Raw genomic sequence first — 113740 nt, 5'->3', positions numbered from 1 at the left:
CAGGAACTGTAAGGGTCCTGATTGGAAGGCCTGAGTAAGGCCTGGCTGCGTTCCGCAGGAGGATGCTGGAATGTTAGAACCCGAACAGTTTAGGCAGGGCGCAGATGGCTCAAGCCTGTAATCCCAGAAATTTGGGAGACCGAGGCGGGAGGATCACCTGAGGTCAGGAGTTCGAGACCAGCCTGGCCAACATGGTGAAACCCCTCTCTACTAAAAATACAAAAATTAGACTCAGGGGGTATGCCTGCAGCTGCAGAAAGATGTATGGGAACAGACACACAACTCTCCCTCCGAGATAAGCACAACAAAGAGACACAGAAGCAGTCCAAGCCTCTGATAAACTCTCCCACTCCGAATCCTTAAAAACTTACTTAGTCTGTAAGAGAGTGTGCCTCTGACCTAACTTGGCCAGACGCCCCTCTCAGGTTTGTTTTCTCTAAAATAAACCTCTTATGACCACCAAGCCACTTTTCGTGTTTCTTTCCTCTTTCTTTAATTCTTACACCGAGTAGCTGGGATTACAGGGGCCCACCACCACGCCTTTATCTAGGTAGTGGAATCAGTGGGCTCTCTTTCTGCAGGAAAGTCCGCGGAGACCCCATGATTTTCAGAAAGCTGCACGAGATTCATGGAGTAACAGCCAGGTTAGTTGGATGGTCTTAATTGCTAAGGGCATGAGGCGCTGATAAACAGCTTGATGCCCTTCTCCAGCCAAGCAGGACTTCTCCGATAAGTCAGAGCCCTCTATCTACTGTAGGCTACTGGAAGAGAGTCCTGGGTACTGGTCCACTCATGCCTGCAAATTGGTCTCTTATTTTGTTTTTGCCAATGCACATCCACCCTTTGTTTTCTGTCAGGATATAACACACTCGGATTATCTATAGTCACCCTGATTAACTTGGATGATTCCCAAACCCCTATCAACCACCTACTGAGGGAAGCTTCTTCCCCTGCTTTAGATATGGTTCTTACCTGCTTCACTTCTAATCTCCAAAAGGCAGGGCTGTTTTTCACAACCCCAGGGGAACATAATTAATATCTCATTCCTTTAGATTGTCAAAGAGTGATTTTGACTTGGATTTTTCTGTAACCAGAATTGGAATCCTATTGGCTCCCTTAGGCCCCTCTGCATGCTTTTTGCCTTGAGTGGCTTCTGAGTTATTTCCACCTGTCATTATTCCAGCTCTATTGGTCTTTCTCTACTTCTCTTGGGATGAGGGAATGGGAATTAAGATTGAATCTGGAAATTGTGAGAATTGGGAGGCAGGGCTATTGGATCCACAACTGCCCTCTTTGGTATGTGCGTTTCCACTCCCTGAATTCTTCTGAAATATAGTATTTGGTAGGGTCTGGTGGCTCACGCCTGTAATCCGAGCATTTGGGGAGGCCGATGGAGGTGGCTTACTTGAGTTCAGGAGTTTGAGACCCGCCTGGATAACATGGTGAAACCCCATCTCTACTAAAAAGACAAAAATTAGCCGTGCGTGGTGGCTAGCGCCAGTAATCCCAGCTCCTAGGAGGCTGAGGTAGGAGAATCGCTTGAACCTGGGAGGTGGAGTTTGCAGTGAGCCGAGATCGTACCACTGCACTCCAGCCTGCATGACAGAGCAATACTCTGTCTCAAAAAAGAAAAAAAAATGTACTTTGTAAATTGCCTTTTTCACTTTAAGTGACCATTTCCTTGTTTTAAAGAATATCCTCGGCCGGGCGCGGTGGCTCACGCCTGTAATCCCAGCACTTTGGGAGGCCGAGGCGGGCGGATCACAAGGTCAGGAGATCGAGACCATCCTGGCTAACACGGTGAAACCCCGTCTGTACTAAAAATACAAAAAAAATTAGCCGGGCATGGTGGCGGGCACCTATAGAACCAGCTACTCGGGAGGCTGAAGCAGAATGGTGTGAACCCAGGAGGCGGAGCTTACAGTGAGCCGAGATCGCGCCATTGCACTCCATCCTGGGCGATGGAGCGAGACTCCGTCTCAAAAAAAAAAAAAAAATAATAATAATAATATCCTCATACATAAATCTTTCATGCACTTTATGTGTTTAAAACTGCTCAGCATCATATTACTAGGCATAAGAGAATAAACACTTTTAAGGCCTTTTTATTTTTTGAGACAGGGTCTCACTCTGTCACTCAGGAGTGCAGTGGCGTGATCTCAGCCCACTGCAACCTCCGCCTCCCGGGGCAAGGGATCCACCCACCTCAGCCTCCCGAGTAGCTGGGACTACAGGTGCGCATCACCACGTCCGGCTAATTTTTTGTAGAGACGGGTTTCGCCATGTTTCCCAGGCTGGTCTTGAACTCCTGGGTTAAGCAATCCTCCCACCTCAGCCTGGCAAAGTGTTGGGATTAGGGGCGTGAACCACTGCACCCGGTCTAAGCCTCTTAACACATGTTGTCAAATCATGTTTTCCTCTCAATAATGCCAACATTGGATTTTAAACATTTACAACATTTACAACATTTTAAAAAGTTCCACCAATGTAAGACAAGATGCGTTGTCATTTTTTTTTTTTTTTTTGAGACGGAGTCTTGCTCTGTCGCCCAGCCTGGAGTACAACGGTGTGGTCTCAGCTCACTGCAACCACCGCCTCCTGGGTTCAAGCGATTCTCCCGCCTCAGCCTCCCGAGTAGCTGGGACTACAGGCACATGCCACCATACCCAGCTAATTTTTGTATTTTTAGTAGACACGGGGTTTCACTATGTTGGCCAGGCTGGTCTCGAACTGACCTCGTGATCCGCCCGCCTTGGCATCCCAAAGTGCTGGGATTACAGGCGTGAGCCACCGTGTCCGGCCAGATATGTCATTTTAAGCGGGGCATTGTGTTGCATGTCTATAGTCCCAGCTACTCCAGGACGCTTGGGCAGGAAAAGTGCTTGAGCTCAGGAGTTCGAGGTCAGCCTGGGCCACATAGTGAGACCCGTTTCTAGGGGGGAAAAAATGTCATGTCATTGTATTAACGTTTCTTCAGTTGGCTACTGGAGCACTTTTAAGTAGTGGCTCTCAAACATAGCTCAGTGGCTGGTCATGGTGGCTCATGCCTGTAATCCCAGCAGTCTGGGAGGCTGAGGTGGGAGGACTGATTGAGGCCAGGCGTTCAAGACCAGCCTGGGCAACACAGTGAGACCCCCACCTCTATTTTTATAATTTTTTTAAAAAAGAGCTCAGCGATTAAAAAAAAAAAAAACTGGAGTGAAACAAAATGAACAATTTGCAGTGAGATTATGGACATGATTTTACATTATAAAACAATGTCTCATAAAACAATATCCCAGCAGTTTTATGATACTTCCTTTATATATTACAAGTTGTTTAAAATGCTCAAAATTGGCTTTAGTCTCCACAGTGGGCTACAGCTAAAGCAGCACTTAGAGGAAAATTTAAATATTTACATTTACATTGGAGGAAAAGTGTTACAAAGCTGGGGGAAAGGAGGAAATTAAATAAGTAACAGAAAGGAAATACTTCAGAGCAGAAACCAATAAAACAAAACAAACCAGGCACGGTGGCTCATGCCTGTAATCCCAGCACTTTGGGAGGCCCCGGTGGGCGGATCACAAGGTCAGGAGTTTGAGACCACCCTGGCCAACATGGTGAAACCCCGTCTCTACTAAAAATACAAAACAAATTAGCCGGACATGGTGGCGCATGCCTGTAATCCCAGCTACTCGGGAGGCTGAGGCAGGAGAATCGCTTGAACCCAGGAGGTGGAGGTTGCAGTGAGCTGAGATCGCACCATTGCACTCCAGCCTGGGCAACAGAGCCAGATTCCGTCTCAAAAAAAAAAAAAAAAAAATCCAAAACCAAAACCAAACAAAAAACCAGAAAACAATGGAGAAAATAATGTAAAAAAATTGGCTCTTTAAAAAATTAACTCAATTTCTAACCCTTTAGAAAGACTAATCAAGGAAAAAAAACACAAATTACCAATATTGGTAATAAAAAGGGACCCTGCCACAGATCATATAGATATTGATAGGGAAATACTGAAAAAAATGCTTAAAATTCAGTGCTAACACCACATAAACACAAAATTCACAGTGACAACACACTTATTTAAAAGACAGGGTCTTGCTGTCACCCAGGCTGGAGTGCAGTGGCATAAATCATAGCTCACTGCAGCCTCAACCTAGGCTCAAGTGATCCTCCTGCCTCAGCCTCCCAAGTAGCTGGGACTACAGGTGCACACCACCACACCAAGCTAATTATTATTATTTTTTAAGAAACAGGGTCTTGCTATGTTGCCCAGGGTGGGGTCAAATTCCTGACTTCAAGTGATCCTCCTGCCTCCTGCCTTGGCCTCCCAAAGTGTGAACCACCTCGCCTGGCCACACTTGTCATTATACCAGCAAATTTCGTGAGAATTACATATGCATCTGCTTTTGCAATAAATGCATTTTTCAAGTATAGAACACAGGTTTACAACATACATCAAATCAAAATGGTAAATCTGAAGCTACTTTGTAATTAAAAAGCAACATTAGCATCAAGTGAAAACTGTAAACCAACTAAATGCTACACTGATGAAGCTCTTAAGTTTCCTCCTAGACTGCATATTCAAACTATCAGCTTGTGCCTATGTTGGTATTAGCCTTTAGGTAATGCACCCTTCTTAGAATACTAAATTGGAATCCTTAGAAAATTCTAATAAAGTGCCAATTACGGTTTATGATTACTGAATTCTAAGAAATAAACCTTACTCTTTTAGATTGCTAATAATAGTGGGAAGAAAGGATATGTCTTTTTGGATGAGTGTCCCCACCCAAATCTCATGTCAGATTGTAATCCCCAGTGTTGGAGGTGGGGCCTGGTGGGAGGTGACTGGATTATGGGGGTGGTTTCTTATGGTTTAACACCATCCCCCTTGGTGTTGTCCCAATAGTGAGTTCTCCTGAGATCTAGTTGTTTAAAAGTGTGTGGCACCTCCCCTGTCTCTCTGTTCCTCCTGCTCTGGCCACGTGAAGTGCTTGCTCCCACTTAATCTTCCACCTTGATTGTAAGTTTCCTGAGGCCTCCCCAGAAGCCAAGCAGATACCAGCATCATGCTTCCTGTACATCCTGCAGAACCATGAGCCAATTAAACCTCTTTTTAAAATAAATTACCCAGTCTCAGGCATTTCTTTATACCAATGCGAGAACAAACAAATACACCTGGGATCCTGGCTCCCAGCTTCCGATGACTTGTTTCATGAACACTAATGAACAGGCAGCACAGGGAGCAGGCATCCTCAGCTGCTCCTGGATGGCATCTGGATGGCAGCACATTTCATTTTTGCTTTTTTTTTTTGAGACAGAGTCTCACTGTTTCGCCCAGGCTGGAGTGCAGTGGCGTGAACTCTGCTCACTGCAAACTCTGCCTCCCGGGTTTATGCTATCCTCCTGCCTCAGCCTCCCAAGTAGCTGGGACTACAGGCGCCTGCCATCATGCCCGGCTAATTTTTTTGTATTTTTAGTACAGACAGGGTTTCACTGTGTTGGCCAGGATGGTCTCGATCTCCTGACCTCGTGATCCGCCTGCCTCGGCCTCCCAAAGTGCTGGGATTACAGGCATGAGCCACCGTGCCCAGCCGGATGGCAGCATATTTTTTACATCATGTTGTTTTATTTTCAACTACTACAAAATAGAACAAGAATCAAATGTGATAATACAATTTTCTTTATTAAAAATAATTTACAGCATCAGTAACATATACACAATTGTCATCAACTGAACTTTGCCTCCAATATATTTCTATACAATACTTAACATTATTGAACTTAAAACTGTTACACTGTTTTGTTGGCTTTAAATAGACAATGATTTTTGTCTATTACTTAGTGATAGACAAAGTGATTACTTTGTTACTTAAGTGAGATATATGGTTTCATAGCCACATATTATGTGTAAAATTGATAGAAACATCAGCAATATCACTCTTTAGGGGAAAAAACACTGAAAAAGCCAAAGTCCACCCTCTTCTTCTCTCTTATTACTCCAACCAAACTAAGATAGGATAAACATCCAGTATCTTAGTATCTCCTCCTAAACCTAAAGACAAAAGAAAGGTGTCTTCTATTCAACCACAGAAAAATGTCAAATAATTTCTTTTCATCCTCTCACTCATCACTGTGAAAGCAAATGCACACAACCTTGTTACCATATATGCAGGCAACTATGATTCTGATTTAGGTCCTAGCTTTACTTTCCTTTAGTACAACTGTTGTTTGATTACCAACGAAAAACTAAGCAATCTGGCTAGAGGGATACTAGTACCTTCTTTCAAATGTCAGCATGGAGATAAAACAAAATAGTGATAACTGTCATCTTAGAAACTTTTTAGACATAATAATGGCAATTCAGTGGCTGGATGACATTTCCATTGATTCCATTGTATAAGAGTAGCAAAACCCCAAAATATGAAAATGGCAATGATATGTAGCATAATGTTTTTAAAGTATAAAAAAAAACCTGCTGTTGGTAATGACCTTTGAAATTGTACTTTAAGCTTACAACACTGATTTGCTTTTCTTGTGTGTCTGACATTACACTTCCTTTTTTTTTTTTTTTTTTTTTTGGTAACACAAAATTACCCAAGGTATAGTCAACAAAGAAGACACAGACAATAAAAAGTAACAGATGCCACATTTTGCAAACACAGCATTTGGCTAGAGGCAGAATTATAAGGTATACATATTAAAACATACATCCAAGACTCTCCTCCTCAATTTGAAACCATGTTTATCAAGTTTTTACTTCATTGTATATAAGCCAAAAAATTAAGACAACCTTGATTTGTTCCTAAAATACAAGATTTGCTTGTATTATTACTGGACCAGGTAGACTGGATATGTGAATGTTTAATTCATAGTTAGCTAGCTTTACCATCATCTCCTGAATCAGCTGCTGAGGATGCCTGTGCCTCTGCCCATAACTATATATAGAGTATGCTTTCAAAACAATATAGGCCGGGTGTGGTGGCTCACACCTGTAATCCCAGCACTTGTGGAGGCCAAGGAGGGTGGATCACGAGGTCAAGAGATTCAGATCATCTGGCCAACATGGTGAAACCCCATCTCTACTAAAACTACAAAAATTAGCTGGGCGTGGTGGTGCATGCTTGTAGTCCCAGCTACTCAGGAGGCTGAGGCAGGAGAATCCCTTGAACCCGGGAGGCGGAGGTTGCAGTGAGCCAAGATCGCGCCATTGCACTCCAGCCCAGCCACAGGGCAAGACTCCGTCTCAAAAAACAAAACAAAACAAAATAGATTTGTTTCCCCCTGCACAATCTGGAATTACCATTTCTTCAGAGCACATACAGGCATTTCATCTTTCAACCTGTAATTTCTCCTAACTCATGTTTTCATGTAAATTAAAAACACATGCACTAACAAATAAATATACAGCATATATCAAGAACACAATATAATTTGAAAGTGTCGAAGAAAATACTTATACAAAATTTAAATAAAGAAATCATTTTGTCGAACTCTAGTCCATCTTATTGTCTAAACACATATTTGCAAAATATTTTCAAAAGATTGTATGATTATGTGCAAAGTTCTTAGTGGTCTTCATCCACTGGTTTGGTAGTTTCAGCATTTTGCTTAAAACAAGTAATTCTTTATGCAATGTGAACTAATTCTGAATTGCAGTAACTAACTAGGTCATAGAAAGATATCTATGTGAAAAAAAATCATTACAATTAACCTTTAGCCTGCTAGATTTAGTTTCTTAATTAAAAAAACGGTATAGAACCTTCTATAATTAATTTTCCAACCTTTTTTAAAAAAATTACCAAACATCTTGTTGACAGAACATTTGATGTGATGGGCAGACATGCATATTGAGGATATATAGTACTCAGCAACAACTTAAGTGTTTTATCCTTACGGTCAGCTTTGGTTAAAACAGTAACATAACAAAATTAATAGAATCATGCATCGCAGGTGATAAATGATTCAAAATGACAGGAAATCAATTTAATTAAGAAATAGCAACACTTAAAAAATGCATAGGGTTGAGCACCCGTATTATTGAGGGTGGATAATTTAAATGTATAGAAGAAATCAGTTCAGAGTTTAATGATTGAATAACATTCTCTTTAGCAACTATGAGTGTGAAATTTTGGTTAATGATACCGAAAATATTAGGTTATAGGAAGTTACAGTATTACATAAGGTGAGCAAAATAATCTAATCCAATTAATATAATGCCATCTGGGGGCTTGCCAGACAGTCACAGTGGCAAACTGCTGAAACATGAAAAGGCTGCATCATATGTGATACATATTCCCACTGCTAATACATGGTGCCACACAATCAGTTGTATCCTGCCATGGTCCATCTTCATATGTGGAGGGAACCTTGGCTGGATTGGACAGAATGATTGTGACCTGGGGCAGGTTCTATCCCTTGCAGTTAGACTAAGGATAAACCTGGTTATATGACAAACTAAGAATGCCAAATGTGTCCAGCTCAATTCTGAAGCGGAATTAATATACTTAAAAGGTCCATTTATAAATGAGATTCCAATGACCACAATTTTAGAGTCTAATCTGGCTTCTTATATTTCAATCTGCTACTCTTAAACCAACAAACAGTAGTACACAGTTTTATTGGTGCAAAACTAAACAAATCCAGGAAGGTTATTCATATAAGAATCTTCAACACAAATTCTGCCTTTATTTACAAAATGGTCTGATAAAATATCGCCCCCCCATACTTACAGGTCTCTTCCACAACACACTTCACACGTTGATTTTAGCAATATTAATAGCACCATTCGTGTATTATTTAAAATCAAGATTTCATTTCAGTTACTATGTTGATTCATCATCATTTACATCCATGGATGAGATAAGTGAGTATACTGGGACTATCTGCTGCTCCATGGTAAGGATTCCTGGGTCCAGCACAAAAGGCTTTGCAGTTACCAGTTATGAAAGGTATCTATGGTAAGTAGATACTATGAGAATTTTCGTGCCACAAAGTTTAATAATCCTCCATGTTTGTATAATGTTATTTCCACATCATCTTCAAACGAAGCAATCACGCTGAATACTTTTCCAGTGCTTGTCTTGAAAGGAGCAAAAACATCTCATGTGAGCAAGTAAATCTTCCAGGTGCTACTTGATGGTTAAGACCATTTGTCTTCATATTTAATGACTATACTTGCCACAGATTCTGTCTGATTTATCCTGGTTCTAATTTCTTATATTCTGATTGCCTGAAACTTTGCTGCTGCTTGAAAAACACCTGAGATACCTGACCATGGGCTTCATAGCTAAGTAGAAAAACAGCTGCATTTAGATTTTGACTTATTAATTGGGGAAGTTATACTCACTACTCATATTCATTTTACACCAAATATTGATTGCATGTAATCAATAACTCCTACTCTTTCCCCTTTTTTCTTAGTTGTAAAGTCTGTTTTGCTCTAACTTTGAACGTTCAACTTTGCTCTCTCTTTGGAGTGGTATGTATGCCTCGGTTAAAATTAGATCAGGACAGCAAAAAAATGACCACCATGAAAAGAAAGCTGGCACTTGTTAAGTGGAAGTCAAGATTCCCCTTCATGTGTTCTTTTTTTCTGGTATAAGCACCCAGTTCTTTCCACTTTTCCTCAGAGAACATGAACTATTAACATAGCTAGATCTAAGTATGGAAGAGAGAGTCATCTTAAATGGCAACTTAACATTCATTAAGTGACATTAGTATATAATTTACAGCAATTGATTCTTATTCAATAATTCATAAACATTTGAGTGCATAATCATATATTTGAAAAATTTAGAGATACCTGTATATTCAATGTAATTCCAGGAGACAGTTCTTCAGGAAATGTTAAAGAAAATGTTTCTCTACCGGAGAGGCCCAAGGAATCTGCATTTTCTCCTGGAAGGAACTGAAGTGGAGCTATGCCAATTCCAATCAAATGATCTTTGTGTATTTTTTCATAACTTTCGGCCAAAACAGCTTTCACACCCTGTAATAAATGTGCATTTTATTCCCTCTAATCACTTCTGAAAGTTATTTATTGAGCATTTAAAGGGGGCAAAAATCTACTTTGGCCTTTCTCTAAATACTTTTAGTCTAATACCTCATACTGAATCAATATTTTATCAAAGTATTTACAGAACCTTCTTACAGATTATTTTTCTGAATTTTTATGGAGCTCTCTAAATTATTCGGATCCCTTTCTGCTGCTCTAGGGTTAAGTACTGCCGCTGCCTACCACATCATAAGAGCTCTATAAATGGGCCGGCTCCCTTGACCCCAAAGTAGGGCTCAGAAGGATTTCTATTTAAACATGCCAGATCTAACATATGTCTTCAACACTCTTGAAATGCCACTAAAATAAAGGAATAAAGAAGGTATATAGGGCCAGGCGCAGTGGCTTATATGCTTATAATCCCAGTACTTTGGAGGCTGAGGCAGAAGGATTATTTGAGGCTGGGAGTTTGAGACCAGCCTGGGCAATATAGTGAGACCCTGTCTCTACAAAAAATAAAAATAAAAAATACAATAAAAAGTAACAAGAATAGGCTGGATGCAGTGGCTCACACCTGTAATGCCAGCACTATGGGAGGCCGAGGTGGGCAGATCACTTGAAGCCAGGAGTTTGCGACCAGCCTGGCCAACATGGCGAAACTCCATCTCTATCTAAAAACAGAAAAATTAGCTGGACACGGTGGTGCACACCTGTAATCTCAGCTACTATGGAGGCTGAGGCAGGAAAGTCACTTGAGGTTGTAAGTGGAGGTTGCAGGGAGCTGAGATCATGCCACTGCATTCCAGCCTGGGCGACAGAGTGAGACCCTGTCTCCAAAAAATACAAATAAGTAACAACAATAATGAAGAGGGTATAAGCCCATAGCAACAAAGGGAATAGGATGAGAGAATTCTATGAATATTTAGAAAACAGAGATAGGTAACTGATTTAGAAGACAATGCTGAAACCGCAGAATGATAAAATGAAATTAGAGAGTGATACCAGTAAGGTCTGAGTTAATGTGCAACACAAGACCCAGGAAAAGGATTGAGATTCAGAGGCATGAGGTTCTCAGAATACTCGTGGATACAGGTTACAAGGCCATACAAAGCAGTAAGATCCAGCTCAATCCCCACTCCACAAGAGTAGAGGTTTATTCTCTGGAAAAAATGAGCCAAAGGCTCTAGACTTGTGTTTTTCAACTTTTTTCTCCACTGTCTACCTAAGGAGTCTTTTAAGACTTTTTTCCCCCAAATTGTGTCTTCCTGTTCACCTCCCTTCTCTCCAAAATTTTAGTACCACTAAGATGCCGTGTATCTTCTAATGTACTCTTATTTATCTGTACTTTATGTGCAAAAAGTAGAATTTTTTTTACCACCTGAGGACCAATTTTTGTTCTTTTTTACTCATTTTTTACAAATTTTTACTCATTTTTTGTTATAGCAGAAATAAGGAAGATAATACATTCTCTAAACTGACAAACACTGGGCACAGGGGCTTGAGAATACCAGATTGAAAACAGGGGACTAAGTAGATGTCTACATACTGAACCAGTCTCTTTCCTTCAAGAAACTGAATGGCCTCAGAGAAAATACAGATAATGACATATAGAATCGCTTAATGAAAAAGGTAGCTTATCACCCAGTCACCTATAGTAAGGCCCAGTAACTGACACAACCCAGCCCCCATCCATGGCTTGTAATCAGTTTTTTAATGTCTAACAAATGGAGGGCCAAGCATCACCTGCCATATAAGGAAAGCTTCCAACATCAAAAACAAACACTAAAACAATTTCCAGGATAAAAATAACCTATACCTATCATTAATACTCATAATAATACTTATAATTAGTATCTTAGAAGGATGAGATTTTATTTTATTCCCATAGCCCCTCAGAGTATTTACATTTTAAAGGAGATATTAAAGATTAAAATAAGAATGAGGCCTGCATGGTATCTGTGTTTCAGCCAGCCTTTTTACAGCTACAATTGTAAAGAGAAGCATTTGTGAGTATGAAATGGCAAAAAGCACATGTCACATGACTATTCCCCCCCAGCAGATGGCCTATTTGCTCTGCAACAAGAAAACAGTCTCAGGAGAAATGTCCTCCTGGCAGACAGCCAGGCACCACAATATCCTATTTAGGGGGAAAAAAGGTGAAACTTGGCCCACTACTTCTGAGTCTTTTACCCACTGATGGGGCAAATCGGAGAAAATTAAATCAAAAGGAGGCAAGTAAAATTAACAGTGGGGGCCGGGCACATGGCTCAAGCCTGTAATCCCAGCACCCTGGGAGGCCACAGCAGGAGGATCACTTGAGCCCAGGAGTTCAAGATCAGCCTCAGCAAAATAGAGAGATCCGATCTCTACAAATAATACAAAAATTGGCCAGGTGTGGTAACTTATGGCGTAGTCCCAGCTACTTGGGAGGCTGAGGCAGGAGAACTGATTGCACCTGGGAGGTCATGGCTGCAGCAAGCAGTGATTGCGCCACTGCACTCCAGTCTGGGTGACAAGGACATGGTCTCAAAACCAAAAAACCAAAAAAAATGATCAATAGGTATAAATAATTATAAAACAATAGTTTAAAACAGAATTTCCTTTCCCTCTATTATACTGACTTCTTCACATAAGACTGATGTAGGTTTTACCAAACTCAGAGTATTAAAATGATACTAACTAGATGAGTACAAAATATTACCAAAGATCACTGAAACAAACAAACAAAACCCTCTATACCTATAAGGTTCAAATAACTATAAAAAATCCAGATAAACTTTGACAGGATGTTACTGACAAAAGGGAACAGTTAAAACTCTTTGAAGCTTAAGATGATAAATTTTAAGATTCAATACCAGCAAATACGGTCCTTTGGCAGCCCAGTCTCTGGAGTTTCCTGAACCATATTTCTTTCCTGCTAAAATAATCAGTGGGATACCTTCTTTCTGGTACAGCTCTGCAGCCTCAAATACATCTAGCTGTAGATTAAAACAAACACAAAATTCTTTAATACAAATTTTGATCCAGTTATAAATTGTCTAAATACTTTGTGTGCATTCTCACCGTCTGTCCTGATGGAAAATGAATTGTTTTAGGAGCTGGTTTTCCAATAAACTTATTAAAAAGCTTGATATTTGCAAAAGTGCCTCTTGTCATTACAGCATCATTACCTCTTCGAGCTCCGTAAGAGTTGAATTCACGAGGGGTAAGGCTACAAGAAAGTAATGAAAGTCAGTTTTCATTACATGTGGAAAATAATCACATACTATTGAGTTGCAAGACCTATTGAAAAATTTTTTTATCACAGAAAATTTCAAACACAAAGAAAACAAAACCATGAATGTCCATGCGCCTATCACCAAGCTATAACTTAACAGATGCTTGGTTTCTTCTATAGTCAACCCCATTAGATTATTTTGAAGCAAAACTGAGATATATTTTAACAGCATACTTTTCAGTACATTTCACTAAAAGATGTAGACTCTTAAAAAAAAATCTTTACACCAAAAAAAAAAAATCACAATAATTTCTTAACATCAGATAGTCAATATTGCCACTGATTATTTCCAAACTACTTTAAGTTGGTTTGTTCAAATCAGGATCCAAATGCAGTTCATAAATGTGTTCAGTTGATCTCAAGTGTTTTAATCTACAGTTGACCTTTAAACAAGAATTTGAGTTGTGTGGGTCCACTTATACATCGATTTTTTTTCAACCAAACACTGACAGAAAATATATTATTCACAGGATGCAGAAAACTGCAAATACGACTTTTCATATATGTGGCTTCTGCAAGGCTGACTGTAGGAATTCAGTGTGTGTGGATTTGGGTATACATGGGTGGTCCTGGAACCAATCCCACATCTATACCGAAGAATGACAGTATATGTTCCCTCTCCTTCCTCCTGCTTGTGCTCTATCTGATGCAATAAAGTTACTTGTATAGTTTTCTGTACCCACATTGTGTTGACTGCATCTCCATGGATCATTTAACATGTTCTTCTGCCTTCTGTTGTTGTAAATCACATGTCAGATCCAGTGGTTTGATAAGATTTGGTTTTTAATTTTTGGCAACAATGCTTCATAGGTCATATGTACTTCTATTAGGAGGCACAAGATAGCCAACTGTCTTTTCCTGGAATGTTACCAGTGATTGCTCATTGTGGTCTAGATTGCTTATTAGAGACCATAAAATAGTGATACTATAATTCACCCATTCCTTCTTCATTTTTTAGGTACAAAAGTTCTATAAAGAAAAACTTTCCAGTAGGTATGTTGGCTCTTGCCTGCAATACCAGCACTTTGGGAGGCCAAAGTGGGAGGAATGCTCGAGCCCATGTGTTGGAGACCAGCCTGTGCAACAAAGGGAGATCTCATCTCTACAAAAAATTAAAAATTATCCAGGCATGACGGTGCGAGCCTGTAGTCCCAAGCTACTCAGGAGGGTGAGACAGGAGGAGTGCTTGAGCCCACGAGTTCCAAGCAGCAGAGGGCCAAGTGCCACTGCTTTTCAGCCCAGGCAAGAGTGAGACCCTGTCTCTAAAAACAAACAAACAAACAAATGACAAACTTTCCTTCATCAATGATTTGGTTATGCTGAAATACATTCCATACATGAAAGGCTGGTTAAAGAATTGATTATTTACCAGTTTTCAAGCTAATGAGCTGGTCCTGACTCTGAGACCTTTAGACAGAAGCCTGATGGTCTGTGACCATCAGGTAATCTTTGTAATTTTATTTTTGGTAATCTTGGTAATTTTTTGGTAATCTTGGTAATTTTTGGTAAAATTGTGTACATTTTCCAGTCCCAGATCTGGAATCAATAATTTCTCCATGAAGCACTGGTTCACTATACTGGGAAATAGTATTTAGAAATCATAATCTGGGTGCGGGGCGTATTGCTACTGGATTAGTGACCATATATAACTTTTTAGGGAAAAATAACTGAACATAAGTATCTCAACAATCAACAACTGACTTTTATCAGCCTCTAATTTGGTCTTTTATGCAGAGGCAACAATACTCTAAATTTGTGCATTTAAATTCTTACTTCAGGATGGGAGTGGTAGGAGGTTTGAGTGTCTTTATTTTTAGAAAATTCTAATTGATGAGCACTACTGGATTAAATGTGCTAAGAAATACATATCAGGAGGCATAATAATTACACAAATTGTACATTTGAGAGAAGTGTTGACTGTTTTTCTTTTTTGGAGGTATGTCACAATTATGATGAAGATGGAAATCACAACCAAAAAAATATTTACAGGAAAGGAAACTTATTTCTCACCACTTTATAATAAAAGCTATGCAATATTATCACATGTCAACACAAGCTACATTGACATTTTGGCTGGGCACGGTTGCTCATGCCTGTAATCCCAGCAATTTGGGAGGCCGAGGTGGGCAGATCACTTGGTCAGGAGTTTGATACCAGCCTGACCAACATGGTGAAACCCTGTCTCTACTAAAAATACAAAAACTTGCTGGGCATGGTGGCGCGGGAGGCTGAGGTAGGAGAATTGCTTGAACCCAGGATGCAGAGGTGGCAGTGAGCTGAGATCACACCACTGCACTCCAGCCTGGGTGACAGAGTGAGTCTGTCTCAAAAATAAATACATAAATAAATACATACATAAATAAATAAATTTCAATGAAAAAGCTTGTCATTTTAATTACTCAAGCATCAAACAAGCATCCAATAAGCTAATCAGGTAGCAGTACTACAAACCCTGCTTTTAACAAAACTTTGTCTCTATTGTCAAAACAGTCCTTTGATAACAGGGCAACTCTACATGATTAATCATGTAGAAATGAAATAAAATCTTACCAGTTTTAAATTTATATCTCCAATATAAATGGCCTTTACGTTTATTGTTCCTATAAAATTTTAGGCTCATGAAGCAGAAATTCATTGTCTTTTGATTTGTACATATCATTCCCAGCCTCACACATGTACATGTTATAGCCCATAAAATACACATTTAAATTCCTTACTCCAATAATGGGAAGCTGGTTTTAACCAAATGAGCAGGCTTCATTTGGTAGGTAAAACCAAGCTGACTTTTCAATAAAGTAGCACTGAAAAAGAAAAATCTTATTTCCAATCAGCTGTTTGTTTAGACTATAAGGGCTCAATTTAAAATTGCAATTCCATTTTCTAAAGTCACAAGCAAAGACAAGTACAGAAGGTACCCCCCGCCTCCCCACCCCGCCACTCTCCATTCTTGCTTAAGACAAACACATTGGCAGTCAGATACCTACGATAGCATGTATTTACTGGAAAAAAGGAATATGACCAATAGAAGCCTCTTAATCAGTAAGAAACAAGAAAAAACAAAAACACTCTAAAGCCATGTACACATACCCTCTGTTTGTCAAATACTTAGCGGCAGCACTATTCCTAGCGATACTTCCTGCAGGTGATATATGATCCGTTGTGACAGAGTCTCCCAAATATAATAAGACATGGGCATTTTCAATAGCCTGGAGTGCAATTGGCTCTTTGGTCTAGAAGGTAAAAGTTAAGGCATTTAACTCTTTACAAGACTTCTTAGTTTATAACAATCTTTAAAAGATCAAATAGTAAAACAGTACTTACAAGTTTATCAAAAAATGAAGGGCATCTGATATAAGTAGACTTTAAGTCCCATGGAAACAAAACTGAATCCGGTGCTTCTAAGGAATTCCACCGTTTATTCCCCATCTGTGAATACAGTTTTCGTTGATGAACCAAAGCAAAGATAAAAGGACTCAGAAAAAGAGGCGCATGAAAATGATCAAGGGAATAAAATAGTACTTAGGTCACAACAACAACAACAAAAATAGGCCTTATCCATTTGGAAAGAAAATTAAGAGTGTATTCTTTTCTTTTTTTTAAAAAATTTTAAATTTTTATTTTTGCCCAGGCTGGTCTTAAACTCCTGAGCTCAAGCGATACGTGGGCCTTGGCCTCCCTGAGGGTTGGGATTATAGGCGTTAGCCACCATGCCCAGCCAAAACAGTGTGTTCTAAAAAATCATGATGTTTTTGGACAGAATGATTAAAAATTTGCTCCTCAAATTCTAGCATACCAGATCTTTAGGAACACTCCAAGGGGCAAGTTTCAATATAAACTGAACATAAAGACTTCACAGAGTCCAAAAAAGTTAAAGAATTTGGAAAGACTTCTATATGTTGCTACGGAGAGATTAAGCATGTATGAGGTATGCTGTTAATGTCTAAGAATGTTATAATGGAGAAAAACCTCTGCTTTTTCAATGTATTTGTTCCACATCAAAGCCTTCAAACTACAGCCAAAAATCTCACCATTTCTTAGGCCAGGCACAGTGGCTCACGCCTGTAAACCCAACACTTTGGGAGGCTGAGGTGGGCGGATCACTTGAGTCCAGGAGTTTGAGACCAGCCTGAGCATTTTTTATTTTTTATTTTACAAAAAATAAAAAATTAGCTGGGCCTGATGGTGAGCGCCTGTGGCCCCAGCTACTCAGGAGGCTGAGGAGCAGGATTGCTTGAGTCCAGGAGGTTAAGGCTGCAGTGAGCTGCTTCAGGCCACTGCACTCCAGCCTGGGTGACAGAGTGGGGTGCCATCTCCCAAAAAACACCAAAAAATAAATAATAAAAAATAATAAATATTGCATAATTTAGCTAATTATTCTCTTTACAGCTTATTTGCCTCTCCCCAGGAGAATTTTGTGTTTTGTTCAATGATGTATTCTGAACACCTAATTAATTCTTTCTTTTCCCCCCTCAACTTTTATTTTAACTTCTGGGGTACATATGCGGGATGTGCAGGTTTGTTACATAGGTAAATGTGTGCCATGGTGGTTTGCTGCACAGATCATCCAATCAACACTAATGAATTCTGATCCTCTAAGACATTTTCTTTCTTTTTTTTTTTTTTTTGAGACAGAGTTGCACTCTTGTTGCCCAGGCTGGAGTGCAGTGGCGCGATCTCGGATCACCGCAACCTCCGCCTCCCAGGTTCAAGTGATTCTCCTGCCTCAGCCTCCTGAGTAGCTGGGATTACAGGCATGCGCCACCAAGCCTGGCTAATTGTTTTGTATTTTTAGTAGAGATGAGGTTTCTCCATGTTGGTCAGGCTGGTCTTGAGCTCCGGACCTCATGTGATCAACCTGCTTCAGCCTCTCAAAGTGCTGGGATTACAGGCGTGAGCCACTGTGCCCAGCCGCCATTTTCTTTTTAACTACAGATTCCAGATACAAACTTACTATTACACATTAAAAACTGTATTCAAAATAATGTAATTTTAATTTTTATTCTATTCAGAAGATATATGAAATAAAAGAACACTGCAAATTGATTAAACTATTTAAGAAACACATAAGACTCTTACTTCTATTTTATCTTTTAATGCTTTAAACATGGATAGTATAACATGTTCTTCCTCTACTCGATGAACTTCTTCTTGACTAGGCCAAATATCATGCAGGTAAATGTTCTTGCCGGTGGGGTCAGTACCTGGTTAAAATTTTTGAACATGATACTCAGTAAAAAAATAACTCTGAAAATGTTCATACCTTTTCAAAGACATATCATGGAAATCAAGTAAATGATTCAACAGGGTGCTTCAGGCTTAAGCGGCTGGAAGAACTAATTACCTGCACATTTTATTTTCTTCACATAAACACAGAAATTAATAACTATACATTATCATACATCTTCCTGAAATAATTCAAAGAATAGATGGTCTAAGAAACATTTCAAAAATATAACGACTTCCATTGGGAAAAGTATGTTAGGTATACATATACATAAAGGAAAAGATACCTAAAGGTTCTGTCTGGAAATCTATATTCACTGTGCCTGCTATGGCATAAGCTACCACTAAGGGTGGAGAGGCAAGATAATTGGCACGAACACAATCACAAAGACGACCTTCAAAATTTTTGTTTCCAGATAAAATTCCACAGGTAACCAAATCACCCTGAAAAAAACACAAACACACAAACAAATAAATTCAATTCTAGAGATGGTACAAATCTGGATAATCATATATAAGCAATCTTAAAGTCTGAGGGCGAGATTAACCAAAAAACATATTACTAATTTTTAAATATAGAACTATGCATCTTGCAAATAAACTAAATCAATTCCTTGTATTATGAAGGAATTATTTCAAGGATCTACAAATGATTCATTGAATCATTTAAAGGTTCACAGGTTACTATTGCCAAGAGGTGCAGAGTTTACAGAAATATAAACACATCAATATATATTTTCTATAATTTAGTAACAAAACATAGTTAAGAAAATCATTTAGATGTCTTGCCAATCCACACATTTTACCTGTTTTACTGCATTTAAAACTGCGTCTGATAAGGGTGCTGTATTTCCCACACAAGTTGAACATCCATAGCCAACGATTTCAAATCTGCATTTCAAAAAAAAAGTGACTGAATAGCACATCACAACATTTATAGAGAAAGGACAAGTCTTATCTTGTATTTCTATCACTGTAATAAGATTACTTAAAAGACTATTCATGACACATGGATTAACCTTCATCAATATATTCACCTCAGAAGATTCTGAGCAATCAAGTCTAACTCTCAGGCATGCTATTTGAACCAGCTCACTGCAGCCTTAACCTCCTGGGCTCAAGCAATCCTGCTCCTTGGCATCCTAAGTAGCTGGGGCCACAGGCGCTCGCCACCAGGCCCAGCTAATTTTTTTATTTTTTGTAAAATAAAAAATAAAAATGCTCAGGCTGGTCTCAAAGGTGAATGCAAACCTTTGAAGAGCCTCAATAGCACTTATCACTGTACAAGAGAATTCCCCCAAATACTACTTGCTAGGAATATAACATGACCTTTTAAAATAATTGATACTGTACTTCCATCCAAGAGTTTAAAATGTAAAGAGGACCTGGCTATAATAACCTGACCAAAGGTCCCAAAAGAGGCATTGTAATTGGGCACTCTGATAGGAGTAATCTCTCAATTATCAACCAGTTAAACCCAAGAAGAGTCTCTGACAATAAATCCAAGATAATATAACCAAAAGATTACAGGCACAGTCCTCTAAATTACTTTCAGATGCTATTTTAAAAGCAAAAAAATCTAAAATTTATCAGTTTTGCAATGGAATTGATGACTCATATGTTCCAAAATACACACCGAAAATATAACTAGGCTGGGTGTGGTGGCTCAGGCCTGTAATCCCAACACTTTCGGGGGCCAAGACGAGCCGATCACTTGAGGCAACAAGTTTGAGACGAGCCTGGCCAACACAGTGAAACTCTGTCTCTGCTAAAAACATAAAAATTAGCTGGGTGTGGTGGTGCACACCTGCGGTCCCAGCCACTCAGGAGGCTGAGGTAGGAAGACTGATTGAGCCTAGGAGGTCGAGGCTGCAATGAGCTGTGATTGCACCACTGCACTCCAGTGTGGGCAACAGAGCAGGACACTGTCTCAAAACCAAAAAATCCCCACACAACTAGCATCAATTGTTTTGGATTACATAAAAAACGTAGGATACTTTTTTTTTTTTTCTTTTTGAGATGGAGTCTCGCTCTGTCGCCCAGGCTGGAGTGCAGCGGCACGATCTGGGTTCACTGCACCCTCCGCTTCCCAGGTTAAAGCAATTCTTCTGCCTCAGCCTCCTGAGTAGCTGGGACTATGGGCGTGCGTCACCACGCCTGGCTAATTTTGGTATTTTTTGTGGAGACAGGGTTTCACTATATTGGCCAGGCTGGTCTCAAACTCCTGGCCTCATGATTTGCCTGCCTCGGCCTCCCCAAGTGCTGGGATTACAGGCGTGAGCCACCGCGCCCAGCCCAAAAAACATAAGTTACTTTCTCCAAAGTTCAGGGACAATTTAAACTTATGTATTATAGACCCAATAACCTCATAAAACTAAAATTAAGACAATTTTCAGTTAATAAATGCAAACTATAAGATTTCTTTCTTTTTTGAACTGACCTACACAACTCACAGAAATTGTGCATACTTGGTATCGTTTCTTACACTGTAACTGTTATTTGGTTGTACTTGTTTGTCTTGTCTTCCCAACTAAGTATCTTGAAGCTAAGACCACATCTCCTACCTCTGTGTATCCAACCTGGTGCTTTGCTCATTTGATATGCCCAATAAGTGTTTCCTGAGTGATAAGGCGTCAAAAATTGTATGGTAATGGCAAGGTAGCAAGTAAAACTAAAGCATATTTTTTCTATCTTCTCTTTGTATATGAAAGGCACAAACAAGCAGCTTCAGTACCTACTGAACACCAATATCAATATGAAGCACGATAGCTGTTACTTACCCAAGCTTACTGAGATATGGTAATACTCCACTTGAACTGAGGTAATGTGTAACCATCCCACTGCCTGGAGATAAACTTGTTCTTATATAAGGTTTAACACGCAGACCAGCTTCAACAGCCTTTTTAGCCAAAAGACCTGCACAGCCAACAAACAATGATTTATTATGGCAATGTTTCTTTCCCTCTCTCACCCATATTAAAGTAAAAAGTGAGAAGTAATTTATTTAACAGATTAAAGTATGAATTCATAAACTTACTGTCATTATTTTGTCTACTTTATTCTACTGATTTGCTTCATTTACAACAAATTTAAAATTACAGCCTTTATGTTGAAAATTATTAAGATACAGGCTGACATCATTCACACAGAGTAAACAAAAGGTGCACATATATAAGTACATGTTAACAAAACCATTTTTTTCTCTTTCTTCTTTTTTCTAAAGCAAACCATTTTAAAGTCATAATTACAATAAACTAAGGGCAATGTAACACATTATACATGGTTTTATACAACTAAGGAATTGTTCCAATGGGCATACAAATTAATTTCATTTACAATCCTTGCCAAGACAATGATCTTTTACTACTTTTATAACTTTTAATGAAATCTACCACACTGTTATGGTTAACTTCTAGATAATCAAGAAATACCTGCTAATTAACTATAGTTCTAAATTAACAAGAGAAGCAGATACAACCTAAAATTAATTGACAGGTAAGTTATAGTAAACAGTAAACTTACCTTCGGTGTAATAAAAACAACATAAATCAAACTCAGGCTCCTTAAGACCTAACTAAAATACTAGAAAGTCTCTTAATATCAAATGTAGACACTCATGCATCATCTAAGAAACAAAGTTACAATAACAGAAAAGCTAACAATAATTAAGGAAAAAGAAAAAGTATGGCCATAAACCACAACCCACCTGCAGCAAGCATGACAGATGGATTGCAATTATTGGTACAACTGATAACTGCAGCAATGACCACTGATCCATGAGACAGCTTATATTCACTTCCTTCATAATGAATGGAGACAATATCCTTTTGTTTTTCAGCTGCAATTTGGAAGCCTTTAAATCCAACCTATACAAATTTCCACAAAAATATAAACTAAATATTCTGGGTATGTACAGAATAAAAGACCGGCAGAAAACATAGCAGACACCGGACATTTGATGATTTAACATTAAAAATCCTTTTTGTGAGTGATGCTAAAGGCCCATAACATTCAGTAGTTGTAATTCAGCTGAAGCATAAATCTGCATAGGCACGACAGGAGTCTGGTGATGTTCACAAGCAAAACTTTTATCTACTAAGCGAGTCCAGCCTACCACCCAGAATCCAGATCTTATTTGGCTTTGTTGTTCTTAATCATCCCTGTTTATAGTAATTCTCAAGAGATGGCAGAAATTTTTTTCTGTTAAAATGACCCCGAAGATTTCCTCCAAAGGGATCCTATGTGTGTGAGTGTAGCATAGCTGAAACAAGATTGGCTATGAGTTGCTAATTATTGAAGCTAATTGACAGGTACATGGCAATTCAGTGGACTATTTTGTTTTTGTACAAGTTTAACACTTTCTGAACAAAAAGTCAAGAAATCATAAAAAGAAAGGCTCTGAAAGGAAAGCCAAGTACTAGAGATCTCAGAATAGAGAAAGTGACAAGACTAAAACTGTGATTCTCAAACAGAAAATACAAACCCTCAAAAGCCAGAGACCACTTGCTACTCGGTCACATTTACCAAATTTTATGACAGTAGGCCAGGTGCGGTGGCTCATGGCTATAATTCCAGCACTGTTGGGAGGCTGAGGTGGGCAGATCACTTGAGGTCAGGAGTTGAAGACCAGTCTGGCCAACATGGTGAAACCCTGTCTCTACTAAAAATACAAAAATTACCCAGGAATGATGGTAGACTCCTGTAATTCCAACTACTTTGGGGGCTGAGGCAGGAGAATCGCTTGAGCCCGGGAGAGGGAGGTTGCAGTGAGCCGAGATGGTGCCACTGCACTCCAGCTTGGGCAACAAAGTGAGACTCTGTCTCAAAAAAAAAAAAAAAAGTTTCTGTGATGATGTAACTATTCAATTATCTATGCTGTTCATCAATACAAGACCCATATGTATTCAGCATTTAAAAATGAGACTACTGTGACTAAGAAACTCAATTTCAAATTGTATATAATTTTAATTTAAATAGACACAATCAATCTCTGATCCTCACAATGGAACTGGGAACAAGCTTACCTAATGACTGACTTGCACATTAGACAGAAGGAAAATAAGGGGGCTGCTGGTGTGTGCCATAATATATAAAACATAGCAGTGAATTGAGTTTATGGGTCACCTTGTTGGTTCTTTACTACTTAGCACAAAGCTGGCTGAAAAACACGGATAAGAATAAAGTAACCTACCTTTTCATTTAAGCAAGCCTGGAAATCGCTTTTCATATCTGTCACAGCAACTCTATCCTGAGGTCTTTTTGGACCACTAACAGATGGAACTATTGAATTCAGATTAATCTGGATCACCTAAGAAATGAGAAAGAGAAAGAACAAGGAATTAGAATTAATTCCTTACGAGAGATTCCAACTGAAGCATTACTTTCTAAAGCAGAGTAAGTATATTTGTATTTATTTTAATGCAATTTATTTTAATAGTATAATACACCCTCAACCCCAAGAAATAAAGATTTTTAAACAAGCACATTTAAATGTACGAAACATGAAAATTTGCTAAAATCAAGACTAGTAGATCAGTATGCAATTAAACTACCACAACACCAATTGTACTGCATATACAAAATCTGGGGCCGGGCGTGGTGGCTCACACCTGTAATCCCAGCACTCTGGGAGGCCGAGGTGGGCAGGTCACGAGGTCAGGAGATCGAGACCATCATGGCTAACACAGTGAAACCTCGTCTCTACTAAAAAATACAAAAAAATTAGCCGGGCGTGGTGGTGGGCGCCTGTAGTCCCAGCTACTCAGGAGGCTGAGGCAGGGGAATGGCATGAACCCAGGAGGCGGAGCTTGCAGTGAGCCAAGATCGCGCCACTGCACTCCAGCCTGGGCAACATAGCGAGACTCCGTCTCAAAAAAAAAACCTGGTTTCCCAAGTGTTTTTTCCCACAAAGATAAACACTGTCTTAACAGATGTCCAATGATAAAATAGATGCCTATGCCAGCTATCAACTTATTGCCTCTGAGCTCCAAATTCACCCTCCTGCCTGCTCTGTGATCACAGAGGTTAACGGTTAGTAAACATTTCTCCTTTGTCAGCACACATGATGTGAAGACTGGTCACTAGAGGGTGCTGAAGGGACACAGCAGAGAAAGCGTTCTTTTTCCTGTTCCAGAGGGTTTCACTGGCCAGCCTGCTGCAACTCAGGCTTCTATTCCTTGGTTAAGAAATGTATTTTTTGTTAAAAATCCCACTTCCAACTAGATTCCTATTTATTTCTTCTGGCATTTCTATCGTTTCCTTCATGCATCTTATGTGAATATAACCATCTTGAAACTTTTCATCATGGCTTTCAACATTATTTTATATCCCTGTTTATTCTGACTGATCCAACTACTTACACTTTATTTATTTATTATTATTATTATTTTTATTGTGAAAGGGTCTCACTCTGTTACACAGGCTGGAGCGCAGTGGCACAATCAGGACTAAATGCAGCCTCAACTTCCTGGGCTCAAGTGATCCTCCCGCCTTAGCCCCACAAGTAGCTGGGACTACAGGCATGCGCCACCATGCCTGGCTAAGTGAATTTTAGCAGAGGTGAGGTCTCACTATGTTGCCCAGGCTGGTCTTGAGCTCAAGCAATCCTCCCGCCTCAGCCTCCCAAAGTGCTGGGATTACACGCAAGAATAACCACACCTGGCTTACTTATACTTTCATTTAATGGATTCAGGCGATCCTAGTCTTTGCCCATAAATATCCATTTAAGAAGTTTCTCTTGAAATCAACATCCTAATGATTTTAGTTTTATTTCTTTACACGGTCAGGTTTGTTTTTGTTTTTTTCTTAAGAGACAGGGTCTTGGGCCGGGCGCGGTGGCTCATGTCTGTATCCCAGCAATTTGGGAGGCCAAAGCGGGTGGATCACTTGAGGTCAAGAGTTTGAGACCATCCTGGCCAACACAGTGAAACCACGTCTCTACTAAAAATACAAAAAATAGGCCGGGCGCGGTGGCTCAGGCCTGTAATCCCTGCACTTTGGGAGGCCGAGGCAGGTGGATCATGAGGTCAGGAGATCGAGACCATCCTGGCTAACAAGGTGAAACCCCGTCTCTATTAAAAATACAAAAAAAAAAAAATTAGCGAGGTGTGGTGGCGGGCACCTGTAGTCCCAGCTACCTGGGAGGCTGAGGCAGGAGAATGGCATGAACCTGGGAGGCAGAGCTTGCAGTGAGCCGAGATCGTGCCACTGCACTCCAGCCTGGGTGACAGAGCGAGATTGTCTCAAAAAAAAAAAAAAAAAAAAAAAAAAAAAAGCCGGGCATGGTGGCACATGCCTGTAATCCTAGCTACTCAGGAGGCTAAGGCAGGAGAATCACTTCAACCCAGGAAATGGAGGTTGCAGTGAGCCGTGATCACGCCACTGCACTCCAGCATGGGTGGGTCTTGCTATCACTCAAGGCTGGAGTGCATTGACTCAATCATAGCTCACTGCAGCTTCAAACTCATGGGCTCGGGCCATCCATCCCCTTTCTCTAGGGACAGGGCCTTACTTATGATGCTAGTCCTGAACTTCTGGCCTTAAGTAATCCTCTTGCCTTGGCCTCCCAAAGGGTTGTAATTACAGGCATAAGCCACCACACCTGGTCTGCTGGGAAATTTTTTTTTTTTTTTTTGAGACAGAGTCTCGCTCTGTTGCCCAGGCTGGAGTACAGTGGTGTCATCTCAGCTCACTGCAACCTCTGTCTCCCAGGTTCAAGCAATTCTCCTGCCTCAGCCTCCTGAGTAGCTGGGACTACAGGCGCATGCCACCATGCCCAGCTAATTTTTTGTATTTTTAGTAGAAATGGGGTTTCACCGTGTTACCCAGGATGGTCTGGACCTCCTGACCTCATGATTCGCCCGTTTCGGCCTCCCAAAGTGCTGGGATTACAGGCGTGAGCCACCACGCCCGGCCAGACTTTTTTTTTTTTTTTTAAGACAGTCTCACTCTGTTGCCCAGGCTGAAATGTAGTGGTGTCATCTCAGCTCACTGCAACCTCCGCCTTCTGGGTTCAAGCGATTCTCACGCCTCAGCCTCCAGAGTAGCTGGGATTACAGGCCCCCACCACCACACCTGGCTAATTTTTTTTTTTGTATTTTTAGTAGAGATGGGGTTTCACCATGTTGGCTAGGCTGGTCGTGAACTCCTGACCTCAGGAGGTGATCTGCCTGCCTCAGCCTCCCAAAGTGCTGGGATTACAGGCGTGAGCCACCGCACCTGGCCAACGGTTTTTAACAGGCACATTTATTTCACTTTATTCTACCACCAAAGTTTTCCCATTGTTCTTATTCTTTCCATTTATGGATTTTAAAAAATGCGAACAAGGAAAAAAAATGGACAAAGCACTAGATCTAATAGAGGTGAAAATGATTGGAAAATGATCAGAAGTAAAAAGATTTGCCCAAAGTAGCACACAAATTCAATTTCTATGGGTCCTATATGTATTCATTTATTCACCTAACATGTTTACTGAATATCTACTATGTGCCAGCAATTGTTCTAGGAGCTGGGGATACAATACCAAACCAAAGTTCCTGTCCTCATGGAGTTTAATGAACAGTTAACCAAAACTGTAAAACCATGTTGTTAGAAATCCTTGATGCACTCCTAGAAAATGAATTTTATTAAAATTAAGGCTTCCCTGGAAGTGAATTCTGCCTATTTTGATATAAATTTCCAACAGTTTTTTTTTTTTTTTTTTAGACAGTGTCTCATTCTGTTGCCCAGGCTAGAGTGCAGTGGCATGACCACAGCTCACTGCAGCCTTGACCTCCTGGGCTCAAGCCATTGTCCCTACTCAGCCTCCTGAGGATGTGGAACCACGGGAGCATGCCACTACTCCTGGATAATTTCAGGTAAGTATTTACTTAGATTGTAAAATATCTTTAAAACTAACACGTAAGACTGCATAATAGTGTATACCTTTAATAGCGGAATTTTGTAAAATACACAAGTAAACCAGATGCAGATAACATCAAAACTGATTATTCTGAAGGGAGATATTACTCTTATCATAAAGTAGAAATAAATTAGAGCAAAGAATTAAGAGTCACTACTATTATTTTAAACACTAAAAAATTAGACTTCATAGGCTGGGCTTGGTGGTTCACACCTGTAATCCCAGCAATTTGAGAGGCCAAGGCAGGAGGAATTGCTTGAGGCCAGGAGTTTAAGACCACCCTAGGCAACAGAGCAAAATCCTCTCTCTACCAAAAAAAAAAAAAATCCAAAAACCACAACTAGACTTCATAAGATATAACAAAATTCACTATAATAAAACTCTATGTAAAATTAATGAATAAAACAAAAGCACTGGGCTACAATAACATTACTTAAATAATAATAATGATAGCTACCCCTTCAGCCAGGTCCAGTGGCTCATGCCTGTAATCCCAGCACTCTGGGAGGCCAAGACTAGAGAATCCCCTGAAACCGTAAGTTTGAGACCAGCCTGGGCAGTAAAATAAAATGAGACCCTGCCCAGGGTCCAAAAAATAATAATATTAAAAAAATAGTAATATTAAAACAAAACAGGGGTTAAGCATGGTGGTGGCTCATGTCTGTAATCCCAGCAAGGTGGGAGCTTGAGCCCAGAGGTTGAGGCTACAGCGAACCACGATTGTGCCACTGCACTCTAGTCTGGTGACAGAGCCGGACTGGGTCTCAAAAAGCAAAACAAAAAGATCAGCTATCCCTTATTGAGCATTTACTATGTGTCTGGAACTATTCTATGAATTTGTTTTTAATATCTAAGAATCCTTAGAGGTAGATATTATTGTCGTATCTAACAGATGAGAAAACTGAGGCAGAAAGGCTAAATAAATTGCCCAAGGTTATACAGCTAACACGTCTTAGAGCTGGGATTCAAACCCAGGTGGTCAGGTGCTCCAGAATTTATTATTATTATTTTTTTCCTTTTTGACACAAGTCTCACTCTGTTACCTAGTCTAGAGTGCGGTGGCACAATCTCAGCTCACTGCAACTTTCTTTCGCCCCACAGGCTCAAGTGATCCTCCCACCTCAGCCTCCCAGGTACTTGGGACCACAGGCGCAAGCCATGCCCAGCTAATGTTTGTATTTTTTTGCAGTGACAGGGTTTTACCATATTGCCCAGGCTGGTCTCAAACTCTTGAACTCAAACAATCAACCCACCCCAACCTTTCAAAGCGCTGGGATTACACCACAATTTACACTCTTTACTACGAGGTGGGTTATTCTGCATATACCTGGGAGTATTCAGGTTCTCCTGAAGAATTCTGGTCATTTCGAAACAATTTCACAGCTTTAAGGTATGTTTCCATTGATTCGAGTTTGGCTTTGCTAAAACCTAAAACGAAGATGAACAAAACAACAAAATGCAGTGAGAAATTTATTTAGCTATTATTTTTTTCAGACAGGGCTTCACTTTGTTGCCCAGGCTGGAGCGCAGTGCTGCAATCACAGCTCACTGCAACCTTGACCTCCCGAGCTCAAGCAATCCTCCCATGTCAGCCTCCCAAGTAGCACCCCACCGTGTCTGGTTAATTTTTTTTTTTTTTACAAATGTTTTGTACAGATGGGGTGGCGGGAGGGTCTTGTTTTTTTTTTTAATAGGGTGGTTTCGAACTCCCAGCCTCAAGAGATCCTCCTGCCTTGGCCTCCCAAAGGGCTGGAATTATGGGTATGAGCCACCACACCCCACCAATAAATTTATTATTTTTAGAAACAGGGTCTCACTGTGTCACCCAGGCTGGAGTACAGTGGTGCCATCATAGCCCACTGCAGTTTTGAACTCCTGGGTTCAAGTGATTCTCCCGCCTTAGCCTCTCAAGTTGCTAGGACTATAAGTCTGTACTGCCACACCTGGCTAATTTTTAATTTTCTTGTACAGATGGGGGTCTTGCTATGTTGCCCAAGCTAGTCTTAAACTCCTGGACTCACGTGATCCTCCCGCCTCAGCCTCCCAAAGTGCTAGGATCATAGCTGTAAGCCACTGAGCCTGGCCTCAGTAAGGAATTTTGAAATCTTTGGGTGTAAGGATACTGAATTCCAGTGATGAACAAGAAACAAATACTATTTACATATTCATTTACATTTCTCTTTCTCCTAACCTTTGAGAATCTACCATGTGAGCAAGCCCAGACTACACGGAGAAACCACATGAGGGTGTTTTGCCTGATAGACTTACCTAAGTCCTCAGCTGACAGCTCATAATTTGCTGTTAGACATGCAAGCACAACAAGCCTTCAGGATTGCAGGCCCTGCCTTTCAAATCTTGCAGTTGAGGCTCAAGACATGAAACAGAGATGAGCTGTCCCCACTGTGCCCTGTCTGAATTACCGACCCCACTGAAACCATGAGCTAGTAATTACTGCTTGTGCAAGCCACTAAATTTTAGGATAATTTGTTACACAGGATCACTAAAACCTTAACTCAAGATTAATATGCAAGGAATGAGGCACTTCTAACCATTTCTACTTTGAATGTTCTACTAACTCAAATGCAGAAGTTTTGCATTTGGGGGGATCATTCCCTCCAGGATTCTATATAACCATTCATCAATTTTGCTGTCTGATTAACTAACATAATAATCTGCCCGCACACTGAAGAATACTAGAATATATCCTCCAAATATATATCTATACTTAGAAATGAGTAACTCAGCAATGATTACTTCATTAAAGAGATTAAAAAAAGAGATCTTACTTTTTAAATAGCAGACTTATGAAATATCAACATATCTTGTTTTGTAGGTACTTTCTGTTTTAATCTAAATAGCCAATGGAAGAGTGGCCAAAATTTCTAGTTAATCAGGTTACAAAAAGATTTAGAACCTGTGGTCCTATGTTGTTTTTTGCAAAATTTTGCGCTTCTTCTTCTTCTTTAGATAGAAGACTGGTTCCCAAACCCCTTTGTCTGATAGCTCCTCTACTCTTGGTTGTAGAAGGGGACTGCTGTGAATATGTTTAAGGGTGACTTCCATTAAATTGCAACCTATGACCCCTAAGTAGAGGTGGAGGTATCCATCATTATGGGGAAACAGTCAAGTCAGGATCAATGGTTTGAATAATTCCTTTAAATTGCTTTCAATGCGTCACAGGGAACTAGGGTTTGAGGACACAACACTCTTTAAAGACATCTGATGTTTGCTTGAAAGTTGTTGTTTCAACATAATGTAATTTTGTGAATAGTAAATAACATGGATAAGGTAGTAATTTATAAAATATTATCAAACACATTGGAAATGTAACATGTTTATTCTAGTGATCTTTTATCTTCTTACCTGTATGTTCTAAATGTTTTAATGTCACATTGTCAACAGGGAAAAAGCTGAGGATAGCACCATATTCCGGACACATGTTTGCTATTGTAGTTCGATCAACTATAGATAATTGTGAAACTCCACTTCCAAAAAACTCAACAAACTTTCCAGCCACTCCTACTTGCCTGAGGTGCTATATAAGGAATACACAGAAACACATACAAAATTGCAAAGATAAGATTAGCAACGATTGTCTGAAAACTATAATTTTTAACCAATACTAGTGATGGTGAAGGAATGAGATCCTTCATTGTCCTTATGAATCAACTCATTCTGGTTTTGGGAGTATTTTAAGATAAGAAGTAAAGAGAAGACTGGTCCAATGTCACTGTTAATCAGGGTAGAAAGGGGCCTGAAAGCTCAAGCTGGCTATAATTAACATTTTCATGTCTTTGAAATCAGGGTACCTCAACTCAATAGTGTGTCTGTTTAGCTGGCAGCCCTTTTTCTTTCTTTCTTTTAGAAACAGGGTCTCACTCTGTTGCCCAGGCTGGAGAGCAGTGGTGTGGTCACAGCTCACTGCAGCTTCCAACACCGTGGCTCTAGAAATCCTCCCACCTTAGCCTCCAGAGCAGCTGGAACTACAGGCATGTGCACCGCACCCAGCTAATTTTTAATTTTTTTTTTTTTTTGTAGAGACAGGGTCTTACAATGTTGACCAGGTTGGTCTTGAACTTCTGGCCTCAAGTGATGCTCCTGCCTTGGCGTCCCACAGGTGTGAGCCACTGCACACAGCCCTTTATTCTTTCTTAGCAGCGCATAAAACAGTGGTGTTTGCTAACCACTGATGGCATCTTAGACTTAATGAAATACTAATAGACTGATGAAACTGTATATTTAAATAAAAAATTATATACTGGCTATAAACATTTTTCAAATTATAACTACTGGCCCAAATGTTTACAGCATCTTTAATCACAGGCAAATCCCACTTTGGTAGAATTTGTTAACATGTGGTTTCAAACTTAATTCCTTCTAAAATTATTTTTCTTGGTTATTATACTATCAAGTAACCCAACCAGTTATTTGTCTTTTCTAAATTGTAAAATGGTCTCAGATTGGTATAGGAAGAGTGACTAAGGAGGCGAGTAAGAATGAAACTATCCTCGATCTATGAATACTATTAAGCCCTAACATTTTATAAGTGCCAGGGATCACTTAATCCAAACCCTTTTTTATAGATACAGAAACTCAAACCCTAAGTGTAAAGATGTTTCCTCATTTATGGTTTTATTTTTTAGGATGAAAGAAACACAGATTAGATATTACAAACCAAATGCTGCTCTCATCAAAAAAACAATACAGGATTACTCCTATAAGGATCACAAATGGAACAGGATCTCAAAAAAGAAGTAATAATATATTCAATAAATGTAAACATATATAATAGATTAATTTTTTAACAATAAACTAAAATGTCAAAAACACACAGTGATATTGTCAGGAAAAAACAGCTAGAGAAGGCTAAAAAGCAGCGTTAATTTTCAGGATGTCTAAAGTAAAGAATTGATTTCTGTAAAAACAGAATGGGATACTCCTTTTCCTCTAGGAATAATCCTGCAATTCCCAATTTACTGCTTGATCTTTTGGTACCATATGTTGAATCAATAATTTCTCTAAGATGCCAAATTCTTTTCTAATTAGGGAAGAAGGATCAATACCAAATGCTGAGAGGGAGGCATTATCATTTCCTTACGCTGGAGTATCCGGAAAGCCTTCGTACCAATAATCTAACCAAAAATGCTGAGATTGATACTCCTGAAAGCCTTCGTACCAATTATCTAACCAAAAATGCTGAGATTGGGACCCAAATTGGAATTATATGTGGAACATTTTCTGGGTACATTAATTTAACAAAATAGGACTTAATCATTAAAATAAAGTTAGCAAAGGCCAGACATTTAGGAAGAAGAGTTACAAATTATTGTTCACTAGGAAATCCGTGAGCCTGTGCATTAATATGCTCAAGAAGCTCAGTGTATGTACTGAAGTTCTGAAGCCAGTATTTTAAAAATTCAGAGAGAAGATTTTTACATAATAATACAGAGAAATGTTAAAACGGCAACAGAAAAATGATATATCACATTTCTACAGTCCACGTTTTTGAAAGCATTACTTAGTAGAGCAACAGTTTCTAATGGGCAAATAATTTAATTAAAGAAGACACAATCAACTTGTGCTAAACATTTTTTTTAAATTCACGTAAAAAAGAGAAAAAAAATAATGTAGTCAACAAGTGTTTATTAAGGCAACAAGGCACTAATAAGGCATAATGGTTAAGACAATGGACTCAAGAATCTGACTGCCTGGAATCTTTGCTCTACCCCTTACTACTCAGGCCTTCGACCCTTTGGTAAGTCACTAAACCCTACTGTACCTTAGTTTTCTCAGAGTTACAATGAGAATAGTAATAGTATCCATCTCACAGGCTTGTTATAAGGACTAAATGAGCTAACATAAGTGAACACAACAAATTTCTTTGTATTTATTAGTACAAACTAAATGCTCTGTTTGTTGTTATTACTATGATAACTATGATGACGTGGCTAACGTCAAGAGACCTGAGGATGCAGTAATGAACCCAAATCCCTGCCCTCATAGAGCTCTTCAGTTTTTATAAAAATAATGTTCAGTAAGTCATAGAGCTACCACAACTTTAACTTACCTTTGTAATACCAAGAACAACATCTATGGATGTAACAAAAGGGTTTGATGACCCAGTTAACTCACATCCAACCACCTCTGGTAAAGTAAGAGAAACTGGCAGACCAAGCATAACTGCTTCTGTTTCAATGCCTCCAACCCCTAACGTAATAAAGACAGGTATATTAGCACAGTATATTTAAAGATCATTTATCTCTGTAACATCTGAATCTCTAGGTGTTTCATGAGCTTATCTTACACAGTACTTTGCAGAGTTGCTATATTGCTATTAATGTGGACACTGAACCCAAGGCTTCCCAAAAGAAATGATTCCACTCGCACGGTCGAAAAACTATTATTTTACCTTTATATTCAAGGTAAAATATTAGTTTTAAGTATATTCAAGTTAAAACATTAGTTTAAGTATTCATTATGTTAGGCACTGCACTGTATTCAAGATACAGATATAAACAGAATCCAGTCTCTGCCAACCTCAACAAGTTCAGTCTAATGAAAAAGCACAAAAAAACAACAATTATAACACCCTGTGAAAGAGTAAGCTTACAAAGTGAGGTACACTGAACTCAGCAAGGGAGTTAAGACTTTCGGAAGATAACTGAGGCCAGTCTTGGATGAGTTAATAGTAGCCACATTTCAACAAAGTCACGGTCGGCAGAAAGCATTCTTCCAGAAGAAATAGCCTATGCAAAGTCATGGCGTATAAAAGAGCATAGCTAGCTGGGCTCAGTGGCTCACGCCTGTAATCCCAGCACTTTGGGAGGTCGAGGTGGGGGGATCACTTAAGGCTAGGAATTCAAAACCAGCCAGGCCAGCATAGCAAAACCGTATCTCTATTAAAAATACAAAAATTAGCTGGGCGTGGTGGCACGTGCCTGTAGTCCCAGCTACTCGGGAGGTTGAGGCACAAGAATTGCTTGAACCCAGGAAGTGGAGGCTGCAGTGAGCCAAGACTGTGCCACTGCACTCCAACCTGGGTGACAGAGCAAGATGCTGTCTCCAAAAAAAAAAAAAAAAAAAAAAGAAAAGAGACAGCCCACGTAAGTAAAGAAATGACTAGTCTCTCTAAGATGGGTGTGGGTGAGTGGCTAAAGGGACACGTCTTGTATAAAATGGCAAGAAATCTGGACTTATAAAGAAGACCAGGAGAAGCCACAAAAGTACCTTACACAAAGAAGCAAACTTTGTAGACGTATCATCATCATTATCATTCAATTACTTCACAAATGGTAGTGCTGTGCTAGACACTGTGTAAATTTCTTTTCATAAATCCTCTTTTACAACACTGATCACAAACTCTCAATTAGGATTTTGTTGTTGCCGCTGTTATTACAGATGAAAAACACAAAGCCTCAAAGAGGCTATACAAACTCAATAATTTATGTTCTTTTACAATGTTCTTGACATCCTTACCCCAAAAGAAATGAAATATATTTAGTCATTTACTTACCCCACCCCAGAATCCCTAAACCATTCACCATCGTTATGTGTGAATCTGTGCCGACTACACTGTCTGGGAAGAGGAGGTCTTTTTCTTCAAAAACCACTCTTGACAAATATTCTAAGTTTATTTGATGAGCCATTCCAGTTCCAGGAGGGATCACTGCCACATTCTTAAAAACTCTTGAACTCCACTATATTTTGTTTAAATTTAAGAAATACAAATGTTAGTATATAAATTTGTGCTCACAATCAAGGTGTAATATTAACATTAAAAATATTTTAACTAATGTTCAATATGGTAAATACAAAGTTCGTATCACATAGTTAAAAACAAATATACAGATACTGAACCTAAATATATTTTTTATTAAGACAAAATTAATTTAGGTCAAATAAAAATGTTCAAAAAGTCCAGACAAATGGCAGTATTCAACTGTGTTCCAAAGATTCTCAGGAATGAGAAGAAAGTCTCAATGTACAAGGCCCTCCCTCCAAGCTCTCTCTCCTAAACTAAAGCCACTGTTTTCATCTTTCTCTACACAATAGGGTTTCCAATTAAGATTTCATTTGAGGAACAAAAGCGTTCTACTACTGTAAAACCTTTAGAAACTACTAAAGTGGCTGGGCAGAGTGGCTCATGTCTGTGATCACAGCACTTTGGGAGGCCGAGGCAGGCAGATTGCTTGAGACCAAGAGCTCAAGACCAGCTTGGCCAACATGGCAAAACCCCGTCTCTACTAAAAATACAAAAATAGCCAGGCAGTGGTGCACACCTGTAATCCCAGCTACTCAGGAGGCTGAGGCACAAGAATCGCATGAACCCAAGAGGCGGAGGTTGCAGTGAGCCAAGATCACACCACTGTACTCCTGTCTGGGCAATAGCAAGACTCTTCCTCAAAAATAAATAAATAAATAAATAAAACAATAAATAGGGCAGGCACGGTGGCTCATGCCTGTAGTCCCGGCACTTTGGGGGGGCTGAGGCAGGCAGATTGCCTGAGGCCAGGGGTTCAAGACCAGCCTGGCCAACATGGTGAAAACCTATCTCTACTAAAAATACAAAAATTAGCCAGGCGTGGTGGTGTGCGCCTGTAATCCTAGCTACTCGGGAGGCTGAGGCAGGAGAACTGCTTGAACCCAGGAGGTGGAGGCTGCAGTAAGCTGAGATCACGCCACTGGACTCCAGCCTGGGTAACAGGGCGAGATTCTGTCTTAAAAAAAAAAAAAAAAAAAAAGGAAAAGAAAAAGAAACAACTAAAGATATAAAAATTGTACCTATCATTAGTTTATACATTACAATACAAAAATTTCCCTGAATCATTTATACCTTAAAAAACTGAAGCCTCTCTCGATTTCTGCCGAATTCTACTTCTTGATTTTTTAACACTGTTTCAGGTCTAAAAGGAAGAAGAGCTGGCATTAAACGTATGTATTACAAAAAAGACTTGCCCTGTTTCTTTCTAAGTCATCGTTCTTAGGCATATATATATACACAAATATATTCTTAAAATCCTTGGAAGAACTATTTACTAGGTTTCTCAGAATTATTTTCTTTTTCAACAAAGTTCTGCTTTAAAATAACACACCAGAAAGCTACAAAAATGAGTTGTATTTTACTGAGTGTAAGAAAGCCACATTACACCAATGTCCAAAACTGTACTTAAGTGATAATAAAAACACACTGTTGGGTTATCCGCTGCAAGAAAAGAGGAAAGTAGTAGCTTCAACAACAAGCATGTACTTTCCTCCCCACCTGGCTCTTGTGCCAATTAAACTAGGAGATGGGCGCTGATTATTTCTATGCAGCATTGACGAACAACTTCTCAACATCATTTTACAGTTTAAAAAGAGCTTTTGGCAAAAATCTTTCATTCATCTCATACCAAAAGAAGGCTCTACTTTATGTATAAGTAGCAGTTCACTTTACATGGATTATAAATATAGTTTACATGAATTATTTAAACTAAGAGACAAAAATAATTACCTCTAACCAGTAACATAGTACCATTTTTAAAAAATTATTTTTATCTAATAGTTATTTTTAAAAATTATTTCAAACAGCTTTAAGCTGCTTCTTTTACCTGCTAGCTGGTGACTGGGTGTTGACTAGAATACCAATATAACTTAAATTATACGTGTCCTCCAGGGACCAGATAATTAGTCCAGATAATTACAGTTGTTTAATTGTCAATCTTTTTTTTTTTGAGACGGAGTTTCGCTCTTGTTGCCCAGGCTGGAGTGCAATGACATGATCTCGGCTCACTACAACCTCTGCCCCACCGGGTTCAAGCGATTCTCCTACCTCAGTCCCCTGAGTAGCTGGGATTACAGGTATGCGCCACCACACCCGGCTAATTTTGTATTTTTAGTAGAGATGGGGTTTCTCCATGTTAGTCAGGCTGGTCTCAAACTCCCGATCTCAGGTGATTGATCCACCCGCCTCAGCCTCCCAAAGTGCTGGGATTACAGGTGTGAGCCACCACACCCGGACAACTTTTTTTTTTTTTAAACAAAGATTACTTTAATAATTCATAGTTGAGTCATCTTTTGAAGCCAAGCATATCTTAGTGAGATTTTTCTCAGGGCCTCATGGAAAACAGCTTTCTGAGCCACTCCAATTATTTTACCTTTCAATAGCACTTATGGCTACAAAGTGCCATACAAACATTTATTGGCTCATAACCTGACTTCAAACTAGGGGGTAATTTGAAGTGCCAAAGGTTATGCTCTCATCTTTCTACTCAACTTCTTAAGTCAATAATTAATACTTCATTGACATATTAAAAGATACAAATGAGTAACTATTATCACATAGCCAGGAACTACAATATAATCTATCTTAATACTTTGTAATTCGGAGTCAAAATTATGGGGAAATGTTACAGCAGATTGGATTTTTAGAAATAAAAATATAGCACTAAGCACTTACGATGTGCCAGTTATAAAAAGAAACAAAAACTAAAGAAATCAATGATTTTGAATCAATAAATCTTCCTTTTCAGGAAATTAATTTCTGTATAAGAGGTGTTAATCTCAAAAGTCAACATGCTCCTAACAACCAGGACAACTAGGCAAAAGGAACAAGAAAGTGACTTCATAAAACTGTCAAAATTTGATGGCAAAAGACTCAGAGATTATACTGAATCCTTAGAAAGGAAGAGCACACGAGATCACTATAACCTGTGGCTTCATAAAAATATTAAGCCCAATATTTTAGAACTAGACAGAATTTGGAAGATCCAGTCAGGGACAAAGGAATTAACGTATTATTTGGTACTTAGGATAAATGAATGGACATTACTCTTAGCTACTCTAAATCTTAAATGTGTTAAACTTTTTAAAACCTAAAGTGTAAGTAATTTTTTACTAAATTAAAAAAAAAAAAGCCAGGTGGAGTGCCACACGCCTGCAGTCCCAGCACTTCGCGAGGCCAAGGTGGGATGACTGCGTGAGCCCAGTTCAAGACCAGCCTGGGCAGCAAAGTGCCCATCTCTACCCCAAAAAAAGGTAGATAAAATAAGTCAGGCCTGACAGTGTGTGCCTGCAGTCCCAGCTACTCTGGAGGCTGAGGCAGGAGGATCATTTAAGCCTAGGAGTTGGAGGCTGCAGTGGGCTACAGATGGTGCCACGGCACCTCAGCCTGGGTGACAGAGAGACCCTCCATCTCAAAAAAAAAGACAGTTTACTAACAATGGGATAAATTGTTATATTTTACATGAATTATTTAAACTAAGACAAAAACAATTCACATAACTCTCTTAAAAATAAAAATATGGCCGGGCACAGTAGCTCATGCTTATAATCCCAGCACTTTGGGCAGCCAAGGTGGAAGCATCACTTGAGGCCAGGAGTTCGAGACCAGTCTGGGCAACACAGTGACACCCCCTGTATACAGAAAAAATCAGCCAGGCATGGTGGTGCATGCCTGAAGTTCCAGCTACTTGGGAAGCTGAGGAGGGAGGATCACCTGAGTCCAAGAGATCGAGACTGCGGTGAGCCATGCTCATGACATTGCACTTCAGCCCAGGCAACAGAGTGAGACTTTGTCTCAAAACAAAACAAAACAAAAAAACCAACTTTGGAAGGTCAAGGCAGACAGATCGCTTGAGCCTAAGAGTTTGAGACCAGCATGGGCAACATAGTGAGACCCTGTCTCTAAAAATAAATAAATAAATTTTAAAAGTTTGGAAACTTTATAGTACATATTTAAAAAAGCTGTACGACTCTTTTTTTTTTTTTTTTTTCTGAGACACAGTCTTGCTCTGTCACCCAGGCTGGAGTGTAGTGGCATGATCTTGGCTCACTGTGATCCCTGCCTCCTGGTACAAGCGATTCTCATGCCTCAGCCACCCAAGTATCTGGGATTACAGGTACCTGCCACCATGCCTGGCTAATTTTGTATTTTTAGTAGAGATGGGGTTTCGCCATGTTTGCCAGGCTGGCCTCGAACTCCTGACCTCAGGTGATCTGCCTGCCCCGGCCTCCCAAAGTGCTGGAATTCCAGGCATGCGCCACCGCGCCTGGCCATAGAACTCTTTTTCTTATTTTAAAAAATTACCCATTAGGAAATCTAGCCAAATCCTAGGAATAGAATTCTTTTCTAGGCATGTTTACTACTTTCCATGTTACCATATAGGAAATCACTTATTTAAAAGGACTTACTAGATTTGAAACATAAAAAACAAAAATTTTATTGTTAACATACGGCTTTTTTTTTTTGCGACAGTCTCACTCCGTCACGCCCAGGATGCAGTGCAGTGGCATGATCTTGGCTCACTGCAACCTCCCCTCCTGGGTTCAAGAGATTCTTCTGCCTCAGCCTCCTGACTAGCTGGGACAACAGGGGCGCGACACCACACCCGGGTAATTTTTTGTAGACACAGGGTTTCACCAATGCTGCCCAGGCTGGTCTCAAACTCCTGAGCTCAAGTGATCCACCTGCTCTGGCCTCCCAAAGTGCTAGGATTACAGTCATGAGCCACTACGCCCAGCCAACATAGAGCTCTTAATGCAATAGGAAAAGATAAGAAACCCCCTAGTAGGAAAAAAAATGTTAAAAATATATACAGGGAATTAACATAAGAAATATGAATGACTAACGAGTATATGAATGGTACAAATATACTAAAATAAAAATTTTAGTTTAAAATGAGATCCCATTTTTCTGTTTACAGTCGTCAAAAAGATGAATTCTATTTACAGATAAATCTTAAGAAAAGTTTGCTTTCTTAGTAATGGTAAGAGAGAATGGTACTTAGAGATCACCATTTTCACTAAATTTACTTCTTTTAGTATAACAGAAAATACATATAAAAATTCAATTCAGTACTTAAGTGTGAAGGTAACATAATAGTAATTGGGTGGGAAGGAGAATAAATTTGATTTTCTTAACTGGAAAATAACCTGGTATTAATAAACATTAAGAAAAACAATCTCATACTCAGGCACTGGTTGCAAATGAAAAGGACACAGGATGGGTGTATTCTCAATCTGCGAAGAAAATGTTCCTGAGTTTCGGCCTAGTTCTCCAGAATCACAAGATCCTCGGCAGGTAGTCTGGCCTCTGCAGGGAAGCTTCTTAGGCTGCACTTTAAGTGGAGAGAGCTTTCCTGCTTTCTGCAGGTCACCACCTCCAGGATTTGGTGCATTCTGTATTGCACTGTCATTCCAAAAAGAAAACAAAATAAAGCCATTTAAAAGGGACACAAATTTAGCTCTTAAAAAAAACTGCACACTAGCAACGCTATCTGGAAGTAACTGAACGATGTTTAAAGGCTAATGTATCATTTAACTCAGGTTTCAAAGGCAAACCTCAGATTATATATATATATAAAAAGAAACAGGTCATTTAAATTTACAGAAATGAAAACAGAATTCTAAGCGTCCAGTAAAATCACTTTCATATACTCTACTAATCTAAATAACTTTTAGCAAGTACTGAAATAGATTTTTTCCCCCTAACAACTTAAAAGAAATTTAGAGCTACAGTTTATCTCGAGGGCAAAACCTCTCTCATGGGCTATAATAAACTGCAGTCTTATTCTACTACTCCAGGGAATGTTTTTAAAAAGTTACTTTATGGCAACAGAAATATGTCTTCTCTAGTTTGGTCTTGGTCAAAGGGGCCTTATAAATACAAGAAACTTATTTCAGAGGAAGGAAAATAGAGCTTTAGTGAGTTCAATGTTTTTAATCACCAAATAATTAAAAACATTCATGACTCACATCTTTCGATTCTTTCTGAAAGACAAGTAGGTTAAAAAACAAAAAAGGAAACAAAGACTGAATACAGAGGTTCACTCCAAAAAGCAGGTCCTAGACTTATTCATTTCTATCAAAAACGGCAGCAGAAATACACGAATATGAAAAAAACCCCACCACTCCATAAACTTTTCACCAGTTTTAGCTTTTATATACTAGCCAATACTAAATTTAGCATACTTTTCTCTGCCATAAATTATCTCTATTCCTTTTCCTCTACATGACACATTTCCAGCCAATTAACTTGCATGGCTGTCTATAAATATCTGCATTGAAGTACCATTTACTGAAGTCAATTTGTAAAGAATGGTCAACTGTAAGATCTGTCGGACAAGCAGGATGGACTTTCTCAGGATCACCTCCAAGAGTTTTCACTGCCTCCCTCATAGCAGCAAAATCCACCATTGCTGGTATTCCACTAAAAAATAAAGAATGGTCAAATTATAGTCCAAATTGTTTTTTATACATGCTTAATAAATGATAAACTTTTTCATTTTCATATTTTAAAAAGCATCCCTGTCTAGTTTACATTCATTTTTCATAATGTACTTTATAAGTTAGGAGTATCCTGTTTAATGAGAATTAACATTAAACATTATCTGAGAACTGAAGTACCTGGGCAAATATGCCAAAAATAATAAGAGATAATTTTTGAGGCATAAGCGAACTTCAGGGAAAATGCCTGTGAAACTCTTGCCATGTATTTTTTTGATGCACCCTCCCCTTTCCCTAGTTCCAGCCCCTTCCTCCAGTGCCTTCCTGTTGCCCCAAAGCTATCCACAGTAGCTTTTGCCATTTTACATTCATCCACCCATCTATCCAGCCACCTATATAACAAGCATTTATCAAATGCCTTCAATGTGCTAGACACCAATGGTACAAGGCCAAATAAGACATAGTTCTGGCTCTCAAAAAAATTTTAGGGAAGATAATGATTAAAGAATAGTATCGTAAGTACTATAATAGCTGCATACAATAACAGCCTGAGCCCAGGAGGTCGATGTTGCAGTGAACTATGATCACGTCACTGCACTCCAGCCTAGGTGACAGAGTGTGACTGTATCTCAAAATAAGATCAAGTTTTCAATATGTTAAGTTTGAGAAACCTATTGGCTATGTGGAAATCATAAGCAGGTAGTTAAGAAAAGCAGTTTCTGAATAAATGGTGTAAGAAATACCATTTATTTCTTATGCAGCTATGTATCGTAAGTACTGTAATAGCAGCATACATAGGGTACAAAGAGCTGTGGCACACAAACCAGATTTGAGTGGGTGGGTGAAGAGGATGTTCCAGCTAACCTCTATGCCTCTTTCAAAACTCAGCTCAAGGTTAACTCTTCCAATAAATAATCCTTGGACACCCAGATCAGGCAAAATCTTTCAGAGCATGGTAAAGGCTCTGGATTTTAAGCGTGATGGAAGCCAACTGGTATATGGAGGGATAATACGACTTAACATTTGTAACCAAGTCACTCCATCTACTGTGTAAAGAGCAGACTATTGATTGCAAGTGTGACAGCAAGGATACCAGTTAAGGGACTATTGCAGTTATAGTCCAGGTGAAGAGAGAATGGGACTACAACCACAATGACAGTGATAGAGATAGAAAGAAATAATTGGACACAAGATATATTTAAAAGGTAGCACTGACAGAGCTTGCTGATAGACTGGGTTAGAGGTTATTAAAGAGAAAAATCAAGGCTAACTCCTAGATTTGAAGCCTAAACAAATGGGAGTGTATGGTGCCATTTACTATAACAGAAAAGACTTAGAAAGAAATAGGTGAGTTGAGATAGACAATCAAAAACTCAAGTTTTGATGGCTGGGTACAGTGGCTCATGCCTATAATCCCAGAGCTTTGGGAGGCAGAGGCAGGAGGATCGCTTGACCCCAGGAGGTTGAGGCTGCAGTGAACTATGACTGCATTACTGCACTCTCGCCTAGGTGACAGAGTGAGACTACCTCAAAATAAAATCAAGTTTTCAATATGTTAAGTTTGAGAAACCTATTGAGAGATCATAAGAAGGTAGTTAAACAAAAGCAGTTTTTGAATAAATGGTACAAAACAGTGCCTAATTTTTAATGAATTGCTTCAGTTTAGAAAGGGCAAAATTTTTAAGTTTATAAACTAACCTTAAACAAACAAACAAAAACAAAACAAAACAAAAAAAACAGAGCCATCCATTAGGAAGTCTGATTTTTTATTTTATTTTTTATTTTTAGAGACAGGGTCTTGCACTGTCACCCAGGCTGGAGTGCAGTGGTGTGATCACAGCTCACTGCAGCCTCAACCTCCTGGGCTCAAGTAATCCTCCCACCTCAGCCTCCAGAGTAGCTGGGACTACAGGCATGCACCGTTACATTCGGCTGATTTAAAAAATTTTTTTGTACAGACAGCGTCTCACTATGTTGCCCAGACTGATTGCAAACTCCCAGGCTCAAGTGATCTTCCTGCCTTGGCCTCCCAAAGTGCTGGGATTAGAGGTATGAACAACCACACCTACCCAGAGTCTGAATTTTAAAAAGGAAACACACTCTAAGAGTTCATTCACAAAAAATAAACCCATTACTCACGTAAAATCTTGAAGAAGAACACGGGCAGGGAAAAAGGGCACTTCAACATTGCTTTGTTTGGTTTTCCAGTCTAAAATGTTCATAACATCTTCCTTCTTCATGAAAAAGCCATCACAATTTCGTACAGCAGCTTCCAACAAGACCCGTATTGAGTAAGGCAGAACATCTGATTCAAGAAAATATTACTATTAATAAGCAAACAGTCATACCTATATATTATTTTAAAAATGCCATAGCAAAAAGTTAGACAAAAACAAAAATGCACTGTTTTCTCAATTTAAACAATTCATTTTTAGTCTGACAAACTAGAGTATAACACCATTCGTGTTAACATCAGGTGTTTTGTAACTGACTTTCCTGTACATAACCTCAAAGCCTTGAAAAAAGCAGAGATAAAAACCTTCATACAAGAGCTGCATTAATTTAGGAATATCATACTGCAACTATGACAAATACTTCACATTCAAGGAATTCACAGAAAAACTAAAAAGCACAGAATATCAGAATTCAATTCAAGAATGCAGACATCCCCTGGTATGGCAAAAAGAAAATGATTAAACTGTATAAAAGTCTGTAATAAATTTAAAATTTTCCATCAAAAATGATTAAAGTTTAAAAGTAAATTGGAATGCCTGAGTGAGTAAAATTCATTTCACAAAAACTTTGATTCACTCTTAATTACTTCAAGGACACAATTGAGAAAGTGATTTCAGTATTTTAAAATTTTCAATCATATTAAATTCTCACACCAGATTGTGCCACACAAAAGTGTTTCCTTAGGATTTAAAGAGAAGACTGAATTAATATGGCGTTAGTTGAATAAATCACTGTAATCCACACAATGGATTACCATGCAGCTGTTTAAAAGAGTGAAGAGTTACATACTGATAAAGAGTGAGCTCCAGAACATATATCATGAAGAGAAAAAGCAGGGCAGAACAGTGTTTATAGTATGCTAACTTTCCTGTAAGAAAGAGTTCAAAAACATATCCATAATATATTATTTTAAAATAATTAAACATAAGATCATCAAATGTGTATTATGAGAAATATAATTTTAAAAATATATTAGCATGCATATTTTAATAAAAAGAAACAACGAAAGGATAAACAAAAAAACTAAGCATATATCTCACACAGTATTTCCACTGTACTTCCTTATTGGGAGTACCTTTTTGGTACAAAAAGGTATCACAAAGAAAGAAAACTATATTCAGTCATTAGTGCTGCTATTCAGAGATTGTGACTGGTGTAACAAGCAGCAAGCAAAAAAGTACTTTTTGTTACTATGGTTTCAAGAGCACAGAAGTATAAAATCAGAGTAGCTAATGACAGCTAAAGTAACACTAAGTATTTTTTTGTTATTTCACAGGAGCGTTTGCATTTCCTGCTCACTGGGTGAGGTGGAGGGGGGCGAGGAGGAGGAAGTATGCAGAGAGAAGACTTCCGTGCCTGTGAGTTACATTAGTTCAGATTGTCTAACCATTGTTCTATATATGTAATTTAGTTAATACTGTTGTGTGTAAAGGATAAACAACTCCTAAGGCTCAAAGTATGTTAAAAGTAGAGGCAGTAAAATAATCCGTTTTTAAACATCCTTTTTTTTAGGAAGGCCTGTCTTCTGGGAGTGGTATTTGTTAACCTACTTCTAAGAGCTAGATGCAGTAATGTACTTAGTCACTGAAATGATAGAAGAGGGAAAAGGGGTGAAGGGTAAGGCTCTTTACTAGTGTCTCCATATCCAGAGGACAGGTTTTAGATTTTAACCATAGGTCTCTATGTGCATTTTTGGTAACGCATCTGTTTACTGTGAACAAAGTTCAATCTTTATTTTGCAACATCTAAGCTTTATAGATGTCCTGAGGTGACAATGTATGATAAAAAGCAGAGATAGTGAGTTAGCCAATTTGTAAATATCTTGGTATAATTGATGGAAAAGACACATCTTGAACATGGAACTGTTAAACCACCTAGGTAGCGTGTATCAGGACTCATTCAATAGGTTGGCAGCTGAACGGCACAAGGTAGCTTTGGGGTTCTGAACTAATAAATGTTCATGATATGTGAAAAAGCATGATACATACTGTATGATCTCAATCACATAAAAATGGATGTTATGTATATACACACACAAGACCTAGAAGGGCATGTGAAACTGCTTATGATTGTGGATGACTCTGTTCCTCATTTCTTGTGTTTTTCAGTTTCCAATAGCGCACGTTAATTTTTTTTTAAATGAAGCTTATTTTTAAAATCTGGAAAAAAAAATCACAGTAGCCAAGTTAAATCCTTACATTTCAATTATAAACATGGATACGAACTCATGATTTATTTTTCTCTTCCTAAAAATTAGGTATTTTCTAGCTCTGTCACTGAAAATGCCTAGAATAACAACCCAACAGTAACAAACCCTTAACAACTGTTTGCTGTTTCTAAACACTATTTCCTAAACACACACAACAGAACAGTTTTTCAGAGAAATGACTGACTCTAATCTGGAGAAGGATTTGTACAAAATGAGCCTGGGATATCTTGTGTCCGAAACCAAAGATTTTATCAAAGACTAATGGGGACACTAACGGGTCAATCTGAGCATCAAAATGAGTAATTAACTATAATTCACCAAAATACATCAAATATATAAATAGCCCTTAGTTCATAATGACTCTTAAAAAACCTTTCATTGATCACCAATGAGAGTTGCTAGGGCATCAACTCATTACTCTGAAAACTGACAAATAAAGGGGGAAAATCAATAGTTAATATTATCTTTCCTTCTTTCAGGTAACCAAATAGAGAAAAGTACTTTGCTATAGAAGAATTACAGCTAGTAAATGTGGAAGAAATGATGTAATTTGAAAGATCACCAATGTGCAACACCTAATGAAATAATGGATCTAGATAATGGTCACAAATGGGTGCTAAAATCATTAGGATTTATGTGGATGGGGAGCTTACAAGCTGGTAACACTCATACCCACTTAGCATCACCAAAAGTAAGATATTAGAGATATTATTTGCCTCCTGATGAAACAAAAAACTACATGTTCCAACTAGGAAGTGTTCTTGCAAAAATAAGGACATAAATAAACCTGAATCTAATTAAACCTCTAGCTCTAACTTCCAGTTAACTGAAAACATGGGGGTTAGTAGGAAAGTATGCACGCTATCAACATTCCCCACCAGAGCTGTATATTTATTACAACTGATGAACCTATATCAACATATCACAATCACCCCAACCCCACAGTTTACATTAGGGTTCACTCTTAGTGTTGTGTATTTCCCTACTTTCATGTTTGAAATTTTTCACACACAAAGACTCATAAAGTTGTACGTAAAGTAGAAAAAGGATTACAGTTATCAGAAATACTAGATTCAAAGCCTGTATTTACTACAGGTATGGCCTTTGGAAAGTGACTAAGTTGATACATTTTCTCACTAAAATGTGACTGTCAGCTACCTAACAGAGATGTGAAGAATATCTTCCTTACCTCATCTATCTAGTTAGTACATGTAAAGCTCTCAAATTACAATAAATAGTTGGCACTTAACCAATATTAGTTTCCATCCTTACTTCAATCAGAAACATAAAAATTCCCCAAACCAAGGGGAATTACACGGGAAAATTTTTTTAATAGAACATTTGGAGATAATGAGAAGGAAAATATTATCACAGAAATTATAAACAAGATTAACCTTTTACTTAGATAATTATTATGGAAAAACAATCTCAGGAATATTTTTTGTTTATAAAAGTTATAAACCCACTAGAAAAAAAGTGACAGGGTGAGGCAAAGGCAACAAAATTTTGAAAAACAAAGTATTACTAGATGGATGACTGGTAATGGACTGAGCAGAACAGAGGAGAGACAGCTGAAACTTAAATGTCTACATGGGGGAAACGCAAGCAGAAACTAAGTTTAGGAAATCAGGATTGCCTGAGATTTCTTATGAGGAGTCTTAAAAGCTAGCAGACAATGGAAAAATGCCTTCAAAATTCCAAATGAAAATAATTTCCAACCAAGAAATTTACACACAGGAAAACTATCAATTAATCAAGCAAGGTCTCAAAAATGTATTTCTCAGATATCCTTTCTTAGGAAACTAGTGGAGGACATGCTCTATAAAATCAGAGAGTAAACAAAAAACAGAAAACCACTAAATCTTGGAGAGTCTCCAAAACAGAGAGAGAGCAGACTCTTCTACGACAACGGCTGTGCAAGCTACAATGCAGTCAGTCCCAGATGGACCAGAAGATGAAGTCCAGATAGCATGTCATCAACAGAAGAAAAAAAAATAACCGGTAGATTACATGATTATACCAGGAGGAGGAATTTAGTTCTTTTGGAGAGTTCAGAGATGATTTATTCATAAGGACATAGAGTACTAAGCAAACAAAAAAAGGCAATCCATTAATCCCAGGAAAAATACAAAGTTATATGAGAGATGAGATACAATCATCATTACTACAAGGATTGACTAAGAACATTTATAGTCATAACATAAATGCTGAACATTGATTCCACCAAAAATTATGAGTTGCATAAATATACAGAAGTGCCAAATTACCATTTTCACAGTACAAAACTACTAAAGTCTAAAACTGGAAAATCAAGAAAGAGTAGTATAAGAATGGCAATTTAACAACATGGAGGAAATTACCAGAAGAAACAGTCAAGAGAATTGAAAACAGTATTCTCTGGGGAGTAGAAATTGGGGACAGGGCAAAAGGCTACTATTTTAGTTATAACTTAACAAGTAGGGTTTTAAAAAATTCTTATTTAAAAATTAAAAAGCAATTATCAAATAAGAGTGCTATGAGAAAACACTAATCACAAATGTATTTTATTTTTTTTTTGAGATAAGGACTTGCTCTGTCACCCAAGCTAAAGTGCAGTGGCATGATCATGGCTCACTACACCCTTGACCTCCTGGGCTCGGGCAATCCTCCCACCTCAGCCTCCAGAGTAGCTGAGCTACAGGCGTACACCACTATGCCCAGCTGATTCTTGTAATTTTTTTTTTGTAGCAATAGGGTTTTGCCATGTTGCCCAGGGAGTTCTCGAACTCCTGGGCTCAAGCAATCCTCCCACCTTGGCCTCCCAAAGTACTGGGATTACAGGCATAAGCCAGCCACCACACCTGGTCCCACAAATATTAACATTTTGTCATGAAGAAGCACCAACTATCTCAAATTTGTCTAAATTTGTAAAAGTAATGACTAGAGACCTACTGCCAGGGAAGATGCAAATGAATAAAAATACCACTGTCTCTCAAAACAAAAACAAAATTTCTTATTTCTCCCTGTGGTAGCCAATCTCCAAGATGATACCAATAATACTTGCCTTCTGATAGTCATGCTGTCATATAATCTGTACTGAAATCAGTTCTGCTTGTCTGACTCAATAGAGTACGGCAGAGATGACAGTGTGAGCCTTCCAAAGCTAGGCTATAAAAGTATTTTGGCTTCAACCTTCCTCTCTTAGATTACTCGGTGAAAAGCCAGCAGCGTATTATGAGACTATTGAGCAGCACTGAGGAGAGGCCCTTATGGAAAAGAACTGAAGCCTCTCCATCATCAGGGAGCGCCAGCCTGTCAGCCATGTGAGTGAGGCCTTGGGCCAGGACTATCGACTAAGCCACTGCAAATTCCTGACCTACAGAAACTGTGACTGTCATAAATCTTTACTGTTGCTTTTGGTTTGTTATGCAGTAATAGATAACAAATATCTTCCTCAACTTTTCCAACAATATCATCTGCAGTTGTTTATTTAGGACTAAGGGGCAGATGCAGAGGTGCTTTATATAAATTATTCCATTTAACCCTTAAATTAAACCTACAGGTAGATATTCCAGTAGAAGAGTTACAACAATAGAGAGTAAATTAGCAGATGTGAAAAATGGACATATGCTCTGGTATTTTTCTTTCTTTTTTTTTTTTTTTCAATAGAGATGGGATTTTCCTATGTTGCCCAGGATGGTCTCCCAACTTCTGGCCTCAAGCAATCCTCCAGCCTTGGCCTTCCAAAGTGCTGGGATTAAAGGCAGGAGACACCATGTCCGGCCTTGGTTTGCTTTTTCAACAATATTAATTCTACGTCCCCACTTTCAAACAGGTATAAAGCTCAGGAAGGCCCATTTATTTCCTTTCTTCCTCCCTACTCTCCCCATCTCACCTCTACATACGCTCTTGTGCTCCAACTATACCATCTTGCAAGCTTCCTAAACTTCAGAATCTCTCTGATCCCCACTCTTACCATATCTGTTCTTCAATACTGTGGGGACTTTCTCCTTACTCGTTGGCACCAGCCTATCCACGCTTTCCTTACTTAACCAGTTAGGGTCAATGTGGTTCAATCTCTCACTTCCCCAAACCCTACATTTATTTCCTCTTTGTTCTTTTACCCCATTTGCCCAAGAAAACACCAATCCTGTTCTTTTTTCACCCCGTCCCCGCAGCTGGTCCGCTCCACATCACCTCCCTGCTTAAGAACTATTCTCTCTTTTTTAAAACTAACTTTACTGGCTGGGCACACTGGCTCATGCCTGTAATCCCAGCACTTTGAGAGGCCAAGGTAAGAGGATCGCTTGACCCTAGGAATTCGGACAACCTGGGCAACATAACAAGATCATCTCTACAAGAAAATAAAAAATTCATCAGGCGCAGTGGTGTGCACCTGTGATCCTAACTACTAACGAGGCTGAAGCGGGAGGCTCCCTTGAGCCCAGGAGGTCAAGGCTGCAGTGAGCCGTGATCATGCCACTGCACTCCAGCCTGGGCGACAGAGTAAGACCCTGTCTCTAAATAAATAAATAATAAAACAAGTCCTAAGTTTATTAAGGCATATTGTATATATCTTATAATTCATCCTTTCCAAGTGTATGATTTAGTGATTTTTGTAACGTAAGTTTACCAAGTTGTACAATCAACATCATAAATCAGTTTTAGAACATTTTCATCATCCCAACAGATCTCTCATGCCTATTTACTGTTAATCCCTCTCCCCCTCCTCTCTAACCCAAGAAACCACCAATCTACTCTATGCCTTTCCTGGGCATTTCATATGAATGAAATCATAAAATAAAGTTTCTTATACCTGTATTTTTTTCACTGAGCCTGCTTTTTACAGTTCATCCACATTGTAGCAAGTATCTATAGTCAATTTCTTTTTACTGCCAAATAGTATTCCATTGTATACCAAAGTTTTGCCTATTCATTCACCCACTGCAGGACATTTAAGTTGGTTTCAATTTTCAGCTATGAATAATGCTGCTAAGATCATTTGAAAATCTTTGTGTAATAAATGTTTTCATTTTTCTTGGATAGATACTTAGGAATGATATTGCTGGGCTACATGGTAAATTTATGTTTAACTTTTTAACAAACTGCCAAATTGTTTCCCAAAGTGGCTGCACTATTTTACATTCCCACTAGCAGTGTATGAGGTTTCCCATTTCTCCATATCCTCCCCAACATTTGTCACTGTCTGTCTTTTATACAGTACCCATTCTAACAGGTATGAATGGTAATTTGTTGTGGTTTTAAGTTTTATGTTGAGGAGGAAGAATGAGGAAAAAATTCCTAAAACATCAACGCAGAGAAACTGGCACTAATGTAAATACATGATTATAACCTCAATCAGGTCCCCACTATTCACCCAGAAATCCTAATGTTTCTCTGATCTGCTTATTTTCCCACACTCCACATCAATTAATTCTTACTTCATCCACTCTCCTTAAAATTTAATCTCTTTTTATCGTCTAGAGGACCTAGCCCCATTTCCTACCTCACTGATAAATAGAAACTAACAGTTCCTACCTCTCAACTTCCTCCTACTATACCCACAAGCCTTGCTGCCTCTGGATTCACCCTTTCACCAGTTAAGGGAGCTGCGGACTTCCTCCTACTAAATGATAACTTCTCTATAGGAGTTTTGCATCCTATTTCCATTAACCATTTTAGGACTCAAGAGTCATCAATCATTTCCTCTCTCCTTTTTTTGCAAACTGGTTTGCAATTCAACTGGTTTCTTCCCATCAACATTTAAACAGCTCCTAGCCCCAGTTGACAACAAAAGTACTGCTTCCTTCAAATTCTCTAAAAGTGCCCACTTTTCTACCTTCCACTCACCTTAGCCCTAATCAATATTATTTCTATCCTTAAACACGAATGAAGCAGGTCTAGCTAGAATCCCAAAAGCCTTATAGCAATATTCAACAGAGCTAATAATTACCTCCTTTTTGAAACACTCTTTCTACTGGATTCCACAGCACCATCCTCCAGTTTTCCTTCTAACATATTGTTGGAAGACAATTTTCCATGTCTCCCATCTCACATTTCTTCAAGACTTGTGAACAGAGGCAATGACTACCTTTGTTCCAGACTATTTTTTCAGATATGTCTATATAGTGAATAGTTTTTGAATACACGATAGCGTCTTGCTCTGGAGCAAAGAGCAGGCATGCTTACTACCCATTATAAAAGACTTGGGTTTCCTAAGCCACAGTTCCTTTTCTGTATGTAACACAACACCTGTGTGTGCGGGTGTTACCTGGCCTTCTTCAACATTACCCTATAGAAACTAGAGCTTGGGAAACCAACATAAATACTGTTAATAAGGATAATGCTTTGCTGTGAGTAATAAACTGTCCATTGTCTCTGATCCAGGAGTTGGGTGCCTCCTGCCAACACACATGAAACTACGTCAGGCTAATTTGTTAACTTCCAAGGAAGGTAAAATTTTAGATCCTTTATAGTTCTTTTTCATTTTTTTACAATAGAGATGGGGGTCTCACTATGTTGCCCAGGCTGGTCTTGAACTCCTGGGCTCAAGAGATCCTCCCGCCTCAGCCTCCCAAAGTGCTGAGATTACAGGTGTGGGTCACCATGCCAAGCCTCCTTTATAGTTCTTAACACTTCTAGGTAGGCCTATCGTCCTTGTTAACCTCTACTCCTTTATCTGATATTTAAATGTAGGAGTTCCTCAGAGTTCATATTGAGACTCACTTTTTTTCTTACTCTATACTGCTTCCTCCAGGGAGTACAACTGCTCCTATGGCTTCAATTATCACTACACCTACACTACTAATTCCAAAATATTTTCTGTAGTCCAAGTCTGTCTTCTAAGCTCCAAAACCACATGCCCGATTCAGGAGGTGAACATGTTTACTTTAATACTGGTATGTTCCCAAATTCACTAGTACCTAAACTTGAACTCAGTGATTTCCCCTCTGCCCCTTCCCCTTATCATCACCTCATCTTCCATTCCCTAGCACAGTAAATAGCACCACCATCCTTCCCGGATGTTTATGCCAAAACATCAAGGCATTTTCCTCAATGCCTCTCTCCTACATCTTTTTGTCTTCTATCAATATCACCATTAAATCTAGTCCCAACCACCAGTACATCATCTCTCACTTAGGTTCCCTAGGTGGTCTCCCAACCCTATACTGTGATTTTCGAAATGTGGTCCTAAACTGCTGATGCCTTAGCAGGACTCAAAGCAGTAGCACCAAATTGTACTACAGGTTGAGTATCCCTAATCCAAAAATCCAAAATCCACCAGGCGTGGCGGCTCACTCCTGTAATCCCAGCACTCTGGGAGGTTGAGGCGAGTGGATCACCTAAGGTCAGGAGTTTGAGACCAGCCTGACCAACATGGTGAAACAATGTTGGACGCAGTGGCTCACACCTGTAGTTCCAGCTACTAGGAAGGCTGAGGCAGGAGAATCGCTTGAACCCTGGAGGCAGAGGTTGCAGTGAGCCAAGATTGTGCCATTGCACTCCAGCCTGGGAGACTAGAGTGAAACTCCATCTTAAAAAAAGAAAAAAGAAAAAAATCCAGAGTGATTTTTGACGCTCCTTTGAGCGTCAGTGCTCAAAAAGTTTCAGATTTCAGATTTTCAGATTAGGGATACTCAACCTGTAGTACTTGTATTGTTTATTGTCACACAAAATACCAGTTTCACTTAAAAATGTCCCTAAGAAGCAGAAAAACTGTTAATTTTATTAAATCTCAACTGCTGAGGTCGTCTTAATATTCTGTGTGACAAAAATGAAATATATTTATACAATATTTCTACTCGAAAACAAAGTACATCAGTTGCTTGCAGAAAAACTCTTGTATGATTGAGCTGCAAGCTAAAATTAAGCTTTTTTTTTTTTAAAGAACAGTTTTTCACTTGAAGGAACTGACAAACTATGGTTATTCAAATGTGTACATTTGGCAAAAAGTTTCTCAAAAGTGAATGAAGGCTGAGCACGGTGGCTCACACCTGTAATCCCAGCACTTTGGGAGGCCGAGGTGGGTGGATCACCTGAGGTCAGGAGTTCGAGACCAGCCTGGCCAACATGGTGAAATCCCATCACTACTAAAAATACAAAAAATTAGCCAGGTGTGGTGGTGGGTGCCTGTAATCCCAGCTACTCGGGAGGCTGAGGCAGGAGAATCGCTTGAACCTAAGAGGTGGAGGTTGCAGTGAGCCGAGATTGAGCCACTGCACTCCAGCCTGGGCAACAGAGCAAGATTTGAATGAAATAAGCTTCTACAGTCTGCTCATTACATTATTGGTCTTTGAGAAATAAGAGTTCATCAAGTTATGCAGAACTTCCAAATGTGGACACCATTACATTGTATATTAAAATATACACACATACACACACACACACACACACACAAATTTGTTAATATCACCACAGCCCTCTCAACTTAGGAGCCGGAGTTCCTACATAGCTGTACGCTCTGAAGGCATCCTGCCTGTGCCAGTACCTGGACTGAGGCACCCCTGTAAAGAAGGCCTGCTGCTCTGACAGCATGTGGACTACATCTGTAAGCTGCCTCGAAGGTCATATATTGAGCTGTCACTCCTTCTACAAGCCCCGACATGGCCCATGAGCTCTGAAGGGCTCTTGCCCCCTACCAGCATCTGTTTTCCCAACGCATGCCCACACCACTAGTTCCTGATCATCAGATCCCTGCCTGCACTCCAGAGGGTGGCCTACTGCCTACCCAGCAACTCCAGACCAGCTCCAACCTGGCCAAAACCAATATACTTCTCTGTTATCTGTGGGCCAACCCACACCTATTCCAGTGAGTTCTGAACCTCTTCCAAGTTTGTCCTTCCTTGGGTATTCTCCCTTAGCCCTACAGTATTATATACAATTATCCTGTATTACAATTACTCTTACCATAGTTAATAATTATGTATATTAAGCTTCCCCTGTTTAACCTATTATGTGGCTTCTATCTCCTGACTGGACCCAAATTGCTACAACATAGTACTATACTTCACATATACTTTCCATGTATGTCCCCATTACTAAACCGTGTCTTTTCTTTAGCACAGATACTATCTTAGCCATCTTTCATTTGCTAGAAATATACAAGTACTCAATAAATATTAGCTCAATAAATTAAATCATATTGTTGAGAGACTCATGCAACAAGTAAAAAAAAAAAATGCACTGGATTACGTCTGCCTCTTCTAATCAGGAATTTCTAGAATTCTATGAATCCATAAAGCTAACCCTTTAAGGACAGGTAATTAAAAACGCCATGGAGGAACTGGGATGCTGGTAATTTAAACTGGTTAAGTATAGTAATTCGTGTCATCACACTTCTAAAATAAGCTGATAACAATAAATATCCTTTTGTTCAGTTACTTAGTGGAAGATCCAATAGGTGGTTCAGGCTCTGAAAAAAAAATGCTGAGGTCTGCTATCTGTATATGGGAAGCATCCGATGAAAGGCAAACCAAAGCTCCCAAGACTGCAGATTCTACTATTCAAGGCTAAATAGCTGCTGCAAAGATTAGAAAACACAGTGTATCTCTCAGTACAGAGGTCACAAACTCTGTTTCATGTCTGCTGGCTTGCAGACATGTTTTGCTTGTTCTGCAGAGTTTTAACATTTTAAATTTAACTGCCAACATTTAAAAAACTACAAGTCTTTCAATCAGAAAACTTTACAATACCAACCTTGTACTTCCGCTGGAACTTAGTAAGCACCTACCTCTCTATATAGGACATGTGCCTTCCTGTTTGCCACACAATTCCCAGCAGAACATTTCACTTGTTTAGGTTGCCTCTCTGATCCCTATAAGCATGAGCTTGCAACCCCTGCTGTAATAGGTTTTTCCAAGCATAGGTTTTGGAATCAAGATTTTTGTTCATGCTTCTGTTCCACCACTTAGTAGGTAATGGTAATTAGTTGTGGGACCTTGGCCAAGTGTATAACAGAGCTTATAGAACTGGACACAGTAAATACATACTCAACAAATACTTAAAAAAAATTTTTTTTATTACTGACATTACTAAACCGGGAAATAGAATGGTATTGGAAAGAAACGGCGTTGGTCTTGAAATCAGAAGATATGAGTTTAAGACTAAGTTTCCTCACCTAGAAGATATGTTGTGACCTTAGGCAAATTACTCAGATTTTTAACCTTATCTGTATTATCTGTACACGACAGATTTAAAACTATCTTCCCTGCTTATCATGAAGCAGCACACTGAAGTAAAAGGGTTTTGATATTTGCAGAAATGGAAAATTCCAAGTTCAAGCAGTAGTGAAGAAATTACCCACAGGGAATATTAGTACTCTAGTAAGCAGGCTTTAGATAACTACATGTAACAGAGAAACCCATCAGCCTGAAGGAAGGGGGAAAGACTCTGAAGCCACAGGTTCTCTAGGCCTGCCAAAAGCCCTCAAAGAGATTGCATCTTTGGAGTCCAGACTGGGAAAGGGGGCTAGGAGACCAGAGCAGAAACCAGCCAGCATAGCTACAGGGTAAAGCTAACCCTGCTGAAGGCTAGGGGCCTGGAGAAAAGATAAGGAAGCTGTTCTAGAAGGCCCTGTAATCACATCAGGCCTGGCAACAGGACTAACCCATGCCTATGTCTGACTAGAGTCAAGTAAGTGTTTCTGTCTCTAACCAGAACCAGGCGGGATAGGGCTGATTTCCAATAAAGAAAGTCTGACCTCCACAGAACAAGACCTTGTTTCTTCAAATAAATAAATAAATTCTGACCTTTTTTTTCTCTCTTTTAAAATATATTGCCATTGGGCCCGACGCGATGGCTCACGGCTGTAATCCCAGCACTTTGGGAAGCCGAGGCAGGCAGATCACATGAGGCCAGGAGCTCGAGACCAGCCTGGCCAACATGGTGAAACCGCATCTCTACTAAAAATATAGAAATCAGCCGGGCGTGGTGGCGTGCACCTGTAATCCCAGCTACTTGGGTGGCTGAGGCACGAGAATCACTTCAACTTAGGAGGCAGAGGTCACAGTGAGCTGAGATCATGCCACTGCACTCCAGCTGGGATGACAGAGCAAGACTCTGTCTCAAATAAATAAATATATACATACATACATACATACATAGCCACTGAGAGAGTCTGAGGAAGCAGAAAACAAAACAGATTCCTGCATAAGATTTTGTTTTCTCATCTGTACTGGCAGGTCCTCAGAATGCCTATACCACAGCCCTCTTTCTAAAAAGTTCCTTCTATACCAATTGCTGGTGGGCTCTGTGTAGCCTTGCCATCCTGGCATGAATAGCTGGGACCTGGAGCCAGCCTTCCAACAGACAACCAATTTACAGTCTGGCCAGTGGCACAGGGAGTTAGCCAAGCACAAATGTCACGTCCAATAGGCTGCCTCAGCCTCGTTCTGTGATACCTTGAACTTGACTTAGGGAGAAGGCAGAAAACAGATGGAAACAAAAAAGAACCAAGAGAAAAAGAAAAGCAGAATAATGGGCCGGGCATGGTGGCTCACGCCTGTAATCCTAGCACACTGGGAGGCCAAGGCAGGAAGACTGCTTGAGGTCAGGAGTTCAGGAGACTCTCGTCTCTATAAAAGATAAAAAAAAAAATCAGGGCAGGAGTGGTGGCTCACGCCTGTACTCCCAGCACTTTGGGAGGCTAAGGCAGGTGGATCATCTGAGGTCAGGAGTTTGAGACCAGCCTAGCCAACATGGTGAAATGCCATCTCTACTAAAAATACAAAAATCAGCCAGGTGTGGTGGCATGCACCTGTAATCCCAGCTACTCAGGAGAGGCTGAGGCAGGAGAATTGCTTGAACCTGGTAGGCGGAGGTTGCAGTGAGCCGAGACAGTGCCACTGCATTCCAGCCTGGGTGACAGAGCAAGAATCCGTCTCAAAAAAAAAAAAAAAAAAAAAAAAAAAATTAGCCAGGTGCAGTGGTGTCTGCTTGTAGTGGGAGGCTGAGATGGGAGGATCGCCTGAGTCCAGGAGGTTGAAGATGCAGTGAACTATGACTGCATCACTGTACCCCAGCTTGAGTAACAAAGAGAGATCCTGTCTCAAAAAAAAAAAAGAAAAGAAAGAAAGAAAGAAAAGAAAAAGAAAGGAAAGCAGAAATAGGGAAAATCAGCTAAGCCAGAATCATGGGCTCTACGCATGCCTACTGAAGGGAATAAAGAGGCTGATCTGACCACGTACTCAGATCCCCTCAATTTCCTTATTTCCTTCAAATCTTCACAATAAACCCCCCAATTTAATGTAGAAGAAAGTTTTTTTCTTCTCTCTTCATTCACTGACAAAAATTGAGCCAATAAGAAAAATAATATCTACTATTGATGAAGGTGCAGAAACACATATTCTTCTCATTCACTACTGGTAAGCATGTAAACTGGCATTATTTGCTAACACTATACAACAGATGTCCTTCATGGTGCCTGTCCAAACTGCTACAGTTCTCGGTGGCCTGTGGCCTCCTTGGCTACAGCAGTGACGCAAAAGCCAATCCCCTGGTAGGCTGATGACCAAAAGTCTTGTGAGAAAGGAGACACTGGGGCAATTAGATTCACCTCTCAGAAATGTGTAATCAGGACACAGAGAGACTGAACTGGAAAGGTGTTAAGAGCTAAGCTAGGGACTGAGGTTGCCATTTGAGGCCATGTACAAAGTGAGCAAGCAGAGGAGGCTTGTCTATAGTGAAGTGGAGGAAGCAGAAGAGTGGAACAGGGCAGAAATCTGAAGCTCCTAAGAGAAAATAATAAACAACTTCCTTAATTCTGGGCCACCACCATTTTCTTGAGAGACAGCCACATTTCATTGGCCTGGGGAGCACTGTATCATTACAATAAATCCTTCTTCACTCGAGCTAGTGTCTGTTCCTTGGAACCAAAAGGGCCTAATCTAGAATAGAAATTGGCAATAAAAGCAAAGTTGAAATGTGGAGGGTTGGTGAGCACATGGCTATACGTGGACTAGCAGGATGATGTTAGGTAAAGGTAATCCTTGGAAAGTTATGTATTATGTGTACAAATTACAAGCAAACTGTTACATTGCTTACTCAACCCAGTCTTTTCAAGAGTCCACATAAAAGACAAGATGAACAGATTTGTGTCTCTACCAGCAAGATCACCGGACCGGCAATAGACTCCTGACAAGTGCCGTCCAAATAGGTTAAAACAACAGGTGAGCTGGATACAATGGATCACACCTGTAACCCCAGCACTTTGGGAGGCTGAGGCAGGAGGATCACTTGAAGCCAGGATTCAAGACCAGCCTAGGCAACGTAGGGAGACCCTGTCTCTACAAAACATTTAAAATTTAGCCAGGCATGGTGGCATGTGCTTGTAGTCCCAACTACTTGGGAGACTGAGGCAAGAGGATCACTTGAGTCCGGGAGGTCCAGGCTGCAGTGAGCCATGATTGAACCACTGCACTCCAGCCTGGGCAACAGAGCAAGACCCTGAGGGAAAAAACAAAACAAAACAAGTAAAAGAGTCACCTAGAGGTACAGTCTTAACTGGTTAGTAATCCAGTCATAACATACAAGAATGGTCAGCAGTGGCCATATTGGGCATTATACAAAAATGAGTAAGTAAAGTAGGCTGTAGAGATGGAAGACTGGATATTCAAAAAGAAACAGAAAATAAGGAAACCAGGCAGCCTTTAAGTGACAAACAGAACACTGCCTCTGGCTTAGAAATTCTGGTTCCCTGAAACTTGACTATGCTTTCTTCCTTTGTGTTTGGATGTCTGGAAACTGCAACCTATTTTTTACTTGAGTGAGTTTTTGTTCTTTTTAGTCCAGGGTAAAGACTGGAACCAGACCGGGTGCAGTGGTTCATGCCTGTAATCTCAACACTTTGGGAGGCCAAGGCAAGTGGATCACCTGAGGCCAGGAGTTCTGAGACCAGCCTGGCCAGCATGGCGAAACCCTGTCTCTACTAAAAATACAAAAATTAGCAGGGTGTGATGGCATGGGCCTGTAATCCCAGCTACTCCAGAGGCTGAGGCAGAAGAATCACTTGAACCCAGGAGTTGGAGGACGCAATGAACTGAGACTGTGCCACTGCACTCCAGCCTGGGCAACAGAGCAAGACTCTGTCTCAAAAAAAAAAAAAAAGACTGGAACCAACAGTAGTGAAAGTATAAAAAATAAAAGTGTGTGATGGGGTGGAGGAAATAACATACTTTCAATCCAACAATTCTATATAATGATAACTTTGCACAAAAATGTAAGTATTAGCACATACAAAGTTTATTTATAAATAGAGAAAAGTTACTATCAGCCTCATTATTCAAAGGTCTGTTAACTAAACCACAATGCATTCATACAGGCAATATTGTGCAGCTATTAGAAGCTACAGAGAAGTACAGGTATCCCTTTCTACCTGAACTCATGCTCCCTGACTCAGAAACCAAGTAGATTCAGATAGCAAGGGATACCTGTATTCAATGACATGGAAAGATGTTCATGATATATTAAGTGAAAAAAAGGGTTACAAAACAACATATACTTTATTTTTATTAAAAGTAGCATATTTACATATATTTTTGTATACACATAAAAATGAGACTTTCTGTACCGTCTGCAATGTTCTTGTCTTTTTGTGATTCTTCTAAATGATAAAACACTCTCCTAAAAAATTAAATACAGGATTTTCTTTCAAAGGCTGCAAGGTAGGATTTGGACACTAAGTCCCGGCTCTACTGGAGGACTAAGCAGTACTGTGGTTAAAAAGGCAAGCAGACAGGAAGGACAAAAGGAAGGGTGAATAAGATGACCTGAGATAAAGGGTGCCTGGGGGCTTTACACCACCAGAGGCCCTGTTGCCCAGTAACAGGTACTCTCTCAAAACTACCTTTCACTCCAGCCAGGCCAGTCTCTCCACCATCTTCCCCTTCATTCAACATAAGTCATTCATGTTTCCATTATGCTGTTCATTCTAATTCTCTGATGTTGACTGTCCTCCATCATACATGGAGACACCACTGATTTCTCCTCTCCTTAAAAATAGCAATAGTTTCAAATTCAGAGATCTACTTAAGAGAGTCACCCAAATCAGCTACTTGAGAGGGTGAGGTGGGAGGAACTCCTGAGCTCAGGAGTTCAAGGCTCCAGTGAGCTATCATCATGTCACAGCACTCCAGCCAGGGTGACAGTAAAACTCCATCTTTATAATTTTTTTTTTTAAAGAGTTACTCAAAATCTACATTTTGAGACTATCTAGATTTTGACATGTTTCTAGTCAGCACATTGGAGTGCCAGACAGCCAGCTCCAGAATATTAAAGAGATTCCCCACAACTGGCTGCGTGCAGTGGTTCACGCCTGTAATCCCAGCACTTTGGGAGGCCAAGGCAGGAGGACTGCTTGAGGTCAGGAGTTTGAGACCAGCCTTGTCAATATGGCGAAACTCCATCTCTACTAAAAATAAAAAATCAGCCGGATGTGGTGGCACACACCTGTAGTCCCAGCTACTTGGGAGGCTGAGGCACGAGAATCGTTTGAACCCTGGAGATGGAGGTGGCAATGAACCAAGATCACACCACTGCACTCCAGCCTAGGTAACAGAGCGAGCCTCTGTCTCAAAAAAACAAAACAAAACAAAACAAAAAACAAAAAAAACCCCACAAAAAATAAAAAAACAAAGGACATTCCCCACAAGCAAAATCATACAAGATCAAAATGTAATCAATGTCTAAGATGGGTCCACTTCCATAGAGATACCCTGAGTATAAATTTGGGAAGCAAAAGGATAAAATGGCAGTAAAAATGCAGAAATCAAATAATCTGTGTTGAACCCTATCTGAAGTCAGAATAAGAGAAGGCATCAGGTTGGTAACGCAGATAGACTAGGCTGGTTCACTCACCACCCACTCCCAACCACTTCTCCCTTTCCTTTCTCTATTGTAAAAGATGTAAAGGTAAAATACAGTACCCCATCTTATCTATGGTTTGGCTTTCCGTGGTTTCAGTTACCTGCAGAACAGCACAATAAGATATTTTGAAAGAGAAAGACCATATTCACATAACTTTTATTACAGTACATTGTTATAACTGTTCTATTTTATTATTAGTTATTGTTAATCTCTACTATGCCTCATTTATAAATTAAGTTTTATCATAGCTATGTATGTATAGAAAAAAATATATACCAAATAATACATACACGGTTTGGTAGTACCCATAGTCTCAGGTGTCTACTGAGGGTCTTGGAACATATCCCCCATGAGTAAGAGAAGACCTTGATTATTCCATCTTTCAGCCTTCTTGAAGCTAAGAGTGGCCACTGATACTTTGGCCAAAGAGGCAAAAGCCCTTGGAGAGGGCTTTTATCATGGTTATAAAAACTGGTAATTCTGGAATTATGTTAAGTACACATGTACTCTGTACAGTTATGTACAAATTCCCATGACAACTTATTTCCCAGGGAAAATTTAACTTGGACATAATGCCTGGAGGTGCAACCAAAAGAATAAAAACAGAACGGGAAGAAAGGACGAGCCTAGATCCTTGCTGAGATTGGTGCTGCACAGCCCCAGTCTGCCAATCTCCACACTTCGTTATGTTAGAAAAATAAACTCCTATTTCTTAAAGTCATTGGACAGCAAGTTTTCAGTTCTTTGCAGCTGTAGGCATCCCTGACATAGTTAGCATGGAGCTTAGAACAGTGTTTCTCAACTATCTTTACTCTGTAACATTTATGAGGGATAGAATCCATTCCCTTCATTAATCGTTACTCATTACAACAGTCATTCTCAACCTAGCAGGCATCAAAATGTGGAATGGAGGTGGAGAAGACTGGCTCTGAACCTTGGTGACTACCAAAGCAATGTCTTCCTGTAAGCATATGTCTAGGAGGCAATTCAATCTGATCCTTTCAAAAATGCAATAAGGATTTTTTGTTCTAAGGTTAAACAACCAAATACTTCCTACCTAACTTGTTCCTTTCTTTCAAAGTCAACTCTTCAAATTTTATTCCTTATTAGGAAATTACTTAAGTAATTATTACTTAATAACCTCTCATAATAAGCACTCTATTAAAAAAGCAGGAGGGGCTGGGCGCAGTGGCTCACTCCTGTAATCCCAGCACTTTGAGAGGCTGAGGTGGGTGGGTCACTTGAGGTCAGGAGTTTGAGATCACCCTGACCAACATGGTAAAACCACCGTCTCTACAACTAGCTGGGTGTGGTGATGCACGCCTATAGTACCAGCTACTTGGGAGGTTAAGGCACGAGAATCGCTTGAACTCAGGAGGCAGAGGCAGCAGTGAGCTGAGATCACACCATTGCACTCCAGCCTGGGTGACAGAGCAAGATCCTGTCTCAAAAAAATAAGTAAAATAAAATAAAATAAAATAAAAACCAGGGTACTGACCCCACATAAAAACCAACTTTCTGTTTTGAAAGTATTTATAGTCACAGGTATTCTATTATTACATTTATCATGGTTATAAAAACTGGTAATTCTGGAATTATGTTAAGTACACATGTACTCTGTACAGTTATGTACAAATTCCCATGACAACTTATTTCCGAGGGAAAATTTAACTTTCAGATTATCAATCATTCCCTTTCAATGCATTTTACAGTTGTTTTTGATAGTTTCCTACTGATTCCTTAAATTTGGGAAATTTAGGTCATCTTCAAGTAAGCACATTTCTACAGATTATACACAGAAAGTATTTATGCTCAATTTTCAAAACATCTTATGTGCTCCTTTAATTTATTAAACTATGAAATTTGGGTTAAAAGACTTCCAAGCCAGTATCACTAGATTATTTTGGAGAAGTAAATGGGAAATAAAATTACTATTCTTGTAAACGATCAATCTAGCTGTTTCTTTTCAAAATTAATGCAAACTCATCATCAGTGAAGGGATAAAATTAATGTGAAAGACATACATTAAGAAAATGACCAACTTCCTTTAACAAACATATCAACACAAATCACTGCAGCTAAACATGCAAGGTAAAGGATATTGCTCTCATTTTGGCAAACTGTTTATTTTTAAATGACAGCCTAATTCTAAAATGGGGATTCTTTAAGATACCCCAAAATAGCTGTATTTCACAATACACAAAAAATATTGCACATAGCAGTCAAGAATATTTAAATTCCTCAAAATCTACAGAAAAATCACAAGAACAATCGTCTTAATTAAATAATGCAAGAAAAAACAAGATTAAAGCTCCTTCCAAAACTGACTGCAACAGATGTGGCATTCAATTTATCTTTTCATGTCATTGTCATGGAAAAGTTCACAAAGAATAATCAGTCTTCTAAAGAGGTCTCTCTATTGGCCCAATTGAGAAAGTTACTCAACTGTTAGTAAAGTCAAAACTTCCATTCAATGCCCTATAGGTCGCCCACATTCACTCTTCTGAGACCACAGAGAAAGGTTTGACCCTGATAAGGTCAATGAGAATGTCTGCCAAAACTGCAGGTGTGCAGGCTGGGGCAAACCATGCCCAATACTTCAGAACAATTCAAATCAATGGGTCCTGTTGGTGATTCCTATTCAACAGATGGCAAAAAGAATAGATGTGGGCACTGTTCATTTGACAAAGTAAAACAGGCCAGGCATAGTGGCTCAGGCCTGCAATCCCAATACTTTGTGAGGCTGAGGCAGATGCATCACTTAAGGTCAGGAGTCTGAGACTAGTCTGGGCAACACAGCAAGACCCCAACTCTACAAAAAATATAAAAATATGTTTTTATATAAATGTGTTGGCATGCACCTGTAGGCCTTGTTACTTGGGAGGCTGAGGCAGGATTGCTTTAGCCCAGGAGTTCAAGGCTGTATGAGCTATGATCACGACACTGCGCTCCAGCCTGCGCAATAGAGCAAGACTCTGTCTCAAAAAAAAAAAAGAAAAGAGAAAATAAAATATACATTTAATTGGTGTAGAATTATCATCAGTCAGTCAGGTTCTTCTAAAAATCACATTAGGCCAGGCGCAGTAGCTTACATGTGTAATCCCAAAACTTGGGGAGGCAGAGGTGGGAGGATTATTTGAGCCCAGGGGTTCAAAACTAGCCTGGGTAACATAGCAAGACCCCTGTCTTCATAAAAACAAGAAAAAAAAAGTTTGAAAATTGCATTATTGGTTTCTTTGAGGGGAAAAACTAGTGCTTAATTAACTTAGATTTTTAAATGAGAAGTTAAGGTGTGGGCCTACATCTTCCCTGAACAGAAGTTGTCCCAGGAGGAGTTTTTAAAATGGTATAGGTATGTGTAGGTGTACCTGTTACAATACGGTGGAAATACATTTAAAATTTCTTCAGCTCAGCTTGACAAATGCATTTTCATTATTAGAGACTAAACAAACCCAAGAAAATGTAAAGCAACATTACCATACTTGGTGCCAAGTTTAGATACATCGAAGAACTTCTTATGTGAACTGTCATTTAATGTTTCAATAAGGTACTCAAAGGCGTATCCTGAAAAAAAAATTGTATTTTCATTAAATGCAGCAACAAAATATTTTATTCAGCTGAAAATACCAGGAAACTAGCTTTATCCAATAGAATTTTCTGCAATGGTAAAAATATTCTATGTTTGAGCTGTCCAGTAAAGTAGCCATTAGCAACGTGTGGCTATTGAGCACCTGAAATGTGGCTATCGTGCCTGAGGAACTGAATTTTTAATTTATTTAATTTCGATTAATTTAAAGTCACACAGGGCTAGTATCCACCACACTGGAAAGCATAGCTCTAAACCATAATTTGTCAAGTAAAAACTAGTAAGATAATTCACTCCTGAAATGTGTTAAGAATACCTGGAAAGGGACAATAAGAATGATTTAAATAACCCACGGGGACGTTTTGGAAAGACATGTCTTGAAAACTGCAGAGACAGGAATTTGTGAATTCCACAATTAACATCAGAGGGACTGATTAAAAAAAAAACCAAAAGACGGATTTTTACAGAGCATTCAATAAACCAAAACAAAAAAACTTCTCAGTTAAGTCCTTACCAGGGCTTAGTACTGAAAATAAAAGTAACAGGATCTCTAGGAAATTAGCATATTCTCCCCGAAAGAGACAAGTCTTCTGGTTTTGCACGAACTGAAGCTGAACTACAAAGTCAAAGATCCAGAGGTCTCATTTAAACGTGCCTCAGCTCCCAACATTCTAGGGGGCAGTGGCGGGGAGGCAGCCTTGAGGTTGAAAAGAACCTTCAGATCTTTTGTGCAGACTCATAGCGGTGGGTGGCCAAGACCCTCAACATTGTTAAGGCTTTCATCCAAAAGGAGAAAACATAAGCACAGCCCATTTTCAGAATGAATAGTATTTTTTTCTCTCTTTTTTTTTTTTGTAGACGGAGGTGGACGGGGGAGGAGACAGCGGTGCAATAAATGGTCGGAGAACTGACTGACCAATGTTCAACCTTGACTGCCCCTCATTCGGCTTCCAGAGGCACAGAGAGACTGAGGGGCCTTAGGCTGGACCGTGGAATCAACATCTAGCTGCGTGAGACCCGAACACGGAGACGGAGGCCCCCGCCTTCATCGCTCGCCAATGGGGGGCGGGCAGGAGAAGACGGTGGGCCTCTCCCTGCCCCTGGTGTTGCTGACGGGGGCCAGGAAGCCGCTGGCAGCAGGCAGCGGCCACCGGAGAGAGAGGGGTGCGGGTCAAGGCCAGCGGTGGGGCGGCCCGCCCTGCGGGGGTCGCGCAGGAGGGTGGGGATCGGGAGCCCCAGCTTCCGCGGCCTAGGCTCAAAGGGCGGCCCAGCAGGCAGGCCCCGAGGGGAGCACAACCCGAGCCCCGAGGGCCTGGGCGCCTGCCGAGCGACTCCAGGCGAGAAAAGCAAGGAATTCGGCGCCTAGGCAGCGCGCGTTTCCAACTGCCAGACCCAGCTCGGAGGCCCGAAACTGACCTGCTTTTGGGGCGTCCATCGCCGGAGACCATATTATCCCTCCGGGGAGGGGGCCAGCGGGGGAAGAAGGGGGAGGCCGGGCAGGGAAGACGGGGAGGAAGACAGGCGGACTGGCAAGGGAGGAAAGAAGGAAGCAGGCTCGCGCAAATATCGCGAGAGCCGCAGAGCCAGCCCCGGGTCTGCGCTCGCGGGATTTGTCGCCTAACTCCCGCGAGATCGTCGGACAGGAAAACAAAGAAAGAGAAGGGGCGGAGCTAACCAGAAAGCGATTTCTCGCGCCGTTGCCGCTGTTCTCGCGAGCGGGGGCGGAGCGCTGGGGAGGCTCCAGTGGGGGCGTTGGCGTGGCTAGTTTGGCCTTTGCAGCGATCCGTTACTTAGTTGCGGCCTTAAGTTTTCTATTGGGGTCATGAATTCGAGCGGTGTTTGCGTTCCCGCAAGGTGTCTGTCGGAGTCAGGGTCGGAATCGGAACTACTAGAAGAAAGAGCTCAAGGAGAACCGCTTTCCCCTAACTATAAAGCCTTGCATTAACTTGTCAGACGTGGGCGGCCCACACGCGTGTTTTCAAGTGGGGGCGGCCATACTGATCGGGCGCGTGGGAGGCGCTCAACTGTTGAATGAACGAATTTTTTCTTAACCTCCGGTAGCTTCCGTGATTGCCGACTTCTTCCCAGTGGCAGTTAACACATGCTTAAGCCTCTCCATCCTTCCGCCTCAGCTCCTCCGGTCCCTGTGTTCTCCACCTACCCAGCATTATCTCCTGTCGCAGCAACTTACCAGAAAGAGTCGCTCATACTCGGCTCTCCCCCACGCACTTCTTATCCTCTTCCAGTCTGGCTTCCACTCCCAGAAATGCCTTTAGCCAAGGCCAGCTATAACTCCACTTTCTAATCTCACATATCTCAATCTTGACTGGTTCTCTCCCATTGTTGAAAAATACTCTTCCATCAGCTTCTGTGACCTCAGACTCTACTTTTGTTTCTTCTCCTAAGGGTGCTTGATCTCAGGCTCCTCTGCAGACCTCTTCCTCCGCCCAGCTTTTAAATGTACTGGGCACTTGATGGGCACAGTAGCTCATGCCTGTAATGCCAGCACTTTAGGAGGCCAAAGTGGGAGGATGGCTTGAGCTGAAAAGTTCAAGACCAAACACAGCAACGTAGTGAGACCCTATCTCTACAAAAAAAATTTAAAAATTAGCTGAGTGTGGTGGCATGCACCTGTAGTCTCAGCTACTCAGGAGGCTGAGGTGGGAGGATCACTTGGGCCCAGGAGATTGAGGCTGTGGTGAGCCATGATTGCACCACTGCACTCCAGCCTGAGCAACACAGCAAGACCCTGTCTCAAAAAAAAATGTATTGGACATTAAATGTGTCCCAGGGCTCTGGCCTTGTACCTCCTCCCTCTGTCCATTTTCCCTGGCCCATCTCACGCTTCCTTTGACTTCAGTTATTAGTTAATATGTTGATGCTTCCCAGTCTGCCTGTGACCTGAGCCTATCTCCTAAACCCGGAGGTGTATATCCTAGTACCCATGGGATGCCTCCACATCCCAAGGCACCTCAAACTAAAAATCTCCAAAAGTGAACTCGTCATTTCCCTCCTTAAACCTACTATTCCTTTTGTATTGCCTGTATTAGCGAATGGCGCCACCATCCACCTGGTTGCCCAAGCCAGAAATCAACACATTATACCTGACTCCTTCATCCACTCCCTTTAATCATTGATCCAAGCCCTGTCAACCCAAACTCCAATATATTTCCTTTATTCACCTTGCTATATTTTGTAACATCTCCTTTACAATCCCAGCATGAAATTCATAGGTAATATAATCTACATACACGATAAATAATCTACTTGATGACCTAACTGTAATACAAAGGAGAAAAATAGGAAAGTAATTTATTAGAAAATAATATGTATTATAATACGTAGCTGCACAGGCATGTCTATATTAGATGACAAAATTGAGTAGTCAGATGCTTGTATTTACTTATAACGAATGAGTTTGGTTTTACAGGACATATAATATTTGACTGGGCCAGGCACAGTTGGTGGCTCAAGCTTGTAATCCCAGCACTTTGGGAAGCCAAAGCCGCAGGATCGCTTGATGCTAGGAGTTTGAGACTAGCCTGGGCAACATGGTGAGATCCTGTCTCTACAAAAACTTAAAAGAGTTAGCCAGACATAGTGGTGCATGCCTGTAGTACCAGCTACCGTGAGACAGAGGCAGGAGGATCACTTGAGCCCAGAAATTCAAGATTACAGTGAGCTATGATTGTGCCACTGCACTCCAACCTGGGAGACAGAATGAAACCCTGTCTCAAAAAAAGATAAGGCCGGGGAGGCGGCTCACGCCTGTAATCCCAGCACTTCGGGAGGCTGAGGCGGGCGGATCACGAGGTCAGGAGATGGGAGATCATCCTGGCTAACACGGTGAAACCCCGTCTCTACTAAAAGTACAAAAAATTACCCGGGCGTGGTGGCAGGCGCCTGTAGCCCCAGCTACTCGGGAGGCTGAGGCAGGAGAATGGCGTGAACCCAGGAGGCGGAGCTTGCAGTGAGCCGAGATTTCACCACTGAACTCCAGCCTGGGCAACAATGCAAGACTTCGTCTCAAAAAAAAAAAAAAAAAGATAATATTCAGCTGAATATGGTCAACACTTTTTATGTCTGACATTGCAAAATAAGGATTCAATATATACATACATATCATGCATAAATATATATTATGAATGCATGTATGGTAAATGCACATATGTATAAAATGTACATATATATCATGAATGGCCTCTAAAGACTAATGAAAATATGTTAGTGACTCAAATATTGGAAGTGTTGTCACTATTGTGATTTTCTGAAATGGTGAATAACTCTTGATAAAGTTCAAAACAAAAAAAAAAAACCTTTGCTTTTTTTATGCAATAGTTGTATTCCTAGAAAATTCCGTATATATTAAAACCATACACAAATTACTTTTGTTTTTACTTGTATATGGGGTTAAACTCTAGGCTCAGATAATTATAAACAAATTTGTTGTTATTGTTTTTATGTTTGTGTGTATGTTTAATGTACTTGAATATCTGACAGTATGGGTCTTGTTTGATTCTTTTTTTTTTTTTGAGACGGAGTCTTGCTCTGTAGCCCAGGCTGGAGTGCAGTGACATGATCTTGGCTCACTGCAACCTCCGCCCCTCGGGTCCCGGTTCAAGCAATTCTCCTGCCTCAGCCTCCTGAGTAGCTGGGAATACAGGCACGTGCCATCATGCCCAGCTAAGTTTTATATTTTTAGTAGAGACGGGGTTTTACCATGTTGGCCAGGCTGGTCTTGAACTCCTGACCTCGTGATCCGCCCATCTCAGCTTCCCAAAGTGCTGGGATTACAGGCGTGAGCCACCGGGCCTGGCCCTTGTTTGATTCTTTGTTGTGTAATTCTATAGTGTAGAATGCAGGCAATCTAACATTCATTGAATCCCAAAAGTGCCCCATGATGGTGACAAACAAAAACACCCATTTTCTCAGTGTCCCGCTTCCACTGAGAAGCACTAACTTAGAACAATCATGTTATGCTCCCGTGTGGCTGGACTCATTACTTTTTTTTTTTTTTTTAACAGTTTTATTTACTTTTTGAAAATTTTATTCATTTTAAGACAGAGGTCTGTTTATTTGGCCTGGACCGATCTCAAACTCCTGAGTTCAAGGGATTCTCCCACCTCAGCCTCCCAAGTAGCTGGGACTACAGGCATATGCCATCTCAGTCAGCTTTAACAGTTTTATTGAGATTTAATTTAAATATCATAAAATTTACCTATTGTTAAACCTTTTTATTTTGTGATAATTGTAGATTTACATGGAGTTGTACTAAGTAATAAAGATCCCATATACTCTTCACCTAGTCTTCCTCCATGTAGCATAGTACAATATAAAAACGAGCAAATTGACATTCATACAATCATTCCACCTTACTCAGATTTAGGCAGTTCTACATGTACTCCTTTGTAGGGTGTGTGTGTGTGTGTGCGCGCACGCGCACACATGCGCACATGCACGTGTGTATTTAGTTCACATGTGTGGCTTTGTGTGGCCATCACTACAGTCAAGATATGGAACATTTCCAAGGATCTTTCCTGTTGCCATTTTATAACCGCAGCTGTTTTCCTCCTAGGCTGCCATTTCCTCATCCCCTACACCCTATTTTGAATGCTATGCAAATGGAAGCTTATGGTATGTTTTCACTATACATTTTTTTTCAAGTTACATTTCCAGTGAGATTTTAGCACCCTTTTAGATCAGTGTCTCGGGCAATGTCCAGGCTGGTTCACCTCTCCTTTTTTTTTTTTTGAGAGACAGTCTCACTGTGTTGCCCAGGTTGGAGTGCAGTGGGGTGATCTCGACTCACTGCAACCTCCATCTCCTGGGCTCAAGTGATTCTCCCACCTCAGCCCCTGAGTAGCTGGGACCACAGGCGCACGCCACCATGCCCAGCTAATTTTGGTATTTTTTGTAGAGACAGGGTTTTCCTATGTTCCTTAGGCTGGTCTCGACTTCTGTACTCAAGCTGTCTGCCCACCTTGGCCTCCCAAAGTGCTGGGATTACAGGTATGAGCCACTGCACCTGGCCCATCTCTACTTTTTAAATTAAACATTTTATTTCGAAAAACAAAATTCAAGAATACAGAAGAATTGCAAGATAATTACAATAAAACTTCATATATACCTTAACTAGGTTTATTTATTTACTGTTAACATTTTGCCACATTTGCCTTGTCTCTCTCTCCCTCTCTGCTATTGCAGAGATAAGATCCTCATTATTTCTTATTCTTTTTCTTTTTTTGAGACACAGTCTCACTATGTTGCCTGATCTGGAGTGCAGTAGGTATTCACAGCAAGATCATAGTGCACTGTAGCCTCCAACTCCTGGATTCAATCAATCCTCCTACCTCAGCCTCCCAAGTAGCTGGGGCTACAGATGTGTGCCACTGCACCTGGCTATTTCTTATTCTCATTTTTTTGGTACCATTTCAGAGTAAATTTTAGAGATTATGACCCTTCAGTCCTAAGTACTTTATCATGTATCTACTAAAAATGATCAAATTCAGGAAATGTAATTGATACAACACAATCAATTGTATCAATACAATTCATATCCAAATTTTATGAACTTGAATCATCAAATTTTATTAATAATCCACATTCAAACATTGACACAGTTTACAATCCATATTTAAATTTTGTAAATTGTCCCAATATTGTTCTTTCTAGAAACTCTTCTCCAATCCAAAATGCTATCCAGGATAAAGCATTGGATTTAGATGTCGTATCTGTTTAGTCTTCTCTAATTTGGAACAGTTCCTTAGCGTTTCATTTTCTCTTAGGGTATTGACATTTTTAAAGAGTATTGGCCCATTGTATTGTGGAATGTCCTTTAATTTAGGCTGGCCTGACTGTTTCTTCATGATTAAATTTAATTATGCATTTTTGGTAGGTATGCTACATAAGTCATGTTGTGTTCTTTTTGGTACATCGTATCAGGAGGCACCTGCCTTTACTTAGTTCCTCTTTTTTTTTTTTTTTTTTTTGGTAATGGAGCCATCACTTAACTTAAAATCAGAGCGGAGTTTTAAGCCCAGGTCCATGAGACTCTATTTTTTTTTCTTCTTTTGAGACAGGGTCTTGCTGTTACTGAGGCTAGAGTGCAGTGACACAATCACAGCTGACTGCAGCCTTGACTACCTGGGCTCAAGCGATCCCCCCATCTCAGCCCTGCAAGTAGCTGGGACTAGAGGCATGTGCCACCACACCTGACTAACTTTTAAATTTTTTGTAGAGGCGGGGTCTCCCTATGCTGTCAAGACTGGTCTTGAACTCCTGGGCTCAAGTGATCCTCCCACCTCAGCCTCCCAAAATGCTGGGATTACAGGCATGAGCCACTGTGGCTGGCCTCCATGACACTCTAGAGCCCATGTTTTTACCCACCCACACCTCTGTGGTTAGACATGGTCTCAGTTATTACAGGGGGTGAGTTGGAGGCTCCCATGGCCTTTCTAAATCTCAGTATGATCTCTCAGTAGCTAAGTCCTCAGTGAGGCTCTGTTCTTTCAATCTATGTTTTAGTTCTACACAGAGAAAGTCTGTTTGGTTATTGATAGTTCCAAAATAAATGTCTTATCTTCAAGAATCAAAAGCATGATAAACAAGATCTCCTGCCATTCTGTGGCTGACCTTTGTAGCCACTGCTGAGCCTGATCGTGGGTAAGAGGAGAGCAGTTGGCTGCCAGCCCTTGGCATATGAAATTAAAGGGAACCATTGCTCATCCAAAGCAGGTAACTGTATGTTCTGACTATCAAGTCAAGAGGAATGCAGATAAGAGTTTTTTCTCTTCACCAATGAGAGTAGACCACACATTAAAAGGTTTTGTTGTTGTTGTTGTTTTGTTTGTTTGTTCGTTTTTGAGATGGAGTCTTGCTCTGTTGCCCAGGCTGGAGTACAGTGGTGTGAACTCAGCTCACTTCCACCATCCACCTCCCCGGTTCAAGCAATTCTCCTGCCTCAGCCTCCCAAGTAGCTGGAATTACAGGTGTGTGCCACCATGCCTGGCTAATTGTTTTATTGTTGTAGAGACAGGGTTTCACCATATTTGCTGGGTTGGTCTTGAACTCCTGACCACAAGTGATCCTCCCGCCTCAGACTCCCAATGTGCTGGGATTACAGGTGTGAGCCACCGCACCCAGCCCACACATTAAAAGTTTTTAGAAGCTCACCGAAATCCCTGTCTGTTGCCAGCAGGTGATTAAGAATGTTGATGCAGGCTTATAGAGCAGAACACTGTCCTTGGAACTGTGTCAAGATATGGAAATGGAAAAGACCCTTATTCCTTGGACCCTAATTCCGTTTTCTAAGGGAAAATGCAGAACTGCCATCAGTAAAATGACATGGAAACATAAATTTCAAATGTACTGTTGTTATGGTTTGAATTGTGCCCCCACAAAATTCATATGTTGAAGTCTTAATTCCTAATACCTGTGTATGTGACCTTATTTGGAAATAGAGTCATTGCCGATGTAATTAGTTAAGACGAGATCATACTGGAGTAAGGTTGGTCCTAATCCAATGACTGGTGTTCTCCTGAGAAGAGAAAACAGGCACATAGACACACAGGGGAAAGCCCATGTGAAGAAAGTCAGCACGCAGAGAGAAACGCTGTGGGATCATGAAGATGGAGATAGGTCTGACAGGCCTACAAACCAGGAAGAGAGGCCTGAAGCAAATTTTTCCCACAACTCCTAAAAGGATTCAACCCTGCCAACACCTTCATTTCTGACTTCCAGCCTCCAGAACTGCTAGGCAATACATTTCTGTTGTTTAAGTCTTCCAGTTTGAGTAGTTTGTGACGGCAGCCCTAGGAAGTGAATACAAATACCTTTTTGGAAGACCCAAGGTACAATGAAGACAGTGCAGCAGAGCAGTCAGAAGTCCTGGGTTTCAATCCCAGCCTTGCCCCAATTCTGCTGTGTGGCTACGCTGACGTGAACGAATCTATCAGGCTTCAGCTGCAGAATTCACTGGTTGAAGTAAACTTTTTAGGTACAAGAATGATTTTTATAGACTGTGGTTTTATGTTTCCACTTTCAGATATAAGTCCTTTCCTTTGCCTCTCTCGTCAAAGAACACTATGATGTCCTATCAAATTAGAGCTCCTGATGTCTCTTGGTTTATCTCTTTTACTGCTGGCTTGGTTTGGGTTCCGATCACTCTTATCTGGACCATTGCTTTGGGAGGGAGATTGAGGGCATTTGATCATTTTTAAAAAGGTGATTTTATATGGGTCAGCCTAAGAGTCATTTCCTAAGTGGTGTCCCTGTTTCAGACTTGCCTCCCCAACCCTCTCATCATTGCTCTAATCACGCTTTACAATCCCACCAGGATATTCTTTCTTTTTTTGTTTTTGTTTTTGTTTTTTTGAGATGGAGTCTCACTCTGTTGCCCAGGCTGGAGTGCAGTGGCGCAATCTCACCTCACTGCAAACTCCACCTTCTGGGTTCAAGCGATTCTCCTGCCTCAGCCTCCCAAGTAGCTGGGACTACAGACACATGCCACCACGCCTGGCTAATGTTTTCATATTTTTAGTAGAGACGGAGTTTTGCCATGTTGGCTAGGCTGGTCTCCAACTCCTGGCCTCAAGGGATCCCCCCACCTCGGCCTCCCAAAATGCTGGGATTACAGGCATGAGCCACCGCACCCAGTCCCATCAGGATATTCTTTCTGAAAGGCAAATTTGATCATGTTTGCTGAAAATCTTCAAAATCTCCCTGACGACCTTCAAGATGAAATCATAACTTTCCAGCCCAGCCTTTGAGGCCTTTTGCGGCCTGATCCTCGCCTACTCTCCAGTCTTACCTCTTGTCCCAAGCCCCATTCTTAACTAACATGGAACACAAACAGAACTAATACCACCTGGATTTCCCTGAAAATAAGCCTCATGCTCCTTCAAGCCTTTGCACATTCATCAGCCAACTTCTAGTTGTCAATCAGAAGCAGAAGCTCCTCTTTTTGAAGCTTTTTCTGCTCCTATGCACTCCCCTCCACCGCTACCCTGGGTTCCCTCTTTATTGCCCTCAAAGCCACCCATGCCTCCCTCTCACAGCACTTAGCTCGCCATGCCGTAATTCTTTGTTTGTCTGTTCATTCACTAAACTGAACTCCCTGAACACAAGCACCAAGTGTTTACTCTCTCTCCCTATCTCCTAGCACAGGCCCTGGCATATGGCCATTGCTCCAGAAAGTCTTGTTGAATAAATGAATTGATAAGTGAATGAATAAATGAATGAAAGAAACCCGATTCTGCATGTAAGAAGTTCCAAACCTGTGCAACAGACAAATGAGACATAAGTGATTTGAATTATGAAATGATTAATCTTTCAAAAATAATTTTCTACAGGAATTCTGTAAATAGCAAGCTATCCTACTGATTTTGAAAATATGACTTATATTTTAAAATCCCATCGATGGAAACCTGACTCTTGTAAAGTGGTGGCCTGGACACTTTGGTTTGGTTCAACCACCATTTGAGTATTATGTACTAATATCAGAACAGTGAGGAGGATAAGACCGGCCCTTGAGAAGCTTACAAATAGATAACATTAGTACAAGTGATAATAAAAGTAATAATAGTTAACACCTATTAAACCTTGTTAAGGCAGAGGGCAGTGGTTCACACCTTTGGGAGGTCGAGGCCGGCGGATCTCCTGAGCCCAGGAGTTGGAGATCAGCCCAGACAACATGGTGAAACCCTGTCTCTACCAAATATACAAAAAAATTAGCTGGGTATGGTGGTGCATGCCTGTGGTCCCAGCTACTGAGGAGGCTGAGTTGGGAGGATTGCTTGAGCCGAGGAAGTGGAGGTTGTAGTGAGCCAAGATTGCACCACTGCACTCCAACCTGGGTGACAGCGTGGACTCCATCTCAAAAAAGGAAAAAAAAAAAAAACTTGTTAAATACTTTACATACATTATCTCATGAGCACAGTGGCTCACCTGTAATCCCAGCACTTTGGGAGGCCAAGGCAGGGAGATCATCTGAGGTCAGGAGTTCAAGACCAGCCTGGTCAACATGGTGAAACCCTCTCTACAAAAAAATACAAAAATTAACTAGGTATGGTGGCACACACCTGTAGTCCCAGCTACTGGAGAGGCAGAGGTTGCAGTGAGCTGAGATCTCCGCACCACTGTACTCCAGCCTAGGTGACAGAGTGAGACCCGGTCTCAAAAAAAAAAAAAAAAATTCCTCAAAACACTCCTAGAAGGCATGGTATCGGGTTGTTTTCAGCTATAACTAAAAGAAACATTCAACTCAAACTGGCTTCAATATAATACAAGCCACACCTTGTACCAAATGAAGTTCTTGTATTTTCTCAGAAACATTAGCCAGCTGCATGGGTAACAGAGCAGCTCCCTTACAGAATTAGAGAAAGGTGGAACTTGAGCAGCTTTGTGAATGTCTCACCTGCCAGTAAAGAGCAGTCCCATTGAACAACACACATGTATCTGATGGCTGATCTTAGCCAGGCCCTGTGGTAAGGGCTGGGGGCACAGGATATAAGGCTAGCTCCAGGATATAAGGGTTGTCCCTTAGTTTGAAGAATTGGGACAGTGAGAAACAGACAGTAATAATGTGTCTGAGGAGTCAGAAAAGATGTTACTGAGAGGCAGTAGTAATTGAACTCAGATACTTGGTGGTCAAGATCTTTGTGGACATTTGATAGTCATTTCCTGTGTCTCCTGTTCAGATGACTCTGAACTTCCCCTGGGCAATTCAGCTCTTCCCCAATTCCCATCCATAGGTCCACCATGGATCCAGTATTCGGATCAGAAATTGGGGATGTAACCTAATTAGAAGCAACAACTCACAACAAGACTTGTTGGGGCTTCTGAGAAAGGGAGGCTTTCTTTTTTCCTCAACAAGTTGTGAGAGTGAGGTTCTGACATCTGGAACCGCTGCAGCCATTTTATCACCACAGGGGTGAGTTTGGAGGTGTGGCCTCCACTGTGTGGTACCTGAGAATAAAGCCATTCTCTGTGGAAGGCACAGACAAGAGAGAGAAATTCTGGATCCCAGGTGTCATTCTTTCGGATTCTGAATCAAGCCTTACCTGTTCTCTACAAGAACTTCCTTTGGAATTCTCTTCAGTTATGTGAGCCAATGAACTTCCTTTATGGTGTTAAAATGTATAGGAGGTCATTGGTTTCAATTGAGCTCCTGCACTAGGCCCAACAGACCAAACCATAATGGAGTCACTCACACTGAAGTTCCATGCCACCAAGCCTAAATTAAATTGTCTACCTGACCTTAGAAGAAATCAAGAAAGAGAAGTAGTCAAATCCCCAAACAGGCCAGCTTTAGCTGGTGTGATAAGGAAGTCCCTTCTGCTTCTACCTTATAGGGAAGGTAACTTTGAAACAACCAATCTGCTTTTCGTTCTCTGTTTCTACTTTCTTCAGCCCTTTTCTGCCCATAAAGCCAACCTCCTCTGCTCAGCTCATTGGAACACTCATTTTATTTTATAGTGTCAAAAGACAAAACAAATTAGGCTGAGCTGGGGCTTGATCCAGGAGTTTGAGAGCAGCCTGGGCAACATCATGAGACCCCGTGTTTATTTGTTTTAAAAAAGTATAAAGAAATTAAAAAAAAATTTTTTTAAGTAAAAAAAAATAAATAAATAAAAAACAAATGTAGTTTTGTTTAAATATCTCTCCATATCAAAATATCAATGACATTCTTCACAGAAATAGAAAAAAAAATCTTCAAATTCATATGGAATCACAAAAGATCCCAAATAGCCAAAGTTATCCTGAGCAAAGCTGGGGGCATCACACTACCAGACTTCAAGATATTATTACAGGCTGGGCACAGTGGCTCACGCCTGTAATCCCGGCACTTTGGAAGGCCGAGGTGGGTGGACCACCTGAGGTCAGGAGTTTGAGACCAACCTGGCCAACATGGTGAAACCCTGTTTCTACTAAAAATACAAAAACTAGCCAGGCGTGGTGGTGTGTGCCTGTAATCCCAGCTACTCGGGAGGCTGAGGTGGGAGAACCACTTGAATCCTGGAGGTGGAGCTTGCAGTGAGCCGAGATAGCACCACTGCACTCCAGCCTGGGCGACAGAGCGAGACTCTGTCTCAAAAACAAACAAACAAACAAACAAACAAAGCAAAATATTACTACAAAGCTATAGTAACCCAAACAGCATGGTACTGGCATTAAAATAGATGCATAGACCAATACAACGGAATAGAGAAGCCAGATAGATATAAACCCACAGGTTTATAGCCAAGTCATCTTTGACAAAGGCTACACATTTATAGCCAGCTGATTTTTCATAAAGGTGCCAAGAACATACATTGGGAAAAGAACATACATTGGGGAATATATTCAATAAATGATGCTGTGAAAACTGGATATCTATATGCAGAAGAACAAAACTAGACCCTCGTCTCTTATCTTATATGAAAATTAAATCAAAATTGAATAAAGACCTAAATGTAAGACCTGAACTATGAAACTACTAGAAGAAAACATTGGAGAAATGCTTCAGAACATTAGTCTGGGGAACGATTTTTTGGATAAGACCTCAAAAGCACAGGAAACCAAAGCAAAAATAGACAAGTGAGATTATATCAAGGCTTCCGTGCAGCAAAGGAAACGATCAACAGAGTGAAGGGACAACCTACAGAATGGGAGAAAATATTTGCAAACTATCCAACTAATAAGGAATTAATCAGATATATAAGAGGCTCAACTCAATAACAAAAAAGTAAATAATTCAATTAAAAAATGGGCAAATGGTTTGATAAACATTTCTCAAAAGAACAAGTATATGAAAAATGATCAATATCACTAATCATCTGGGAAATGCAAATCAAAACCATAATGAGATATCATCTCATTCAAGTGAAAATGACTCATCAAAAAGATAAAAAGTAACTGGTGAGGATGTGGAGAAAGGGGGCCTCTTGTACACCGTTGGTGGGAATGTAAGTTAGTATAACCACAATAGAGAACAATATAGAGGTTCCTCAAAACTAAAAATAGAACTACCATATGACCCAGCAATCCCGCTGCTGGGTATATATCCAAGAGAAAGGAAATCAGTATATCAATCAATGAGATTCTGCACTCTTATGTTTATTGCAGCACTGTTCACAACAGCCAAATTATGGCATCAACCTAAGTGTCCATCAACAGATGAATGGATAAAGAAAATGTAGTATATATACACAATAGAGTGTTATTCAGCCATAAAAAGAATACAGTCCTATCATTTGTAGCAACATGGATAAAACTGGAGGTCATTATATTGGGGGTCCCGAGTTTTTATTTTTCTTTCACAGAGCCATGCACAGAGATACAAATATCACATGTTCTCATGCACACGTGGGAGCCAAAAAAGCAGATCTTATGGAGTGAGAGAGAAGAATGACAGTTACCAGAGGCTGGGGGAGAGTTAGGGGGTTGGGAGGTGAATGAAGGGAGGTTGGTTAAGGAGTACAAAAATATAGTTAGAGAGAAGGTACAAGTTCTAGTGTTTGGTCTTGCTTTGTTGCCCAGGCTGGAATGCAGTGGCACTATCTCGGCTCACTGCAGTTTTAACTTCCCAGGCTCAAGCGATCCTCCCACCTCTGCCTCCCGAGTAGCTGGGACCACAGGCATGTGCTACCAAACCCCACTAATTTTTATTTTTTGTAGAGACAGGGTCTTTCTATGTTATCCAGGCTGGTCTCAGACTCCTGGCCTCAAGCAATCCTTCTGCCTCAGCCTCCCAAAGTGCTAAAATTAGAGGCGCGAGCCACTGAGCCCAGCCCAATTTGTGTTTTTGTTTGTTTTCCAAAACTTGCACCAAAGGAATTTAACTGATGTAGCTGTTTACTAGCTGTGCAGTTTTGGGCAAGTTACTTAACATCTCTGAGCTGCAGTTTCCCCAGCTGTAAAGTGGGGGCAATACTACTGACTACTTGGATTGTTGTGCCAATTAAATGTATGTGAGGGTTTGTATTTATTTCCAATGGTGGCTGTAACAAATTACCACAAACTTAGTGGCTTAAAACAGCACAATTTAATTATCTTACAGTTCTGGAGAAGTCTGAAATGGGTCTCACTGGGCTAAAATCAAGGTGTCAACAGAGCTGCACTCCTTTCCAGAGGCTCTAGAGGAGAATTCATTTTCTCGCCTTTTCTGGCTTCTGGAGGCTTCAGACATCCCTTGGCCCCGGCTCTCTTCCATCTTCAAAGCCAGCAATGGTGTCACTCAGACCTCTGCCTCGGTCTTCACATCTATCTCTGACTCTCTACCTCCTTCTTTCATTGATAATGAATCTCGTTATTACATTGGGGACATTGGATACTGAAGGATAATCTCCCGATCTCAAAGTCAGCTGATTAGCAAACATAATTCCATCCTAAGCCTTCATTTCCCCCTTTGCCATGTAACATCACCTATTCACAGGTTCCAGGGACTAGGGCATGGACATCTTTGGAGAGGTGGGGGAATTATTCTGCCTACCATAGTGGTCTATTTGGGTATGGACATGTATCTAGCACTCAGTGAATCATTCCCATAGACTTTTAAGCACAGATGAAGAACATTTAACCCCACTTGGAGGGAATTAAAAAAGGTTTCTAAGAAACATTAAGAGAAAATGATTTTTTTTGGAGCTGTGTCCATTTAAAAACAGTGTCCAAGGCTGGCGCAGTGGCTCATTCCTGTAATTCCAACACTCTGGGAAGCCGAGGAGGGCAGATCGCTTGAGCACAGGAATTCGAGACCAGCCTGGTCAACATGGGGAAACCGCATGCTGAAACTCTAGAAAAAATAGAAATATTAGCCTGGTGTGGTGGTGCACACCTATGGTCCTAGCTAGTTGGGAGGCTGAGATGGGGGAATCACCTGTGCCCAGGGAGGTCTAGGCTGCAGTGAGCCATGATCATACCACTGCATTCCAGCCTGGGTGACAGAGTGAGACCCTGTCTTAAATAAATAAATAAATAATAGAATAAAATAAAAGCAGTCTGCCATTTATTGAATACCTCAGACAGTGTATTCAACAGTTTAGGCTGTTTGCATAAACTATTTGTAATCCTCATAATAACCTTGAAGGTAAATATTATTAGCCCTGTTGTACAGAGAAGAAAACTGAGACATGGAAAAATATAATCCCTCATTAGCACTCACTCATTAGTTGGTGGAACTAGGAAAAGTCGTTTCTGATAAGAGCAAAAGAAGAAAAAATGTCTAAAGTTTAGGGCCGCTGCTAAGGGGAAGATGGGCCCAGGAGGGGCCTTGCACTGTGGTTTCCCAGATGGCCAGAGGACAGTGTCTGGGTGCTGGGAGGGATGTTTGGGGAGAGAGAGAAAAAAGGGTACAGGAATATAAAGGGAATTTGGGATGATGTGGAAGCCATGTCCCACTTAATTTACAGATTTCATAAACACTTTAAAATGTCACATGGCCAAGCATGGTGGCTCACACCTGTAATAAATGTGAATAAAATAATAAAATTAAATGTCAGCATAAGAAGGGAAGATGAGAAACCATCTAGTTTAATGGCTTTATATATGAGCATGGGACTTGCTTAAATTCCCACAGTGAGTTATCCAGTGAAATAATGGCAGAGCAAGAATGGGAAACCAGATTGTGGGCCCCAGTCCCATGTGTCTTCCACGCTCTTCTGCAGGCTGAACCAAATGGTTTGTGCCCAGAAAATAGGTGAAGTTCAGAAGTTACAGCTTGAGCTGCTGTTAGGCCTAGTGGCCTCCAGGGGGCAGCAGTAGGCATTGTCCCTTCCAGTGATGTAAAGAGAGACAATAAGCAGCGTCTGACCTTGACATCCGTAGTTAATAAAACACTGAGGGAACAATAAGGGATTGAAGTTCCCACTGTATCCTGTAGCATGGCAATAAAAACGGATTTTTTTTTCACATTTAAAACACCCAAATGGCCCTTTCAATCAAAGCCAAAGGGTCTTGCTCTGTCGCCCAGGCTGGAGTGCTGTGGTGCGATAGCTCAGTGCAGTCTCGACTTCCCATGCTCAAGCGATCCTCCCACGTCAGCCTCCCAAGTAGCAAGGACTACACGCCAGGTGTACGCCACCACGCCTGGCTAATTTTGTTGCCCAGGTTGGTCTCAAATCCTGGGCTCAAGCAAACCTCCCACCTCAGCCTCACAGAGTGCTGGGATTTCAGGGGCAAGCCACCATACCGAGCCTCAAAGCAGTTATTCTACTAGACTAGATGTCTATTCCAAATGAAGCTGTCCCTACTCAAAACATTGCAGTCACTCTTCTTTTAGAGTGGCCTTCAGAGCTGGGACTGGACCAGAAGGGTCAGGCTTGAGGGTGAGCGTCTGCTTTGGAGGGCATTCATCTAAAGCCTGTAAGACTAAAATCTGACTTTTTCAGGTGCCCTGGGCCTGTCTTCTACAAACTTCCACTCCTCCCCCACTGATAAAGAAATATTATCCTGGACTGGGCATGGTAGCTCACACTTGTAATTCCAGCACTTAGGAGGCTGAGGCAGGAGGATCGCTTGAGGCCAGGAGTTGGAGATCAGCCTGGGCAACAGAGTGAGATCCCATCTCTACAAAAAATAAAGAAATTAGCCAGGTGTGGTGGTACATACCTGTAGTCCTTGCTATTTGGGAGGCTGAGGTGGGAGGATCACTTGAGCCCGGGAGTTGAAGGCTGTAATGTGTTATGACTGTACCACTGCACTTCAGCCTGGGTGACAGAGCAAGGCCCTATCTCTAAAAAGCATATATATATATATATATATATACATATATATATATACACACACATATATATATACACACACACATATATATATACACACATATATATATACACACACATATATATATACACACACATATATATATACACACACACACACATATATATACACACACACACATATATATACACACACACACACAATCCTGGTTCAGGCCACCATCATCTCTGCTCTGGATAATGACAGCAGCCTCCTAACTAGTCTCAGCACAACAGCCAGAGGATGCTGTTAAAGTGGAAGCCAGCTCATGTCATTTTTTGCTCAGAACTCCACACTGGCTCCAATCTTACTCAGTGTAAAATTCAAAGAAGTCCTCACGATGGCCTCCAGGGTCCTGATCTGACTCCTCCTCTTTGGCCTCATCTCCTACATCCTTTGCTCACTCTGCATTAGTCTCATTCCTTGCTCTTTGCTGTTCATTGAACACCAAGCACAATCTCTTCTTTAGGCCTCTGCATTTTCAGGTACCTCCTCCTAGATAGCCACATAGATTGGTCCTTCACTTTCACTGGGTCTCTGCTCCAATTTGCCCAGCTCGGTGAGGTCTTCCTGAACACGCAACATATATGGCAAACCCCGGCACCCCTTATATTCATTCTTTTCATTCCTCTCCGTAGCACTTATTGATACAGAATGGCTGAGCGCCCAGCTAAACTCCACCCTTAAGCCTGGAGCCATGGCCCTAAGTGAAAACAGCTGACCCCCTTTTTTTCCATGAAAATGTTGCTTGTTTGGTCTGCCCTGCTCCTCTCCCGTGCCCATAAAAAGACTTCAGCTGGCAAAGCAACACAAGCGGCTGACCGGTGGGGATGCAGGCTGCTGGGAGTTGGGGGATACAAGAGGCTGAGCAGTGAGCAGAGAAGCAGCAACTGAGCGTTGGAGACTATGGATAGATGCAGCTAACTTCAGACAGTGCGGCTTCAGGGAAAGATCACCTTCTTCCCGCACCATCCCCTTTCCAACTCCCATGTTGCTGACAGCCATCACCCAATAAAATCCTCTGCATACACTACCCTTGAACCCATTCGTGTGACCTGATTCTTTCTGGATGCTGGACAAGAACCTGGGTGCTGAGAAGGCAGGGGCTTGGACACTGCTGCAGGGATGCACAGAGCCTGCTCTCACCAGAGAGAAGTGACTGGCCGGTTCCAGCATTCGTTCCCTCCGGTTCCTGTACTCGCTTGCACGCTCCCTCTCATGAGGAGTGGCCAGCAGCGGGCTGAGTGAAACAAGCCACTCCAGTTCCTGCCCACGAAGGGGGTCAAGGTCAAGGGAACCATCCCATCTCATTATCATGGTCTAACATGCTGCACATTTAACTCATTTGTTTGTTGTCTATTTCCTACTAGAACGTAGGTTCCATGAGGCAGGGACTTGGTTGTTTTGTTCACTGCTGTATCCCCAGCCCCTAGAATTGGCACATGGTAGGTGTTCCATAAATATTTATTGGAAAAAAAGCATGAGTCAAGTGACCCTGCAGGCAAGCTCAAAGAGAGACGCAACTTGTCTCTCTGAACCTGGAGTGGGAAACATCAGAGGCAAAGATACCTCTATTGATTCTGGTCATATTCACCTCTGTGACTTCCGTTAAGTGAGCGCTTAAATTTTCAAGTTGAAAAGGTTTTTCCTCATTGAGGGTGTATCTATGGTGTTGGCAGCAGGGATGGTGGAAAATTGCTTAAGCAGCAGCAAAAAGCAGAAGCCAGACAAGCTGAGGCTCCTCCAGTCCATGCGGTGGAGAGCCCTAGGGAAGGTGTCTCATTCCTGGGTCAAATGTCACATAACCTAGTGCTTTTTCTCTCTTAGTTTTAAAACTGCCTTTGGAAAATTATGACAGTAAGAGAAATCTGACATAGTTGACTCCATCTTGCTTCTGACTTCCAAGCTGTTCTTGGTCTTTCCTGGGTATAAGTCAAGTTAACCTTGGGAAGAATTCATAGTTTAACTTGAAAGCAAAGATGATAATAGTCCCTCCCTAAAACTAACTCCCTCCTCGCTCAGGGACTGACAACAGCCTATGTCAGACTAATGAAAAGCCATAAGAGGCTAGGTGCAGTGGCTCACATCTGTAATCCCATCAATTTGGAAGGGGGGGAGGTGGGCAGATCACTTGGGGTCAGGAGTTCAAGACTAGCCTGGCCAACATGGTGAAACCCCATCTGTACTGAAAATAGAAAAATTAGCTGGGCATGGTGGCACATGCCTGTAATCCCAGCTACTCAAGTAGGTTGAGGCAGGAGAATCGCTTGAACTAGGTAGTTGGAGGTTGCAGTGAGCCGAGATTGTGCCACTGTACTCCAGCCTGAGCAAAAGAGCAAGATTCTGTCTCAAAAAATAATAATAATAATAAATTTTTTTAAAAAGCCATTAGAATATGGGAGGGGCTTGAACTCTGCTAGAATGTAGGCATAACTTCTATAATCCCTAAAACATGAGCAGTAATGCTCAGGGGTCACATGGCCAGGGGTCACATGGCCAGATGTCACAAGACTTGTGACTTTCCTAATTGCTCCTATAGATAACATCACTATTGTAGAACCTAAGATTAGATTTTTTTGAGATGTTTTCCAGACTGACCCTACCTGGCCTCGTGACTCATGACTCAACTGGTCCTGTGGCCCCACCCAGAGGCGGGCTCTGTGCATGAGGACTGCTTTCCACACCCTTGTAATTTCATCCCCAACTAATCAGCAACACCCATTCCCTAGCCCCCTGCCCTCTAAATTGTCCATTAAAACCCTAGCCTCTGAGCCTTCAGGGAGACTGGTTTGAGTGATAACTCTAGTTCTCCTGTCTAGGTCAGCCTCGTGTCAGTTAACTTGCTCTACTCCAATGCCACAGTCCCAGTGAATTGATTTTGTCTGTGCAGCAGGCAGGAAGAACTCATCTGGTGATTGCAGTTTTAGGACCCAGAATACCTTTGTGTGTTCTTAAAACAAGAAGCTTTGTCCCTGGAAATGTAATGACTTGATCCTGACATTCAGAGAGAAGGGAGATTAACATAATGTTCATGGAAGGAATTGAAGTTTGGTTCCATAGCTCAGAGCATGCCACATCCCTCTCCTATGTTCTCCCTTTCCATGCCCTCGCCATCACCTCATGTGGGGCTGGATTTCCCTGGCCTCCTGACTCTATCTGTAACAGCTCAGCTGAGCTTCCCGAGGCACCAAATTGATGACAGCCACTTTCCTGTTCAAAACCCCCAGTCTGTGCACAAAAGATCAAAGTCTAAACTCTAGCTCGGCTGGGCGCGGTGGCTCATGCCTGTAATCGCAGCACTTTGGGAGGCCAAGGGGGGCTGATCACTTGAGGTGAGGAGTTCGAGATCAGCCTGGCCAACATGATAAAACCCCATCTCTACTAAAAATGCAAAATTTAACCCGGTGTGGTTGCGGGCGCCTATAATCCCAGCTACTCGGGAGGCTGAGGCACAAGAATCGCTTGAACCCAGGAGGCGGAGGTTGCAGTGAGCTGAGATGGTGCCACTGCACTCCAGCCTGGGTGACAGCAGGAGACTTAGTCTCTAAATAAATAAATAAATAAATAAACTCTCCAGCTTGATATCTGAGCCCTCTCACCTTCCTGGATCTTCTGCGTCATCTCACTGAGTCATCTGCTTTCCAGGGGAAGCAGGCCCTGAGCTTCCCCACGTCAGCCTCTCTGTTTCTGCTGTTCCACCCTCACCCCCATTCATCTCCCATGAATGCCACCCCCTTCCTCTCCAGCTAGGCAAACCCACCCATCCGTCACCCTGCACCCTTTTTTTCCCTGAAATCTTCCCAATCTTTCACACCTCAATGTCACTGCTTCTCTCTCAACATGGGTGACATCATTATTGCAGCCTTCCTGACAGCTCTTCCAGCAGACCCATGGAAGGGCTCTTTCAAACCAGGCACTGCTGAGCAAAAGGGAGGCTGGGTTGGAAGGATTTGGCAGGGCTACTGGGGACCCTTCAGCACCACTGCCTCCCACTAGGCCCATCTCTTGAGGCCCTCCCCCAGCCTCTTGGCCTTTGAACTTTCATAGCCCTGCCCTACACATTCTGCCTGCTCTTTGTCACCCCGTCCCCCGAGCTCAATCTTTCATAATGTAAGCATCTATCTCCCAGCACCAGGTATGTCTGTAGGATTGAAATTTTTTTTTTTTTTTTTTTTTTGAGGCAGGGTCTCGCTCTGTCACTCAGGCTGCAGTGCAATAGTGTGATCTCAGCTCACAGCAGCCTCTGCCTCCTGAGTTCAAGCAATTCTCCCACCTCAGCTTCCTGAGTAGATGGGACTACAGTCATGTGCTACCACTCCCAGCTAATTTTTGTATTTTTAGTAGAGACGGGGTTTTGTCATGTTGCCCAGGCTGGTTTTGAACTCCTGATCTCAAGTGATCTGCCTGCCTCAGCCTCCCCAAGTGCTGGGATTAAGGCATGAGCCACCGCACCCAGCTGCGTTTAACATTTTCTATTTTTCATACAATTCAGCCCAAAACATAAGCCCACTACTGTATCTGGTACTCAGCTGAAGAAGCTGCTGTCTGTCTATGCTGGAGGAAGAGCTGGCTGTATTGATCTTATTCAAAGATACTTTTGTCATGCAATAATGCAATATATAGAAAACCTAGAGGATTTTCAAGGTCATTTTGACTAAATAGGATTTTTACTTTAAATGCTGACTTTAGAACCTATGCCTGTATAAGATGTGGCTCTGCTATGTAGAGTTTGTGAGATTATTAGGAAGTATGACTCCTTTTGGAAAAATAGCTGCTCTGAATAGGTAGAGACCTTTGCAAACTGTCTCTGAATCCCAGGATGTCTTCTCCTGTAGGGCGTGAGCCTTGGGAGGAAGCTGGGAGCTGATTCAACTGATGTGACAGTGTTCTGACCCCTTTTTGTCAAATGAAGCAAGTGAGGCCTGAAGGAAATAATGTATACAGTGGTCCATTTCCAAGAAAAAGTGCCTTAAATCAGCTTAGGTCAGCAAACTACATAAGAAACAGGATATACTAGGCCCTTGCTTGGATAGCCGATGCCTGCTTGTTGTGCGCAGCCCCCTCACCACTCCCTGCCGCCTTAGTTGCCCTCACCCGAACCAAAGAAGTTTAGTCTAAAATGAAAGTTTATTAGTCTGCAAAATAGCTTGCTTTGTCTGTTCTTATCAGCTTGCCCAGCTACGTAGGTCGTAAGTCAAATACTTAAAGAGCCCCTGAGCGAACTAGGATTGCAAGGCATTGTGGGCTGCAACAAAATGCAGCAAGACAACCCTAAAGAAAACACCTAAAGCCCCTACCCAACAACCAATAGACGACGTCCAGGAAGATTGTGACCCCATGGTACTCAAGCCTATGAGGAACAGGGGAAGGGACCTGCTCACTAGGGGATAAATTGCTTGTTAAAACTGTGCTGGGTGTGTCTGCCCGTCAGACACCCAATCTTGCAAGACTATCATTAAAAGTCTCACTTTTGCTGATCTCCAGGTCTCCGAGTTCATTCTTTGGGTTTGGACAGGTAAGTTTGTTTCTCATAAGGCCCAGAGAAAGGAAGCAACTTATCAGAAAGTCTGAAGGAGAAGACAGCAGGTGAGACCCAGCTTGGCAAATTGTCACAATCAGGACACCACCATGATCAGATACCACGACTGCTGCTGCTAGCTGAAGAGTCACTCTGTGCCTGCCACCATCTATACTAGTTAATGCCTCATGCTCTGCTTCTTAATATGCATAAAGCGTGTGACTGGACACTGGAATTCTCAAGGGCCACTGAAAAATCAGCAGACCCAGCAGAAGTATGGCCTCCTCCTCACCTTCCATGCAAGCCCATCTGATCTGCTGAGCCCAAATCACACCACAAATCCTGCTACAGGGGAGTCTGGGAAATACAGGTCTGAGCTTTCCAGCTTCCTCAGTGGAGGAAGGCACACAAGGAGAATGAAATTGATGCTGAGCACCAATTCATCATTATAAACTTGTTTCTGTTAAACAATTAGCTGCAGTAGATTCAGATTCAAGTGTCTACAAATCAAAACCCCTGTCCCACACAGGTTCTGTCTCTGGTGAGAGTGTCCCTTCTCACTTCCTCCAGGAGATGCCTGTTCCATTGTGTGACAGACTGTCTATGAAGATGTTTTCTTTTATGTTGAGCTGAAACCTGTGCTCATCTGGTTCTCACCTGTCCCGACGTTGCTTTCTGGGACCAAACAGAATGCATCGACTCCTGTTTCCTTTTAACTGCCCTTTGGCGATCCAAAGATGGTGATAGTAATGTTCCCTATACTGTTCAGCAGCGCTGAAAACACTGGTTTCCAAATGAAAAAGCACTGAGGCAAGCCAGGCACCAGTGTAAAGGTGAAGAGAGTTGTGGCATTAAACAGATGACAAGGGCAACCATTCATTGTCTTCCACTGAGGGGAGAATATATTCACCTTGTCTTAGCAAAGGTAAAAATCACAGCCAATCCACAACTCCCAGGCTACTAAGAGGCTGTAGAAACCAATTAATTCAAAATGCATTATATACCATGTGCTAAATTGGTCACCAGAGGGAGTCTAGGTATAACAGGATCTTTGGCTAGAACCATCATTATGATGACAGTTTGTATTTGGAGAGCTTTTTCCTTCTCTCATCCAAAGGAGTCCCAGCACCTTGCCACCACCTGTCTCATTAATGAACACACTATCTCAGTGAGCGAGGCAGGTGGCCAGTCTCATTATCTCACTTTTTAAAGAAGGGCACCTAGAGGTCAAGTGACTTTTGTTTCACAGCACGCTAATTAAAACCTTCTGTAGCTGTTATTTGCAAGTTCATGGGCTCCTTAAAAGCTTTGTCAGTGATTTCAAAAGCCTATTTCACTTACTGACTGCTTTAATACTCCCATTAAGAAGCGAAGTAAAAAACAAACCAAAAAAGAGCAGTTTTGTCTTCATTCTGGTTATGTGTGAATATGTCAAAGGATTTGGTTAAAAAAATTAACTGCCTGCTGAGGCAGTATTTATTCATTCACAATCTTGCTGGTTTCTCACTTTGAGTAAATATTATGGACTATACAAAGACCAAGACCTTGGCCCCAAGAAATTACATTTATGGACTATAATTAAATATTATGAACTATACAAAATCAGGACCTTGGCCCCAAGAAATTACAGGTGGGAAGGCTATAGGGGTGGGCTAGAGGAGCATAAAGCCATTTCTGGCTGGGTTGATATGGAAATGCTTCGTAAAGAGATGGCAAAGGATGGGGGAAAAAAACAAAGAAAGCAGTGGGCATTCATTCCCTACTGTGGGGCATCCTGGGCACCTGGCCAAGGCGTGCTGGATGCCCAGTCCTTGTCCTGCCTCCTGCTCTGCTCCCCAGGCTCTCACAGATTCTGGTGCATCCCACTATCTTTCCAGCAAATTCCATTTTGGCTTAAGCCAGCCTGAGTCTCTGGGCGGTAGACTACTTTCTGGGCAGTACCAATGAGTGAACAAAGTCCTGGAGGAGGAGAAGACCAGGCCTTTCAGTGGATTGGACAGAGTAGATTTGCAATGGTAAGGTGTGAACTGCCAAATCTTCTTCCAGATGGTTCCAAGTACCAAACTCACATTTTAAAAGTGTGCTGCCGTCATATAAAATGTGACCATTGGAGGAAGCTGGGTAGAGGGTACATAGGATCTCTCTGTATTTGTTTGGCAACTTTCTGTGAGTATAATTACAGCAGGTCCTCAGGTAATGTCATTTTGTTCAATGTTGCTCCATTTTGTTTCATTATAATGTTGATGAGAAAAAAATGGATTCCTGGCTGGGGTCACTGTCTATAGGGAGTTTGCACATTCTTCTATATCTGCCCGGGTTTTTTCTCTACTTACTCTGGCTTCCTCCCACATCCCAAATATGTGCACATGAGGTGAATTGGCATGTCTACATTGTCTCAGGACGAGTGTGTGTGTGTGCGTTTGTGCGTGCACACACCCTGCGATGAGATGGTGTCCTGTCCAGGGTGGGTTCCTACCTTGCACCCTGAGGGGCCAGGATAGACTCTGGCCGCCTGTCACCCTGAACTGGAATAAGCAGGTTGGAAAATTAATGCATGAATAAATTAAAATTATTTTAAAATAAAAATTTGGCCGGGTGCGGTGGGTCATGCCTGTAATCCCAGCACTTTGGGAGGCTGAGGCGGGTGGGTCACGAGATCAGGAATTCAAGACCAGCCTGGCCAACATGTTGAAACCCCGTCTCTACTAAAAACACTAAAATTAGCTAGGCACGGTGGCGGACATCTGTAATTCCAGCTACTTGGGAGGCTGAGGCAGGAGAATTGCTTGAACCTGGGAGGTGGAGGTTGCAGTGAGCCAAGATTGAGCCACTGCACTCCAGCCTGGGTGACAGAGCAAGACTCTGTCTTGGGAAACAAATAATAGTAAATAAATAAATAAATAAATAAATAATAAAAATTCATGAAGTGTATGATAATCATCCAGAAGTTCAACAGTATACACTGCAGTACAAAAGTGCTCAGCAAGCTCTCTGGATCTGAGATTGTTTTGGAACTACAACTCCTTGGTGGTAGGAGGTGCTCCTTACAATGTTGACTTTGCAAACATTTGTTCCTTGATTTTATTTTTTAACATTATTTATTTATTTATTTATTATTATTTATTTATTTTGAGACAGAGTCTCTCTCTGTTGCCCAGGCTGGAGGGCAGTGGCATCATCTCAGCTCACTGCAGCCTCCACCTCCTGGGTTCAAGCAATTCTCATGCCTGAGCCTCCTAAGTAGCTGGGATTACAGGCATGAGCCACCACACCCGGCTAATTTTTGTATTTTTAGTAGAAATGGGGTCTTGCCATGTTGGCCAGGTTGGTCTTAAACTCTTGACCCCAGGTGATCCACCCACCTCGGCCTCCCAAAGTGCTGGGATTACAGGGGTAAGCCACAGCGCCTGGCCTTTTCCTCGATTTAACCCATCACTATGATGGCTGTCACTCACTGATTCGCCAAAAATGGGGTAATTGCCTACTTTTTTTTATTACTCTTTGTTAAATGCATGTATAGCTCACATTTATTTTGATGTTTAATATTATAAGTGTTTTGGGTCTTTATTTAGAAGTTTGGTGATATTTTAATGACCAGAAATGTGCCATAAGAACTTAACTCTTATTTCTATCAATTAGCCTGTAGTGGCTGGGCTTGGTGGCTCACACCTGTAATCCTAGCACTTGGGGAGGCTGAGGCAGGCAGATTGCTTGAGACCAGCCTGGGCAACATGGTGAAACCCTGTCTCTAAAAAAAAAAAACAAAAATTAGCTTATAGTAAAATTGGTTTTCTTATACATCATTTCACTCAAGTCATGGGTTACAAAAACCTATTGACAACATTAAGTGAGAACTCACTGTATTTTTAAAAGGGTTTTTTGGGGTTGAGGGAAGGCTGAGGCAGGAGGATCACTTGAGCCCAAGAGTTCAAGTACAAACTGGGCAACATGGTAAGACCTCCCCACTCTACTAAAAATAAAAACTTAGCCAGGCATGGTGGTGCCTGGAGACCCAGCTACTTGAGAGGCTGATGTGGGATGACAGAACAGGTGAGGATGTGAGAAATTGCCTCCTGGATCCACTACTGCCTGAAGTTTCCTCTTACAAACTGCTGGGATGTGATGTGTGGGTGTGTTGGCCCCAACTAAAAAGGCCAGGGGAGAGGTGAAGGGACAAAGATGGTGTCTTCGTCCTTTTGAACTGTCATAACAAAATACTATAAATGAGTAGTTTAAACAACAGATTAACAAACGTATTTCTTTTCCTTTCTTTCTCTCTCTCTTTTTTTTTTTTTTTTTTTTTTTGAGACAGGATCTTGCTCTGTTGCCCAGGCTGGAATGCAGTGATGTGATCTCAGCTCACAGCAACCTCTGCCTCCCTGGCTCAAGCAAACCTCCCACCTCAGCCTCCTGAGTAGCTAGGACCACAGGCCCAAGCCACCACATCTGGCTAATTTGTGTGTGTGTGTGTTTAATAGAGATGGAGTCTCACTATGATGCCCGGGCTGGTCTTGAACTCCTGAGCTCAAGCATTCTGCCTACCTCAGCCTCCCGAAGTGCTGGGATAACAGGCATGAGCCACCTTGCCTGGCCAGAAATGTATTTCTCTCAGCTCTGGAGGCTGGGAAACCCAAGATGAAGGCGTTGGCATATTCAGTGTCTAGTGAGAGCTCACCCTCTGGTTCATGGATGGCAACTTCTCACTGTGTCCTTACATGAATGACAGGGACAAGGCAACTCTCTGGGGCCTCTTTATAAGGGCACAAGTCCCACTTATAATCCTTCTATATCACCACATTGGTGATTAGGTTTCGACATCAGAATTTTGGAGCAATAAAACATTAGCATACCAGATGGGAAGAACAATAATCAGATGAATGGATAAATGGCTGCTCACTGGTCATGCATGAGACACTGAGCCAGGGGCCACGTGTGGATTTCATTTAATCCTCACATCAGCCCTTCCTGGCAGGGAATATCATCTGCCTCTACAGATGGAGAAAAGAAGCAAAGTGACTTGTCTTAGCTAGTAGGTAGCAGAGGTATGATGAATGTACAGGTCTGTTGGCTAAAAGCCAGTACCGCGGCCACCAGGCACTGCTCCACCCCAACCTGCACCTCCAGCCCCTCCTCAACTCTAGGGGCACAGACTATTTCCCCTGAAGGTACTAAAAAGGCTTCACATTACCTCATTACACCCTATCCTGTTTCGTTTTGTTTTTTCATCTGTAGCTGTTTGATTTACAAAACAAAAGCAGGAAGCCACTCAAATATCCATAGACAGATGAATGAATATACAATGACATTTTACAGCAGAGTATATTTATCAGCAATGTAAAAAGAATGAACAATTCCTATGTCTACACTGATAATATCAACATAAGCATGATGACAGAGCACCCAGGGATTATAAAAGGAAACACTTTATTACATCAGTCCAAAAATTCCAGAAAGTGGAAATTACTCTATTGTACAGCAAAGTAAATCAGTGGTTATCTGGAGGGCAGAGAGAAAGACTTTATAAAAGGCTCCAGGTAAATGTAAAGGTGATAGATAAGTTCATTATTGTGACTCTGATGATGGTTTCATGGGATTACATGAAACACAAGACTTATACTACAGCTTAAATATGTGTAGTTTATTGGATGTCATTTATACCTTTTATTTTATTTTGTTTTTGAGATGGAGTCTCACTCTGTTGCCCAAGCTGGAGTGCAGTGGCAGTCTCCACTCACTGCAACCTCTGCCTCCCAGACTCAAGTGATCCTTCCCATCTCAGCCTCCCGAGTAGCTGGGACTACAGGCACATGCCACCAAGACTGGCTAATCCCATTCTGTTTTAAGTGAAGTTGCCCCTGCCCCATGCTCCTGGCCACAGCTGATTGAATCTGGCGTGGTCGCCGCACCTGAGGGCCAGCAGTCCACAGCTGTCTACCACTGGTGCAATACCGCGGTGCTGGACCCACTGGCATGTATGTTACTAATTTTGATGAGTCTTGCCAAATTGCTTTCCACAGAGCTTGCACCACTGGATACCTCCACTTCCCTATGCCCTTTGATAACCATCTGTTATCAGGATTATTTTTCTCTTTTTTTTTTGAGATGAGGTCTTACTCTGTCACCCAGGCTGGAGTGGGATCATAGCTCACTGTAGCCTCGACCACCTGGGCTCAGGTAATCCTCCTGCCTTAGCCTCCCAATAGCTGGGAAAACAGGCATACACCACCGTGGCTGGCAGATTTTTTTTTTTTTTTTTTTTGAGACAGAGTCTCACTGGAGTCAGGCTGGAGTGCAGTGGCGCGATCTTGGCTCACTGCAAGCTCCGCCTCTCGGGTTCACGCCATTCTCCCGCCTCAGCCTCCCGAGTAGCTGGAACTACAGGCACCCGCCACCACACCCGGCTAATTTTTTGTATTTTTAGTAGAGACGGGGTTTCACCGTGTTAGCCATGATGGTCTCCAGCTCCTGACCTCGTGATCCACCTGCCTCGGCCTCCCAAAGTGCTGGGATTACAGGTGTGAGCCACTGTGCCCGGCTGCTAATTTTTTATTATTATTATTTTTTGTAGAGAAGGGGGTCTTACTATGTTACCCAGACTAGTCTCGAACTCCTGGCCTCAAGTGATCCTCCTGCCTTGGCCTCCCAAAGTGCTGGGATTACAGGTGTGAGCCACTGGCCAGGATTTTTTTTTTTTTTTTTTTTTTTTTTTTGAGACGGAGTCTCGCTCTGTCACCCAGGCTGGAATGCAGTGGTGCGATTTTGGCTCACTGCAAGCTCCGCCTCCCGGGTTCACACCATTCTCCTGCCTCGGCCTCCCGAGTAGCTGGGACTACAGGTGCCCGCCACTATGCCCGGCTAATTTTTTGTAGAGATGGGATTTCACCGTGTTAGCCAGGATTGTCTCGATCTCCTGACCTTGTGATCCGCCCACATCGGCCTCCCAAAGTGCTGGGATTACAGGCATGAGCCACCGTGCCTGGCCAGGATTTTATTTTTTTAAGAGGGTCTTGCTACACTGCCCAGGCTGGCCTCAAACTCCTGGGCTCCAGCAATCCTCCCACCTCAGCCTCTCAAGTAGTTGGAACTACAGGCATGAGCCACGATGCCTGGCTTGTTATCAGGATTGTTGATCTTTACAATTCTCAGGGTAATGTTTTAAAAATCAGTTTTATCAAGGTATAATTTCATATGATACCCAGGTAGTTTTGATCTGCATTTCCCCCTTTAAGAAGTGAGGCTCCACCTCGTTTCATAAGCTTAAATGATGAGAAGATTTCACGGTCCCTCAAGGAGAAATACTGTCCTGCTTGGTATCTTACCTTTGCACAAATTCCCAGTTTGTGCCAGGCAGTAAGTAACACACCCTGTTTATCTTAAATCCCCAGGTACAGTCGTTTGGGTCTTCACTGGTTTTAATCCCAAGGCTGTATGAGCTTCATGTACATTATCCTGTCTGTTGCCCATAACACTTCTATGAGATGATGATGATGATTTCCATTCTGAGAATGAGGAAGCAGAGGAGACACAAGTAAGCCAGAGGCAATGCTGGGTTTAAACCCTGGTTGGCTTGAGGCCACAGCCCATAATCTTCTCACTCTCTCACTCCAACTTGGATTGGAATCAGACCACCAAGACTCCCATCGCAGCTTGGCCATTAGTTGCTGTGAGACAGTGAGAAAATCCCTTCCCCTTTCTGGTCTCTGTGCAATGAGTGGATGGAGTTGCTGACTTCCATGAGCTGGATGGGAGAACAGGGCAGGAAATGATCCAGGACTGTGAAGCTGTCAGTCTTCTCCTTGTTCATCAGAGTGAGTAAGTAGCAAAGCAAAGGAAAAGCAAAACTCCCACTCCCCAAAATGCAGGCAGCATCCATTCGGTCCTGAATTCCGGGGAAAGGCAAGAGATGGGGACAGGTCCATATTTCAAGTGTTTATCCAACATATGCAGGGCAGGCCAGCCTCCTCAAGAGGCTTTCTTTGTCCCAGGAACAAATTACAAAGGCAGGTGGAAGTAGTTATCCTCGTTGAAAGAAACAGGGCACAGGAACTTGCTCAGAGGCCCTGAAAGATGATGAGAATGAAAACCAGATTTCACAGGGTTAAGGGAGCAAGTAAAGGAGAGCTCCCATTTAGTTTTAGAAACACAAGACACACATTTTAAAGGAAGGGGAAATGAGGCATAGACAATCACATGACTTACGCAAGGTCACACAAGTTTTAACATGTGAACACAGGTCTGTTGATTCCCAACGTGATGTTCACCATCTCCCCATCCCCCTGCCAATCAGCCAAGCTTTACCCACCTACCCATGTGCAGGGAGACTTGAGAAGGCCTACACTGCTGGAGAGGAGCAGTAGGATTTAAGTCTTGATGACGCTAATAGGATACATCTGCTGGGCTTCCTAATTTAATTGGACTGTTATTACTTGCACACTGATGATGCTGTTGAATACTTTGCCTTTGGATGTTTGGTTAAAATGACTCTGTGTTTTGCCCCACCATTTGCTGGAATCTGTAGGGACAGAACTATACTCTCTAAAGAACTATACTCTCTACAGAACTATACTCTCTAATTGTTCTTTGGAACAGTTCCAAAGGTGTGGTTCATCCTGGGAACACATGGGAATTTTTACCCACAGTTTATAAAATGTCTCCATCCTTTTAAGCCCCTCTCGGCTGTCCTAGTACGTGAACTATATTTCCCCAGGGAAGCTCAGAGAAGCTCACCTCTCTCAAAGGTGCCACTCCATGTTGACCACAGTTCTGGCTGCATTCTGTCATTGGGGTGGGTGGATGAGCTGTGCTGGGGCGAGCCTGGTGGTGCTGAGAAATGAGGAAGGCAGTGCTGAGGAAAGGCCAGTCCATACATTGCTGACTATTGTCCCAGCTGTCTTTTGTCATTATTATCCATGCCCTAGATTGCCAGGGCCTGGAAAAAGGATACAGCTTTGACTCTAGTTCTGAACCAGGATGAAAAGGCTGAGCACCAAGGCTTTGAAGTTCAAATAAACTGGGTTTGAGTCCCAGCTCTGCTTACCAGCTGTTGACTTTGGGCAAGTTACTCCACTTCTCTGAGTTGCAGTTTGTTCATTATCAAAGTATGAATGAACAATAACAGCACATACACTATAGGGCTGTTGAGAGGATGAAATGAGATAATGTGTGCCAACTGATTAGGACTCTGTAAAACATAGCAAGGTACCATTGTTTTACATACCATTAAAAAAAAGAAACATCCTCAATTAAACTATTGCACAAGCCTTTCTTATCTAAAACAGATACTATCTTTCTTCAAATAAGAAAGATATCTATGAAAAAGCTCTGACTTTACAAGTTGATATTTAATAATGTCACTTTTATACATATATAAAAGGGAAAATGTAAGCAGAATAAATTCACTTCAGAAGGGTGCAACTCTTTTGAATCAATTTAAATTAAAATTTTTTTTTTCTTTTTCTGTACTTGAATGGATGCAAACTGAATCACTTTTTGATTTAGCATCACTGGTGACCATATTTTCCACATAGTATTGTTATGGACACTTTTCTGGCCAGAGAGCCGTGGCCGATGGTGCCTTTGCCCAAGTTTTGCTTGGGCTGCTGGGCTCGTTCCACCCACTCAGGTTGGTTGCTGGCAGGTTGCACTCAGCTCACACTACTGGCCTGGATCTCACACCTCCAAGAGAGACTGGAGTCAGGCGTGGAGTGGTGAGGGGTACGTGAGCAAGCTGAGCAAGTGTGGGGTCTGGCCACCACACAGTCAGACACACTGGTTGCCATGAGACAGACAGCTCCAGTTGCTGGCATGGGTGCCAGCTCTCTGTGAAGCTGCAGCTGGACCAGGTGCACTGCAAGCAAGCATCTTCCCCAGCTGGCACCAGGGAATGTGGCAGCACCCAGAAGCTTGGAGATGTCAGGAACCACAGGGCCTCAAGGAGGGAGTCACAGCCCTGGCTGACGGAGCTCCCAGGTCTGGACTCCCTGAAGGGCCACAGCTCATTGCCCACAACGTGGCAAGCAAGGGGTATGTTTCAGGCCTGTTTGTGTTACAGCAGCTCTTTTAGCCTCGCCATTGTGTGGGTCTTGAGTTCTTGTCCTGCAGTCCTAAGTTCTTGTCTTGCAACCAAAAAGAATGATGTAGTCAGACAAGTGGAGGGTGAGCAAGATGAGGGGGAGTTTTATTGAGCAAGAGAACAACTCAGAGAAGAACCTGCACTGTAGCCAGGGTGTCCAGAGGAGTGTTTGGCCCCTAGCAGAGAGGGTAGCTCCTCTCTCCAGCTGGTAGTCCAGTCATCCCTGTGTCCTCTGCTCTGCTCTGCTCTGCTCCGGCTGAGCCCATGGCTTTTATGGGTCTCAGAGGGAAGGAAGTGAGCACCAACTGGTCCATGGGCAGACACAGGCGGGCCAGAAAAGACACAAGTCTCCACTCTGGTCCATAGGATTGGCAGCCCAGTCCCCAGCCTTCAGACCTTCCTTGGCCTGAAAGTGGAGTCTCACCAGGGACCTGCCCCCCTCCACCCAGGAGCCCATCTGCCTGCTGCGCTGACCATGGCACCCAGGCTGCTTGTACCAACGGGCACCTGCAGGCCAGCACCAAGCCACCCTCAGCCCCTCACTCCCCGACCCCTCATTGTCCAAAGTCCAGAGGGGAAAAAGGCAGCAGGGCACAAGCATGTGCACACCCTGCCTGGGCTCAGTCCCAGCCCCACTCTGGGGTTCGAGCAGGTGCCAGCAGTGGGGAGAGGCCAGGCAGTGGAAAGAGGCACTTCCGAGCCCGCAAGGGCAGTGCAGGGCCTTCCCAGGCCCCCAAGAGCACACGGAGGCCTGGGTCCACAAACCCAACTTGGGCGGCTGCAGCTGCACCCAGGAGGGCTGGGCTGCTGCCTGTTGCCCGCTCCTCCTGGCTCTGTGGAGCATGCAGCCCCGGCGGTATCCCCTCACAGCCTGAGGGAGGGGCTCCACGTCCTCTCTGGGCCCAGGGTGAGCATCCAGGGCAGAGGTTACATCACCACAAGCTCCCCGATGTTCCCCGGGTGCTCAGGGGCGGCCGGGCCATCAGGAGTGTCAGGCTCAGCGGTCACCCTGACCCCAGGGTGGCAGCGCCGCTCCCACTTCCAGCCCCGGCGGGGCTGTGGTGGCAAAACGGGGCCCCAGCTCTGTGCTCCCTCCCCAGTTCCTGCATTCCTTGTACAAGCACAGCACCACCCCGGGCCCAGCTCCGCTTCCAGGCTCTCTCTGCCAGACGGCGCTGCTCCCCCACCAGCTGGTGACTCGACCTGGCCCCATCACCCACCAGGGCAGCAGGCTGCAGTGGTGGTGGGGGTTGGTGGGGGTGGCTGTCTGCCTCCTCCCCATACCCTCCCTGCAGTGGCTGGCATGATGGCAGTGGCTGCTCCGGACGACCTGCCACCGCCATCGGTATCATCTTCCATGCCATCAACAGTGTGAGTGATGCACCATTTCTTACAAGGGATCTTTCCTACTGTCCCCAGGATTTCCTCACAAATCACCCAGCCTCCCCAAGGTTTATATATGTGTGACAGCTATATCTGATGGCCACATGCTAATCATGATTGTAAGATGCATCCTGCGTTCACAGATGTCAAAATGTGAAAGTGTCAAAGTGTGTGTTATTTATTTATTTATTTTTGAGACCAAGTCTTGTTCTGTTGCCCAGGCTGGAATGCAGTGGCATGATCTCTGCCCACCGCAACCTCTGCCTCCCAGGTTCAAGCGATTCTCCTGCCTCAGCCACTCGTGTAGCTGGGATTACAGGTGCGTACTGCCATGCCCAACTAATTTTTGTATTTTTAGTAGAGGTGGGGTTTCACCATATTGGCAAGGCTGGTCTCGAACTCCTGACCTCAAGTGATCCTTCCGCCTCAGCCTCCCAGATTGCTGGGATTACAGGCGTGAGCCACCATGCCCAGCCCAAAGTGTGTGTTTTAGAATAATAAAACATGATACTACTGATGTGTTACAATCAGTGATGAAATGTAGTGAGACACTGGTAACTAACAATAATTAAAGCTTTTTTTTTTTTCTTGAGATAAGAGTATTGCTCTGTCACCCAGTCACTGCAACCTCTGCCTCCTGTGATTCTCGTGCCTCAGCCTCCCGAGCAGCTGGGATTATAGGCATGCACTACCACACCCAGCTAATTTTTGTATTTTTGATAGAGACAGGATTTTGCCATGTTGGCCAGGCTGGTCTTAAACTCCTGGCCTCAAGTGATCTGCCCACCTTGGCCTCTCAAAGTGTTGGGTTTACAGGCATGAGTCATCATGCCCAGCCTAATTAAAGCTGTAAAGTTTGTAAATTGCTTACTTCAAAAATTAGAGTATTCATTTCTACTGTTCTTCACAGCCAAGTTGCTACTACTATTATCACTATTACATTTACGTAACATTCTCTAAGTGCCATTCACGGACATAAATGCTTTACATAAATTAGTAACACATTTAATTCTCACAACAATCGTATTAGGTAAACATAATTATTATACTCACTTTACAGATGACGAAGCTGAAGCAGAGAGGTGAAGTAACTTGCCTGTTTGTTTCCAGAGTCTTGTTCTTAACTACTGCAGCAGGATTTCTCAATCTCAGCACTACTGACATTTTGGGCCAGATGAATGAATCTCTGTTGAAGGGGCTGTTCTGAGCATCGTAGGGTGTTTAGCAGCATCCCTGACCCATATCCACTAGATGCCCGTAGCACCTGTTACCCAGGTGTAGCAACCAAAAATATCTCTAGACACTGCCAAATGTCCCCTGTGGGGAGAAATCACTCCAGTTGAGAACCACTGCATTATACCTGGCCCCTCTGGGCAGCCACCGGGGAAGCCAGATCCCAGGCCTTGATGCAGAGTGTTTCATTCAAGTCTAGAAATTATGAGAAGAACCCAAGACTCTGGTCATGTGGCTGGTCATTCTCTGGTGGAGCCATGTAGACCTGCAGAGAGCTAGCTGCTGTGGTAGTGGCTGAGGCAGAGCCAGTGGCCAAGGGTTCAGGAGATAAGTGAGGCCAAGAGAGTCTGGGAGATGCATCAGCCATGTCTGACATGACAACAACCTCACAGAGAAAGTATTAAATAAGTCTCCTTTGTCCTTCAGACCCATCCCACTCCTTTTTTTTTTTTTTTTTTTTTTTTTTGCTTTGAGACAGAGTCTACTCTCTCACCCAGGCTGGAGTGCAATGGCGTGGTCTCAGCTCATGGCAACCTCCACTTCCTGGGCTCAGGCAATCCTCCTACCTCAGCCCCACTCCTCTTCGTTCTCTTCTCAGGGACAATCACTATCATGAATGTAGTACATCTCCTTTTATATGTACATGAAATATAATATAGTACATGAAAGTGTGTTTCATGCTTTCACCTTTATACATTTATATTCATCAATGATAAATACATAGAACTGATTTTTGTTTGAAAACATATAAATACATTTTTTTTTTTTTTGAGACAGAGTCTCATTCTGTCACCCAGGCTGGAGTGCAGAGGCACAATCTCAGCTTACCGCAACCTCTGCCTCCCGGGTTTAAGCAATTCTCCTGCCTCAGCCTCCCAAGTAGCTGGAATTACAGGCGCCCACCACCATGCCCAGCTAATTTTTGTATTTTTAGTAGAAATGAGGTTTCACCATGTTGGCCGGGCTGGTCTCGAACTCCTGACCTCAGGTGATCCACCCATCTCAGCCTCCCAAAGTGCTGGGATTATAGGCGTGAGTGACTGCGCCCAGCCATAAATAAAATTTTAATTTTGCATGATGCAATTCTGTTTTCACTCAACAGTATATTTTGAGATCTATCCATAATAACACATACAGCTTTAATTCATTCCTTTTAATTGCTGTGAAATATTCCATTGTATAATTATGCCATATTTTACCTTGTCATTCTCTTATTGGCAGACATTTGAGTTGTTTCCAGTTTTGCATACTTACCAACATCTGCAGTGAACATCCTTGGATGTGTTTGCTTGTGCACACACTGAACTTCTCTTGGGTATATGGAATTGCAGGCTTATAGAGAATGTAATTGAAATTATGTTCCATTTTGTGAGATGCTGCCAAGTTGTTCTCTACTGGGTCTATATCAGTTTACACTCCCACCAACAATGCATAAAAGCCTTTTCTACATTCTTACCAACACTTGATATTGCCATTTTAAGAAATTTGTGTGAATCCAAATGAGTCTATTCTTACTGGGGGTGGGTCAAGCATGTGAACAAACATCGTCCATCATGTGCGTCTCAGAGGGGAAAAGGCTGAGCGTCGCTCGGTCTGTGAGAACAGTCATGTTTGACCACAAACATATCGAGATTTTAACGTTGATGAATTGCTTAACAACCCCTCATAGTAAGTCACTTTAGCCAGTGAAACAAAAACTGCTCTTAAAACAAAGCAGTCATCAAATTAACTGCTGTGATGAAAGGACTTCCCAGTGGATTTCATCAATGTGGTCTGAAGTTTGCACAGCAGGTCCCGTAGATGTTCCTCAGTGGTGCAATAACATTGAATCTGGAGGTCTGCCCTCCCGTCCATGAGGCTCTGCATGTGGGCAGGTGTGAAATGAGAGCCTTGCCCCTATCCTGATGCATGATCAAGTATTGGTAGGGTAGATCGTGGTGGTCTGCATCACTGCCCATCATGGAAGAAGCTGGGGTTGACCTAGCAAGACTGCTTCAGGAGGTGAGCTCTGCCGGTTTTAGTCCTTTTCTGTACTGGGACCACCTCTTGACCCAGGCCTTTTGGGCCCTTCTGGCTCACCTGCTGGGTCCCAATCATGCACCTCCTCCCCTCCAAGTCACAGTCTTTAGGGTGTTACAAAAACACAGCAGTAAGCCCAGGAATCAGACCTGGGTCCCGCTTGTAACCCATTGCTCAGTGGGCTGGCAACTGCATCTGTACAGTGGGGACAATCCCTTCCCCTGGGATCTGCAGGGGTTAGCGTGAGGAACAGCACACAGCAGGAAGGTCTTTGGAAACTACCAAATATCAGGCCAGGCGCGGTGGCTCACGCCTGTAATCCCAGCACTTTGGGAGGCTGAGGCGGGCGGATCACCTGAGGTCGGGAGTTCGAGACCAGCCTGACCAACATGGAGAAACCCTGTCCCTACTAAAAATACAAAATTAGCTGGGCATGGTGGTGCTTGCCTGTAATCCCAGCTACTCAGGAGGCTAAGGCAGGAGAATCACTTGAACCTGGGAGGCGGAGGTTGCGGTGAGCTGAGATCACATCATTGCACTCCAGCCTGGGCAACAAGAGCTAAATTCTGTCTCAAAAAAAAAAAAAAAAAAAAAAAAAGAAGGAAACTATCAAGTGTCGTAGGTAACAGGTTAGTTGGGAGGAAAGGCGGTTTAGTGGAGGGGGCTCCAGTTTGGCTCTTCAGTAGCCTAGTCTTCACCACTTAACCACCTAAGTAACTTCAGGAAGTCTCCTCCTCTCTCTGGCCTCAGCTTCCCCATCTATGAAATTAGAGCATTGGACTAGATTAGCACTCCCCAACCCAATGTCACAGAACTCCCAAGCTATTTCATAGAAAAGGGGTTCCGTTGTCTACTCAGTCTGAGTTCTTACCGAATGCGGTAACTACCATGAGCTCACATTGAAACGCAGCATTTAAAAGCTCTGAAACATCTTGCAGAAAAGGTGTCTCCCTAACATCTTTGGTTTTGGAACCCTTTTGCTATTGGGTGAATTATACCCTTTTAACATCTCTGAAATCAGGGCTGTGTCTCACAATGGCTGTATCTTAGAATCTTTCAAATATGTTTTTTTTTTTTTTTTTTTTTTTTTTTTTTTTTTTGAGATGGAGTCTCACTCTGTCGCCCAGGCTGGAGTGCAGTGGCGGGATCTTGGCTCACTGCAACCTCCACCTCCTGGGTTCAAGTGATTCTCCTGCCTCAGCCTTCTGAGTAACTGGGACTATAGGCACATGCCACCATACCTGGCTAATTTTTGTATTTTTAGTAAAGATGGGGTTTCTCCATGTTGGCCAGGCTGGTCTCAAACTCCTGACCTCAGGTGATCTGCCTGCCTCAGCCTCCCAAGGTGCTAGGATTACAGGCATGAGCCACCACGCCCAGCCTCAAATATGGTTTAGTAATAGCTATCAATCTGGAGTGTCAACTAAATGCAGGCACTAAGTGTTTAATAAATTAGTATTTATTTAGTTTTTTATTCAGTATTTCCAGTAATCCTGAAAATTAGGGACTGTTATTATCCCCACATTGCAAATGAGAAAACTGAGTTGCAGGGAGGTTAAGAAACTCACCCAGGATCACATGGCTAATAAACAGAAGAGCTGGGACTTATATCCTGATGAGGCCGAACTCTTTTTTAAAAATTATTATTATTATTATTATTTGTACAGATGGGGTCTCACTGTGTTGTGGGTCTTGAACTCCTGGCCTCCAGTGATCCTCCTGCCTCAGCCTCCCAAAGTGCTTGAGATTATAGGCATGAACCACTGCGTGCAGACAAGACTCTGATCTCTCAGGCCCATTTGGAATCCTGTCTGATTCAGTGACCATGAATGACATACGGCATGGTTCTCAAAGGCCTTGAAAGTACCATGTTCCTTTAGAAAGAGCAAAACCTTTCTAGCACTGGCATCAGAAAACAAGACAGTGGGCCCCTGAATGCACCCAGGCTAGCATGTGGAGCAGCAGGGGAGTGGCAGTGGGAGGCAGGCAGGCAGGCATGCATGGAAGCAGAAGGACCTGGATCTGGCCTTCCAGCAAGGGGTTTTATGAAGTGGCTTTGCTGGGCAAAGGGGAGATCAAACGACTGACCCACCTAGCAATAAGGATTGCACCCTAGACCTGGATCCTGCTCTGAACTTTGCAAAGCCTTTCCCACTCTTGACAGTGCTCAAGGCACACCTGTGAGGTAAGCAGGTAGATTCACTGCCCTCACCCACCTAGGTGAGGATGCAGAGGCCCAGGGGAAGTAAAACCCAGAAATGCCTCTTTGCAGCTGTTTCTCACTGGGGTCTACACAGGCTGTCTGTTCTCCCAACTCTGCAACATGCAGGAAAAAAGCATGCAGAAAAAAAGACATTGCTTCACCTTGGGATACAGATTTCTAGGCCAACCCGTTTCTGATGATGGCAATTACAAAGGCCATCCCTTCCACTTCCTCGTGTCCCTCAACAGCCTGGTGGCCCCGCTGGGTTCCTAACATCCTGCTTCCCAGAGAAGAGCTGAAACTCATTCTTGTTGAAGTATCTCTGTCTGGTGTCGGCTGTGTTCCTCATGCAAGACGGATTTGCGTCTTGCGAGGGAAGGAAGCTCTTATAACCAGGCACGTTTCTCAAACTGTAATGTGCATACCAACTCTGGGGGATTGTGTTTAAAATGCTGAGTCTGATTTTGCAAGTCTGGGCAGGGCCTGGGATTCTTGCATCACAAGCTCCCAAATAACTCTACGACTGCTGGTCTAAGGACCACACTATGAGGAACAAAGACAATGGTTTGGTGGAGAGCCTGGGGTTGGGATGTCTGAGCTCTGCTTCAATGCCTTCTTTCAGACGAGATCGGGCGCATTCAGGGTGGTATGGCCATAGACTTCAATGCCTTCTTTCTATCTAGCTGACTTCGGAAAGCTACTGACCAACTTCTACTCTCAATTTTCATCTGTAGAATGAGAAATGTTTTTAGTAATTAAGAAATACCCAAATATTAGTAAATACTGAAAATAGTAGCACCTTCCTAGTAGAACTGTTGAGAGGATTAAATGAAAAAAGTACATACAAGGTACTTAGCTCAGAGCCTGGCACTTGGTAAACCCTCGCTAACCATTAATTAGCAGCTATTATTAGGGGGAATGGAAAAGCTAGTCTGGTAGAATCACAAGCACCAGGAAGCCATCAGGGAGGTGGGGAAAAAGGGGGGTTCTTTCTGGAGTCAGGAAGGTAAAGCCATTCTTATCCGGCCTTGGAGCCTTGGAGGCAAGGTCTCCTCCTGTCATTCATCAATGTTGCCCACTGGTTTCCCTGAAAAGAATGAGAATCCTGGGTCATTCTGGGCAGCGGTGACAGTTCCAGCCTCCTATCTCTGCAGCTTTGTCTTCTCAGGAGTGTCACTTGCTTACAGCCACCCTCGGCTGCTGCTTCTTAAATCATCTCCACATCACAATCACAGAGGGTTGGGAGCCCGCCTGCATCTCAGGGGCTCCAGCTGTCTCCCATGGAATACGAATAGCACTGTCGGGCTGTTTGTCTTGTTGCCTTTGCAATCTGCTTTCTGCACAATGTCTAGGTTGAGCACATTTGCAGGCTCAGTGAAGCCATTATTTTTCTTGGTGACATTTTCTGGCAGCAGTCTAAATTCATGAAGAGCTGAGGACAGCCTTTGCCTATGCCTGGAACTGGGTGGCCTACTTCCCCATTGCCATCTGTGTCTATTTGTCCCTGGACTTAGACACAGACTCATTCACACTCAGACCAAAGAATCCCAGGTCAGTGGAGCTCAGGTGTAGCTCTTGTCAAATTAAAAGGTACATGGGATGCCCCAGGGATCCTGTTAAACTGCAGACTCAGTAGGTCTGGGGCCAGGCCTGAGAGTCTGCATTTGTAACAAACTCTCAGCGCCATTTCATCTGATGGTGCTGGTCCATGGACCAACCACACTGAGTAGCCTAGTGGTTCTCAAGCTTCATCCTGCATCAGAATGACCCTTGGGTCTTATTAAAACACAGATTGCTGGGCCTTTCCCAGTCTGATTTTGAAGGCCTAGGGTAGATTCCAATATTTTGCATTTCTAAGAAGTTCTCAGGTGATACTAATGCCGCTATTCTAGGGACTACACTTTGAGAACAATTGTTTTAGTTTCCCGACCTTTCCATTACCTTTATTATTATTCCTTGAGTTCTGTGACTTTCTTCAAGTTCTCTAGTCCTGACCACTTGCCACAGTTCAGTCCTGCTGAGTACCTCCAGTCTGTCATATCTATAACTGACAACGCCCCAACTTGGCCAATGACACCTTTGTATTCCTTTTGGCCTCTGTCTTGAACCTGTTGCCCTGGCTTGCTTCACACTCTGCAAACTTGCCAGCCTCATTTTCTCACCCACAGCTTCTCCTGGTCCTTTCAGCCTGAGCCCTAACATGGTATCTCCAGCCTTGGTCTTTGTATCACTGCTCTGCCAACCCCAGACTTCCTGCCCTGGCTGGCCTGGGTGAGGGGTTCACTCCTGCCCTAGGCACCCCCCTCTTTTTCTGGCTCCTCTAGGGGCACCAGGCAGCTGTCAGGGCCCTGGCATGCAAGGCTGTGCCCAAGGGAAGCGGACATCATGGAGCTAATTAAACCAGCGTGGACCCAAGTGCCTGGAATTCAGGAGGCTGTCCTCTCCCACCCACCCCAACAGAGCCCCGCAGACGCTGGAGTGAGTTAGTTTGACCTTCTGGATTGATGCAGTTAATGAGATGGTTGTGTAATGCTTTGTTTAACAGAACTGGTTTCTGGGCCCGGCCCAAGGCTAGGCTGGACTCTGGCTGGCTTCCATGCCCCAGCCCTGCTTGCTCCCTTGAGCCTCCCCCTGGCCAGTGCCCTCTAGGGGCCAGGGCTGATATGTTATTGCTAACTACTCCGAACTCGTCTGCCTCCTCTGAGGAACCCGGGGACAATTCCTCTGACCTTTCCCTGCAAGCTCCATCTCTGTGAAACTTGGTCTCACAAGCTAGCCTTTCTTGCTTGGAGAATCTGTGTTTGAAGTCAGAGCAGAAAAAACAGGCTTTTCAGGGCCCTGCTTGTGGCAAGTAAGTGACAGCTCGAGGGCCTGGTAGCCATCCATACCTCTGTGACTAATAATCTTTGGCCTCAAAGATGCAATTTCCTTTCTCTTCCTTGCTATAGCTCCCAAAGTTCTTTCTCACCTATATGACAGCTCTTGCTTCAACTATTCTAGGTCATCTTCCCGGAGTCTAGCACACGGGAAGGATAAAGGCTTGGTATCAGACTGGCCTGGGTTTGAATCACAACTCCATCACTTTCTAGCTGTGTGACCCTGGGCAAGTGATTTAACTTCTCTGAGCCACAGTTGCCTCATCTGTAAAATAAGGAACACAGTCCCCATCACCTCACTCCTAGGGACAGTCCAGGGAGGAAGTGAGAGGATGTGGTGAAGCACCCAGCACAGTGTCCAGTACACAGGGGTCTTACTCGTTACCCCCATCCAACCCCAGCACCTTCCAAGGGGCTGGGCTTCACACGGCTCAGCTCTTCAGACAATAAATGAGTGAATTGGGGCGGGCGCAGTGGTTCACACCTGTAATTCCAGCACCTTGAGGGGCCAAGGCAGGTTGATCACTTGAGGTCGGGAGTTCGAGACCAGCCTGGCCAACATGACGAAACCCCATCTCCACTAAAAATACAAAAATTAGCCAGGTATGGTGGTGCATGCCTGCAGTCCCAGCTACTCAGGAGGCTGAAGCAGGAGAATTGCTTGAACCTGGGGGGCAGAGGTTGCAGTGAGCTGAGATCGCGCCACTGTGCTCTAGCCTGGGCGACAGGGTGAGACTCTGTCTCAAAAAAAAAAAAAAAAGAAAAAGAAAAGAAAGAAAGAAATGAGTGGATGGGATTCTAGGCTGGTTTGGTTCCTTCCTGGCTCTAACTTGAGTGAGAATAGCAGAGTGGACTAACAGATAGTACCAGGGAGAGGACCTGAAACCTAGGCCTGGTTGAGCACCCCTCCCAGCCTGTGTGACCCCCGGGAACCCACCTTCCCTCTCTCTGCCTTGGTGGTGTCATCCGTAAATGAGACCACTCAATTGTAAAACCCAAGTTCTTTCCAGCTCCGCGATTTGAAAATAGCTACTAATAAAATCAACAAACATGTCCAATTTTTGACAATTTTTGTCAGTGAAAAAAAATTGAATAAACACGTGCTGGCTGGTGGCTGGGACTTGTGTGACCATGTGGAGTTGCTAGGGTAGGTTCTGGACCCTCCTCAATCCCTGCTCTTGGTGAATGCTGAAAACTAGGACACAGTTCCTCCAACCCTAGGTCACCCTTCCGTGATCCCGTCTCCATCGCGGAATTCCTAAGCCCTTGACTTGTAAACCGTGCTGTTATGGTGTCTGTGTTTTTCCTCTTTCTCATCCAAGAGCTGCTTCCTGGTGAGTCGGACATGTTGAGCCACATGTGGTAGAGCAGTGAAAGGTTCCAAAACCTGTAGGTGGTCCCTCCCCAGTGGGCTTGTAATCACTTCCCGGATTCCAAAGCCTCATTATGTGAAATCCAAGCTGGAAGCCCCATCCAGGGTTTGCCTCTCCCATCTCAGCTGTCAGCGGGTGCTTGAATTGTTTAGAACTGTTTGGAGGGAGGTGGGAGGACTGAGGCTCAGGAAGGTCTGTTTGCAAACTGCCCCTCCCATCTTCCCCTTGTTAGTGTTGGCCCTGGTGGAGTCTCCTTTGAGAGCCGTGGTCTCATCCTCTGGTGTCCCTGCTGTGGGTCTGCCAGCCTCACTGGGCTCAGAGGCGGAGCATTTGACCTGGACCTAACCCTCTCACTGGGGTGGGGGCTGTGGGGCAAAAGGCGGGGCTCTCAGGGAACAACTGTTTTCCTACTTGTTCGCGTTATCAGAATTCAACTTGAAATGAATCTAGACATCTTGTTGTACCATTCCTTCCTTAATACCTTCCATAAAGAGGGACTGAACACCTCCTACGACCCAGAACAGGTACTATGGGAAGCTTCAAAGAAGTATCACATACTAACCCTGCCCTTTAGGAATGAATAATGTAGAGACAGGTAGGAGGTAATCAGCTCTTCATTTATTAATGTAGAGACAGGTAGGAGGTAGTCATCTCTCCATTTATTCTTTTTTTTTTTTTTTTTTTGAGACAGAACCTCACTCTGTCACCCAGGCTGGAGTGCAGTGATGCAATCTTGGCTCACTGCAACCTCCACCTTTCGAGTTCAAGCAATTCTTGTGTCTCAGCCTCCCGAGGAGCTGGGACTACAGGCGTGCACCACTATGCCTGGCTAATTTCTGTATTTTTAGTGGAGATGAGGTTTCATCATGTTGGCCAGGCTGGCTCGAACTTCTGACCTGAAGTGATCAGCCTACTTTGGTCTCCCAAAGTACTGGGATTACAGGCGTGAGCCACCAGGCCCAGCCTCCATTTATTCTTTTATGTATTGGGTCAATAATCTGTCACTGAGCCCTGCTTTGTCTCTTAGCTCTCAGGTATAAATGGATGTTTTTTGAGGGAAGAGGGAGGACTGAGGCTGAAGAGATTCTGATTCTATATGTCCACTCCCTTCTTGGGGCTAGTGCAAACAGGGGATATTGAGATGGGAAAATGCAGCCCTTAACCTGGGGTTGCACCAAGCCTAGCACACAAACAACTAGATACGAGGCAGACTCTTTTAAGTGCCTTTATAAGGCAGAAAAAGTGAACTGGGAGTGTGTAGGAGGCAGAGATCACCCCCAACTGGGGAACCCAAGGTGGCTTCCTGGAGTAGCTGTGCCTGTAAGAATGAGGATAGAATCCCTTCAACTGGAGATGGAAAGGAGAGAATTGTAGGTACTTATAGATAACAGCAATGTGTAAGAAAACCCATGGAAGGGCTGGAAAAAGCAAGATGTGCTCAGGGAACAAGTTCATTAGAAATTAAGCAGGAGAGATTATCCTCCTCTACTGAATAGCTGTATGGTCTTGGCCAAGTCACTTAAACTCTCTGGGCTTTACTGCTTTGTGTATACAATGGGGAAAAGGCAGACAGCTCCTGTGAAGTCCCTTTTCTTCCTTCCTTCCTTCCTTCCTTCCATCCTTCTTTCCTTCCTTAATAAACAAGACTAAGTCCCTGCCCTCATGGAATTGGGAGGAAGAAAATAACAAATAGGACAGGCCGGGCATGGCAGCTCATGCCTGTAATCCTAGCACGTTGGGAGGCCAAGGTGGGAGGATCACTGAGATGAGGAATTTGAGACCAGCCTTGACAACATAGTGAGGCCTTGTCTCTACAAAAAATACAAAAATTAGCCAGGTGTGGTGGTGCACATCTGTAGTCCTAGCTACTTGGGAAGCTGAGGCAGGAGGATTGCTTGAGCCCGGGAGGTTGAGGATGCAGTGAGCTGTCATTACACCACTGCATTCTAGCCTGGGTGACCGAGCAAGACCCTGTATGAAAACAAAAGCAATAACCAGATAATAAATAGGACAGAAGGTGCTAAATGCCTTGGAGAAAAATAAAGGAAGTGGAGAATGGGTAGCAGTAGGATAGCAATTTAAGCAGGATGTCAGGGCCAGGCTTGGTGATTCACACCTGTAATCATAGGACTTTGGGAGGCTAAGGTGGGAGGATTGCTTGAGCTCAGGAGTTCAAGGCCAGCCTGGGCAACATAGTGAGACCCTCATCTCTATAAAACAATAGAAATTAAAACAAGATGTCAGGAAGTTCTCACTGATAGGATGATAATTGATCAACAACCTGAAGGAGATGAAAGAGGCAGCCACGTGGATATATGGGGAAGAGCTGTCTTCTGGATAGAAGAGACAGGGAGTGCAAGAGCCCTGGGGTTGTTGCAAGCTTGGTGTGTTCAAGGCCCAGCAAAATGGAAAGCACGGCTGGGATAAAGAAGAGTAGATCTGCTGGGTGTGGCAGCGCACGCCTGTAATCCTAGCACTTAGGGAGGCCGAGGCGGGTGGATCACCTGAGGTCAGGAGTTCGAGACCAGCAGACTAATGGTGAAACTCACCTCTACTAAACACATAAATTAGCCAGGCATGGTGGCGGGTGCCTGTAATCCCAGCTACTTGAGAGGTGGAGGCAGAAGAATCGCTTGACCGAGATCGCATCACTGCACTTCAGCCTAGGCAACAAGAGCAAAACTCTGTCTCAAAAAAAAAAAAAAACAAAACTAGATCTCCATGGAAACTGGCTCCAGAAGGATGTATAAAACTAGTCCTCTTTTTGCCAGGGTAAGTTTCATTGTGTAATCAGAAATAGCTTGATTGGGCTGGTTAGCAGGAAGCACTTTCAATGCTAGCATTAGCAGCTGGCCGAGTGCCTGGGGTGCCTGGTGCACCTGGGGGCAGTGATTGGCTAGGCCTGTTGTCTGAGAGCCTACTTCCTGATGCACTGACTGCAGGGATTCTCCAGGAGCTCCTGCCTCGGACTCAGTTTGCAGCTCTCTTTGGAGTATAGCAGGGTATAGCACAGTGTCACCCATGCTGCAGCAGCAGGCCTCTGGCACTAATGCTGCTACTCCTCTCACTGGACACTAGCCCTATGCTGATCCTCAGTAAGGTGACAGGACAGTGTGGGGAGAGAGCAGTTGATAATTTAACAGAGCCCTGCTTCCCAATCCTCAATATTTCCTTTTGCCCCTGGCCTGGGAAGTTATTCCTTCCCTCATTCAACCAGCCAAAGGATCCCTCGCTTGCTACTCAAGGGAAGCAAAGACTCATCAGAGCTCCGAGAACAAAGTAATTTTGGTTTTGGAGTCACCAAGGCTCAGAGATATCTATGGGGCTGAGAGATGAGGATGAATGAGGATGGGGCTCTCAGGTCCCAGGGGAGAAACAAGATTATGATTGGGAGGTAGGAGAGGAGGCAGAGGAAGATAAAGACTGCAAATGGTGGGGTCCCTTTGGAAGGACACTGTGGATGCCAGGGCCCTTCCAGGTCAAGTGCACAAGCAGAAGGGGTCACTGTGGGCTGTCCAGGCTGACTGGGGTCCTAGAGAGCATTCCCCAAGCTCTGGGTCCTGCTTGATGCTGGCTCCGTCTTATGGTCCTGTATGCTCAAGAATGGGCTGGATGTGGACCCTGTGTCCTGGGAACCCAGAGGCCAGACCACTGGGCTTCGGGGAGGATAACAATGTCAAACCCCCATATTAAGAGAAGCAAATATTTATTACATGTAGCATTCATTCCACAGCACTACACTTGTAGTACCTCATTTAGTCCTCACAACAACCCATTACAGGAGGCACTATTTTTCTCCCCATTTTACAGATGAGAAAATTGAAGCCATTAGGAGGATAAATAACTTACCTAAGGTCCCAGGGCCAGCAAGAAGCATGGC

General features: G+C 42.2%; 1 protein-coding gene across 2 annotated transcripts; it reads right to left on the bottom strand.

Moving 5' to 3' along the window:
* Nucleotides 1-5646: 5646 nt before the first annotated feature.
* IREB2 (iron responsive element binding protein 2) lies at nt 5647-67090 on the bottom strand. Of its 2 annotated transcripts, none has more exons than XM_004056602.5 (22): nt 66864-67090; nt 65339-65425; nt 43717-43882; nt 41423-41560; nt 40322-40540; nt 36209-36278; nt 34889-35072; nt 33443-33582; nt 30739-30910; nt 28703-28803; nt 23668-23784; nt 22183-22342; nt 21257-21392; nt 19283-19367; nt 18764-18920; nt 18330-18454; nt 16575-16679; nt 16341-16483; nt 13040-13187; nt 12832-12954; nt 9785-9970; nt 5647-9061 (listed from the first exon to the last, which is right to left on the bottom strand). In XM_004056602.5, exons 1-22 carry the CDS (start codon nt 66880-66882, stop codon nt 8951-8953), a joined length of 2892 nt encoding a protein of 963 aa, XP_004056650.5. In that variant the 5' UTR covers nt 66883-67090; the 3' UTR covers nt 5647-8950. The 2 variants fall into 2 exon arrangements, with proteins under 2 accessions (XP_004056650.5, XP_018866667.4); XM_019011122.4 differs by lacking the exon at nt 66864-67090 and adding an exon at nt 66364-66805.
* Between the last annotated feature and the right edge of the window lie 46650 nt (nt 67091-113740).

The sequence above is a fragment of the Gorilla gorilla genome, chromosome 16 (assembly GCF_029281585.2).
Source record: "Gorilla gorilla gorilla isolate KB3781 chromosome 16, NHGRI_mGorGor1-v2.1_pri, whole genome shotgun sequence".
In the NCBI taxonomy this organism is placed as follows: Eukaryota; Metazoa; Chordata; class Mammalia; order Primates; family Hominidae; genus Gorilla; species Gorilla gorilla.
This window is presented reverse-complemented; position numbering and strand designations above follow the sequence as displayed.

Bases quoted from the DNA above. Each gene is read 5' to 3' on its own strand.
- IREB2 (XM_004056602.5), bottom strand. The intron at 43,883-65,338 runs GTAATGTTGCTT...TTCTTGAATCAG, and splicing joins TAAACTTGGCACCAAGTATG to ATGTTCTGCCTTACTCAATA. The intron at 23,785-28,702 runs GTATATGCAGAA...CTCATTTCTTAG, and splicing joins GAGAACCTGAATACTCCCAG to GTGATCCAGATTAATCTGAA.